The 144179-nt window shown below is 37.0% G+C and overlaps 5 protein-coding genes across 10 annotated transcripts in view; 2 read left to right on the top strand and 3 right to left on the bottom strand.

Annotated features, from left to right (window-relative positions):
• LOC121388320 (vacuolar protein sorting-associated protein 35-like) overlaps positions 1–5100 on the top strand; it is a 22289-nt gene extending 17189 nt beyond the window's left edge. For all 3 annotated transcript variants that reach the window (XM_041519612.1, XM_041519613.1, XM_041519614.1), the window contains 4 exons: positions 845–1024; positions 2014–2250; positions 3103–3246; positions 4663–5100. In XM_041519612.1, coding sequence (XP_041375546.1) covers positions 845–1024; positions 2014–2250; positions 3103–3246; positions 4663–4839 — 738 coding nt within the window. In that variant the 3' untranslated portion in view covers positions 4840–5100. The remainder of the gene's footprint in view (positions 1–844; positions 1025–2013; positions 2251–3102; positions 3247–4662) is intronic.
• Positions 5101–8559: 3459 nt separating this feature from the next.
• Positions 8560–17448, bottom strand: LOC121389022 (protein SYS1 homolog). Its single transcript, XM_041520615.1, has 3 exons — positions 16810–17448; positions 11027–11094; positions 8560–8913 (listed from the first exon to the last, which is right to left on the bottom strand). The coding sequence occupies exons 1-3, from the start codon at positions 17005–17007 to the stop codon at positions 8673–8675; spliced, it is 507 nt and encodes a 168-aa protein (XP_041376549.1). The 5' UTR covers positions 17008–17448; the 3' UTR covers positions 8560–8672.
• A 1618-nt stretch (positions 17449–19066) lies between these two features.
• Positions 19067–27899, top strand: LOC121388151. Its single transcript, XM_041519387.1, has 5 exons — positions 19067–19153; positions 21512–21651; positions 23533–23703; positions 25674–25805; positions 27013–27899. Exons 2-5 carry the CDS (start codon positions 21516–21518, stop codon positions 27144–27146), a joined length of 573 nt encoding a protein of 190 aa, XP_041375321.1. The 5' UTR covers positions 19067–19153; positions 21512–21515; the 3' UTR covers positions 27147–27899.
• Positions 27900–34016: 6117 nt separating this feature from the next.
• LOC121388792 (uncharacterized protein C20orf96-like) lies at positions 34017–54931 on the bottom strand. 4 transcript variants are annotated; one of them, XM_041520291.1, is made up of 13 exons: positions 54798–54930; positions 52360–52550; positions 51300–51430; positions 49017–49075; positions 47219–47318; positions 46638–46737; positions 46167–46246; positions 45510–45587; positions 44028–44129; positions 42442–42537; positions 37543–37608; positions 36646–36788; positions 34017–34819 (listed from the first exon to the last, which is right to left on the bottom strand). In XM_041520291.1, the coding sequence occupies exons 2-13, from the start codon at positions 52538–52540 to the stop codon at positions 34759–34761; spliced, it is 1197 nt and encodes a 398-aa protein (XP_041376225.1). In that variant the 5' UTR covers positions 52541–52550; positions 54798–54930; the 3' UTR covers positions 34017–34758. The 4 variants fall into 4 exon arrangements, with proteins under 4 accessions (XP_041376225.1, XP_041376228.1, XP_041376226.1 ...); XM_041520292.1 differs by lacking the exon at positions 34017–34819 and adding an exon at positions 35071–35131 and having other exon boundaries at positions 54798–54931; XM_041520293.1 differs by lacking the exon at positions 34017–34819 and adding an exon at positions 35279–35339 and having other exon boundaries at positions 54798–54931.
• Positions 54932–60811: 5880 nt separating this feature from the next.
• On the bottom strand, positions 60812–127042 carry LOC121389316 (E3 ubiquitin-protein ligase RNF31-like). Its single transcript, XM_041520912.1, has 25 exons — positions 126923–127042; positions 123601–123865; positions 121762–121914; positions 119373–119578; positions 118137–118224; positions 117399–117585; positions 113940–114162; positions 103215–103263; positions 98830–100549; positions 97270–97556; positions 96869–97021; positions 94834–95100; positions 91448–91717; positions 90172–90438; positions 88933–89157; positions 86721–86894; positions 83886–83984; positions 82726–82830; positions 79759–79892; positions 78049–78071; positions 77137–77255; positions 72928–73041; positions 67810–67958; positions 64659–64833; positions 60812–63094 (listed from the first exon to the last, which is right to left on the bottom strand). The coding sequence occupies exons 2-25, from the start codon at positions 123826–123828 to the stop codon at positions 63059–63061; spliced, it is 5451 nt and encodes a 1816-aa protein (XP_041376846.1). The 5' UTR covers positions 123829–123865; positions 126923–127042; the 3' UTR covers positions 60812–63058.
• Between the last annotated feature and the right edge of the window lie 17137 nt (positions 127043–144179).

Here is a 144179-nt window from a genome sequence, read left to right as displayed (position 1 = left end):
AAGAGGTAAGACGTGTCCTGTATTGTTAGTGTTTGCTGAACATTGTTTTGTGGCTTTCTGAAACATGTATTACTCAAAGCAACGCCAAACTACACGAGGGCCTCATACAAGAATAGCTGATTGTGACAAGACAACATTACAATTTCATTGGTTGCTATGCATTCAGCTACCTCTCGTATGAGGCACTCTTGTCACCTCCAGTGACCACGAGAAGTATTATTTATATTGCGATATTGTTTGATATGAGTTGTGTAAATTCTGCTCAAAGCAAATTCAGAAGTTAAAAATTTAGGATTTCTCAACATTTTGGATTTTAGTATTATCTAAAAAAAGCTTTTCCTGATTAACTCTTTCTCAAATAAACTTTGTGAAAGCGTCATAAACATTGACCTCATGGATCGTGATCTTAGGGTTTTAAAAACTATATTTTAAAAATGTTAATTAAGTTCTTCTGTTAATTATATTTTTGTACTTGGACTCACTAATATATCCTATAAATTATGACACACGTCAAAATAGTGTTACATTAGGGTGTTTTTTTTACTATTTGAGTTTGAAAAATGTAGGTTAAAAATTACATATTTCACGTTGAAAACTTGGGTCAGTGATGATGTTTTCTGGTTGTAAAGCTGGGCGGATAAAATTTAATGAGTACATTATACTGGACAGTATTTTTACATTGTTTTTATAAAAGAATAAGTGACTACATTATATTGTACAGTATATTTTTATGTTGTTGTAGAATGAAAATTAATTCTGTAGAATGAATATATTATACTGGACTATTTTTACATTGTTGTGGGATGACAAAGTTATACTGAACAGTGTTTTTATATTGATGCAGGATGAAAATTGGGAGAAGAAATGTCAGAAGATTTTCCAGTTCTGTCATCACACTATAGGAGCATTGATCAAGGCGGAACAGGCGGAGATGCCCCTCAGATTGTTCCTCCAGGGGGCGCTGGCAGCTGGGCAGATCGAGTTTGACAACTATGAAACGGTCGCTTATGAATTCATGTCACAGGTAAGTCGTCATGACATTAAAACTATGGGATGATTTGTTATTTTCCGTATACCACGAATACCTAAATGTTAATTCTTTCCAACGATTTTATGCACTTGGATAATCTGTCACTGTGTATTTATGTAGAGCACTCACAAGAGGGTCACCGGAACAATATGGCTACAGATGTTCGAATCTGTCTTAGTGCTACAATATCAAATAACCAATGTAAGCTATGACACACAGCATAGCCTATTACGGTTTTACGATATCATAGCGCTAAGATAGCTTTAAAAATATGGACTCATGTTTTTATTCTTGCCTAACTAATGCCATGGTGTGCATGTTCCTGTCTATGTGAAAGTACATATTATAAGCTATACTTGCTATTCAGGAGTTGCCCATCTGGCAGAAGGGAGTCCCCCTCACAATATTTAGAGTAAGTGAAAAGTCATTTCCAAAATAAGTTATATATTGAACTTATGTCATTTTGCAAAAAAAAGTTTTGATTCAACATAACAGTGTATATCACATGAAGCAAAGTTTTAACATCATATTCAAAGGACATAGATTGTATTTTAGTGGAAATTTTATGGTCATATTGAGTTCTACTAACATCAGAGTACCTTCACTGTCAACTCTAAAATCTGGAAATTGGTGTATATTGTGTTTTGGAAATTAACTCTTTTAAGTGTTGAAGTAATCACCAAATATTTGAAGTGTTTATTGAAGTACATTTGCATTTAAACATTTTATCATATTTTCTCAAAACATTTATATGATGTTTACTCACATTGTTCCTTATCTAATTTCCGTGAAGATCTCACAGAAGATATACATGTTTAAACTATTAATTACTTTTATTTACAGAAATAATTATCATACTATTCGTATCATCATGGTCGCTTATCCTAAAACAGGTTTCACAACAAGACATAACATTTACCCACATTTAATACATTAGAATTATTATTGATATGTAAACTAAATGTGTTGTTTGTGTATTCCAGGCTTTCTCGCTGTACGAAGATGAGATAAGTGACAGCAAGGCACAGCTGGCAGCGATAACTCTAATCATCGGAACCCTCGAACAGATGACGTGCTTCACCGAGGAGAACCACGAACCTCTCCGAACCAAGTGTGCGCTGGCTTCATCAAAACTGTTGAAGAAACCAGACCAGTGTCGCGGAGTGTCAACCTGCTGTCATCTGTTTTGGTCTGGGAAGTCGGCATCACAAGAAGGCGAGGTACAAAATGAGTTGGGTTTTTTTCTCTATACAGATACATGTGTATGTAGGAATGATATCTGGAGGGGGGGGGGGGGGGGGTCACAATCTCTAGTGGGTGGGGGCTCAAGTCAGGTTTTTATCTTTATTTATATAGGATAGGACAAAACAAACATTTTCATCATCAACCAACCCCTGTTCCCATGGGACTTCTTTATCTTAAAGAGAATATCATCTTAAAAGATAAATATTTATTTCTGTTTTCTTTAGAATTATAGAAAAATACAAATGTGTACCAAAGAAATAACCAGTGTCACATGACTGATATTTCAAAGGTTGTGGTGTGTCCTGTCCGGTCTATAGGAAACTGCATATAAAAGATTCACTGCTGCCATTTGTTAGGAGTAACCTATATGGCAGAAGCAGGTTTCTTCTCACTATTTAGACCAACTGTCAAATAACCAACCAAATAGCTTAAAACATGCTGGGGGTGTTGTGAACAATTATTTTTAATATTGCTTGTAAAGGAATATGTACCAAACGGCAAGAATGTAGCATAAAAAAATATCAATTACTAATTTTCTTTAAAAATATTGTTTTCATAATACTCTTTACAAATGTGGATTAGTCAGATGCATGATGGTAAATATGTTTTATATTTTACATGCATAATGGTAAATATGTTTTATATTTTACATGCAGGATGGTAAATATGTTTTATATTTTAGATGCAGGATGTTAAACATATTTTATGTTTCAGATGCAGGATTTTATATTTCAAATGCAGGATGGTAAACATGTTTTATATTTCAGATGCAGGATAGTAAACATCTTTTATATTATGCAGGATGGTAAACATGTTTTATTTTTCAGATGCATGATGGGAAGCGCGTGTCGGACTGCCTCAAGAAGGGTGTGAAGATCGCTAACCAGTGTATGGACAGCTCGGTGCAGGTCCAACTGTTTGTTGAACTTCTCAACCACTACATCTACTTCTTTGAAAAGGGTTGTGACCAGGTACTAGGGGCGTCACTACTTTCACTTCACCTGCATACTGTTTTCTTCTTTGTTAAGTGCTAGGATTAATCCCCGTTGGTGGACCCATTGGGCTATTTCACATTCCAGCCAGTGTTCCACAACTGGTTTAACAAAGGCCGTGGTATGTACTATTCTGTCTGTAGGATGGTGCATATAAAAGATCCCTTGCTGCTAAGCGAAAAGTGTAGCCCATGAAGTAGCGACAGTGCGTTTCCTCTCTGAATGTGTGGTCTGTAACCATATATCTGACACCATATAACCGTAAATAAAATGTGTTGAGTGTGTCATTAAATAACACATTTCCTTCCTTCTTTGTTAAGTGGTGAATAGCATTACATTGCTAAAATCATCCAATAATTCAAATATTTTAGTACTTTATTGCCCCAATGATTTTTTAAGGTTCTGAAGTAACTATAATCTGTCCGTCCATCGGTCTTACAATCTGTTGTAAAAGCTTGTTTGTATCTAGTTATTTATGATGCTACCAAAAGATGTTTTTTGTCTTGATCATACCCATTTATCTGTTGTATCAAAGGTAGTGGTATGTGCTGTGTTGACTGTGACAAAGTGCATATAAAAAAATCCTGTTGCTAATAGAATAGTGTAGTGAGTTATCAAATGTTCTGGGCTAGCTCTGGCTGTTGCCAAATTCACCAATTACAAATTTCAAAAACAAATGGCGAATTTTATTTTAATTTGGTGAAATCATTTTATGTAATAATTGATATTTTGATACAAAATAGCTGGGTTTTTGCCAATATTTGAAGTGTAATAGATCATTTGGCGACATTTTCTGCTGACCCACAGCTAACCCTGAATGTTTGACGGCCAATAGCTGATGATTAATAAATCAGTGTGCTTTAATTAGTAGTAGTGTCAAACAAAACCAAGTTTAAACCTTGTATTCATTTACCATTTAAATATTATAGTAGAAAATATGTATACCTCATCCATATATAGGGGGCTGGATGTAGCCCAGTGGTAAAGCGCTCAGTCGATGCGCGGTCGGTCTGGGATCGATCCCCATGGGCTATTTCTCGCTCCAGTCAGTGCATCATGACTGGCATATAAAAGGCTGTGATATGTACTACTCTGTCTGTGGGATGGTGCATATAAACGATCCCTTGCTGCTAATCGAAAAGAGTAGCTTATGAAGTGACGACAGTGGGTTTCCTCTCTCAATATCTGTGTGGTCCATAACCATATTTCCGATGCCATATAACCGTAAATAAAATGTGTTGAGTGCGTCGTTAAATAAAACATTTCCTTCCTTCCTTCATCCATATAGGGAGTGTTGCATACAACCTCACATTTCACCTAAGCAGTTTCAATGTCATAGAGTTGAATTTCTGGTTCTTATTCCAAATTGTTACTGGTTCTATTGTCTTTTTGCAGATATCTGTCCAGGTACTGAATCAGATTATATCTAAAATAAGAGAATACCTTCCGAACTTGGAGGCCAACGAGGAAACTGAACAAATAAATAAACACTTCAACAACACACTAGAACACCTGCAGCAGAGAATGGACCTGAGCGACTCGACAGTATCATACGAGGGACTGGTGATGTGAGAACTCTGTGGTGATACAAACCCCAGTCACTGACCAACTGCAGACATGCTAGCATTTACAAGACTGACGAAAAAACATTTGTGGATAGCAGGACATGTTAGTATATGTCTGCATTTCTCAACTTTTGAAATGTACATCATTTCAAACAACACACTAGACATTTCAAACTTATCACTTGTACAGTACCAAGACAGTTATAATATATTTCAAATATCATTGCATGTGTTAATGGTGACTACAATTAAATGCTGGTACAAGTTTATTTTTGTCTCAGATGCTTTCTTTGGAGGGAATCCCAGATATTCTGATATGGTTTTTGTCTGTGTTTGAAGACTGCCAAGACTTGTTACACTTTGTGATCAGGAATTAAGGACTTTATTTATTTATTTATTTGGCTTTTTTGTATTATTATTATTGTTATTTTTTGTTTTTAGAAAACCTACATTTTTGATCATCCAAAACAGATTATTGCTGTTAATAACAACAGTTAAATAGTTTCTTGTAGAGCTGCAAAGGTGAATGAATTCTTCAATCTCAGTAAACAGATTCTTGTGGTAATGTTGATGTTACAGTAATATTAATCAAGACTTTAATTCAAGTGAGGAGTAGTCTATGTACACACATTGGATCAAGAACATCTCCAGAATGTATTCTGTGAAATAAGATCTTGTTATCATCGTTTTGTGTTGTCTGTATGTGTAACATATTTCTGCTATCAGTAGTATTATTCATTATGTTGGTGAAGTCCATATCTGTTGTGGGTGTTGTTGTTTTTGTGACAGGCAATCCGCTATAAGCACCATTTCTTTTAAGACCGATTATTAAAACATCTACTCCTATTAGGGCCCGTTCCACGAAGCAATCTTGGCACTAAGATCACCTTAAGTGCATAACTACCATATGCTCTTAAAGTGATCTTAGCTCTAAGATCACTTTGTGAAAATGGGGTGCAGGACTATAACAATTTTGTTTTCATTCATAAAGAACTCCACCCAAATGGATTTTTGCATATGACATTTTAAGATATTTTGGTCTTGCATCAGCCATGTGTAGTGTATAATCTATTAAATCTGTAGATCTGAAAGCCATTGCAATGGCAGCCTCAGTCTGAATTTAATAAAGTTTGAAATAATGCATGCAGGTTGTATGAATCTTCTAAGCCAGAAACATGATGGTTTTGATAAAATTGATACTTTACATGTAAGCAAAAAGTTTGAAGTAATGTGTAAGGTGTCATCCATAAAGTATTTATGCGTAGAATCCAGGATTTTCTAAGTCCTTCCCCCTGTTCGTATGGGGGGGGGTCGTTCCCTCAGTGTGTAGATATATTTATGGATGACCCCTAAGTTAATGGCAAAAAAGATTTAATAATCAAAACTGTTTTACCCTGCCTAATAACTAGGGTCAGTGGCGATAGTTTTCAGACTTTATTAATGCCTCTCGTCTAAACTTTAAAATGTTTTATAAACACAGTATGCAAAAAAAAATTGTTTTATTTAACGACACCACTAGAGCACACCGATTTATTAATTATTGGCTATTGGATGTCATTTGGTAATTTTCACATACAGTGTTAGAGAGGAAACCTGCTATATTTTTCCATTAGTAGCCAGGTATCTTTTATATCCACCATCCCACAGACAGGCTAGCGCATACCACAGCCTTTGATATAACAGTTGTGGTGCATCGTCTTATAAACACAGAGCATGATCATTGTTTGAACTTCAAGCGAAAGTCTGTGGAACACATTTTACTTCTTTTTGATGTAGGTGGGATGTAGTCCAATAGTACAGCGGTCGGTCGGTGTGGGATCGATCTCCATCGGTGCGCACACTGGGCTATTTCTCGTTCCAGCCAGTGCACCACGACTAGTATATCAAAGGCCATGGTATGTACTACCCTGTCTATCGGATAGTGCATATAAAAGATCCCTTGCTGCTAATCAAAAAGAGTAGCCCATGAAATGGTGACAGCGGGTTTCCTCTCGAAATATATGTGTGGTCGTTAACCATATGTCCGATGCCATATAACCGTAAAAAAAAATGTGTTGAGTGCGTCGTTAAATAAAATATTTCTTTCTTTCTTTTTGGGGGGATGTACTTATTGTATTTTGTGAAAAACAGTCTTAGGTTATCCCTGCACTAAAAGTGGGAGTTAAATTACAAAATTATGGTGCAACTCATTTCAAGACAATATCAAATTGTTCAGCTTAAATGCTACATGTATTCATTTGTATATGAAATCCCCAGCTAAGAGTTGGTCATTTGAAATACAATGTACAGTGGCATTAATAAAAATGTATACTAAATTGACATGTGTTAGTGGATGTTATTACTGTTTTGTGTAAATTTTTAAAGAAAATCTTCTGGCTAACATCTACATGTGGATAGCATTTTGTGAAACTTTCCATCATTCAAAATATGTTATTACAAAATGTACAAATAAATATGCTAATTCTGACGGCTTTTGTTTTATCCACTTGCTGTTTATATTTGAAGTGAATGATGATCAGATTGCTTCAATTGTGCTCAACTGCTGTATAATCCAAATGCACAAAGTGATATTTGTCACATGTTTTTGAATTACTGTCAAGCATTCACACAGCAAATAAGATCGATGCATTTTTATTGCATCAATTTTATTTTTTTATTTATCGTGTGAACACTTTACTGTGATTAAAAAAACATTGGGCCGAATTTACAAAGACTGTTTTAGGATTACATGCGTGGAACTACATACATTTACAATGCTTAAACACCTGGTTTAGACTTACACGCGTGGATCTAGATACATTTACAGTGCTTAAACACCTGCGTTTAAGAAAAACAGGCTTCGCAAGGCATGACAGGCGTGCGCTACAGCTTGCTCTGAATGTGCACGTAAAACCCTCTGACATGACATGACCTTATGGAAAAAATGTAGCAGGTTTCCTCTCTATTTGTCAAAATGACCAAATGTTTAACATCCAATAGCCAATGATTAATAAATCAATGTGCTCTAGTGGTGTCATTAAAAAACTAAAACTTTAACTTTGTACATGGGGGAGGGGGTCTTGTGATGAAATGTAGGCCTACAACACTCAGACCCAGATTTTAGCCTCCATACTTGAAGATGACCCATATATAATATAAATGTACAAATCTACATGTATTATGTGGGTGTGTTCTGATGATGGCACAGTCTTAGTTTAAAATGCCATTTTCAAGATAAATAAATAAAAATGACTAAACTATGTCTAAATAAAGTGTGCTTCAACACTAGACAGCGACATTATCGAACAGCATGGAATTGATAAGACATTTAGCCATTTCTGAACTATCTACATTTCTGCCCTCCAACAGAACCATTGCTGTTCTCCTGCTTGTTGACAGATAGGGGCGGGATGTACGTGTAGCCCAGTGGTAAAGCGCTCACTTGATGCATGGCTTGGTTTGGGATCGATCCCTGTCAATGGGCCCATTCCTCATTCCAGCCAGTGCACCACGACTGGTATATCAAAGGCTGTGGGATGGTGCATATAAAAAACTCATCGAAAGGAGTTGCCCATGAAGTGGTGACAGGGGGTTTCCTCTCTCAATGTCTGTGTGATCCTTAACCATATATCGGACGTCATATAACCGTAAATAAAATGTGCTGAGTGCGTCGTTAAAACATTTCCTTCCTTCCTTGTTGACAGAAAATTAATTCTTCCGTCTCCAATAACACTCTTGAAAGCTGCTCAATGTGCCAACAAATATTTAATAATGCATGAACATATATATATACATCAGCGAAAACAAAAATAAACTCCCAGATACTGATACGGATCCTAAAATAAATTAATAGTCATTATTTTATAAATCGACCTTGGGTCCCATGCCAACTGGAATGGCCTTCAACTCTGTCCTCATACACAGGAATTCCCCGAGCACAGTCATCAGCGTCATGGACACTATGTTGGTAAGCCACCACCAGAACGTCTGTGGAACGTGACCCCCGTATATCCAACACGATACGAAATGTAACAAGTGAACCGTGGCCGCGAAATCCAGACACTGTTTTGTTTTCCGCACTACTAACCACAAGCCCAGTGCACTGAAATGAAAAGAAATGTACAAATCAATAACACGTTCGACTTTATAAATCTTTTCATTTTTGTAATATCAACTGTTAAATAAATGGGATTTTTCAAATAGATAATAATACATGAATGTTATCTTATGAGTTGTTTTAAAATGTATCTAATGAGTGAAAGTGAGTTTGACACGTTTTAAACAACGAGTTGTAAGATAAATGGTATCTAACGGACACAGTTATATTATTCTATTTCTTACATATTCTAAAAAAGACCAGGTTTTAAGCAAATTTTTACATCTTTTTCAACTAAAAGTTATTTACAGCCCTTGCATTGAAAAGCTAACTTGCATATCACGGACAAATGATTATCAGGTTAACTATACGTCACTGTGTAATCGATTTCGATCGTGCTGTTTTCATTGCAATTTGGATGTATGGCACTGGTGATCTGGTCATCACCTAGGAGTAGCTAGTCAAATGTTTTGACATTTTTAACACAAATACATGTGTAAACAAATATGTGTCACCAAAAATAACGAGTGATGCTCTCACCAATGGGTGTATAAGAATGAGAAATGAATCGGGCCTATAGAATTGATATTTGAAGGTGTTAAAAGCTGTGGGGTTATGCTCACTGGGCCTCACTTATATGCATTTATTTTCTTTGGATGGCCTGAAATTTAATTCTTAGCATCTGTGCTACAAAAATTCATTCATTTCTACTTATTGTCATGCTTATATCCAATTAAGGTTCAAGCACGCTGTCCTAGGCACACACCTCAGTTATCTGGGCTGTCTGTCCAGGACAGTGGGTTAGTTGTCAGTGGTTAGTAGCTAGTGAGAGAGAAGAGGGTGTAGTGATCTTATACCTACCCATCAAGTTGTTAAAACTCGCTCTGAGTGGGAGCCGGTACCGGGCTGTGAACCCAGTACCTACCAGCCTTAGGTCCGATGGCTTAATCACACCACCACCGAGACTAGGAGTATAAAATTAAATTTTCAGTTGTTTTACAGGTTAGGTGTTTATAAAAATAAATTGTAGGAGAGAAAAAAGTAAACTAAATTATATGGTCATCAAGTGGAGGGTACAACCCCCCTCCCCCACTGGTTTCCGCAGACCTGTTAAATGGAGGCTAGCATATACAAATTACAATGGTTTCTGTGGACTTGTTAAATGGAAGCTAGTGTGTATACAAATTATAATGTTTGCATTACATTTTAATACACTCAAAAGACAAGCATTGCAATACAATGAAAGAAAGAAAGAAATGTTTTATTTAACGACGCACTCAACACATTTTATTTACGGTTATATGGCATCAGACATATGGTTAAGGACCACACAGATTTTGAGAGGAAACCCGCTGTCGCCACTACATGGGCTACTCTTTCCGATTAGCAGCAAGAGATCTTTTATTTGCGCTTCCCACAGACAGGATAGCACAAACCATGGCCTTTGTTGAACCAGTTATGGATCACTGGTCGGTGCAAGTGGTTTACACCTACCCACTGAGCCTTGCGGAGCACTCACTCAGGGTTTGGAGTCTGTATCTGGATTAAAAATCGCATGCCTCGACTGGGATCCGAACCCTGTACCTACCAACCTGTAGACCGATGGCCTAACCACTACTCCACCGAGGCCGGTTGCAATACAAAGTCTTTGGGAATTCTGGTTAGTCTAGGAGGAAGGTACATGTAGTGATACCATTTAAAGTGTGTCACGTCCAGTGTCCATCACACTCACCTGATAAGATCTTATAGATAAACTATACATGGTCTTGAGCAACTGGATAGCCTTAGGTTATAGCTTGTAACCTCGAAATGAGATATAAGGCCTAAAAACTAAATTGTGTTTCCGGGAACATTCCGTAAAAGATTTTGGTACTTGTAAGTATATTAGGTAGGGTTTTTTTAAACTGGATTTACTCCTATGGGTCCAGATAAAATGTATGAACTCTTTTCACCTACATATTAATAAAAAAACCAAAAAAAAAAAAAACCAAACAGTGACAAAAAGAATTAGGTCTGCTCCATTTTTCAACGTAGGGTTAAATTCCTGGAAAAAAAAGAGAAGAAAAATTGGGTTCAAGTCTACATAATTTGTTTCCAGCTGTTCTGCAGAAACACTTACCATGTTAAACTGTTCAGGGTGTATGCAATTACATTTGTTCTTGCAGAGTCTTCATACAATCCCAAATCCTGAAATAAAAATTTAATTAGGTTTTAAAGGGTTTCAGTCAAAATGCATCCACGTAAATGTACTGTACATGTACCAGTATACTCCCCACAAAATAGATTTTTTTTTTTTAATCCACTCTACATGAAAGTTTTAAAACTTCTTCTAGCTAAATGAAAATATATAGCAGGTTTTAGAGCCTCCACGAGTTCAAAATATTGGACTCGAATACTCGAGGGTCAAACTCGACCTGGACCCGAGTACCCAACACTTACACTGCATCATGATGAGACTAAGGAATAAAGTAAAAATAGCATTATGCATCTTAATTCCAGCACTGAACATGGATGCCAAATGATGCCATCGTATTGCATTTCACTTTTGTCCTATAGCCCTATAATGTAACCGGGGACAAGCATATTATGGCAAAATGACATTAAAAATGTTTTTAATTAAATGAGTGTGCTCAACATTCCTTGCACTGGTACTCGAGTCCTGTAAATGCCTGAGTACTCGTGTAGACCCTAGCAGGTTTTCTTTAACATTACAAGTACATGTACGAGTAAACAAATATTAAATGTTTGACATCCAATAGCTGATGAATAATAAATCAATGTGCTCTAGTGATGTTGTTAAACAAAACAAACTTCAACTTTAACTTTTGTAAAGAAAGTATTCTACATATAAGCCTTTTTGCCACTCTCATATATAATTGTTGAAGTAATCACCAGTTGCAAACAGTCTGAAAATCTATTTACGACAAAATCAGCCTAATGTTTTAAAATTTGCAGGCAAGTGAAAAAGAACCCACCCTGATAAACCTTTTAATATGGAAGCTTGAAATTTGTCCCAAGAAACAAAGGTAGCCTATGCCTATGATGATGGCTATCATAAACATTTGTGTTACTGAATTAATATATATGTAAGTTCTTTTTGTCCTGATCAAAGAATGCCCCACAAACAGCTTAAGAAATAAACATAACTTTTGGTTCTTGGCCATTTTACTTTGCTTTTGTTTGAGAGAACCTTGCAAAATGTTGGTAGTGTTATTGCTGTTAATTTCTAGTTATTACTTTACTAGTGTTTTCCTTAGAAATTTGGCACGGCATGGTAGACCAAACACTTTTGGGGCATTTTTACCATTTTCAGGGCACTTGTTTTTCATTTAAAACACACAAAAATTAATTGAAATAAACATTAATGTAATTTATGTGCTTGCTTTAATAAATGAATGGCAAAAGATATAAAAGGCATATTTTATTAATTAGTAATACCTTTTTGGGTGTTTTATAAAGGCAATTTTAGAATTAATTAGTGAAAAAGGCTTGTTTAATCTCGGGGCAGCATGGTCCTGATTAAGGCAAGATGGTGCTAGACTATTGAGGCATGGTGCTGCACCATGCTAAAACAAGCTAGGGAAAACACTCAGGGCAGCATGGTCCTGATTGAGGCAAGATGGTGCTAGACTATTGAGGCATGGTGCTGCACCATGCTAAAACAAGCTAGGGAAAACACTCAGGGCAGCATGGCACTGATTAAGGCAAGATGGTGCTAGAGTACTGAGGCATGGTGCTGCACCATGCTAAAACAAGCTAGGGAAAACACTCGGGGCAGCATGGTCCTGATTAAGGCAAGATGGTGCTAGAGTACTGAGGCATGGTGCTGCACCATGCTAAAACAAGCTAGGGAAAACACTCAGGGCAGCATGGTCCTGATTAAGGCAAGATGGTGCTAGACTATTGAGGCATGGTGCTGCACCATGCTAAAACAAGCTAGGGAAAACACTCGGGGCAGCATGGTCCTGATTGAGGCAAGATGGTGCTAGACTATTGAGGCATGGTGCTGCACCATGCTAAAACAAGCTAGGGAAAACACTCAGGGCAGCATGGTCCTGATTGAGGCAAGATGGTGCTAGACTATTGAGGCATGGTGCTGCACCATGCTAAAACAAGCTAGGGAAAACACTCAGGGCAGCATGGTCCTGATTAAGGCAAGATGGTGCTAGAGTACTGAGGCATGGTGCTGCACCATGCTAAAACAAGCTAGGGAAAACACTCAGGGGCAGCATGGTCCTGATTAAGGCAAGATGGTGCTAGAGTACTGAGGCATGGTGCTGCACCATGCTAAAACAAGCTAGGGAAAACACTCGGGGCAGCATGGTCCTGATTGAGGCAAGATGGTGCTAGACTATTGAGGCATGGTGCTGCACCATGCTAAAACAAGCTAGGGAAAACACAAGATGGTGCTGAGGCACCATGCTAAAACAAGCTAGGGTCCTGATTGAAAGATTGTGCTAGACTCGAGGCATGGTGCTGCATGGTAAAACAAGCTGATCCTGAGGGCAAGATTGTGCTAGACTATTGAGGCATGGTGCTGCACCATGCTAAAACAAGCTAGGGAAAACACTCAGGGCAGCATGGTCCTGATTAAGGCAAGATGGTGCTAGAGTACTGAGGCATGGTGCTGCACCATGCTAAAACAAGCTAGGGAAAACACTCAGGGCAGCATGGTCCTGATTAAGGCAAGATGGTGCTAGACTATGAGGCATGGTGCTGCACCATGCTAAAACAAGCTAGGGAAAACACTCGGGGCAGCATGGTCCTGATTGAGGCAAGATGGTGCTAGACTACTGAGGCATGGTGCTGCACCATGCTAAAACAAGCTAGGGAAAACACTCGGGGCAGCATGGTCCTGATTGAGGCAAGATGGTGCTAGACTATTGAGGCATGGTGCTGCACCATGCTAAAACAAGCTAGGGAAAACAGCATGCTGATTGAGGGAAAACATGGTGCTCACCATGCTAAAACAAGCTAGGGAAAACAGGCAGCATGGTCCTGATTGAGGCAAGATGCCTAGACTATTGAGGCATGGTGCTGCACCATGCTAAAACAAGCTAGGGAAAACACTCGGGGCAGCATGGTCCTGATTGAGGCAAGATTGTGCTAGACTACTGAGGCATGGTGCTGCACCATGCTAAAACAAGCTAGGGAAAACACTCGGGGCAGCATGGTCCTGATTGAGGCAAGATGGTGCTAGACTACTGAGGCATGGTGCTGCACCATGCTAAAACAAGCTAGGGAAAACACTCAGGGCAGCATGGTCCTGATTGAGGCAAGATGGTGCTAGACTATTGAGGCATGGTGCTGCACCATGCTAAAACAAGCTAGGGAAAACACTCAGGGCAGCATGGTCCTGATTAAGGCAAGATGGTGCTAGAGTACTGAGGCATGGTGCTGCACCATGCTAAAACAAGCTAGGGAAAACACTCAGGGCAGCATGGTCCTGATGGTGCTAGACTATTGAGGCATGGTGCTGCACCATGCTAAAACAAGCTAGGGAAAACACTCGGGGCAGCATGGTCCTGATTGAGGCAAGATTGTGCTAGACTATTGAGGCATGGTGCTGCACCATGCTAAAACAAGCTAGGGAAAACACTCAGGGCAGCATGGTCCTGATTAAGGCAAGATGGTGCTAGAGTACTGAGGCATGGTGCTGCACCATGCTAAAACAAGCTAGGGAAAACACTCAGGGCAGCATGGTCCTGATTGAGGCAAGATGGTGCTAGACTATTGAGGCATGGTGCTGCACCATGCTAAAACAAGCTAGGGAAAACACTCGGGGCAGCATGGTCCTGATTGAGGCAAGATGGTGCTAGACTACTGAGGCATGGTGCTGCACCATGCTAAAACAAGCTAGGGAAAACACTCAGGGCAGCATGGTCCTGATTGAGGCAAGATGGTGCTAGACTATTGAGGCATGGTGCTGCTGCACAATAGGGAAAACACTCGGGGAAAATTAAGGCAAGATGGTGCAGAGTACTGAGGCATGGTGCTGCACCATGCTAAAACAAGCTAGGGAAAACACTCAGGGAGGTGCACCATGCTAACAAGCTGGTCATGGTGGTGCTAGACTGATAGGGAAAACACTCGCCAATTACTGGTGCTAGAGTACTGAGGCATGGTGCTGCACCATGCTAAAACAAGCTAGGGAAAACACTCGGGGCAGCATGGTCCTGATTGAGGCAAGATGGTGCTAGACTACTGAGGCATGGTGCTGCACCATGCTAAAACAAGCTAGGGAAAACACTCGGGGCAGCATGGTCCTGATTGAGGCAAGATGGTGCTAGACTATTGAGGCATGGTGCTCCACCATGCTAAAACAAGCTAGGGAAAACACTCAGGGCAGCATGGTCCCGATTAAGGCAAGATGGTGCTAGACTATTGAGGCATGGTGCTGCACCATGCTAAAACAAGCTAGGGAAAACACTATTTACTGTTTTAATACTCCTTAGCAAACCCTTGCTTTTTAAATTTTTATTTATGGCAGGAAATGTGGGAACCAATTTCCAGAAAATGGAATAGGTTTTCGATCTTTACATTCTGAGGTAAATAAATGGTTTAATAATTCCCCACTGCACAGTAAGATCATATTTGTTTAGGTATGCATTATGATTGGTTAGACAGGTGATTTATAGCACACCTAAAACATAGTTTAGGCCAGTGATGGCCGCCGCAAGTGATCACTTACCATAAAACACAAGGCCTGCAGAATGCTCACCATTAATAACTCTACTAAGCTACCATCACAATCCAAATTGAAAAGATTAACACTTAGATCATAATATGACCTCTGAATATTTCAAATAATGAATGAATGAATGAATGAATGAATGAATGAATGAATGAATGAATGTTTAACACCCCAGTGTAAAAAATATGTCGGCTATCAAACTATGGTAAATTTTATATAAATGAAATTATGACATCAATGTAAACATTCAAGAGTTCAGTTAAAACAGCGTAAATGAACTGTGCAAAAATATAAACAGCACAGGTAAGAATATATCAATCAGAGTGCAGAAATGGAAAATATTTCACTAGCCAGCCAGACCAGAACCAACTAAAATTAATTAGCCCACAAAAATTTCTATTAGTACTAGTCCACCAGACTTTTGAATTTTGAAATACAATGTTCTGATACACACATTTTTTAACGTTTCTTTCATATAATATATATAGATTTACAAAATTTAAGTGACATGGTATATTACAAAACAATCTATTCACACCAGCAACATAAATACAAATTTACAGTCAGAAAAAGACAAGATAACCCGTCGGACTGGTAGTTGCATTTTTTAACTCATCCATCAGACTTTTTATGTGCATTTGGCGAGCTGGCAAGTACTTTCTGCACCCCTATTAATTAATGCTAATAAAGTATTAAATGTACTTTAAAATTGCAATGGGTGAAACACTGAAAGGGCAAACTGATGGCAATCTCGAGTCTGCCGATGACAGTTTCTCAACAGTGGCTTTTGCAGCAAATAACCAATGTTACTAAAAGGTTATTTTTCTGTGTAGCCAGGAACCAGTCAAAATAGTTTGCAAACATTTAGTGGTAAATGTCTGGCTGAACACAGGCCTAGATTCAACTGATAGTTACCTTCTTCTTTTTTAAATTTGTCAGGTACAAATGAATTTATACGTCAATCACCAACCACAGAACAGTCATTATACATATAATGTTAAATACTGGCAGATAATGTACACCGGCTTGAGGAGTTTTACGAATGGCAGAAATTCTTATCTGTCAGCACAAAGGTGCCATTAGTGTTGTTCCCGACCGACAGCAATTTATATCTCAACAACGATAATTGCCACCAGTGTTGCCATTAAGTTTGAGCCATATAACTTAAAAACTGTTGACTTGCATGCACCGTGCCATTGTTTACTTACAACTTGTGAGAACAGTTGTTCTAATGACAAATCAAATCTTCCAATAAGATCCAAGACGTAAATCCAGAATCCAAGCATTATGTAGAAAATCGACTGCATGGAAACAATCTGTGATAAAATTAGAACAGGGTCCCACACATTGCTTCTAAAATGCCCCGCCATTTGTTTGTTTAGCTGTCGTCTTAGTAACCCAAGCATTACACTTCACACAAACTGAGTCTCAATCAATTATCATTTCAACTTGTGCTACTTCATTCTAAATGGAAGCTGCTAAATAAAATTGTATCCGCATAACAATTGACACTGAACTTTTCAAAGTCAAAACATAAACAGCATTTACGTTATGGTATTTTATAAAAATTCACAGAAATATAACAATTACAATACGCACTGTCAAACCATAAATTGAAATTTATGATAAAAGGAAAGCAATGTTCAACATATTGTCAACAAGCATAATGTCTTGATGCAAATAACCGACATCATTTTCGAATGTATAATCACTTGTGTACTATTAGTGTAGATAAAATAAAGTCTTGGCGTTGTTTATACAAAGTCTGGTGTGTCACATTTCAAACAATCTAATGAAAAAATTGTAATAATGATGATTCCATTCACAAGTCAGCCATGACAGGTGACGTCATCGAATTCCTAAAATATTATCTAGGCAACTTATATACAGATTCATCAACCAGCCTTTGTCGTGTAGTGGTTAGGTTAGTTAGGCAGTGTGATTTAGCTTAGTCAGCCAGTCAGTGGCCCATTGGGCTATTTCTAGTTCCATCCAGTACACAGCGAATGGTATATCAAAGGCCGTGGTATGTGTTATCTTGTCTGTGGGATTGTGCATATAAAAGAACTCTTGAAACAATGTAGTGGGTTTCTTCTCTAAGACTATTATGATAAAATTACAAACTGACATCCAATTGTCGTTGATTCATAAATCAATGTTCTTTAGTGTTAAACAAAACAAACTTTATCTAAAGAAGTTGAGCGCACGCTTAAGGTGCTTGTGTCGCAGGAAACTGATTCCGACTTCGATTCCGATTTCAATTCCGATTCTGGCATGAAACTTTTCACCATGTATTCACTCTGTCTGGTGAATTTTACTTGTGGAATACAAGAAATAACATTTCAGGACATACATCTACTTTTTAAAAATTTCCGAGGGATAATGTCCTCAGACCCCCCCCCCCCCCCCAAAAAAAAAACCTCGGGCGCTTTGCGCATTCGATCTATCGGTCCACTTTTTCAATGTTCACTTATTATGTGAGCAGGCCCGTAATTTGGAGTGGAGAGGGAGGGGGGCGGACACAATCTGTAATAGGTGGGGCAAGCAATCCCCATGGTGTTTGCCAGACTTTATTTTCGTATTTATACAGAGTACAAAAATTAACAGCCTAATTCATTTGCAACCCTATAATATATTTGTTCCGTAGTAATGCAAATGTGAATGAACGTTGTTATTATGAATTGGTCAATTATTTTAAAACCTCTAACTAGGGATTAAAATAGCCTGGCTTCTCAGAAAAAAAGTAGTAAAGAAGCTCACACACCATACATTTGTGGATGAACGTGACATTTACAAGTAAACATATCATGGATCGTTTAATTATGTTTGAAACTTAAGCCACGTCGTTGTTTGGGCATTTGAAATTTATAATTTGATCATAATGTCATTGTCCGTCTCAATATCATGTGTTATTGGTTGGGAATTGTTTTGTTTGTTGAGGGAGGGGGGTGTCTATTTTTGGGTACTGTTTGTGTTTGTGTTTGCGTTTTTGTTGTTGTCGTTTTCGTTACGGCGATCCTGGGGTATTGACTTAAAATAACATGGTATATATAATTTAACAATATAGGCCTACCGTATGTTTTATACAATTGGGCTTTCGGAATGCTATTTATTTCATTAGAACTGCTTCCTACAACGTTCAAATATTTCTTCTATAAACTAGTATTGTATAAACAAATTTATAACTGATGTATTGTTTTGTTATTATTATTATTAATAAGCATAATATACTCAATGGTGTTGTCATGCATAGGGAGCTTAATATCTTATAAAAAATAAACTGGATTCATAATCAACTATTAACGCAACCATTAAAGAAAAATGCAACTTAATGCATTTATGGTACTAATTTACTTAGTGATTGTGTGTGTACATGTATATGTGTTAAAATACAGTTATAGCCAGTGCTAGCTCAGTTTCAGCAACTAGTTTTGTACGTTTCCTTTTTCGCTAAGCGTTGTTTAGATAATATTAGCTTCATATTCTCGGTGTTTCTCGCGAGAAAGATCTTTTCACTTCCGTCGTCGTTCTTTGAGAACATCGGTGAAGCGGGTGAGTTTTTGTTAATTTTGTTAATTACATTTGGCATTAGTTGTTGTTTTTGATGAATTGGATATATACACGTTTATTCTGTGTGTTTTATTCCAATACACAGCAGCCCGATCCCTGCCAGCAGTAATTTATTGGCTACACATCTTGATGCCGGTCGAGCAAGGTCAAATATCCGCCGTGATGTGTTTTAGAGATCACGTATTTCTGTAAACAAAGTAACATTACAATGAACATTTAAAATACTTCATATGGGATTTATTTTTGTATTATTCAGTGTTTCTACGACAAAGTTGAAGAATAAATGATTGAAATAAAGCCTTTATTGTTTTTGACATTATTTATGGTTATTAACGAGGAGATCACGTTTTGACTTTAGTCTTGCATAATGCATTCAGTAACATTAAACATGGCAAGACATAACCCTCACATACACAAACAATACATCTTTAGGAACACGTTTTTGTAGTATCTTGTTATTTTTTGACATTATTGTTGAAGATCAGTTGAAATATTAGGATTATGAAATAAAATGACAGAATTAAGATTTATGCTGTTGAGGTAGACCAGCATTCGGAACTGTCATGTAACGGCATGTTACTTTGTTAACAGTTAATTTGGAAGATGTCAAGGTAAAATGTGACCTTCATTTGTCATGTTGCATTTCTTTGTTTAATTAACTAAACTTACTAAATGTTACAAAATGTTGGATCAATCACCATTCCTTTTTTCTTTTCTTTTTAAAAGTTTTTTCACCATTCCTAATTTTTTTTTTTTTTTTGAATTTCTACTCTGTATGATATATGCCGTCTCATTTTGAAAGTTCAGCTATTTAGTCTGATTAGAATTCAGGTATTGGCTTCTCTAACACTGGACAAGTTAGTCCAGGCATCAAAAGAGCGGGATGCGGTGAACTCGTATTGGAAACTAACTCGTATGAACGGAAAACTTGTATGGAAAACAAACTCGTATGGAAAAAATAACGGTGAACTGGTATGGGGATATACTTTGATATTTCTCTTAAATGTGTATTTTGACACTTGTTTTGTATACATGCTTCTTATTTATGTCCCCATCAGTCAACTATTTGCGTGTCAACCGCAGTTTGTGTGTCAACGGCAGTCACCTATAATTAAAACACGCATGTCATTAGACTTATTTCTTGCAACAGAAACCGTAAACAATGCATGCATGTTTTGTGTTTCTCACTGGCCACAGACGTTGGGGTAGCGGATTTGTCGAACTCTGCATAAAAACAAAACACAAGTTGCTATACAGTATTGGATATATCAGTTTGTAATTTCCATACGAGTTCACTGCATTTTCCCCCATACGAGTTTGTTTTCCATACGAGTTCACTTGTGGATTTCCATATGAGTTCACTGCCTTTTCCATCATATGAGTAAGTTTTTCATACGGGTTCACCGCAAGCCAAAAGAGCATGGCTGTAACATTTTTCTTCTCGGAAATCTTTAAAGCAGGGATAAAAATTTGTGCGAATCTCACAATCCGATTTGCGTCAGGATTCGCGCAAGCATAAAACAGCCGAATCTATTTAGAAACGCATGAAATATTTCCAAAAAATTTATTAAAATTAATAATCAGTGAGTGAAACGTTACTGAATTAAAATAAATAAATAAAATAGTCTGGTTATCAAGCTTCAGTTTAAACTGGCTTCAAAAGCGTAGCATATATTCGAATCCGTGCATGTTCTTCTCTAAAAAAAATTGGAATCGGAGGATTCTCGTTGACCGCTTCCATGGGAATCCACATGGATTCTTGTTTTAAAAAAAAAAAGCAAAATTTTTAGCCCTGTAAAGCTTAGCAGGCAGCTAAAGTAAATTGCCAAATTGTAATCAAATATCACTCAGATGAGATTATGTTTGTATTCATTTTCAGTAAAAGCCAAATCAATTTCATAGAATTGTTGAAAACCCAGGGTTGAAATTGTGTTTTGGCTGAAAGTGAAAGAAAACCGAATCATTAAGTTAATTCCATTGAATAGTGATGTAAGTCATGTCATTTTCCCTGACTACATCTGTGTAGTGTACCTATTGAAAATGATATAGAATTGTGTCATATATATGAATAATGATGACATTATTGTTCTTGAATTATTCTAGTTTGGAACATTTAGTATAGGTTTAGATTTTAGCTCTACAATCTAGCTCCTCCATTCTCACTATGCAGCCGCTTAACCCACATTAAAAAAACTGTGTGTAGATTGGTCCATGCTGTTAGCTGCTTCTTAAACAGGATGCTGGTTTTAAAAACAGTATGGTGGCGTGTCGATGTAAACATTATTTTCCTCTGCCTCATATGGTCGATGGTCACAGACATGTTTGTGTTTTTTTTCTCAGCAAAATGAGTGGTCAATTGATGCGAATTGCGGCCCGAACCGTGAGAATTTCTCACCGGGCTTTAGGCACAGCGGCAACCACCACTGGTAAAGAGGTGGCTATGGAGCAGCCTCAGAAGGACAAGATCTACCCCAAGATAGGTGGGTACACGTTCAGTCAACCCTGTATCAACAGATAGGTGGGTACACGTACAGTCAACCCTGTATCAACAGATAGGTGGGTACACGTACAGTCAATCCTGTAAATGAGGTGGTACAATTTCAGATGTATCGAAGATAGGTGGCACCAGTCAACCCTGTATCAACAGAGAGATTACATGTTCAGTCAACCCTGTATCAACAGATAGGTGGGTACACGTACAGTCAACCCTGTATCAACAGATAGGTGGGTACACGTATAGTCAATCCTGTATCAACAGACAGGTGGGTACACATACAGTCTACCCTGTATCAACAGACAGGTGGGTACACGTACAGTCAACCCTGTATCAACAGATAGGTGGGTACACGTACAGTCAACCCTGTATCAGCAGACAGGTGGGTACACGTACAGTCAACCCTGTAGCAACAGACAGGTGGGTACACGAACAGTCAACCCTGTAGCAACAGACCGGTGAGTACACGAACAGTCAACCCTGTATCAACAGACAGGTGGGTATATGTACAGTCAACCCTGTATCAACAGACAGGTGGGTACACATACAGTCAACCCTGTATCAACAGACAGGTGGGTATATGTACAGTCAACCCTGTATCAACAGACAGGTGGGTACACATACAGTCAACCCTGTATCAACAGACAGGTGGGTACACATATAGTCAACCCTGTATCAACATACAGGTGGGTACACATACAGTCAACCCCGTATTGACAGACAGGTGGGTACACGTACAGTCAACCCCGTATCGACAGACAGGTGGGTACACGTACAGTCAACCCCGTATTGACAGACAGGTGGGTACACGTACAGTCAGCCCCGTATCGACATACAGGTGGGTACACGTACAGTCAACCCCGTATCGACAGACAGGTGGGTACACGTACAGTCAATCCCGTATCAACATACAGGTGGGTACACGTACAGTCAACCCTGTATTGACAGACAGGTGGGTACACATACAGTCCACCCCGTATCGGCAGACAGGTGAGTACACGTACAGTCCACCCCGTATCGGCAGACAGGTGGGTACACGTACAGTCCACCCCGTATCGGCAGACAGGTGGGTACACGTACAGTCCACCCCGTATCAACATACAGGTGGCCAGGTGGTGGTGTTAAACTTTTAAACTATAGGTCAGGGGTTGAAATTTAATTTTTTTACCACTATCCCAAAGGAATAGTGAATTTCAAAAAACACTTCCTTCTAAAAATGTACTATCCCTTCAATTATTAATGTACCACTAGTTTTCCTGACTGTGCTACGTCACTCTGTACAACATTGCGTAACGAAGAATTGTTTATATACCAGTCTATGCATTACTGCATACTAGCTGGAATTACAAATGAACTAACTCCAGACCTTAGTCTCGATCAAAAAGTTGTTTATTTTGTACTGGTAAGCGCATGAGAAAGGTCTTAGTAGCACGAGGATTTGTTCTGCAGAAAAATGTAGCTGAAGAAAAAGCATAAGCAGAATAGTCGCAGGCGATTTTCGGTATTCTGTGCTTTATTTTCACTATTTTTACTATTAGTTTTACTATTCCGTTTCGAAATTTACTATTTGCGGAATAGTGTCAAAATTCGACCCCTGTAGGTTTGGTACAATCTAATCTGACGAGACCCAGATTGTTCATATGACATTGAGATTGTTAAAATTTGTCATTTGAATCAGAAAATGTTTCTTATAACATTTGTGAGCATCTCGTACACTTATTACTTTTATACATACTAGTATATATATATATATATATATATATATATATATATATATATATATATATATACACACTGGTTGATTTGGGGTTTTTTTAGAACTATTTTCTGTTTACTTAATGATCATTTGTAAACATGTATGTTTCAGGAAATCGAGATGTGGTTGGATATGGTTTCAACGGAACTGGTTCCTATGCCGATAGAGAAGAATTTCCGTGCCCTGCTATCCGCTTCAAGGAAAATACGCCTGACGTTTTGGCTCTGCGAATGAAGGAGAAAGGAGATTGGAAAAAACTTACGCTGGAAGAGAAGAAAGAATGTAAGCAAAATATATTTCAGACTGAAATTATTTGCAGGTCTTCTAGATTATGGTAGCCTTACTGCCATGGCTAGTGATATTCTTTTATATGCACTACTAGGCTAGTAAATAATTACTATTGCCATGCCCGACGGCTAGTGAAAAGAAAGAGATCAAATGTTGCAGTTAAGTCTTATTTTGTAAATATGAATATCCTGCTCCCACCCCTACCCCCAATGTTAGCGTTTTTAGGCTCTATTTCCCTCTTTAGGTGACATATGTGATTATTATTATTTAGTAAAATTGTATTAACTTAAAATAGGGTTAGTGAATTTTAAATCGTGGCTAGTAAATTTTGAAATCACTGATCCCATGGCTAGTGAATTTTATAAAAATTCTAGAAGCCCTGTTATTTGGAGCTTTTACCAAGTATAAAGTATCTTATATTTAAAGGTGGTAATTTTTATTCAATTTTTGGGGTCACGGGGTGGAATGTAACCCGGTGGTAAAGTGCTTGCTTGATGCTTGGTCTGGGATCGATGCACGTTCGCTGGACCCATTGGGCTGTTTCTCGTTCCAGCCAGTGCACCACAACTGGTATATCAAAGGCCTTGGGATGGTATATATAAAAGATTCCTTTGCTACTAATGGAAAAATGTAGTGGGTTTCCTCTCTTAAGACTATGTGTCAAAATTACCACATTTTTCACATCCAATAGCCGATGATTAATAAATCAATGTGCTCTAGTGGTGTCGTTAAATAAAAATAAACTTTAACATTACAGAGGAAAACTGAGTACGTCACCTGAGCCGCCGTCCTAAAAACACACAAGCTAACTTCTTCTTTTTTCTGTTGGGCAAATATAAATGTCTGTTGTCTGTTCCAGAGCTCACCCTGCCTATTGCCAAATTAGCAAATTCCTAATTTGTATACAAAGTAGCTACAACATGTAGTATTTGGCTAATAAAATTTTGTTTTAATTAGCCACTTTTTAATACTGTAATTTGAAGAAAATACTCTAGAATACATTAGATATCTTAAATTTGGCTAAAACTTCAATTGTTTTGCTTCCATTTTATTCAAGATACAAGTATCTGGTAACCAAATATTACAATTTGAACCAAGTGTACAATAGGGAATTTTCCAAATCAGTACGGAATATAAATGCAATACAATGCAACATTTACAGGTAAGTGTTCAGTTCAGCGGGGTTTTTTTCAAACTTCGCCTCTTTCTTGTGCAAAGAGAGAAGTTACTTCTCAAATTTCAATCTTCGATAAGTGTCTGGGATACTGACCAGTCTAAACTGATTTCAATGACTGCGGGACGTCAGTCTCATATTGCACACAATTTTGAAGGATATATGGCATTTGTAGACAGAAAAAAACCCCTGAACCACAGGGCTCACTTTGGAAAATGTTCATATTTTCATTTAAAATTCAATTATTATAGTACATAACATAGCCTGAACATAACAACTTGTCACCCACAGCATTACGGGGCGGGATGTAGCCCAGTGGTACAGCGCTCGCTCGATGTGCGGTCGGTGTGGGATCGATACCCGTCAGTGGGCCCATTGGGCTATTTCTCGTTCCAGCCAGTGCACCACGACTGGTATATCAAAGGCTGTGGTATGTACTACCCTGTCTGTGGGGTGGAGCATATAAAAGACCCCTTACTGCTAATCGAAAAGAGTAGCCCATGAAGTGGCAACAGCGGGTTTCCTCCCTCAATATCTGTGTGGTCCTTAACCATATAACCGTAAATGTGTTGAGTGCATCATTAAATAAAACATTTCTTTCTTCCCTCGGCATGCCATGGGTGAACTAGCCCACCTATGACAATTTTTAAAAGGTGACTTTTCCAAAAATGTTGTCTTTAGTTATATCACTACGTTTTTTCAAGATCTGTCGCAATCAGTGTTCCTTGCACACGTATGTGTTTAGTGTAGATCTACACATGTAAACATAGATGTGTGTTTGACATTTCAGTGTACCGAGCGAGTTTCTGCCAAACGTTTGCCGAGATGAAGGCTCCGACGGGCGAGTGGAAGTCCGTCACAGCGGCCGTTCTCCTGGCTCTTTCAGTCTCAGCCTGGTTCATCATGTGGATGAAAACCTACGGTAACTGCCTTCATTCTCAGCAAATACGCAAAATTATCATTCATTCATCTTCGTTAGTACCTACGGTAACTGCCTTCGTTCTCAGCAAATACACAAAATACTAATTCATTCATCTTTGTTAGTACCTACGGTAACTGCTTTCGTTCTCAGCAAATATGCTAAATTATCATTCATTCATCTTCGTTAGTACCTACGGTAACTGCCTTCGTTCTCAGCAAATGCGCAAAATTATCATTCATTCATCTTCGTTAGTACCTACGGTAACTGCCTTCGTTCTCAGCAAATGCGCAAAATATTCATTCATTCATCTTCGTTAGTACCTACGGTAACTGCCTTCGTTCTCAGCAAATACGCAAAATTATCATTCATTCATCTTCGTTAGTACCTACGGTAACTGCCTTCGTTCTCAGCAAATACGCAAAATACTCATTCATTCATCTTCGTTAGTACCTACGGTAACTGCCTTCGTTCTCAGCAAATGCGCAAAATTATCATTCACGTTAGTACCTACGGTAACTGCCTTCGTTCTCAGCAAATACGTAAAATACTCATTCATTCATCTTCGTTAGTACCTACGGTAACTGCCTTCATTCTCAGCAAATACGCAAAATTATCATTCATTCATCTTTCTTAGTTGTGGTTTTCAAAGATTTATGGTAAAGCAGTGTTCTCATTATGCAATTAGTCACACCGACTTATTGCATGCTATTTATCGGAACGTTTTAGACTAAAAGTCATTCTGATTTAGGTATTTTCACAGTACGATCGCAAGCAACAAGTTGGTGCAATTAGTTGCATAATGAGAACACCCTTTAACAATTTTTACACAAAGTCCTTGTTAATTTGTCTTTATTTCGCGTGTTCAGATTCCTATTTATTGCTTACAGGTGCTTTTACAACACTGTGTCTAACTCTAACCCATTGTATTGTATTACGGTCATTAATGGGAACATTCCCACACCATCATCTAAGTTAATCAGCAGATTTCTCTTACCGAGTAAATTAATGGATACATTTTTAGAAATATTTAAGTGAGAGAAGTGCTGTTTAAAATTTGTCGAAATATGTGAAATGCAGTTTCCCCGTTTCAAAACCTTTTACCTCCTAGTAGGGTTTTTGTTTATATTGATTGCTTGGTTCATTCATTCATTCAGTTTTACGATTATTTTTTATATATTCATTAACTTTGTCATGTGTGTACTTTCAGTTTATCTGCCGATGCCACGCACCCTCACCGCGGAATGGCAACACGAAATGGGCGACCGGATGCTCAACCAACGGCAAGGGCGTGTTACCGGCTTTACGTCAAATTACGACTTGGAAAAGGGTCAATGGAAATAAACTTAATATCACCTAGAACAGACAATATTACTGATGTAGAATTTGTTGCCAATATTGTTTATTTTAAAAGATACCGTACATCTTTGCTTGTTCGTTGACATTGGCTGTCTAGCAACACCCTAATTTCAAGCCATGATTTAATGTACTTATTTGTGGTACCACAGCTCTGCAAAAAAGGAAAATACCTTAGCACTTAAAAAAACATTGTCTTTAGTAGATGTTCTTGATTGTACTACATATGACAATGCACAGAAGAGCCACTATTCGTCAGAAGATGAAATCTTTTTCATGTGCAATTGTATTTATTTAAGAATTATAACTGATTTAAAATCTAAAACATGTCCATCAGTCGAACTTTAGAGAAGTGTCAAGATTTATATATATTATAATAAAGTATGCATGTTTTGAACAAAATATTGCTGGAACAAAAATCAATGCTGTTGTCCAGGATTTGGATTAAACAAATGGTTAGCATTGTCTGTCTGTACAGGTCAGGATGAATACGTAAAAAAATAATTGGAGTGAAACTTTCGAACACAATTCATTGTTAAAAGCTAAAAATGTGACGCCTTTAGTGACGGGCGAAGTTATACGGTAGACCGATCATTATTGGACGCAAATGCATCATTGAAAGTTGGGTTCTGTATTTTATACGTACCTATTGTGATAGCAGTAACTGCATTTGCTTGAGGTCAAATTTTAAATATTACTGTGTCTGTAATGAAAATTAATAAATAGTGTGGACGTAGTTCATTTTTTTGTTTTGTGTTTTATTTTCTGACTTGTTTAATTTTTAAAAGTATATTTTAATTATTAAAAAGTTATGGGAACTATCCTGCCTCATCGGCCATTGTAACACCTGTCAGGCAAATAAAGTCGTTTTAATCATTAAAATTTCTTATTAAATATATTTTCTTGTTTCGAATATCTTAATTATGTACAATAAGACACTTGTCTAGGATTGAAATAACTGACTTCTTTCTTCCCAGAAGAAAGTAGGAAAGTCTGATGAAAATGAGCTATGTGAACGTTTATCAGTATATTTCACTTGCATATGGTTAGGGTACAGATGGAGAGAATGGTACTTGTATCCAAAGGAACATTTTCATGGGTTTGGTGGACTTTATAGTTTAATGTAGTTTTCTTCAAATATTATTGCTGATGTACTGCAATGTTGCACAATTTTATGTCAGTTTAGATGTTGTTTTCTTTCTTGTTTGTGTGTTTATGCAGACGGCTCAAATGACCTTTTGCAATCTGATTTCCTCCGTCGTGTAAACGTTTCGCATTTTCAAATCCTCCTCCAAAACTACTTAACAAATTCCCGCAAAATTTAGTTTGAAGCTTCCTGGTAGAAAGTAATTTGTTAATTTGGTCACTGTTAGGGCGGGACCAAAAGGGGGAAAATTAAACCATTTTAAAAACAAGTTGTGAATTTCATCAATGTTGGGTGCCTGAGGAGGGTTCACGAAGTTTACTAGTTATATAGAGACTTCCTTACCCTGTGGAGAAACAAAATGAATTATGAATTTGATCATTCTGTCATGCACACCCACCTTGGAAAATCAATATCGGGTATTCTTTGAATTTGATAGGTGAGGTCAACAATTTACTCTAGTGACCATTTAGGTCTCTGGGCCTCTGTGTTTAGGTTTTTTTGTTGAGGGTAGGGGGGATGCAATAGGTTGAAAATGAAAACTTTTTACTTCACCTTTCATTTTAACTACATCTAGATGCAAACACTGACGGTATCACTGTGGACAGCCACTGTTGGTACGTGAAATATTTTCTGTAGGTTTTATTTCATGTGTGTGTATATTACAGCTTATTACGACCCATCTTAAATGTGGAAATAAATTATAATAAATTATTGTTAAACTGTAGTTTGTAAGCAGTATATTTCTTGTAGTCTGTAGGAAAGATAAAATATTAATTAAAAAATTGGAAGTAAATTTTAATTGCAATATAGTGTTTTTGCTCGCCGTTCAGACAGGATATTTCATGTTTTTTGTCAAATATAATTTATATCTTATTGAGTGAAGTTTGCAATCATCTCATGAGTAATATTTGACAAAAAACCATAAAATTTTCTATTTATTATATAACTTTTGGCAATTTATCTTTATTTTTAAAATGCCAGCAGCAAAATAGTTCCGGCTTTCTTTACAGTGACGATAACACATTTTAAGGTGAAATAGTGAAATTTTCACTCTAAAATGTGCCACCCAATAGCCGATATGTATTTTTGTGCTGGGGTGTCGTTAAACAAACATTCTAAAATGTGTTATCGTCACTGAGTGACTGATAACACTTTTATTTCACTAATATTTTAAGATATTTAACTAAATGTTATATAATAAGTATTATTATATGTGAGATTTTATCTTCTATTGATTGCACCTTTTTTTTTACAGTCAAAACTAAGTTTTTAAAAATAATTACAAAGAACTATATTAACTGATGATGGATGCAATGTCCGTTATGTCCCTTGTCTGAACTCTTGCACCATTACATAGTGATTCATTGCTTATAACCGTAAACATTTCTAAATATACTGATATCATCTTGTTAAAATGGTGTATTTAATGTTGCATGATTAAAATGCATAATTTAAATGAAATGCATATTTAAAAATTTATAATTAAATTAACAATTAATTTGCAGTTAAAACATTATTTGTGAGTTACTGTTGCAGTAGTAATCTGTGTGCGGGTGAATTATAGGTGAGATTTACACAGGATGCTATGAAGGATCTTGACATATGTTATAACAACGCATACCGATGGATGATCGGACAACAACGACCATACAGTGCCAGCAAGATGTTTGTTAGTCTGCAAGTAAAAAAACCTTTGGCTCTTTACTTCGCTCAACAGCTTATTCACCGAAAAGCAGAATCGAACTTTGCTCAGACAAGCTACTTGCCCACCTGCAGTGTACAAATGTGTACGTCAAATCTGTATGTGTACATCAAATCTGTATGTGTACATCAAATCTATAATTGCTGGCACAGGCTACTGTTTAATATGTAATCAGTTTTGTGTGATGTGTCCTATGGATCACTGATCTTAAATAAAATAATTTATTATTATTATTATAAATGTTTAAGAGTTGCATCCCCTTTCTTGCTTGGCATTAATTTAATCAGTATACGGCATACCAACCTTGGCGTGAGGTAAATACAAAGCAGACTTGGCAGCTGAATCTGTCTTTTCATTACCCCTGATGCAAACATGGCTGGGCACCCAACAAAATATAATGTCTTTATTGGCAATGGATAAAAAGACACACTTTCGTATCATCATCCCAGTTGAGGGATGGTCCAGCTTCACGTTTCGTAAAGCTTGGAGACATAAAAGTGAGTTGGTAAAAATAATAAATTTGGATGCACTAGAATCCTTTATTTCTTCCAAATCTTTAATGACTGCCCAAACTTCTGTATAAACAGGAATGTAATCACGGTATTTGTCTTGAATTTCCATGTAAAATTGTTTGTACACAACAGCATCTGTACGATCTTTCTTCAGATGTGCACGATCAAACACAATTTTAGGTGGAGTAATACACCAAGGTGGTAAAACGAGTTTCTAAAGTGTTAAATCAATGTTGGAAATCGACCATAAACACGATGTGAAGACCAAATGTACGAATAGCATTTGGCCTTGCATCAAACAACTTCATATACTCTGTCAAAAAAGAAACGCATAGGCGAAATATTCATGGAATTATCTCAATACAAAGTGGCATAATTTCGTTATTTATGATCATATCACAGTCAAATTTGACATGAGTATGTGACAATGTTCTTGCTACGGAATGACGGCAGTAGAGGTGTTTTCGTCACCAAACAGTGTCTCACGAGGGCACTGAAATCAGTACCGTGTGTGGCCACCAGCAGCAGCAATCACTGCGCGACATCTCCTTGGCATAGACTGAACAAGTCTCTGAATCCTAGCCCATTCTATCTGCACTACATGTGACAGTTGCGGACAGTTCGTCCCATAGATGTTCAATGGGGTTGAAGTCTGGCGATCATGATGGCCATGGCAGCACATTAATGTTCTCATTCTGTAGGAAATCCATTGTTACACGTGCCGTATACGGCCTGGCATTGTCCTGCTGAAAGAGAGCTCTCTGTCGATCCAAAATGGGAAGCATGTAACGGTGAAGAATTTCATCCTGGTAGCGTACAGCTGTCAGGTTGCCTTGTACGAACACAAGTTCACTTCTGCCGGTGTATGAGATGGCTCCCCACATCATGACACTCCCTCTACCGAATCTGTCAACTTGGGCTACGCAGTTGTTGGCAAAATGTTCATTGAGGTGTCTGTAAACATGTTGTCGTCCATCACGTCGCTGTAGAAGGAAACATGACTCGTCGCTGAACCACACTCGCCGTCAGTTTCCCCAAGTTCCACCACTGTACATTCGTGCACCTGTGAACATGTAAATGTCGATATTGACGTCGTAGGACGGAACCAACATACAGTCTCCTAGCCCGTAAACCATCTTCTTGAAGTCGGTTCCGAATGGTTTGTGCAGACACCCCATCTCAAACCAGGTATGCGTCCTGCAGTGTTCGTTGCTGTGGCAGTTCGGTGACGCAAGTGCAGAATCCGGAGGTAGCGACCTTGTGCTGCAGTTGTTATGTGAGGTCTTCCACTTCTGGGCCGGTCTTCAGCTAATTGAAACTGCTGGTACCTGTCCCAGAGACGTGAAATGGTGCTTTGATGGACGTTCATGTGGCGTGCAACTGCTGACTGCGATTTGCCTAACTGGAGGCGGCCTATTGCAATGTTTCGATTCGGCAGGCTTAGTCTTGGCATCTTTTAACTCGTCTACGTCGAAATGGAAATGAGGCATCATTGCGAGCATTGCAGCTTTAAATACCCATCACTACCCCAATTTTTTCCCCGAGTTTCATGTGCATTCGCCAAAATCTTACCATTTCACGCCGATTTCCTGCAATTGTCGAACAACGTGCGTTAAATTTGTTTGAGGGTGCATTTGGGCATGCTGTCCCATTCCAGGAACATTAACAAACATGGTCATTCAGCAACATTGTACAAAACAAAATGGTATTTTGTAAAATCAAACACTTTTCTTCTTTCCCTATCACCTATGCGTTTCTTTTTTGACAGAGTATATATTTGTTATCAAACACCGTTTTATGTGTTGGATGTTTCAGTAATGATTTAATCTTGCTGGCATATTGCAGAGAAAACAAGGTTTGTGTGCATCAACGTACAAGCTCACAAGAGATCTATACTTTCAGTCTGCTTCCCATTCTGTATTACCAATAACTTAAAATATTGAGAGCTTTTAAGCCCTTCTTTTTAACATATTTAAGATGGGGCACAAAAGATAGCTTCCTGTCAAATATAACCCCCAGAAATTTAGTCTCCACAACTGGAATTGGAATTTTCTGACATCAAGGTATCTTTTATATGCACTTGACCACAGACAGGAAAGCACATAAAAGGCCTCTGACCAGTTGTGGTGCACTGGTTGGAATGAGAAAAAACTCAATTCAGTGAATGGATCCACCAAGGTGATTAGATCCTGTGACACAAGCAATTCAGGCGAGCACTCAACCGACTGAGCTAAATCCCGCCCCTGTCTTGAATGACACAAACATTTCAAATCACAGGCTAACAGTACCCAATGAATTTGCAAGTAGATATAATTATATGAAATTAGAAGTGGCTATAAAATTAATCAGTTGTGAGGTGCAGAAAATTACTTTTTTCTTCTTTTTTTCCCCCTTTGGATTCATTTTATACATATTTAATTATTTGTACCTATGTTACCCATACTTCCAATTGAAATTAAAACAAAATATGGAAACATTTTAACAAACTTCATAACACCAATTTTAATATTTTACTTTATTATAATTATATTGAATACATCATTTTGTTGTATAATAGATTCATCATCACAGGTATATTCTCGTTACATGTAAAATACATTTAAATTCATATGGCTGTTTAGCAGTATATGAAATGCCTCAGTGTTTTATACACACATACATGTATGTAACACTTGTTTTTATCACATACACCACATGTTACACAGCACACCCATACACAGCTTTCAGCTTTTGCAAATAAACCATAATGAAATCATTTAAAACATACAAATAATCAGGCATTATCTTTCGTCTTCATAATTCCAGAAAACCCAATGGTATTGTTCCTGCACTCAACCAGTAACCAGAAAGTGGAATTATAATTAGAATCAAATAAATTCTACAGAATTGTATTATACTATAGAGATTGGCCCTTGGGTGTCAAACTAATGTAAGTATATTAATATGATTATTTCTATTAAAAATAAAAATTATATAATTCTGTAAAACACAGTGTATGTTAAGTCATGTACTTTACAATTCAGTGTAAGAACTGAAGAATGTGTGAAACTACAAAACAGCTAACTTCATGCATATTTACTAGTATATGAATATGACGTGGGATAAAAAACCTGAAAATTAATGTATTGCAAGAAAAATTCACCAAAGAATAATTTCCACATCCGACAAGTTAGATTTACAATAACAAGACATACTAACTTTACTAAATGGACTGCTTTCTACACAATTTGATAAACGTTGCATACAACAGATGATGTCAGATACAAACTCACAACATTCATTAAAATCATGCATAATTAACTAACAAAAAAAACAGGGCTCGAACTTAACGGCGGCACCAAACGGCAATTGGCGTCATTGAGATATAAATTGTCAGATAAAGAGCATCACCGATGGCACTTTGTGCCGTCAGTAAAGCTCCTCAACAATGGCGAAATGTATATACCTGGTGTACATTATCTGCCAATATTTAACATTTGCACATTTAAAAGATGTCTACATATAACAAGATAGCCTTTCAGTCAGGTTTATTTTCTGCAAATGTCTTTAAAAAAAAAATTGCCATAGGCAGGCTCAAAATTGCCATCATTAGACTGTTTCACCCTTTTAAAAATTGCCATGGGAAACAAATTCTAAAGTTCAAGCCCTGCAAAAAATATCACAGACTGCACAAATCACACGATCTCATTTACTCACTAAACAACAATAATAACATTCAAAACAGAGAATTCACAAATTACACTTCTGTTACCTTCATTGTAACTAATATTTTTTGAATAATTAACAAACAAAAAAACATCATAGACTGTCACAAAGTCTCACTTACTCTCTAAACAATACCAAAAACATTCAAAATGGAGAATTCACAAATAACACTTCTGTTATATTCATGGTAACTAATATTTTTAGAATAGTTATTTAATATTCCAGACAGATTGTGCACAAATCACAGATAGGGTAACCAGTATTCTTTGAATACTAATAACTGTCAACATACAATATACACATTTCATATTTCGGTGGAGTACATAGTAACCCATATTTCTCAAATACCGGTAGTAATAATATTCCAGAAAGACAGCAAAAATACTCTCTCTTTTTTTTTCTTCATGTATGTGATAAACACCATCATTGCCTTGAAACAAATTGCATGAACAAGTTGTCTGTTTTTCCACCTGAACATACTGTGAAATCTTCAGAAGGTTTCGCTTGACTCCAGTGAACTAAAGAGTCGAACGTTCAGATTGGCAGCCATTCCTTTGTTGGGATATCCAGTACTACGTCCATATCTGGAGTACATCTGAAACAAAAACAATTCACATCATTTATCAGTTTTCAGATTATTGAAATAGAGAAGACTACATGTGTGGGATATCCAGTACTACGTCCATATCTGGAGTACATCTGAAATAAAAACAATTCACATCATTTATCAGTTTTCAGATTATTGAAATAGAGAAGACTACATGTGTGGGATATCCAGTACTACGTCCATATCTGGAGTACATCTGAAACAAAAACAATTCACATCATTTATCAGTTTTCAGATTATTGAAATAGAGAAGACTACATGTGTGGGATATCCAGTACTACGTCCATATCTGGAGTACATCTGAAACAAAAACAATTCACATCATTTATCAGTTTTCAGATTATTGAAATAGAGAAGACTACATGTGTGGGATATCCAGTACTACGTCCATGTCTGGAGTACATCTGAAATAAAAACAATTCACATCATTTATCAGTTTTCAGATTATTGAAATAGAGAAGACTACATGTGTGGGATATCCAGTACTACGTCCATGTCTGGAGTACATCTGAAATAAAAACAATTCACATCATTTATCAGTTTTCAGATTATTGAAATAGAAAAGACTACATGTGTGGCCATTAGATACCATTTATGTTACAAGTTGTTTTAAATTGTATCTAGCGAGAGAAAGCCACTTGGATACATTTTTAAACGAGTTGTGATATAAATGATATCCGACGGTAATGAATGTAGTATTCTATTTCTTATATATCCTCGGTAATTAATTTATGCATCACAGATACAAAAATTAAAAATTACGGTTAACTTGTATGTCACAAAGATAAAACAAATTAAGGTTACTTTGTATGTCACAAAGATAAAACAAATTTAAGGCTAACTTGTATGTCACAAAGATAAAAAAATTAAGGTTAACTTGTATGTCACAAAGATAAAAAAATTAAGGTTAACTTGTATGTCACAAAGATAAAAAAATTAAGGTTAACTTGTATGTCACAAAGATAAAAAAATTAAGGTTAACTTGTATGTCACAAAGATAAAAAAATTAAGGTTAACTTGTATGTCACAAAGATAAAAAAAAATAAAGTTAACTTGTATGTCACATAGAATTTTTTTTTAAGGTTAACTTGTATGTTACAAAGATAAAAAAAATTACGGTTAACTTGTATGTCACAAAGATAAAAAAATTACGGTTAACTTGTATGTCACAAAGATAAAAAAATTAAGGTTAACTTGTATGTCACAAAGATAAAAAAATTAAGGTTAACTTGTATGTCACAAAGATAAAAAAAAATAAAGTTAACTTGTATGTCACATAGAATTTTTTTTTAAGGTTAACTTGTATGTTACAAAGATAAAAAAAATTACGGTTAACTTGTATGTCACAAAGATAAAAAAATTACGGTTAACTTGTATGTCACAAAGATAAAACAAATTAAGGTTGCTTTGTATGTCACATAGAAAAAACAAATTAAGGTTGACTTGTATGTCACAAAGATAAAAAAATTAAGGTTAACTTGTATGTCACATAGAAACAAAAATTAAGCTTAACTTGTATGTCACATAAAAAAAAATATTAAGCTTAACTTGTATGTCACATAAAAAATAAAATTAAGCTTAACTTGTATGTCACATAGAAAACAAATTAAGGTTAACTTGTATGTCACAAAGCAATCAATTTTGACTGTGCTTCTTTTTTTTTTTCATTGGATGGTATAGCAGTGGCATTACCTATGAGCAGCCACTTGTATGTCTTTAAATTTTTATCACACATGTCTTATTAGAATATTTAATTAAACTGTAAAAAGACTAGTAAAAATCACTTTCTTTATTTGCAGAATAAAATAACTTACTTTTCTCGAGTAGGAAAGAATTCGGGAAACATTTGAAGTCTGGTGTTAGTCTTTGGATCTCGTAGAAGTTCCTTGATACTATCTTCCAAAACCTTATTAGCACTTTCCACTTCTTCCTGCTCTTTCAAATGAAATTCTATTTCCTGCAATGAGCATGAAATCGTCAGCAATGACACTAAGTTCCACACTTGGCAATCGTTATGCTACAATTTGATATTTTAACTGGTCCACTTTGTTCACTGTTTAATAATCAGTTGTGAATATTGGGTGCGATACACTAATATTGTATGATCATTTGTGACATATAGGTGACATATAAAAATAAGACAATAAAACGTGTACCTGTAACCAAATTAACAACTGCAATTGAAGACTGTTTTATGTACTTCATTAGCATAGGTATTTTATAAGTATGACATTTTTGCCCCGTAAATGAGTTCAATGGAAGGAAACTGCCAATTTTGGTTTTCCGTTTCAATAATAATAATAATAATAATAATATATATATATATATTATTGTGTGAATATCCCTAATTAACTTCAACTGAGCTAGGCATCAACAGTACTAGGCAGACACCCCTGCGCGTGCTGTAACCTCACTGTGGTGCAGGGGTGTAACATTCTCTTTGAGAATGGCCAATACAGCACAAATTGAAATTTTGAGTTAAAGTCAGTATCTATCTGTGATATTTGTATTTTTGCACAGTTCTTTACACTGTTTTTATTTAAATCTTGAATTATTATATTGATGTTGATCATCACCTTATTTGTTTGCATGACCATAGTTTGACACCCAATAGCTGATGTATTTTTCGTGCTGGGGTGTCATTAAACATTCATTCATTTTACACCCTAAAGCTTGTTACAACAAAGACCTACACGTCTAATAACACTCACCTTTGTCATCACCATGTTTTGTAAGGCCATTTCCTTTAAACTCGGATGCATCATATCAACTGCAGTCTGTGAAAGAAAAAGAAAGACATATTATATAACATATTTTTGTATTTGCTTGTAGTATGTCATGTTTTGGAACATTTTCCTCCATATTGTCACAATTTGCAACATATGTTTTAGAGATTGCTCTGCAATTCTAAAATGTTATGCAATCTATTTTCAAATGAAAAAGCAACTGTCACTATATATATATATATACTCTTCAAAAAAAGAAACGCAAAAGGGTACAAATGGGTTATAACTCCGATTTTATGTTTCCTACCGGTTCATGCTTTGTGAATATAAGGTCATTGCATGTCCCAAACACATTCCCACGGTTACATTCGATAAAACGCAGCTACTGTACAATAAAGTTCCAAAATGTGAATATTCGCAAAAACGCAGCCACGTGCAAACCATGTCACCACTGCACGTGCGTTGTCTGCACGTGCAACATGAACACCGACAGTATAAAAGTGCAGGGTGTTCGCTTGCCTGGCCTCTGTATCTGGCCGACAGTTGACAATCCAGGACATGCCACGTCTCAGTGAACCGCAGAGAAACAATGCCATCGGCCGACTAGACGCAGGCGAATCCAGAACGGCCGTTGCCAGGGCATTCCATGTGTCCCCAAGCACCATCTCCAGACTGTGGGACCGTTACCAGCAACATGGATCAACACGTGACCTCCCTAGATCCGGTCGACCACGGGTCACTACCCCCGGGCAGGACCGCTACATCCGGGTACGCCACCTTCGGGAACGATTGACTACTGCCACCTCCACAGCCGCAGCAATACCAGGTTTGCGCAGGATATCCGACCAGACCGTACGGAACCGCCTACGTGAGGTAGGAATTCGTGCCAGACGTCCAGTTCGAGGTGTCATCTTAACACCACAACACCGTCGACTCCGACTGCAGTGGTGCCAGATTCATCGACAATGGCCTCAACTGCGATGGAGACAGGTGTGGTTCAGTGACGAGTCCCGATTTCTGCTCCGACGTCATGATGGAAGATGTCGCGTGTATAGGCGTCGTGGTGAACGTTATGCGGCAAACTGCGTGCAGGAAGTGGACAGATTCGGTGGGGGTAGTGTCATGGTGTGGGCAGCCATCTCACACACTGGCAGAACTGACCTGGTCCACGTGCAGGGCAACCTGAATGCACAGGGCTACATTGACCAGATCCTCCGGCCACACATCGTTCCAGTTATGGCCAACGCCAACGCAGTGTTCCAACATGACAACGCCAGGCCTCACACAGCACGTCTCACAACGGCTTTCCTACAGAACAACAACATTAATGTCCTTCCTTGGCCATCGATATCACCGGATTTGAACCCAATTGAGAATCTATGGGACGAGTTGGACCGACGCCTCCGACAGCGACAACCACAGCCCCAGACCCTGCCCGAGCTGGCAGCAGCCTTGCAGGCCGAGTGGGCCACCATCACCCGGGACGTCATCCGTACTCTGGTTGCTTCAATGGGCAGGCGGTGCCAGGCAGTTGTCAACACACGCGGAGGCCACACCCGGTATTGACTCCAGATGACCTTGACCTTGGTGGTGTGTCCTATCACTTACTCACAATGGACTAGAGTGAAATGTGAACAATCCTGCAACATTTGGTAATTATCGGACTCACCATTCAATAATTAAATCAATTCTCCAAATGTTACGACAATGTGATTTTGCGTTTCTTCTTTTGAAGAGTATATATATATATATATATATTAAATAATTCCAGACTTCAGTAGTTCTTCATCGTTTTATTGCTACAGCTCTGTTTCGTATGGTCAAATAATGACCACACTCTTCAGGCAATATTAACGAATACTGTTAAAAACGTTTACGACTGATGACGTCACAACATCAGTTGATGTATGACGAAATTCTCGAGAACTATATCGCGTCACCAAGAAAGTTTTGAGAATTCAGTTAGGTGACATCGGTGTTACTGATGTTTTTGAGAACGAATTTATTTCAGTGGTGGCATGGACTTGCTAATTCATTGCGTTTGTTCAGGCTGCACAGGTGTTTCTGACATATTATGATAAACTTTTCGTAAAGGCATAGGTCACATTTCTTATTTATGTTACTGTAGGGTTGGCATTTTTTGAGTACCTTCCACTTTATGTGGAAGGATTTGTTATTGTCCTTCAGGTTCCATACGTGTTTTGACAGCTCTGTTTCATTTCTTTTGTTTTCATGTTGGAAGGATGCCGTGTGGTTTCTGTATCGTTCTTTGAAATTAGTTGCTAGCCCTACGTATGATTCTGTGTTTGATTTTGTTGTCACTGTTGCTTGGTACACCACGTTGTATTGGAGGCATTTTCTGTTGAGTGGGCATTCAGGTGTCTTTCTACAGTTGCACTCTTTTTTTGGTTGCTGTGCTGGTGTCGTTGCATCAGAGAGTATTTTCTTGTTGTGAGATGAGATGGTGTTTTTTATGTTTGGCATGCATGAGTAGCTAAGTTTGAGTGTATGCTTGTTAAAGATCTTGTGTAATGGGTGGTTCTTGGTGAAGCATTTGTCGATTGTGTTTAAAAACTTTTTCCCGATGTTGCTTTTGACGTTAGAGTCCCATGGAGGATTGTACCATGTGATGTTTCTTTTTCGGTTCTTTCGTCTTGAAGGTTGATTTGGTTGCGGGTTGTATGTAAGTTTGTAATCGTATTCACTTTCTGTGATTGCTTTTTGGTAGGGGGCTATGGCTTCCTTAAATATTTTTTCACTAGATGAGATGCTTGTTAGTCTCTTGTTGATGTTTGCTGGGATGTTTCTTAGTATTGTCGGAGGATGGTTACTTTGATGGTGGATGTATAATAATTTGTTGTTGGGTTTCATGTATGGTTTAAAGTGCCCATTTGTGAGGTCGAAGGTTACGTCTAAGAAGTTTACGATTTTCTTGTTTGCTTCTATTGTGATTTTTAGGCCGTTTGATTGAAATACTTTGTTGACTTCTTGTTTTGTTTTTTCAATTTCTTTTGGGGTGGCTTTACATACTGCAATACCGTCGTCGCGATATAGTCCTATTTCATCTTTGAATTTTGATGCAATTAGCGACAGCATGTATGTACCTATTAGCTCACAGGTTTCTGCTCCGTCATATGAACCCATTGTCACATCAAACATGTTGTTTGTGTCTTTCTTTATCCATGGTGAGTCTTTGTGGTACAGGAGTGATCTTTTTGTGTGGATAATAATTTCTTGGTCCTGTTGTGTAATATTAGTGAATGTTGATGCATAGTCGAGTGCTTTTCTTAGGAGATCTTCTGATATCGATGGGTAGAAGTTACACACATCAAAGGTGATAAATGCGTGTTTATGTTTTTCTGGGATATTTTTGAACCATTCTATGGCGCTGCTTGTGTTTCTCCACAGGTTCACTTTGGTTGCCTTGATAATCTGTATGTTTATCCTGTCTAAAATATGCTTGCTGATAATGCCAATTTCTGATTTGCTTGGGTTGATTAGTCTGCATGTCGACTTGTTGTTGAACTCCGGTTTATGGTCTTTCAGTGTTATGAATGAATCTTTATTTGCTGATACTCAATTCTATTATCGAGTTCCAGTTTTTTTGCAATTTCCTTGTCTGTTGAGGTTGTCATGTTTGCGGTACTGTGGTTAGTTTTTTTGTAGGATTTTGTTACGTTTTTGTTTATGAGGTCAATGTAGTCTCTTGGTTCGGTTTTGTAGAAGTTGCTTGTTTGTCTGCTTTTACAAACACGTGCTTGTCTTCTCGTATATCTTTAAGGTCTTTGCTAAGTTTACTTTGAAGGTTGTTGGGGTAGTGGTTGGTTTTAAATTCAATGTGCTGTATTATATCTAGCATACAGTCCTCAAATTCCCGCAGTTCTTTCATATGCGGAAGTGATCGTTTAGATTTAAAGCCGTATGTTTCCTTGGTTGCCGTGTCAGTGTTTGGGTTGAGGTAGAAATAAGCCTTCCAACGCATTCGTTGTATAAGTGATTCAGTTTTTTCAATCAGTCTTTGGAGGAATGTAGTTTTGCTTGCCAGCGGGATATTCTTGGTGGAATACTCGAAGTCCTTCACTTGTAAATTCATTCTAAACAGCGCTCATGCATAGTCATGTTACTGCTCCTGACAAGATGAGCGCTCTTTGTAAAACCATTCATCAAAGTTAAATTTATATATATATATAGATGGATGGACAGATGGATGAAAAGATGGATGGATCAATAGATATATACTGGGGTATTTATACATGTATATAAATGGATGGGTGAATGGATCAATAGATAGATAGATATACAGATACATGTAGATGGATAGACATACAGACAGACAGACAGCCAGACATTAAAAAAAACCCAAAGGAATGTTCAACATGACCTCCGCATTAGTTGTATAGTCTTGGACGGGACTATTTTATGACACAGCTGTTGGTAAATGGAATGTTCAACATGACATCCGCATTAGTTGTATAGTCTTGGACGGGACTATTTTATGACACAGCTGTTGGTAAAAGGAATGTGTAGGAACATGCACAATAAAACATGATGCAAAATAACATATATAAAATAATACAAAATAATGTAAAATAGCAATACAGTGCAACAAAAGGTAAAATAATGAAAATAAACAAAGCAAATAAAACAATTTAACATAATATAACTATTTTATATAATATGATTTACATTAAAAAAAGCAAACAGATAAACAAAAGAAGTAAAATAATTCAACATAATGGAAAATAAAGCAACATCATATAATTCGTAATACAACAACGCAACATAATGCAAAAAGAACACGACGTCATGCAGAGTAAAACAATACCTGTAAAATAACAACAATACAACTTAATGCAAACACAACTGAACACAACTGAAGGTTACCTCTATGATATGACTTGCCCTTTCCAGTGAGACACAACACTCCCCCTCATCGTTAAAATCTGTGCAACTTACTCTTCGCGACTCATCCTCCTCAGCCTATGTAACATGACACGTCAAATAGTTTTATGATTCATAGTCCATCGACAATGAGGCACTCTCACCATCTCAGGCTTGCTAACCTCTGTGATCAGTGTTTCTGCCAGAAAGAAATTTTTGGGCATGGCGCTATGGAATTGAATGCAACTACATTCGAACAGGGAGCATGGGGGTCCTCTCCCACAAAAAAAATGGGTTACATTTAGGGTTAGGGTTAAGAAAATCATACAATAATGATAAAGTAATTAATTTTGTCAAAATGTTAACTTAAAAAAATAAAAATTTGGGTATGGCGCCATACCCGTTTTACCCTCTGGCAAAAACCTTGATGATAATTACTACTGTTTGAAATATGTACAGTGAAACCTCTATAAACCGGGCACTCACGAGACCAATAGAGGTTCTTTTCTGTACTGATGTTTAAAAAGGGACCGTGAAAAACGTCCGATCTTGAAGGAATTCCAGTTTACAGATGGTCCAATTTTGAGGACTTTCAGTGTACTAAGGTGATATTCCAACTTAATGCAGGTTAATAGGAATAGAGTAATATCTGTGGTGATAGTACGGAGTGACAAAGAAAAAGCCAGCTAACATTCGCTAACTATTTTATTGGTTCCCGACATGGCCATCTGGTTTACTGTGAAGCGACTAGCGGACGTCGTTCTGCTTGGTCTGGTTGAACGTGGCCCAAATATGACACTACACTGCCATTACATGTTGATGCCAGGATATAGATATCGGATATATCCAAACTAGACCCTGATAAGCAAGAAGAATAAAAGTTGAGAAATTCAAGTTATTTGATTAATAACCCATAAAATCACTGGCATGGTCTAAAATGGACAAATCAATTGTGGCACGTTCCAGATTTAACGTCCAGTGAAAATCTGGGAATCTTGCCCAATTCATTTGGAGAAATCATTGGTAATGTCTCACTTGTGTTTGCAGCATGGCAGGAATGTTGCATTCAATATTTATTCATTAATCAAAATCAAATATCCTTGATTTATTCTGAACATACAACATGCCACTCTTTTGTAATCCTAACATTAGTATCTGAATTATTAACCACTTGTTCTTGCTATTCACAATACAACACATTTAACACTGGTAGGTTTTGCACTGATGGCTACAGTAGACAAGCACCTGTCATGATTGGACAGACAAGGACTAGGATGTGGAGGTGGACAGCAAAAGAAGTTGAAAGCTAGGAGGAGCTGGCAGATTGGGAAGAAACGAGATGGAATTCAAAGGAGATAAAAGAAAGGGGGAAGTGGGATTAAACAAAACTGAAACCCAACCCTCTCCACCCAAAAAAACCCCCTCTAGTTACTATATTCTTTAATACAGCACCCCCCCCCCCCCCCCCCCCCCCCCCCACACACGCACATAATACCTGCCCAAATGATCTCCATTCCATTCTTATACTTTGAGTTTTCACGCTCAAGTTTTTATGCTTGTTAATCACAAAACAAAAAACACAAAGTTACCTCTGTTACGTTTCTTGTAATTTTATTTGTGAGCTGTATTCTTGATTTCTCATGCTTCGTAACTTCTGTATTAATTATATGTTCCAGTTCTTCCATCTCTTCCTACAGAGAACAAACATTAAAAACCATGTTCACTAAAAACAAACACTGCATTAGCATTAAATTAAAGATACAAGATACTGAATTTCATTAAAAGTTAATGTACTAAAAAGTTAAAGTTTGTTTTGTTTAATGAAACCCCTAGTGCACATTGATTAAGTAATCATCGGCTATTAGATGTCAAACATTTAGTAATTCTCATACATAGTCATCAGAGGAAACCAGCTACACTTTCGTGCACACAGGAAAGCACATATCATATGGCCTTTGACCAGTTGTGATACACTGGTTGGAATGAGAAAAACCCCAATCAGTTGAATGTATTCACCAAGGTGGTTCGATCCTGTGACGTAAGCACCTCAAGCGAGCACTCAACCGACTGAGCTAAATCCCACCCGGCTAATGTACTAAATTCAAACTGTATTAATACTGTGTTCGTTGGAAGTCGTCAATACTATATTTCACAAGTTGTGAAGAGCGTTTATTTGGCAAAATAACCTGTGAACACAACTTGTCAACTGGGGTAGGATTTTCTGTCTCAATCTTCACAACTAGTGGAAAGAATGGCGGAAATAGACAGCTAACATTCAAATGATGAGACAGCCAACCAGACCTAGACATCTTTCTATCTTGTCTATGAATTGCCTGAATGCTTTCCACTTGGTGAAGTACATGTACATGTAATGTTTACAATTTGAAACTTGTGAATTTACAATATTCACGAGCATCAAATGAACCCAGCATTATGCTCTTCTATGTGCTATCCTGTCTGTGGGAAAGTGCTTATAAAAGATCCCTTGCTGCTGTTTGTCAAGAAATGTACTCTTGTCAAGACATATACATTTTTAACTCTTCAACTAACCTCAAGATATAATAATTTTAGACTGCATGAAAATATCTCTTGTACATCTGTGATGTTCAATTGTGAAAAAACACATTTCTAGTCATTACCACTCAATGTAATTACCTTGTTTGATATGCAGAGGTTTTCGATCTGCTTCTGATGAAAATATCTCATGTATTTGTGACATTTGATTGTGAAAACCTATATTTCTATAGTAACCACTTCATGTAATATTAATTACCCTGTTTGATACGCAGAGTTTTTCGATCTCCTTCTAAAGAAAATATCTCGAGTAGATCTGTGACATTTGATTGTAAAAAAACTATATTTCTATAGTTACCATTCAATGTAATGACCCTATTTGATGTGCAAAGGTTTTCTATCTTCTGAAGAAAAACCTGTTTCTATAGTTACTACTCAATGTAATTACCCTGTTTGATACGTGGAGGTTTTCTATCTCTCGAAGAAAACATCTCATATATCTGTGACATTTGATTGTGAAAAACTACATTTCTATAGTAACCACTCAATGTAATTACCCTGTTTGATACGCGGAGGTTTTCGATCTCCTTCTGAAGATTTGATATCTTTATCGCTTTTACTGGATACTCCTTGTCCTGAAAACAAAATAAAAACAGAATTAGTTTTATCAAAATATATCAATAAGAAAAGTAGTACAATAACAATTTTTAACCAAAAGTGAAATGTTTAGCAAATTGCAAAAAGACTTGCAAAGAGGATGCTTTGTTGTCTAGTAAAGCCCATGAGAGCTTTGTGAATTAGGTCCCAGCTTTTTTAAATACAATAATTTCACATTCTATTACTGAAATTTTGTATGTTAATTAATAAATACTAATAACTTAAGTTCCAATTTTAATTAAAAAGAAATTCTTCAATTTTTAATTAATGTTTAATTTAAAAAAAATTGTCCTGAGCTTTGAGCTATTGTAAGATGCTTCCGTCTAACAGGGCCTTTTTGGTGACTACAATTACATTTTTAGTTAATTATCTTGTTTAGAATATCAGTGTCTGTATATTAAATGTGTTTGCAGTCATGTTCAAAGATTATTTTAGAGATTACAAAGTTGCGAGAGTTTAGTGAATTTGGTCCATGGGTACCAATGGAAAATGGATACCACCCTCAGCCCACAGTCATTTCAGGAAGAGCCTACATAATTCTGTGATGTGTGTCTTACTTTGTAACTCAACAAAACTTTCAATTCATCATGCTGGGCCTGAAGTTTGACGTCAACTTCTGAAATGCGCTTCTCTAAAACTGAAACCAAAAACCAAAAACAAAGAAAAAAGATAATAAACAAGTTACTATAACATTTTCAGTGAGAAATTATGATTTTTATTTATCTGGTTATGAGTGCTCACTGGAGTAATAAGATTAATTAATCTTCAATACAGTACTATTAAAAAAAACATTTTTTTAACTCCTGTGAAACATAGCATCTGACCTCTTTAATTACACTTTTCATTATCTGGTGTCATTAAACATATCTATCTGCCTGTCTGTCCATCCGTCCATCTGTTATTGCATGAATTTAGCACTCTACCAGCTAGGATGAATTAATGGATGAATAAATGAATGAATGAATGAATCCGTGAATCTATAAAATATGACATAAATAAACAAATACAAATTGAATAAAAATATTTACCTGTGATATCGGTTTTAAGTCTTTTCTTAGTTTCCGCAAAATCAGTTTTCACTTCAGCCAGTTCTTTTACGAAGTTTGTATTTAAAGTTATCATACCTCCCTGTAATAAAACAAGACATCGATGGACCATAGTCCAGAATTTGGTTATAAATAATGTGGCAATGTAAACCATTTCTACAAATATCTGAAAAATAATTAATATACATATAACATGCAGTAATATACAATATTAATATATGTCATCAACTAATTTGCCAAGAAACTAATTCGAAAAGCGTATTGTTTGTATGTCTATAGCTATTTAAAAAATAATTCTGTTTGGCTAAATATTACTTGAATTTTACTACAGATTTTTCTGATAAAATTTGCCAGATTGCTATTAATTTTTGGCGTCTAGCTGAAACCCTATACATGTATATAAGTTGTGTAAATCAATGACTGCCATTTACATCCAATATCAATAAAAAATAATAACATGCTTTGTAGATTATTTCTTGATTTGAAACATTAAAAAAAAAAACCCAAAAACCCAAGTTTGATCAATATTATTTATTATCAGTGATAATAAAAACATTACTTACCCGATATTTTTCATATCTTCTCAACATTTTTTTCACACCATCATGTGTGTTTTTTTCATCTCCATCTATAAATGCTTTCAGCTTAATGTTCTCATCCAAACTTAGACAGTCAAGGAACCGTTTTACATGAAACACTTAATTTACTACACAAGATTTGTTCTTTGTAATATAAAGAAAACACTCTGGAAATTAATTCCCAATGTGTAAACATTGCCATGAAAATAAACTATATTATGTGGAGACATTTAAGATACATTTTTCCCCCTAATAAACAAGTTAACAAGCAGCTTTTGGAATGGAATAGAAAATTGTTTAACGTACACATTCAGAGCAAGCTGTTGTAGCGCATGCCTGTCCTGGGCCTCAACCAGTTCCTCCGACCAGGACATCTTATTGTGGGAGTATTCTAGGTATATTCAGAATTCTTCATTTTTAAGAATGGTTAAAAGAATGTTTTATGATAAAATGTGATGATAAAATTCATAAGCTTTTATTTGCGTTTACCTCAAGCATTCTGTGATATTGTTATTACAAAAAGTTACATTATAAGTCTTGTAAAGGAGTCTTAATTTTGAGACTAATTTCAATTACTAATGACAGATTAAAATTTGAAAAGCAAAATTTAGCTTTCTACTCCAACAAAATGAATCTTGAGCCTTGGTTTAAATGGCTATTCAGCAAATAAAAATTAAAAAGTTGAATTTGGTTACGGTTTCATAATAAATTTGTTAGAAAAGTAATATTTAAGAATTATTTAATTTTTAATTTAATTTTTTTTATGATACTGAATTTGGCTTCTACACATTAAATAAAAAATGTCAAACAGCTAACAATATGTACATACCAGATTTAGTGGTGTAGTTGTTAAGCCATCAGCTCTAAGTCTAGTAGCAGGGCTTCTAGATTATCGTAGCCCCACTCCCATGGCTAGTGATATTCAATGTTGGGCTAGTAAATAACTACTATTGCCATGCCCGATGGCTAGTGAATTATTGTTGGTCAAATGTTGCATTTAAGTCTATTTTGTAAATATGAATATCCTGCCGCCATCCTACCCTCCAGTGTTAGTGTTTTTGAGCTCTATCTTCCTCTTTAAGTGTTATAAATATCTGATTATTACTATCATTTAGTAAAATTGTATTAACTTAAAGTAAAGTAGGGCTAGTGAATTTTTAATCATGGCTAGGAAAAAATTTATATCACTAATTCCATGGTTAGTGGATTTTATAAAAATTCTGGAAGCCCTGATTTTTCAAATTTGACTTGAATTGATGTCCATGGCTTTGTCTGGAAATTTTAGCATCATTTTACAAAAAAACATCTCATAAAGTACTATACATGACCTTATATAAATTCAAATTAAATGTTTTTCATTAAGAAATGATATAGCAATTATTGAGGAGGGAAGGGGTGTTTGTAGAGTGTTACCGTTTTGTTTATAGAATAATAAAAAATGGGAATAATATACATTCATATTGGGAATTTTTTTACTCCAAAACTGGGAACACAAAAGGACGGCCCTTGGGGAATGGTGCTGATTATCTTAACTTTCTTCTGATACCCTTCGGTCAAATTTACTATTGGCATCACAATTTTTTTTATTATGGTCCATTTTAACATTCCCCCCCCAAAAAAACCCAAAACATGTATATTGTATGAAGGCAAAAAATTTGTTTTTGTGTGTGCAATATTCACGTAACATGGTGGAATGCAATATCCCGGTAATAACTTGGATGAATGAATAAACCATGCAATGATCCAATATACAAAATATCAACCAGCAGCTCTCAAAGGATACAGCGTTTGAAATCTTTTCAAATATTCATCTAGTGTTTGTTTTCTTGTCTTCAGTCTTAACTACAAAATAGATAAAACAATAATAGTAATTAATTTTATAAATAGGGAAAGTTAAATTGTGTTTTGTTTAATCACACAACTTTAGCACATTAATTAATCACTGGCTATTGGTTGTCAAAAAGTTTATAATTCTGATTCATAGTCTTCAGAGGAAAATATTTTCTATTAGCAGCATGGGAACTTTTATATAATGCACTTTCACATAGACAGGACCGCAAACCCTGGACATGTTCTTAAAGGGACATTCCTGAGTTTGCTGCATTGTAAGATGTTTCCGACCAATAAAATATTTCTACGATTAAACATACATATTAAATATATTTTCTTGTTTAGAATATTAGTATCTAATTCAATGTGTTTCTGGTCGTCTTAATATTTGTAAGAAAGTAAAGTTTGTTTTATTTAACGACGCCACTAGAGCACATTGATTTTTTATCTTATCATCGGCTATTGGATGTCAAATATATGGTTATTCCGACACTTTTTTTTTTTTTTTTAGGAAACCCGCTGTCGCCACATAGGCTACTCTTTTATGGCATGCAGCAAGGGATCTTTTATTTGTGCTTCACACAGGCAGGATAGCACAAACCATGGCCTTTGTTGAACCATTTATGGATCACTGGTCGGTGCAAGTGGTTTACACCTACCCAATGAGCCTTGCGGAGCACTCACTCAGGGTTTGGAGTTGGTATCTGGATTAAAAATCCTATGCCTTGACTGAGATCCGAACCCAGTATCTACCAGCCTGTAGACTGATGGCCTAACCACGACGCCGGCAAATATTTGTAAGAAGCCCAAACTGGATTTTGTCTTCAAATAATTCTGTACGTACGAAAAAATATATTTTAGGAAATAAAATAACATTTAACCTAGTACATATATCAGAACGATCAGAAACACGTTTAATATACAGCCACTAATATTTTATGCAGAAAAATATATTTGATATGTAATTACAATCATTAAAAAGTCTCTGTTAGTCGATAACGTCTTAAAAATTGCAGCAAACTCAGGAATGTCTCTTTAATTGCAGGGGTTGGGACTGCAATATGATGGTCTTTGATATGCCAATCATCGGACACTGGTTGAGATAGGAATAATTCAGTGGGTCCACTAAAAGGGATTTGATCCTATATTATGACCAAACATGTCAGACAAGCACTCTACTGACTGAGCTAGATCCCGCCCTGTAAATAATGAAAACAATAAAGACAACAATGCTGAACATCATACTATTTTAACAAGAAAACTCTATTGGTGTTAATTCACCAACTGTTAAATTATCAGGTTTATGACCGATAGGTGCTAGCTTCATATCCCCATGCTGACTGTTCTCAGGCATCGAAATAAGTCGAAAACGGTCGTTCAGGTTACCGGGTGGTTACCACATGTAAGAAAAGTCAAGAACGGTGTTTCGTTCTTGAAAAAAATTTCAATGTAAGGGTAGTTTCGTTTCCGATCGTAAACCAGACAATGCATTCCGGACTTCCGCGTTTCATTTTCTCGTAAGGAATTGCATTGATGTTCGCATGCACTTATGCAATTGCAAGCAATTATAGTCATTCCGCGTTTAAGCAGCGTCCACTAGATGAATTTACTTCCGCACCGATGTCCGTGTGCACGTGTGCAATTGCAAGCAATTTTGGCAATCCGCGTTTAAGCAGTGCCCACTAGATAAATGTACTTCTGGATTTAGTTTCTCACCCCAATGTTCGCGTGCACCTATACAATTTCAGAACGTCCGCGTTTTAGCGTTAAAAGTAGTAGTAACGGGAATTCAATTGTAACTTTCATATAGTTGTGGTAACCTATAGGTTACCAGGCTATATTTTGTGGTAACCTGTAAATGGGTTACCAGACACAATGCTTATTCCGATGCCCGTGTTCAGGCACATGTGCAGGAAATTACGTAGGAGTATGGGTTCTAGACTGTGGTGAGCAGTCTCTAAGGAGTTGGATAATGCTTCCCTCCAGGAAAACAACAACAAACAACCCAACAAATTACACTGAGCTGAAGAAAGTCCAGCCCCCAAACCCCCCTCTGTACATGCAACTACTGTTGATAAAAGTAGCCCTACACAAAATCTACATTTTTGGTAATGCTTTTTCAGGAGTAGTGAAAAGCAGTACACTTTGTATCTTGGTAAAAAAAAAAATATTAATAATAATGACAGCCCTTAAGCTGATGTTTAGAAAATTGTGGAGAGTGTGGTGCATTTTAAACCTTCAATATCTTCATGCGTTCCTGTCGGCGCTTCTCATCCTCCTCCAACTTGGCAGCGATCTTCTTCTCTTTCTGAGTTGTCAGTTGTTTGGGTGAATCTGTCGTCTTGACATGTCCAACAGTAAAGGTACCTTCTCAAAATAAAACATAACATATTAAAGGGACAGACCCTAGTTTTTAAACACTAAGGCATATTTTTCACTATTAGAGCCGTTTATGATCACTGAAATCAAACATTACTTATATTTTATTGTTTAGATTATTGATTTCCATACAACCGAAGTGTTTCTGGTCATCCTGATTTTTATAATACCACAAAATGCATTTTTCATATTTTTTAAAAATGCATGTGCCTCCGAGATAATAACAGTTATGGAGTCGAGTTTTAGTCCAAGTTTAACGGTATTTCACAGTTTCAATGTCACAGACTTTTGTTTCTTCCTCTTCTAACATTATCCAAATGTGTTGCTGGTTTGTAACTTAATCAAACTTAGTATCCATTTTTATGGGTTGAAACTAGGGTCTGCGTGTTTAAATAAAAATTCTAACCATTCAGAGAATATTAATTTCAGTATCGCATTGTGATTTGCTATGCAAGTTTCAGAGATCTCTACACAATTTTAAAACATTAAACAGTAGCTGGTAATCAAGTTTTAATTGACAAGAAATATCGCTAATCAAGATTTTAAAAACGAAATGTTCCCAGGCTTTATACACAGTGATCTGATATCTATTTTAAAATAAATTTTGAAAATATCTTTTAAAAGCTGAAATAGATATCTATATAAAGGTAATATTTTAGCATTTCCGATCAAATAGTCTTATTTGTGAAAATTGTTATATGCTAAAAAAAAGCTGAAATCAGATAAAAAGCTAAAAAATCACATCCCTGTTTTCATGTCAAACTTAGTTTTTTTTTTTTTTTAAACTTTGTTGTGTTTTTCTGAAAGTGGATAGTCTTAACACTTTAAACACTTTGCTTTATAAAACTTACTTTTTGAAGGTAATACAATGTATTTGGGGGTTTTTAAACTGATAAAACAATGGCCATGCAGCTTACCTTCGCTAACTGATGTTTGTTTGACAAATGGTCTCACAACCTTGGTTTGTCTTTGCCACTGTTCATACACAGTAAAATCCACATTGAACTGTGTGCCCAACGATTTGAGCAACTCGTCATGTTCAAACTGAGTCCTGTCAATCCGGGTAGCTGCTCGCTTACCCCAGCCTCCTGTCGCCATCTCACTTTACCTTAAATCAAAAGAAAGAACAATGTCAATAAACTCATATTTATATAACCACAAATATTCAAAACATGTTTGTTCAAAAGAAAGAACAATGTCAAAACACTCGTATCTACATAGATTCAAGGAATATTTGTTCAACGACACCTCAGTACACTATTTAACCAACAGCTACTTAAGTAATCGGTTTAACTCTAAACCGTGGGGAAAGATTTTCTTATATTCCCCACAAATTGTTAGGTGTTCAGTGATAGCCATGAATGACGAGTGAGATGCAAACCAATTACTGTGTAATGAAATGTTTGATAAATTTTATTTGAAACTTTATGTGATTGCTCGCTTTGCACCATTTATGTAGAGTGATCTTCAGCTTGACTTGATTTACCTGAGGTATCCTCTAGCCCCCCTCCCCCTGACAACATATAAGTATTGGGGTGGGAAGGTGGTGGTGGCTAGAGGACACACAAGCTAGCCTTAATTCCCTACTGGTTGTTCAATAGGGCATTAATTAGTGCACGGGGCACATTAAGGCAATACTTTTTTTCAACTTGCACAGAGAGTTACTTCCCTCTATGTAGCAAATTTAAAATGGTGTGGACATTTTTTAAGTTGTTGTTGGAAGATTTTTTTGTTAATAATGATGCAAGTACTTCAATCGGGATTTAGGGAGTATGGTAGGTTATACATTTTTGGTTTGTGTGTCCATTTGTTGCACTATTTCGGTTGAGAAACGGTTGAAACATGTTTGAAAACCAGTACCAGCTATATATAGTGTATGTATTGTACAGTCATACAATTTCGATCGACATGTTTTCGATACTTTGTTTGTTACTGCATGTATCGCGAGATTATGCGAGATATTACGTCACTATCAGCCTGAACATAAAGAACAAAGTGTCTTTTTCTCTCAGTATTGAAAATGCTTCGTCAAGCTGCCAACTTTATGTTTTAATTATATTACCATAAATAGTGTGCATGTTATCAGTTTTTCGTAATGCAATATTTTGGTACTAATGAAATGCCTCACATAGCGAATCCAGGTATCACAAATCCCTGCAAAGTTATTGTCTGCAACACTGACATCCGACCTGTCAAAGTTAGACGATATACCACGTGATCATTACACTGAGCAATAAAATTTATGGAAGGCTGGTTGGGTTACCTCTTATGTCATTCACAGCAAAGTTCTTTTCGGTAATTCTAGTGGGGGGCATGTTTACATGTGCATTTACATTTACTACAGATAAAGGTGGTTTGGTGGAATTAGATTTTTTGAAAATATATAGTTCTGTATCGCCGTCAAAATACTTAAGGTGACAATCTGAATTTTGGTGTCGTTGATACGTATAACAAGACGATTAGACATTAACCTATGACGAAAATCTAATGTAAATATGTTTTTAGTGAACACTGTCTACTGGTCTGAAAATTATTCTATATATTTCACGAGTTACAAACATTTTATAATTTTATTTTCAAAAGAAGATTTTGATGTAAATTATTGCACTACCATAACAAGGACAAAAATAGATGGCCAATGAAACTATCGAAAACATACGTTTGTGAAAATATAGCAGAAACACCAGTACGACTTAGCAGCTAGTTTTCTGAGGAAAACTTGGCATTCATGCGAAATTATCACTGGTTTTTTTTACAATAAACTAATGTAACTTGAGAAAGGTAAAGTATTATTCTATGTACGAAGTATTGTTTTTATTATATTTTAATTTTTTGCTTATCGTATCAAAAACATATGATGCCAGGATAACAAGATCCGGACGTAGTAAGAACTACTAACTAAATCCCTCCGGACAAGGAATGAATGAATCTCTAAGTCAATGAAATAAAATGGTAGGGTTTGGGGTGGGGTTTTTTTTTTCTCTCTCTTTAAATGTAATATATGCCATGATATAATTACATCTGATTTTAAAAACTGTAGTAACAGTTCCATCATCCTACAAAAATTATTCTTCTAAATAATTTCAGTTTGGTTTGACGTACGAAGAAAAGTATTAAAAGTGTTTTGGAAATAACTATTTGTGTGCAATTTAGAAATCAATCGGCTCTGAAATAAATAACTTTTAGTAACTTCCATAGTGTGAAAAAAACGTGTTCTCTGGGCCTGTGAGGAAGACTATAAATAGTATAATAATTTATCGAGTCCAAACAATTCAACGTTCTAATGATGAATTGAATATTTCCAATTCGTCACGGTTTCACCACATAATTAATCTACAGTTACAACGTAACTTACAAATTTGATACAATTTCTTTTATTCCATAGTGATCTGTATTTTGAAGCATCGAAAAAAAACCCTTGTTTTATCAAAAAAACTATGCAATGACCACCTGCTCGACGCCATTTGTTGACATGGAAACAACAAAGATTCTTGCAAGGGAGACAACCTGGACTAATTTAACAGACTCAGTCGCGAGAGTAAAGGTTGAATAGCTAGATTTTTTAACGACACCGCTGGATATATTAATCATCGGCTGTTGGGTATCAAACATTTGGTAATTTTGACGTATAGTGTTAAAAAACAAAAAACATCTACATTTTCCATTAGTAGTAAAGGATCTTTTATATGCACCATCCCAGACAAGATAGCTCATACCACAGCCGTTGATATACCCGTCTTGGTGCAACAATGCCAGACATTAGGTTTCCCTTTCACCCCAAAATAAATATAATTTCAAGCTTGATGCTGCTAAAATGAAAGTTTGCAAACATTCTTTTTATTTGTTTATTTATTTTAATCAAGACTTTTGATTATTATTAAAAAAAAAAATTAAGTTATAACTTGTAATCTAACTAATAAAAACAGATACACAATTTTAATACAGTATATCATATTGTGGTACCAGCTTCAACTCATTGGGTCTCCCAAAAGTACGACCACTATGGCCTTTCACTAACCTCAGTTAATTCTGTGGGCAGGTGAATAAGTATGTGCAAATAAATAATAAATAAATATAATAATTGTCATTATCTACACCTACATACAGTTATAGTATTCTAAAATTTAGTGAACAACCATTTAGTGCACTGCATGATTTGTTTTACCTTTTGGTCGATTATCATACCTATATAATTAACAGATTGTTCAAAACAACTGTGTACATCTCATATGATGGTTTAGACAGGTTTCAGCATATTTTGATTCTTAGAATCATGTGACCACTTTTACAAAAAGTAGCGGGACATAGCCCAGTGGTAAAGCGCTCGCTCGATGCGCAGTTGGTCTGGGATCCATCCCTGTCGGTGGGCCCATTTGGATATTTTTCATTCTAGCCAGTTCACTACGACTGGCGTATCAAAGGCTGTGGTATGTACTACCCCGTCTCTGCTTGCTGCTAACTGAAAAAGAGTAGCCCATGAAGTGGTGACAGTGGGTTTCCTCTCTTAATATCTGTATGGTCCTTAACCATGTCTGACGCCATATAGCCATAAATAAAATGTGCTGAGTGCATCGTTAAATAAAACTTCTTTTTTTTTAAATTTAATTTTTTTTTTTTTTAATTTGACAAAATCCTCATATAACTGAAAATTTAACTTGCTGAGAAGGGCAAAACTACATGCCTGCTCTATCCACACCCCTTATGATGATGATGATTATATTTAATGCAAGGCTGTGGCATGTGCGATCTTGTCTGATGCAAATAAAAGATCCCTTGCTGTTAACTGAAAAGAGTATACCGTGGAGTGGTAGCTGTGAGTTTCCTCTCTAACTGTGTGATAGCTTCATTTAATAACGTGACAGTTATGCATTTCATTTTGTATTGAAAATCTCCTATTATGCACACTGACAAAGGTTGCATCATTTAAAAACAGTGTTTGATTTTACTTTGAAAGTCACAAGTTTTCTGTTATTGAAAGAAAAATAAAGAAATGTTTTATTTAACGATACTCAACACATTTTATTTACTGTTATATGGTGTCAGACATATGATTAAGGACCACACAGATATTGAGAGAGGAAACCCGCTGTCGCCACTACATGGGCTACTCTCATTAGCAGCAATGGATCTTTTATATGCACCATCCCACAGACAGGGTAGTACATACCACAGCCTTTGATATACCAGTCGTGGTGCACTAGCTGGAAAGAGAAATAGTCTGTTATTGAAGTACATTTATCAAGTTGCTAAACTTCTTTGTCTTTTTAAAAAAATATATTAATGATAATAAAACAAAACAATAATTACGATGCAAATATTTTTTTATTTTACAGAGGAGTTTGTCTTCAAATAATTAATGTACAGCATAATATTAATAACACAAAATTAGTAGACCAATCACTAATCTTCATAACAAATTGTAAAATAACGATTAACTTATTTAAGGAACAAAAGCAAAAGTACTTTCTAATGCATTTTATATTTACTATAACCAGTGTTCATTCAGTTTTGTGTAACGAATTACAGTTAATTAAGAAGGGTCTGGTTTAGAAAGAAAGAAATGTTTTATTTAATGACGCACTCAACACATTTTATTTACGGTTATATGGCGTCAGACATATGGTTAAGGACCACACATATTTTGAGAGGAAACCTGCTGTCGCCACTACATGGGCTACTCTTTCCGATTAGCAGCAAGGGATCTTTTATTTGCGCTTCCCACAGGCAGGATAGCACAAACCATGGCCTTTGTTGAACCAGTTACGGATCACTGATTGGTGCAAGTAGTTTTACACCTACCCATTGAGCTTTGCGGAGCACTCACTCAGGGTTTGGAGTCGGTATCTGGATGAAAAAATCCATGGGATCCAAACCCAGTACCTACCAGCCTGTAAACCGATGGCCTAACCACGACGCCACCGAGGCCAGTAAGTCTGGTTTAGAGGAGTTTCAATAGATGTAGAAGCATTCAAACTAAGCTTGTTTGATATCCACTGGTCAAATGTGGTATTGAAAAAAAAAACCCCAGATGAATGGTCATCTTTTCCATAATATGGCTCATATTTTAGAGAAGAAGAAAAAAACCTGCAGATTTTTACAGAATTTTTCATTTTAGTGCCTCCTGAAAACTTGTGTCTGTCCTTGTCTTATAATGAAAGACTCACAATAATCCCAACTTTTCAAACTATGCAAAACATTTTTTTTTTATCTCTGCTATATACTACCATTTAAAAATGTATGATTAGTTGATTATCAAAATGTCCTATTCAGATCAGTGGAAAACAATGTAAGGGTTGGGATGGGGGTGATTGTGATGGTGAATGAGTCAACATTTTAAATATTCCACACTTTGTCATACGATACATTAGTAGAGAGTGATGAATCTTTCTTACATGTACAATTATAGTAGCTGTATGACAAAGAAAGCATGATTTCTTGTCATAACAGATACCTCAGCAGTTTCACTCGTTAATATTTCCAAAAATGTCATCGATGTATTCAAAAGAATCTTGAAGATATCATTATAAAATCCTGACATGATTTTGTTTTTTAAACAATATTTATTCAATGAATGGAGTGGATTGGCAAACAGGCAGTAGACCTATACAAATGCCTGTCCGACATTAAATACTGTATAAAATTAAATGAATGATACAATCTAATGAAAATTAGCTCCACTATTACATGTGGATCTAATAGCAGCCAGTTGGAGGTCATGTCCACCAATCAAAACCTTACTTGCAGAATCATGCCAGTGATTTGAAAATAATTTGAAAATATTCCAAATTATTCTGAGTGTATACGATATGTTTTCATGTGAATTACGAATGCCTTATTTAGACCAGTAGAACTAATTTTAATCAGATTGCTAACAACACTGTGTAGTATCCAATGTCCAGGTAACATTTCGTCTGTAAATAATAATTTAAATATTGACCAATCACACTTCGCCTTTTATAACGTTATTTGGGAGCATACAAATTCTAAAAATACCGGGAGAGTCTATTTTAATGGCCACAGTACAGCGAACCATACCAATACATACGGGATGGGTTATCAGTCTTCAATTTTACATTAAAAATTATTTATTTATTTAGAAAAAAAAACAACTAAATCAGTCTTCAGTTTTATATTACAAATTATTTATTTTATAAAATAAAACATGTTTTAAGGCATTCATAATTCACACGAAACATGTCGTATACCCTCAGGATAATTCGGAATTTTTTCAAATTATTTTTAAATCACTGGCATGATTCTGCAAGCAAGGTTTTGATTGGTGGACATGAGCTCCAACTGGCTGCTGTTAGATCCACATGTAATAGTGAAGCTAATTTTAATTAGATTGTGAATGATAGATATAAAAGATCATTTCAGCCATTACCTACAAACTGCAACTATTGTGTTTGAAATAAAAATGTGATTATAATACAAACTCAAATATCTACATTTTGTAAAGACAACAAAACATACAACCACAATATTATTTTATCATTTCGGGACACTCTCCCATCAAACCCATCCTCTCGGAGACTCCAAAAACTGCCCACAAAATAAAATCTTGTACATTTTTTGTTAAAATAGATGTATGGTGTAACAGTAACTTTCACCAGTGACTGAATGGATTGTATCCAGTGTTTTAGGAATATTTATAACGATCTACACACACATCAATTCAAATATTTACACATTCCTTGAAACCTGATTGGTCAAAATATCACCATACCCATCAGTGTAACTATGGAATGATTTATTTACATCCATGGGATTAATCAACACATAAATAGTCATCAAATATGAACAAATAAATATACTTTTTTTAAGCACAAGATAGTGTTGTCCACATAATATCATATATAATAAAGCACTTATTCATAACAGCTGTATATATGAAGAGAAATTATGTACACACCACCAGCTAAAGACAACATTATTCATAATTTTTTTAGAAAACTTAAGACCATAAGAGTGATAGAGAAAGAAGAAATTTGCTATCACATGACCGGGACAGGTAGCATGGGATTCAATGGAAGATTTTAAGCCATCCTATTGGCTGTTGGGATGTTCGAACCAGTCTATAGTTCCAGGGGAGATTTACATTAGTTTGAGGTCAGGTTAAGTGCAAACGAAAGTACTTAAACAGTGTATTAGTTAAAACAATATGAACAAGAAAGAAACTTGACAAGATAAAATACATACTGTATATTGACACAACACTTGCGAATATAAGTTTGTTTTCGTTTTAAACATACAAACATATACGTACAGACTGTTTAACAAAATTGCTGTAAACCCACCTGTAAATATACCAAATAATCTACAAGATATATTAAAAATAATTTTGTGTAAATTACATTTTATTTTGTACACTTTACACATTTTAAAAACAAGTCTTAAAGGTCACTTTTGGGGCGGGATGTAGCTCAGTGGTAAAGCGCTCGGCTAATGCAAGATCGATCCCCATCGGTGGGCTCATTGGGCTATTTCTCGTTTCAGTCGGTGCACCACAACTGGTATATCAAAGGCTGTTGTATGTGCTGTTCTGTCTGTAGGATGGTGCATATAAAAGATCCCTTGCCAATAATAGAAAATGTAGAGTGTAACCTCTCTTAGACTTGGTCAAAATTACTAAATGTTTGATGTCTAATAGCCGATTATTGATAATTCAATGTGCTCTAGTGGTGGTGTTAAACAAAAAAACCTTTTTTTTTAAAGGTCACTTCTTCATAGTTCCATACACTGTCATGTTTTGATTATATTTTAGAGACACAAAAATGTCTGGTAAGAAGAGAATACATTTCTATGCAAATCTCCTCTACTCACAACTTAAACACTTGTCAAAACAATAAACAAACTTGTAAATATGCACTGCTGTACGAAATATGTACAGGTATATTAAAAAAAAAAAAAAAGCAATATTTTATAAGTACTGGTAATGTATAATCATGTTCCTGTTTCCATTTTTATTTTAAAGTTGCAAACCCTAGTTTGAACGTATGCATATAAACACTAAGTTAGGTTAATCTATATCTCAATAAAGTTAAAAATAGAGTGAAACGGAGTCTGTGACATTAAAACGGAGAAATACCCTCTAAAATAGACATGCTTTTCTCAATACCAGTAACCATTACTTCTCAAAGGTACGTGCATGTTTAGAATTATGAAAAATGAATTTCTTGGCATTACATACACCAGGATGACCACCAATACTTTGGGTGCACGGAAATGGATATTCTAAATAATAAAATGTAAGTAATGTCCAATTTCAACCATCAAAAATGGCTTTAATGGTGAAGAATGTGTCCATAGTGATTAAAAACTAGGGTCCGTCACTTTAAGGAAAACTCACATAATAAACAAAGTCGCATAATAAACAAAAATATTTATTAATTTTTCTTGTAAAATGTAAACATATCATGAATTACATACTGACAGAATATAATAATTTCATTGACCACTACTATCTAGAGCGGTATACCGTATATACCGTTAGATATCGGTATCATGTCAATACCGATTTACCGTTACCAAGCAAATTTCAAAATACCAAAATTTCGGTATTGAAAATGTTTTACCGCCATTTAGTAAATCACTAACAATACATCTGACAAACACAAAATGGATGAAAAGAAGAGTGGGTGGACATCATTCTTCCTCTAAATCGACAGAAAACCAGGTAGATGTACTTTGTGTCAGTGGAAAGTATGAAATTAGCAGGTGAGCCTTAACTCGGTCATGCATTTAAAGCAGAGTACACTGAAAATACGGCTTGATATCGGTATAGGTATCGGTAATGTGTCGTTACTAAATACCTTACCGATACCGAGGTAAATCACCATAAAAATACCAATACCGATACTGAAATTTCAATACTGCCCAGCTATAGTACTATAATAAATTTGTATTATTGCAAAATCCAATAAGAGTGACCAACAGGTTAACAAATGACATCAGTTTGAATTTGAATTGCATTTTCATACTGTCAAAGAACTGGCTGCAATTTTAATAGATATACGATGAAGATTTTATATGTACTTTTACAATTTTTATCAAACATTCTTTAGGACTATTTAAGATGATTGTTACTACTTTAATATTCCTGAATCAATTATGCAATGATAATATGTGGGATTAATTAACTTGCCAAGTATTGGAGGTCAAGGTATCAATGGTTATATCATTTAGAACATACGGAATACAGAAGCTTTTGTTCGAGCCACTGGGGTTCCTGTCTGAGCGTACGACGAAGAAGAAGAATATCATTTTGGGATTTCTCATTGTACAGAACATTACAATTGTAATAGACAATGAGAGAATCTGCACAACACATAAATTTCAGAACAACACATTCTTAGGATCAAAACACACTAAGTATGAGTTCAACAAGCATTGTATTTTGATGTCAGGGTCTGTAACTTATGTTATCAATGTATGTTAATGTGTTAATATCTTTAGATAAATTTACTTTTAAAAAACCCCAATAATTATGAGAATTTCACACTGATTAATATATACCTTTCCTGTTGCTTATTAAAAAAATTAAAAGAGTAACATTTGAACATTGTGCAGCTGCCAGTTTGGCACTGAATATATAGCCCATGTTCTATGTCTTCTGTTGCCAGATCTGAAGTTCATGCCAGCACAGATGCAGTATGTTGTGTCACATTCAATTCAGTTTGTTTCATTTTTGCCTGGTACCATACTCACCAGACCCAGACCCATCTCCGGTGTGTTTTGGTCCTTACACACCCCACCAAGTGGAAATTTGATAATAAATTAACAGAACATGATCACTAGGTGTGAACACTGGTTATGTAACTTCTACATACAGCAAACTGAGTAGTGCAGAGTATAATTAAGTATATTTGAACATCCAGGTGTAGATTCTGAGGGGTGGGGGGGTGGGGGGTGGGGGGTTATGGTTGGTAGTTTCCAGCTTTGATATTACGTCCATATGACATTATTTCCACTGAACATGAACCACAGTCTTGTTATGGTTTGTCTTGCTTATAAATACCGCAATTTGACTTATCCATGATATCCTAGGTGAACTTTGACTTAACAATGATATCCTAGGTGAACTTTGACTTATTAATGATATCAAAGGTGAACATTGACTTATCAATAATATCCTAGGTGAACTTTGACTTAACAATATCCTAGGTGAACTCTGACTTAACAATATCCTAGGTGAACTCTGACTTAACAATATCCTAGGTGAACTTCGACTTGTCAATGATATCCTAGGTGAACTTCGACTTGTCAGTGATATCCTAAGTGAACTTTGACTTGTCAATGATATCCCAGGTGAATGTTGACTTGTCAATGATATCCTAGGTGAACTTTGACTTATCAATGATATCCTAGGTGAACTTTGACTTGTCAATGATATCCTAGGTGAACTTCGACTTATCAATGATATCCACATTGAAGTTTCACTTATTGATGCCATTCTATATGAATGTTGATTTATCACTGATATCCTAGTTGGAACTTCAACTTAATAATGATATCCTAGCTGAACTTCCATTTATCAATGTTGTAGTTGAACTATGATTATCAGTGTCCTAATTGAACTTTCACTCATCAATAATGTCTCAGTTGAATGTTCTCTTGTCAATGACGTTCCAAAGGAACTTTCACTTGAACAAACTGAAATCAGAAAAAAAAAAAAACAAAATTATAAATCATATTATCTACAAATCTTTAACATTAAAGAATAAAAGTTTTAAAATGGAACATGAAAAGTGCATTTGATTTCATACAGCACATAAATACCCTGTAAATAAATGTAACTACAGTGGCCATGGCGATGAGGTAACGAATGTTTTCCACCTATTTCGTATACATGTGTATTAAGGAAGAATTAAATTAATATTTAATGACAACCATTCATTTAGTCAGTCAGTCACTGTTTTATATTGATAATAAAGAAAGTGAGTCGCTGTTAACGGAAGTAAATAAAAAGTGACATGAAACCATCAGTGAAGGCTGTAACGATACGCCTGTAGTATATTCAGGACGGAGAACAATAGCGATTGTTCAAGAGCAGTTCTCAACATCAAGGGGAAGGAGTTAGCTCAGTCGGTTGAGTGCTCGCTTGAGGATTTTGCCACGCAGGATCGAAACACCTCAGTAAATCCATTCAACTGACTGGGTTTTTTCTCATTCCAACCAGTGCACCACACCTGGACAAAGGCCATGGTATGTGCTTTCCTGTCTGTGGGAAAGTGCATATAAAAGATCCCTTTCTGCGTTAGGAAAAAAGTAGCGGGTTTCCTCTGATGAATAAGTGTCAGAATGACCAAATGTTTGACATCCAATAGCCGATGATTAATTGATCAATGTGCTCCAGTTGTGTCGTTAAACAAAATCAAACTTTAACATCTCAACAATGGTTTGGTATCCAAAACAGGGAACATTGTGTTTTCAAAATTTTGATTCTAAGCAAAATTTCTAGTCAATTTAAAATTGTGTAGCAACCACTGTTTAATGTTTTAAAATTGTGTAGAAATCTCTGAAACTTATGTAGTGAATCTTGACACGATACTGAACAAAATGATCCCTGTAAAGTTAAAATTTGTTTTGTTTAATGACACCACTAGAGCACAATGATTTATTAATCATTGGGTATTGGATGCTAAACATATGGTAATATTTTTCATTAGCAGTAAGGTATCTTCTGTATGCACTTTCTCACAGACAGGATGGCACATACCACGACCTTTGATAGTATACCAGTTGTGGTGCACTGGAATGCGAATTCGATCAATAGGTCCACTGACAGGGATCAAGGAAGGAATGTTTTATTTCACGACACACTCAACATATTTTATTTATGGTTATAAAGTGTCAGACATATGGTTAAGTACCACACAGATAAAGAGAGAGGAAACCTGCTGTCGCCACTTCATGGGCTACTCTTTTCGATTAGCAGCAAGTTATCTTTTATATGCATCATTCCACAGACAGGATAGTACATACCACAGCCTTTGTTACACCAGTTGTGGAGCACTGGCTGGAACGAGAAATACCCCAATGTGGCCACCAATGGGGATCGATCCTAAACCGACCACGCATCAGGCGAGTGCTGTACCACTGAGCTACGTCCCATCCCCCGATAGGGATTGATCCCAGGTGAGTGCTTTATTACTGGGCTACGTCCTGCCCTACACATTGTTAAAGATGGAACACTAAAATCACAAAATGTACGTACCTCTCTGAATTTATTGAGAAATGCGTCATCGCTTTCATTGGCTGCTTTCTTTGGTCTGTTGTGCTTCAATTCCAGCCTATCGAGCAGTCTGCCGATCTCTTCAACATTCATGATCAGCACTGGGTCCAGTTTCTTCTTGTTGATCAGGCCAACCAAGTACTCTTTGTAATGGGTTCTGAAAACAAAACGTTCAATCAGATACTCTTTGTAATGGGTTCTGAAAACAAAACATTCAATCAGATACTCTTAGTAATGGTTTCTGAAAACAAAACGTTCAATCAGATACTCTTAGTAATGGGTTCTGAAAACAAAACGTTCAACCAGATACTCTTAGTAATGGTTTCTAAAAACAAAACGTTCGATCAGATACTTTTTGTAAAGGTTTCTGAAAACAAAACGTTCAACCAGATACTCTTTGTAATAATTTTTAAAAACAAAACGTTCAATCAAATACTCTTTATAATGGTTTCTGAAAACAAAACATTCAACCAGATACTCTGTAATGGTTTCTGAAAACAAAACATTCAACCAGATACTCTTAGTAATGGTTTCTGAAAACAAAACGTTTAACCAGATACTCTTTGTAATGGGTTCTGAAAACAAAACGTTCAACCAGATACTCTTTGTAATGGGTTCTGAAAACAAAACGTTCAACCAGATACTCTTTGTAATGGGTTCTGAAAACAAAACGTTCAACCAGATACTCTTTGTAATGGGTTCTGAAAACAAAACGTTCAACCAGATACTCTTAGTAATGGTTTCTGAAAACAAAACGTTCAACCAGATACTCTTAGTAATGGGTTCTGAAAACAAAACGTTCAACCAGATACTCTTAGTAATGGGTTCTGAAAACAAAACGTTCAACCAGATACTCTTAGTAATGGTTTCTGAAAACATTTTACGTTCAACCAGATACTCTTAGTAATGGTTTCTGAAAACAAAACGTTCAACCAGATACTCTTAGTAATGGTTTCTGAAAACAAAACGTTCAACCAGATACTCTTAGTAATGGGTTCTGAAAACAAAAACGTTCAACCAGATACTCTTAGTAATGGGTTCTGAAAACAAAACGTTCAACCAGATACTCTTAGTAATGGGTTCTGAAAACAAAACGTTCAACCAGATACTCTTAGTAATGGGTTCTGAAAACAAAACGTTCAACCAGATACTCTTAGTAATGGGTTCTGAAAACAAAACGTTCAACCAGATACTCTTAGTAATGGGTTCTGAAAACAAAACGTTCAACCAGATACTCTTAGTAATGGGTTCTGAAAACAAAACGTTCAACCAGATACTCTTAGTAATGGTTTCTGAAAACAAAACGTTCAACCAGATACTCTTAGTAATGGTTTCTGAAAACAAAACGTTCAACCAGATACTCTTAGTAATGGTTTCTGAAAACAAAACGTTCAACCAGATACTCTTAGTAATGGTTTCTGAAAACAAAACGTTCAACCAGATACTCTTAGTAATGGTTTCTGAAAACAAAACGTTCAACCAGATACTCTTAGTAATGGTTTCTGAAAACAAAACGTTCAACCAGATACTCTTTGTAATGGGTTCTGAAAACAAAACGTTCCACCAGATACTCTTTGTAATGGTTTCTGAAAACAAAACGTTCAACCAGATACTCTTTGTAAAGGTTTCTGAAAACAAAACATTCAACCAGATACTCTTTGTAATGGTTTCTGAAAACAAAACATTCAACCAGATACTCTTAGTAATGGTTTCTGAAAACAAAACATTCAACCAGATACTCTGTAATGGTTTCTGAAAACAAAACGTTCAACCAAGTACAGTCAAACCTGTTCTAGCGGTCACCTGTAATCAGCGATCACCTGCCTTAAGCGGCCACTTTTTTCCCTCCCAAACAATTTATAATGTAAATGCACCTGTAATAAGTAGTCACCTGTCTAACGTGGGCAGTGGCCACCTAAATTGGATCCCAAATCACTAAAATACCTGTATTAAGCGGCCACAGTAAATGTTTACAATTATATAAAAGAGATATTTTATCAACAGCGATAAGGTGCAGCAAATAACTGATCTTAACACCTTCAGGAATACTAGTACCCATTCAGTCCCGACATCTCTGCTGTGTATTAATTAAAAAAGTATGACTCTCGAATGCATCTAATTGCCTCTGGGCAGACTACGCTTAACATTTTTAGATTCACTATGTTCTAGCATTCACAGAATCAACACAAATAACTCCTGTGAGAGCCGACAGCTGTATTTACGAAGATCAGTCGCACCTCAACTGCAGCTGAGAATGGGTTTTTTGTGTTAGTTTTGTGCATCTTGACCACAGTCGACAATGGGAGGGAAAGAGTTAAGATTTAAAAATATATATATATATATATATAAAAAAGTTATTATCCTCAGATCAATGACAATGTCAGGGTTGGGAGCCCTGAATCACTGCCGTATTGCATTCAATATATTAAATTACTCGAATAGAAGATAATGTTAGTACTGATAAGGGTGGGAGAGTGGGTTGATTTTTGGAACACGAAATGAGAAAAAAGGAAAACAGTGAGAGACAAGAGGTAGAGACAATAATAGAATACAGAGATTTTAATAGAAAGCGTTAAAATTAACTCTGTTTTGTTTCTACTCACACACACAGACCGGCGTGGTCAGGAACAACGTCTACCGCACCCCTGTTTCGTAAAATCAGTATGACACACAAGCTCGTATAATAATCTCTATTTCTCCCATCCCTAGCCATGCAAGACAGGCGTATTCCATGACGTCAGCCCATGCGGAATAAATCGGTCGTGCATGACCATGTGACTTCTATAGTTTGAGCTGATATTAACATTGGGTGACGTCACGTAAACGGCAAAATAACGCAAGAAATGCTTTTTATATTTCATAAAATACCATTTTTGGGTAGGATCTTTTCAATGGTTATAATTATTTTATTGTAAAATAAAAAGTAAAAAATGTAGGTTTTTCACGTTTTCCCAAAATGCTTGTTTTTCATCTACTGGATGGGAGAAAAATAATCCTCCATTATGTATCCACGTGGGACACGGCTATTCCACACTCAGCAAGCCTCATCCCTGACAACAAATTATGTACCCTCGGGTGGAATAGTCCTGTCCGACATGGACACATATGAAGGATTCTTTTAGTCTATACTCACACACACAGACCGGCGTGGTCTGGAGGAACGCCTCTCCCGCACGCCTCGTCCTTGTGGCCACACGCCCCCTCCTTCTGCTCCATCACCGGGCAGTGCTCACGGTCCTGCTGACCCTCCGGAGTTGACGTGTTGAAATCCACCTTACCCAGCTAGAAAACATGAAACATACAGTCATGTTGAAATCCGCCTTACCCAGCTAGAAAACATGAAACATACAGTCATGTTGAAATCCACATTACCCAGCTAGAAAACATGAAACATTCAGTCATGCTGAAATCCATCTTACCCAGCTAGAAAACATGAAACATACAGTCATGTTGAAACTCACATTACCCAGCTAGAAAACGTGAAACACACAGTCATGTTGAAATCCATCTTACCCAGCTAGAAAACATGAAACATACAGTCATGTTGAAATCCATCTTACCCAGCTAGAAAACATGAAACACACAGTCATATTGAAATCCATCGTACCCAGCTAGAAAACATGAAACATATAATCATGTTGAAATCCACATTACCCAGCTAGAAAACATGAAACATACAGTCAAGTTGAAATCCACCGTACCCAGCTAGAAAACATGAAACATACAGTCATGTTGAAATCCACATTACCCAGCTAGAAAACATGAAACATACAGTCATGTTGAAATCCACCGTACCCAGCTAGAAAACATGAAACATACAGTCATGTTGAAATCCACCTTACCCAGCTAGAAAACATGAAACATACAGTGTTGAAATCTACCTTACCCAGCTAGAAAACATAAAACATGTGTAGAAATCCCATCTTACCCAGCTAGAAAACATAAAACATAGAGTCATGTTGAAATCCATCTTACCCAGCTAGAAAACATGAAACATACAGTCATGTTGAAATCCACCGTACCCAGCTAGAAAACATGAAACATACAGTCATGTTGAAATCCACCTTACCCAGCTAGAAAACATGAAACATACAGTCATGTTGAAATCTACCTTACCCAGCTAGAAAACATGAAACATACAGTCATGTTGAAATCCACCATACCCAGCTAGAAAACATGAAATATATAATCATGTTGAAATCCATCTTACCCAGCTAGAAAACATGAAACATACAGTCATGTTGAAATCCGCCTTACCCAGCTAGAAAACATGAAACATACAGTCATGTTGAAATCCACATTACCCAGCTAGAAAACATGAAACATTCAGTCATGCTGAAATCCATCTTACCCAGCTAGAAAACATGAAACATACAGTCATGTTGAAACTCACATTACCCAGCTAGAAAACGTGAAACACACAGTCATGTTGAAATCCATCTTACCCAGCTAGAAAACATGAAACATACAGTCATATTGAAATCCATCGTACCCAGCTAGAAAACATGAAACATATAATCATGTTGAAATCCACATTACCCAGCTAGAAAACATGAAACATACAGTCAAGTTGAAATCCACCGTACCCAGCTAGAAAACATGAAACATACAGTCATGTTGAAATCCACATTACCCAGCTAGAAAACATGAAACATACAGTCATGTTGAAATCCACCGTACCCAGCTAGAAAACATGAAACATACAGTCATGTTGAAATCCACCTTACCCAGCTAGAAAACATGAAACATACAGTGTTGAAATCTACCTTACCCAGCTAGAAAACATAAAACATGTGTAGAAATCCCATCTTACCCAGCTAGAAAACATAAAACATAGAGTCATGTTGAAATCCATCTTACCCAGCTAGAAAACATGAAACATACAGTCATGTTGAAATCCACCGTACCCAGCTAGAAAACATGAAACATACAGTCATGTTGAAATCCACCTTACCCAGCTAGAAAACATGAAACATACAGTCATGTTGAAATCTACCTTACCCAGCTAGAAAACATGAAACATACAGTCATGTTGAAATCCACCATACCCAGCTAGAAAACATGAAATATATAATCATGTTGAAATCCATCTTACCCAGCTAGAAAACATGAAACATACAGTCATGTTGAAATCCGCCTTACCCAGCTAGAAAACATGAAACATACAGTCATGTTGAAATCCACATTACCCAGCTAGAAAACATGAAACATTCAGTCATGCTGAAATCCATCTTACCCAGCTAGAAAACATGAAACATACAGTCATGTTGAAACTCACATTACCCAGCTAGAAAACGTGAAACACACAGTCATGTTGAAATCCATCTTACCCAGCTAGAAAACATGAAACATACAGTCATGTTGAAATCCATCTTACCCAGCTAGAAAACATGAAACACACAGTCATGTTGAAATCCATCGTACCCAGCTAGAAAACATGAAACATATAATCATGTTGAAATCCACATTACCCAGCTAGAAAACATGAAACATACAGTCAAGTTGAAATCCACCGTACCCAGCTAGAAAACATGAAACATACAGTCATGTTGAAATCCACATTACCCAGCTAGAAAACATGAAACATACAGTGTTGAAATCTACCTTACCCAGCTAGAAAACATAAAACATGTGTAGAAATCCCATCTTACCCAGCTAGAAAACATAAAACATAGAGTCATGTTGAAATCCACCTTACCCAGCTAGAAGACATAAAACATACAGTGTTGAAATCTACCTTACCCAGCTAGAAAACATAAAACATGTGTAGAAATCCCATCTTACCCAGCTAGAAAACATAAAACATAGAGTCATGTTGAAATCCATCTTACCCAGCTAGAAAACATGAAACATAGTCATGTTGAAATCTACCTTACCCAGCTAGAAAACATGAAACATACAGTCATGTTGAAATCTACCTTACCCAGCTAGAAAACATGAAACATACAGTCATGTTGAAATCCACCGTACCCAGCTAGAAAACATGAAACATACAGTTATGTTGAAATCCACCGTACCCAGCTAGAAAACATGAAACATATAGTGTTGAAATCTACCTTACCTAGCTAGAAAACACAAAACATACAGTGTTGAAATCTACCGTACCCAGCTAGAAAACACAAAACATACAGTGTTGAAATCTACCTTACCCAGCCAGAAAACATAAAACATACAGTGCTGAAATCTACCTTACCCAGCTAGAAAACATGAAACATACAGTGTTGAAATCTACCTTACCCAGCTAGAAAACACAAAACATGTGTAGAAATCCATCTTACCCAGCTAGAAAACACAAAACGTGTAGAAATCCATCTTACCCAGCTAGAAAACACAAAACATAGTGTAGAAATCCATCTTACCCAGCTAGAAAACACAAAACATGTGTTGAAATCTACCGTACCTAGCTAGAAAACATAAAACATACAGTGTTGAAATCCATCTTACCCAGCTAGAAAACACAAAACATGTGTAGAAATCCCATCTTACCCAGCTAGAAAACATGAAACATAGAGTCATGTTGAAATCCATCTTACCCAGCTAGAAAACATGAAACATACAGATATGTTGAAATCCACTGTACCCAGCTAGAAAACATGAAACATACAGTGTTGAAATCTACCTTACCTAGCTAGAAAACACCAAACATACAGTGTTGAAATCTACCTTACCCAGCTAGAAAACACAAAACATACAGTGTTGAAATATACCTTACCCAGCCAGAAAACATAAAACATACAGTGTTGAAATCTACCTTACCCAGCTAGAAAACATGAAACATACAGTGTTGAAATCTACCTTACCCAGCTAGAAAACATAAAACATGTGTAGAAATCCCATCTTATCCAGCTAGAAAACATGAAACATACAGTTATGTTGAAATCCACCGTACCCAGCTAGAAAACATGAAACATACAGTCATGTTGAAATCCACCTTACCCAGCTAGAAAACATGAAACATATAATCATGTTGAAATCCACCGTACCCAGCTAGAAAACATGAAACATACAGTCATGTTGAAATCCACCATACCCAGCTAGAAAACATGAAACATACAGTCATGTTGAAATCCACCTTACCCAGCTAGAAAACATGAAACATACAATCATGTTGAAATCCACCGTACCCAGCTAGAAAACATGAAACATACAATCATGTTGAAATCCACCGTACCCAGCTAGAAAACATGAAACATACAATCATGTTGAAATCCACCGTACCCAGCTAGAAAACATGAAACATACAGTCATGTTGAAATCTACCTTACCCAGCTAGAAAACATGAAACATACAGTGTTGAAATCTACCTTACCTAGCAAGAAAACATAAAACATACAGTCATGTTGAAATCCATCTTACCCAGCTAGAAAACACAAAACATACAGTGTTGAAATCTACCTTACCCAGCTAGAAAACATAAAACATGTGTAGAAATCCCATCTTACCCAGCTAGAAAACATAAAACATAGAGTCATGTTGAAATCCATCTTACCCAGCTAGAAAACATGAAACATACAGTTATGTTGAAATCCACCGTACCCAGCTAGAAAACATGAAACATACAGTGTTGATATCTACCTTACCTAGTTAGAAAACACAAAACATAGTGTTGAAATCTACCTTACCCAGCTAGAAAACACAAAACATACAGTGTTGAAATCTACCTTACCCAGCCAGAAAACATAAAACATACAGTGTTGAAATCTACCTTACCCAGCTAGAAAACATGAAACATACAGTGTTGAAATCTACCTTACCCAGCTAGAAAACACAAAACATGTGTAGAAATCCATCTTACCCAGCTAGAAAACACAAAACATAGTGTAGAAATCCATCTTACCCAGCTAGAAAACACAAAACATGTGTTGAAATCTACCTTACCTAGCTAGAAAACATAAAACATACAGTAATGTTGAAATCTATCTTACCCAGCTAGAAAACACAAAACAGTGTTGAAATCTACCTTACCTAGCTAGAAAACATAAAACATACAGTGTTGAAATCCATCTTACCCAGCTAGAAAACACAAAACATGTGTAGAAATCCAGCTTACCCAGCTAGAAAACACAAAATGTGTAGAAATCCATCTTACCCAGCTAGAAAACACAAAACATAGTGTTGAAATCCATCTTACCCAGCTAGAAAACACAAAACATAGTGTTGAAATTCATCTTACCCAGCTAGAAAACACAAAACAAACAGTTTCCTGAAAAGTTAGTTAAGCTGTATATAATCTACGAATTAAGCCACCAACCTTCAAGAGACCTTGTAACTCGTGTACATCGTTGTCACGGAGATAGAAAAAGCAGTCTCGTGGATGATGACAGTGAAACCCTTGCTTCTTACAAGACTTAAACTTTTTACACACCTGAAATAAAACATTTTTTCTCATTAGTAATTATTTTAGGTAAAAAAACCTGTCAAGTTCCCAAAATAATCAATCCCGGGATAGTGTTTAACAATTAAAAAGACCAAAATTATTTCACAATTTAACTAAAGTATCCAAAAAAAGAAAAAAGAAGAAGTTTGTTTTGTTCAACGACACCACTAGAGCACACTGATTTATTAATCATCAGCTGTTGGATGTCAAACATTTGGTAATATTGACATATAGTCTTAGAAAGGAAACCTGCTACATTTTTCCATTAGTAGAAAGGGATCTTTTATTTGCATTATTCCACACACAGAATAGCAAATACCACGGCCTTTGATATACCATTTGTGGTGCACTGGCTGGAACAAGCAATAGCCCAATGGGCCCATCGATGAATCAAATGAATCAAATAAACTGGAGGTTGAGATCCGAATGGCACAGCCATGATGGGTCACGTTATTTCTAACACACCTGTGTAAGGGATGACCCGTTGTATATCAATTCCTTACACTTACACACCTGTGTAAGGGACGACCTGTTGTATATCAATATCTTACATTAACACACCTGTGCAAGGGATGACCCATTGTAGATCAATATCTTACACTGACACACCTGTGTAAGGGACGACCCATTGTAGATCAATATCTTACACTAACACACCTGTGTAAGGGATGATCCATTCTAGATCAATATGTTACACTAACACACCTGTGTAAGGGACGACCTGTTGTAGATCAATATGTTACACTAACACACCTGTGTAAGGGATGACCTGTTGTAGATCAATATCTTACACTTACACACCTGTGTAAGGGACGACCTGTTGTAGATCAATATCTTACACTTACACACCTGTGTAAGGGACGACTGTTCTAGATCAATATCTTACACTTACACACCTGTGTAAGGGACGACTGTTCTAGATCAATATCTTACACTTACACACCTGTGTAAGGGACGACCTGTTGTAGATCAATATCTTACACTTACACACCTGTGTAAGGGACGACCTGTTGTAGATCAATATCTTACACTTACACACCTGTGTAAGGTACGACCTGTTGTAGATCAATATCTTACACTTACACACCTGTGTAAGGGACGACCCGTTGTATATCAATATATTACACACCTGTGGAAGTGATGACCCATTGTAGATCAATATCTTACTCTTACACACTCGGGTAAGAGACGACCCATTGTATATCAATATCTTACACTAACACACCTGTGTAAGGGACGACCCATTGTATATCAATATCTTACACTAACACACCTGTGTAAGGGACGACCCATATTGCATATCAATATCTTACACTAATACACCTGTGTAAGGGACGACCCATTGTAGATCAATAACTTACACTAACACACCTGTGTAAGGGACGACCTGTTGTAGATCAATATCTTACACTTACACACCTGTGTAAGGTACGACCTGTTGTAGATCAATATCTTACACTTACACACCTGTGTAAGGGACGACTGTTCTAGATCAATATGTTACACTTACACACCTGTGTAAGGGACGACTGTTCTAGATCAATATCTTACACTTACACACCTGTGTAAGGGACGACTGTTCTATATCAATATCTTACACTTACACACCTGTGTAAGGGATGACCTGTTGTAGATCAATATCTAACACTTACACACCTGTGTAAGGGACGACCTGTTCTAGATCAATATCTTACACTTACACACACACCTGTGTAAGGGACGACTGTTCTAGATCAATATCTTACACTTACACACCTGTGTAAGGGACGACCTGTTGTAGATCAATATCTTACACTTACACACCTGTGTAAGGGATGACCTGTTGTAGATCAATATCTTACACTTACACACCTGTGTAAGGGACGACCTGTTGTAGATCAATATCTTACACTTACACACCTGTGTAAGGGACGACTGTTCTAGATCAATATCTTACACTTACACACCTGTGTAAGGGACGACCTGTTGTAGATCAATATCTTACACTTACACACCTGTGTAAGGGACGACTGTTCTAGATCAATATCTTACACTTACACACCTGTGTAAGGGACGACCTGTTGTAGATCAATATCTTACACTTACACACCTGTGTAAGGGACGACTGTTAAGTAGATCAATATCTTACACTTACACACCTGTGTAAGGGACGACGACCCATTGTAGATCAATATCTTACACTTACACACCTGTGTAAGGGACGACCTGACCTGTTGTAGATCAATATCTTACACTTACACACCTGTGTAAGGGACGACCCGTTACACACCTGTGGAAGTGATGACCCATTGTATATCAATATCTTACACTAACACACCTGTGTAAGGGACGACCCATATTGCATATCAATATCTTACACTAATACACCTGTGTAAGGGACGACCCATTGTAGATCAATAACTTACACTAACACACCTGTGTAAGGGACGACCTGTTGTAGATCAATATCTTACACTTACACACCTGTGTAAGGTACGACTGTTGTAGATCAATATCTTACACTTACACACTCGTGTAAGGGATGACTGTTCTAGATCAATATTTTACACTTACACACCTGTGTAAGGTACGACCTGTTGTAGATCAATATCTTACACTTACACACCTGTGTAAGGGACGACTGTTCTAGATCAATATCTTACACACCTGTGTAAGGGACGACTGTTCTAGATCAATATCTTACACTTACACACCTGTGTAAGGTACGACCTGTTGTAGATCAATATCTTACACTTACACACCTGTGTAAGGTACGACCTGTTGTAGATCAATATCTTACACTTACACACCTGTGTAAGGGACGACTGTTCTTGATCAATATATTACACTTACACACGTGTGTAAGGGACAACTGTTCTAGATCAATATCTTACACTTACACACCTGTGTAAGGGATGACCTGTTCTAGATCAATATCTTACACTTACACACTCGTGTAAGGGATGACCTGTTGTAGATCAATATCTTACACTTACACACCTGTGTAAGGGATGACCTGTTGTAGATCAATATCTTACACTTACACACTCGTGTAAGGGACGACTGTTCTAGATCAATATCTTACACTTACACACTCGTGTAAGGGATGACTGTTCTAGATCAATATCTTACACTTACACACCTGTGTAAGGGATAACTCGTAGATCAATATCTTACACTTACACACCTGTGTAAGGGATGACCTGTTGTAGATCAATATCTTACACTTACACACCTGTGTAAGGGACGACTGTTCTAGATCAATATCTTACACTTACACACCTGTGTAAGGGACGACTGTTCTAGATCAATATCTTACACTTACACACCTGTGTAAGGGATGACCTGTTGTAGATCAATATCTTACACTTACACACGTGTGTAAGGGACGACTGTTCTAGATCAATATCTTACACTTACACACCTGTGTAAGGTACGACCTGTTGTAGATCAATATCTTACACTTACACACCTGTGTAAGGGACGACTGTTCTAGATCAATATCTTACACTTACACACCTGTGTAAGGGACGACTGTTCTAGATCAATATCTTACACTTACACACGTGTGTAAGGGACGACCCGTTGTATATCAATATATTACACACCTGTGTAAGGGATGACTGTTCTAGATCAATATCTTACACTTACACACTCGTGTAAGAGACGACCCATTGAATATCAATATCTTACACTAACACACCTGTGTAAGGGACGACCCATTGTATATCAATATCTTACACTAACACACCTGTGTAAGGGACGACCCATTGCATATCAATATCTTACACTAATACACCTGTGTAAGGGACGACCCATTGTAGATCAATAACTTACACTAACACACCTGTGTAAGGGACGACCTGTTGTAGATCAGTATGTTACACTTACACACCTGTAATTACTCCTAGTTCTAGAGTTTAAAAAATGTATATGAAATAATCGAAAAGCATGTTTATAAGGTTATTCAAATAAGTGATATAATTTGTACAGGTTTTAATGCTTAATGGTTCTGTGCCGCAATATAATATGCAAATAACTGTTCATTATATAAACGGATATGCAATTAAGTGGATTCGACCGTATCAGTCATTAACTACTTACTCCCACTTTACTGAAAGGCTGGTTGCACCCACTGCAGAACTCGTATGCACACTGCGGACACTTGAAATGCATACAGCCACCTTTTGCCAGTGAGTAACGCATTTTGCAGCTCGGACAATCTACAAAATAAAAACAACAGTTCCATGACTCGTATGTTTATTAAAACCAGCTGACTCTAGTTTCTGAGATACATGGTATGTTCTCGACATTAAATATTCGGGCTGAAATTTCACTGCAGCCGAAATACTATGTCCCGATTATTTGTTCCATATTCAAACTTTAGGGTTACGGTTGAGGTTAGTTTTAGATTTAGAATCAACATTCTGATGAGCCTAATATTCTAGGATATAATGTGTAGTGGTATATATATCCAGGGCGAACTCACTATACTATGACAATGCCACTAAGACTGTAATTACTAAAACAAGAGAAAACAGGTTTCAACAATTGGTTGAAAAAATCACTAGCCCTCACAGAAACTCTGGCAAGTGTCCTATGTATTATAGTAATACAGTTGATAATTTCCACCAGCCCAGACTAAAAATTCACCAGCTGGAAATGAGGGCTAGTGGATTTGTCAAACTCTGGAGAACATATACTGGGCACCAGTCTACTTACTATAACTGTTGTAAGACTCACCAATGCCACTCTCCTCCAGGTGTCTGGCAAGTTTAATTTTCACTTGTTATAAATCTATTCTTAATGCCATCACTGCTACAACTACTGAAACCAGAGAACCTATTCTGGCTACTGTAATAATAAGTTGTAAGTCTCACCAATGCCACTCTCCTCCAGGTGTCTGGCAAGTTTAATTTTCACTTGTTATAATCTATTCTTAATGCCATCACTGCTACAACTACTGAAACCAGAGAACCTATTCTGGCTACTGTAATAATAAGTTGTAAGTCTCACCAATGCCACTCTCCTCCAGGTGTCTGGCAAAATAGAGAAGTACAAAAACGTTTTTTAATTTAACGTCATAACAACACTTTGTTAAATCTATGATCAAAACTCCTTTCATGGATTCATTTAAAGTTAAGAATCATACTCTGCGACAGCCTTGTGTAATGTTTCAAATACAATATGACGTCATTTGTAAATCATATATGACGTAAGTAAATAAAAGGCACTAACTGCTGTAAAAAGAAAAAGGGAATTCTCCATTTAAAAGTTCTGGTCCAGATTGCACATGTGCGCGATACAGAATAAATGTATTACTGTTTCAAAAGGCTTTTATCAATATAGAAAGACTGAATAGGTATGTAATAAACAGGGCTCACCCTGGATAAAAAATACCTGTAGCCAAAATATTAGCCAAATGGAATTTTTATTAGCCATATTGAAAATGCTTCAGCCAAAATTTGTTTTACGCAGTACTGTATAGAGTATTTATATATGAATATGAAAATGTATCTTTTTCAGCTAATTGTGTACAAACTGGAATAAATAGGAATAACAAAACCACAATAGGGGTAGGGGCAGTTAATATATTACTTCGATTTTTCAGCGGGAGTGGGGTGGGGTGGGGTGGGGTGGGGATGGGGTTATGCATTATCTTCAGAGTTTGAAGCCAGTACCCCATACACCCACCCCCACTTCTAAGGCCTATGACATTAAATTAACAAACATACAGAAATATGGGAGTGGGTGGATGTTTATGGAGGTGTTTTTTCTTTCTTCCTTTTTTCCCAAATCAAAAATTGAGAGCTTTTTTTTTTATATAGAGCTCATTATTTCTTTAAATAGCAATCTTTATGTTAATTTGAATTAGTTTTTTTTTTTTTTTTTTTCAAGTGACCCATCAATTCTCCACCCAAAACAATTTCATAATTTGTGCGCTTTCCAGACAGTTCGTCCTCTGGACGTTTCGTCCACAGACAATTCATCCACTGTACAATTCGTCCACGTACAATTCGTCCACCCACCTCGGACAATTCGTCCACTCGATTACAACATTTAGACCTATAAATCTAAAATGTTATTTCTTAGCAATTGAAATGGTTAATTATTTTCGTTTTGTGGTAAACTACTAGTATATGAAACAAACTAAATTTTAGTGGCACTATCAACTTGTTATTGTCTGTACGTGTCCATTAGAGATATGTTGTTATTCTGGAATGATCAGCTATACTCTCCATGAAGTATATATATACCGGTATATATAATTAAATTTTCTTTGCGTCTATACACTTTACGGCAATCTGATTGGTCCAGAGGTGCTTACTTTTTTTCGTTCATATCTCGATGAACCGAAAAAATATAAGCCACGCCTACTTATACGCGGGCTCATACAAGGTGCACATCATTTTTTTCGGTTCATACTTGCATGAACCAAAAAATAATTGCGGTCAATTCTTAAATATATATATATATACATGTATATATATTTTTATTATTATTATTAATTTTGAGAGCTCGTTCTAAAATAGTGTCATAATAAATGTTTACAATATAATCGTAAATTTACTTTAATTCATTTTATTTGTTCCATTCCCTATTATAATTACAATAGTATAACTGTAATAGACTATGTCAATCAAACTGTCCCAATCATACTTGGTACCCCCCCATGGACGTAATATACAGTAAATAACAAATAATTTTTTTTTACAGTGGACAAACTGTCCAAGAACAATTTTTGGTTGTGGACGAATCGTCTCGAGTTCAACAGTGGACAAATATTTAGTGGACGAATCGTCTGTGGACGAAATGTCCAGAGGACGAATCATCTGCATCCCATTTGTGCCATGTTGTTGCTGTTGATTTCAGCGTCGTGTTAAATGCTTGTTGTGACTTCTGCTTGCAAAATACCTCGGCTAAGAATGCCGACTTCACAGTATACTCCATTTATTAAAAAAACACCAAAAAACCCAAAAACAAACGTTAATAAAATTAAAATTTACGGTCTTTTTAAAATCCAGCTAACTTATTAAATGTCACCTCAGTCTTACAAATTTATAGCTAAAATTATCTAACAAATATGATTATTGTAAACTACTTTAATTCAGTGTACATTTAACTGCAATTTGTATAAATACTGCATGTTCATTTTCCGCGATCGCGATCTGCATGCGTGCTCTCGACCATCGGTACGAAATGAACAAAGACAAAGGAATAAACAAAAACTGCTGTTAGGTATTCATTGATGCGAACAACTATTGTTTTTCTACAAATTTACATCAAGATTTACTTTTGTGTAATCGTATTGTTTAATGTCCACAATGATGTCTCTTGACACGCGGGTGTCAGCTGACTCTGAAGTGTGACGTATATTCGTGCCGAGAGCTGTCCTCAGTTCAGCCAACGAACGTTCTTCCTAATGTTCGCGAACTATTTGATTGGTGTTCGTCATGTCCATTTGGTTTAACGTGAAGCGCACAAACCAGTCTAGCGAATGTTTTGTTTTCGCTCGGTCTGGCTGAACTCGGCCCTTGAGACAGCCTACATGTCTTTCGGCCCTGAACTGGCATGTGTATTAAAATTGACATGCATTGTCGGGCTGTTTTTATTACTTTGGTTCAAAGATTTTACAAAGTAAAAATAATAAGTTACAGATCTTCCAGACATTGCTGTCATACATGTTGAATGCATGCCGTTAAAATTAATAACCATGATTATTAAAATAACCAAACATTATAAGCCCTACGCTGAATTCTGCATGACACCATTTTTTTTTTACCGGTCGCAAGATCGCTATTATGCCAATTGAATATTTGGTATTATTATTATGTTTGAGGTGTCGGATAGATTATGTAACCGTTTGTTCAGATCAGAAGACAGAAAATGGCTTAGCCAAAATTTTAGCCACTTGCAAATTTTATTAGCCATGTTTTGTAAAAATTAGCCAATGGCTAATTTGGCTACCAACAGTGCGAGCCCTGAATAAATGATTATTAAATCACAGTTGTGGGGTCTTTTTTCCTAATTTACCTAACAGCAAATAAGTTTACTGCTGAAATTTATAATTCAATTTTTACAACAACAAAAAAAGACACATAAATAATGCAGTACTTAATGTACATATAGCAAGAGTTACTAAGAAATAAAAAATCAGGAATCAGGAAGTGCTATATGTATTTAAACAGTTGGTTTACATTTAATGTATTATATACAGTTTTCATGCAAAGGTAAAGTTTGCAATGTTTGTTTTAATGTTTGTTTTGTTTAACGACACCACTGGAGCACACTGATTAATTAATCATCGGCTATTGGACGTCAAACATTTGGTGATTCTGACTCGTACTCATCAGAGAAAACCCGATACATTGTTCCTAATGCAGTAAGGGATCTTTTATATGCACTTCCCCACAGACAGGAAAGCACATACCACGGCCTTTGATCAGTTGTGGTGCACTGGTTGAAGAGAGAAAAGAACAATCAGTTGAATGGATCCACCAGGGTGGTTCGATACTACGATGCAAGCACCTCAAGCGAGCACTCAACTACCTGAGCTAAATCCCACCCCAGGTGAGGCTTATAGTCTAGACTGACGCTGACTGAAGGGACATCCTGGAAGTATCCTTTTCAGACAAGTGGCTGTTAGCTGTTATACATTTTAATGCTTCCACACCTGTCTCTCCTGTCTGTGGGATGGTGCATATAAAAAATCCCTTGCAACAAATGGAAAAATGTAGCGGGTTTCCTCTCTTAGACTATATGTCAAAATTACCACAATGTTTAACATCCAATAGCTGATAATTAATAATCAATGTGCTCTAGTGGTGTTGTTAAACAAAACAAACTTCTTCCACCCCTGTCTCAATAATCAAACTGTTTTGCAGGGGGGTGCTCTATGCATTTTGTGTCACACTAACAAAAAGACAAAGGTGAAGGTTGACCTACTTACAGGTCAACCGGTGTAAAGGGAATATGTCCCTCGTATATTTGTGTAACTAGAGTCCTTTATAGCAGAATCAATATTTGTGTAACTAGAGTCCTTTATAGCAGAATCAATATTTGTGTAACTAGAGTCCTTTATAGCAGAATCAATATTTGTGTAACTAGAGTCCTTTATAGCAGAATCAATATTTGTGTAACTAGAGTCCTTTATAGCAGAATCAATATTTGTGTAACTAGAGTCCTTTATAGCAGAATCAATATTTGTGTAACTAGAGTCCTTTATAGCAGAATCAATATTTGTGTAACTAGAGTCCTTTATAGCAGAATCAATACTACAGTTCTTGAAAAGTTAGAACTTGGGTTTTTTTTTTTAACCTCTAAACAGTAGTAGAAAGAAGACAAAATATGCCACTAAATCCTAGTGTTAATAGTTTTAAAAAAAAGTTCTGATCTGAACTGGTATAATATACCTCATGGCACAAAACAAAATTTTTACAAAACTGTGCTTGAAAGATGTATATTTCATATTAGTAACTTTGTGCTTGAAAGACAGTTCCCGTAATTTTAGTACGTTAATTAGATACAGTATTTTAGTGCATTAATTTAGATATTATGGACAGTTCCCGTAATTTTAGTACCATAATTAGTTAAAGATACAGTATTTTAGTGCATTATATGCCATGTCATGGACTACAATTCACAAATATAAATTCAACAAGAGACTGTTGAGTTAATAAAAAGAAGACAAACCTGTTTCTTGCATTCAAAACATGTCTTTTTATTACAGTGTGGACAAACCATATCCAACCTGCCACGTCCATTCTGCCAACCCTGGTACAGAAAACCATTGCCACACTGAAACAAGAGAGAAGTTTGTAAGGAATAAAAATACAATACGAATGCATTCAATAAAAATACAAGGCCTCTAACCCACTTGTACTACGGGTGTTTTTTGTTTTTAAATCATAAAGTGGAACTTTTGTACTAACATTTTAGGCATATTATGCCTAAAGCCACTATGGTGGATTTTTGTTTAGTTTTTATTCAAACTTTTTAATGTGTTTTATGTAGAAAACTTGTTTAAAATTAACATATCCTATTAAATTATTTAATCATATTTGTGGTGCAATTTTGTAAATACAGATATGGAAGCAATTTTTATTATTATATTATTTTTTGAAAACCATTTAGTCTCAGGCCTTCGGATTTTAGGGTAACGGTCTTTTCCAGTACCGTGTCGGTAAAATCACAGAACCGAAATGTCCATGATTATTATATCGAGTACGACTATTCAATGAAAACAATATAAACAGTTTCCGATTGGTTCCCATGATCACAAGGCACGGAACCAAAAACGTGTTTCACATCAAGTTTGAAATCCTATGGCCTGCAGTCTGCAGAGGTGATGGTACACCAACCGTTTCGACAGCCCACTGGGTACGGCCCTGACATATGTTTATTCACTATAGACCGGTATACATGTATTCACTATATATACATGTTCACGTGTATTCAAAATATACTTGGTAGGACGGCAAAATTCATAAGAAACATTTTATAAAGTACATGAACATTAAGTAAGTGGAAGAATTAGAGATATTTAATTCCAGTTGAGAAATTAAGTCTGGCACCTAATGGCATAACAAAAACAGACATTTAAATCCAACACCTAATGATGTAAGAGAAGTAGAGATATTATATTCAACACCTAATGATGTAAGAGAAGTAGAGATATTATATTCAACACCTAACGATGTAAGAGAAGTAGAGATATTATATTCAACACCTAATGTTGTAACAGTAATAGAGCAATTACATTCGACACCTAGTCATATAAAAACTATAAAGAAATTACGTCCCAAATATAATGGCCTATGCATACACACAGACATACAGTAAGTGTAACTTACGTGCACACACCAGCGGAAATTTGGGTCCTTCTGAAGATGCCAGTCTCGAATTTTAGTCTCAAACAGGTTGAGTACATCTTCATCTTCCACTTTTTGAAGCTAATAAAAAAACCCACAAACATGCTTATAGGAATCATTGGTTTTCACTTTTAGATGAACACATACATTCGTTAGGTATTCAGTGACATATGCCATTAAAAATGGATGACAAAAATTTTTAGAAGACAAGAGTGACTAAATTATTGAAGGTCTATGTATTATGACTGTAAGCCAAAAGCACCCAATGTGTATTTGTTTTAAAGTCACCGATTCTTGTTCCAGCTGTACATAACTTTTCTGTTTCAAATGAAACTCCTAAACCAGGACTCGCGAAATAAATATGATTTGTCAAAATTAAACATTTAAGCAAGTAATATGTCATTTAACAGTAAAAAATCTGTTATTAGAGTAATAGATAAAAATTAGTTGAAACTGCCAAAAAAATAGGGTCAATGCCTTTAAATAGACTACCGGATATCTTCGCCTATAAGTCGAATTTTTTTCACCAAAAAATTATTTTATAACTTGACTTATAAGAGGGTAAAAAAATCTCACCCAAAAACATTACCGTTTTGGGGATTATTTCACAAGTTTTATCGTTGAATTATGCCTTGTATTTATACTCAAATATGTTAATTTGACAAATTTGTTTTTTATAACCTCTTTTTTGTGTGTGCATTAGACCGGTTTTGGCTATGCGAAAAGGCGTGCGATCTCACTCACATGCCAAGACAGCAGTCCACTAAGTTAAAATAACAGTCATCACTAATAGGAAAAATTTAAACAATACTAACTACCTGTTGCCAGAGTTTATTTTGAAATCTGGTCACTGGCATTAATCGTTGTTCAAACAATCTTTTGTCGATGATTAGCTTCATGAATATTAATGAGCTTTCCCTTAAATTAGCTTAGACTGGTCTCTGCAGTTCACTAGACCAATAGGGACACACATCATTTGGTACAAAAACCAGTGTACTTTCCAGAATTATCTTCCTTACATATATTAATATGGCGGCAAAACGTGATTAACTGATGATACTTTCAGTTTTATCGTAGTGATCTGTTGTCAGTGTTGTAAATAAAATTGTTGTCTGTGCACAAAACCATGCTGTACAGTGCCATACGGTAACAGTCAAACAGCTTTCACTATCAACCAAAGGAATATTTCGTTTTGATGCTATGTAGTTTGATTGGAATATTGCGATGTACAAAACATGAAAACTGAAGTTTGTAAAATAATTTTCTTTTGTATAATATTGTACATTATTGTTCTCATGTGCTGAACATAAGAAATACTTCAATATTTATAAGTTGTTTTTAATGGGTCGACTTATAAACGGGTCAATAAAAAAATACGTTTTCAGGGCTTGAAATTAGGGACTTGACTTATAGTCGAGATTGACTTACAAGCGAAGATATACGGTAAATCGATTCCAAAAAAAAGTCAGTGCCTTTAAATTTACAGATGGAAAACAATACGGGAACATGTGGTATTTGAGACCACATTTAATTCACTACTGGAGTAGTTCTGCCTGTAATAAAACACAGAGATGTAATGTGGGACTGAATGTCAGTAATGTGGGACTGAATGTCAGTACTGTGGGACTGAATGTCAGTACTGTGGGACTGAATGTCAGTAATGTGGGACTGAATGTCAGTACTGTGGGACCGAATGTCAGTAATGTGGGACTGAATGTCAGTACTGTGGGACCGAATGTCAGTAATGTGGGACTGAATGTCAGTACTGTGGGACCGAATGTCAGTAATGTGGGACTGAATGTCAGTACTGTGGGACCGAATGTCTGTACTGTGGGACTGAATGTCAGTACTGTGAGACCGAATGTCAATACTGTGGGACCAAATGTCAATACTGTGGTACCAAATGTCAGTAATGTGGGACTGAATGTCAGTACTGTGGGACCGAATGTCAGTACTGTGGGACCGAAAGTCAGTACTGTGGGACCGAATGTCAGTACTGTGAGACTGAATGTCAGTACTGTGGGACTGAATGTCAGTACTGTGGGACTGACTGCCAGTAACACGGTTCACTTACAGATACTGTGGATGAGGGTTTTGGTTGCAGACAATATTTGCTATTATTGTTTATGTGTTCTCTTATATCTTTCCATCAGTAGACACTAAATTGATTCTACAATTTGTTTTCCTACAATTGGCCAACAGGTGTAAAGCACTGATACACCCACAACGGTGGGACGTAACCCAGTAGTAAAGCGCCGATACACCCGCAACGGTGGGACGCAACCCAGTAGTAAAGCGCCGATACACCCGCAACGGTGGGACGCAACCCAGTAGTAAAGCGCCGATACACCCGCAACGGTGGGACGCAACCCAGTAGTAAAGCGCCGATACACCCGCAACGGTGGGACGCAACCCAGTAGTAAAGCGCCGATACACCCGCAACGGTGGGACGCAACCCAGTAGTAAAGCGCCGATACACCCACAACGGTGGGACGCAACCCAGTAGTAAAGCGCTCGCCTGATGTGCAGTCGGTCTGGGATCGATCCCCACAGGTGGGCCCAATGGGCTATTTCTCATTCCAGACAGTGCACCACGACTGATATATCAAAGGCCATGGTATGTGCTTTCCTGTCTATGGGATGGTGCCTATAAAAGATCCCTTGCTACTACTTATGCAAAAATTTAGGGGGTTTCCTTTCTAAGACCATGTCGAAATTACCAAATGTCTGATATCCAATAGCCGATGATTAATAAATAAATGTGCTCTAGTGGTGTCGTTAAACTCAACAAACTTGAACTTTGACATGCCCACATACCAAAAGACCGAGGAAGGCAATGTAATCTGTGGCCACGTCCGCGTCTTCCATGTCGGGCGATTCACAGATGGGACAATTCCAGCTGCGGACGTTTTTCTCTCGAATCGTGATGGCAAAGCTCTCTTTGAAACAGGACACACACATCTGGCACTGACAAAAATTCAGGTTTGTCATCTGAAATAAAGCAAAACAGGTTTACCGCCAACACATTTCCTAGTACAAAAAATAATTCCTAACATCCCAGCACGTTTTAACTGGCAGTTATTAGCTTTCCTACCGAGTGATTCATAATCATAATGAATTATCATGCGTATGTTTTAACAGAAGATTATATCATCCACTTATTTAAACCAATTTCTTATCTAACTATTTGTAAGGACAAAGTAAGAAATCTATGAGTCCAAACGGTGATATTCAATATATTGTTATGTTCAAGATCAATTTGAACACACCCAATTGGCTGCTCTATGGTGCCGACTTACAAGTAAAATCTAAACTGTCCACAGAAATTAACATTACAGATATCGAGTTTTAAAATGTGTTTAAACTTGGCTTTTAACGATATGTAAGAAAAAGAATACTACTCATTTCCATCAAATGCTATTTATCTCACATCTTTCAACCTAACATACCCAACTCAAGTTTGCTCCAAAGATATGTGTTCAGGGGCCTAATTCACTAAACTCTTGCAACTTTGCGATCTCGCAGTGCAATGTTAAAAGACTTGCAAAGAGCATACTTTGTTGTCTAGCAGAGCCTAAGAGACCTTTGTGAGTTAGGCCCCAGGTGTGTAACAGCCACTCATGTAATATTCTCTATATTTTAAGTGTCAGCTGCAAGAACAAAGACAGGCAAAGTAATTCACTAAAAATATTAATTTGGAGTATTAGCTTACAGTCCTGTATTCATTAGAATATTGGGTGAATAATTTGGGAAAACAAACAATAATTTAGCAGATTGTAAGAACAGTGACATACTTTGGACCTAGGATACTTTGAGAAGCAGAGGTTATATTCCCTCTACTGAGTGAACAGTGACGTACTTTGGACCTAGGATACTTTGAGAAGCAGAGGTTATATTCCCTCTACTGAGTGAACAGTGACGTACTTTAGACATAGAATACTTTGAGAAGCAGAGGTTATATTCCCTCTACTGAGTGAACAGTGACGTACTTTAGACATAGAATACTTTGAGAAGCAGAGGTTATATTCCCTCTACTGAGTACTGAGTGAACAGTGACGTACTTTGGACATAGGATACTTTGCGAAGGAGAGGTTATATTCCCTCTACTGTGTGAACAGTGACGTACCTTGGACATGGGATACTTTGCGAAGCAGAGGTTATATTCCCTCTACTGTGTGAACAGTGACGTACCTTTAACAGAGGTTATATTCCCTCTACTGTGTGAACAGTGACGTACCTTTAACAGAGGTTATATTCCCTCTACTGTGTGAACAGTGACGTACCTTTAACAGAGGTTATATTCCCTCTACTGTGTGAACAGTGACGTACCTTTAAGAAAGACGTTATATTCCCTCTACTGTGTGAACAGTGACGTACCTTTAACAGAGGTTATATTCCCTCTACTGTGTGAACAGTGACGTACCTTTAACAGAGGTTATATTCCCTCTACTGTGTGAACAGTGACGTACCTTTAAGAAAGACGTTATATTCCCTCTACTGTGTGAACAGTGACGTACCTTTAACAGAGGTTATATTCCCTCTACTGTGTGAACAGTGACGTACCTTTAACAGAGGTTATATTCCCTCTACTGTGTGAACAGTGACGTACCTTTAACAGAGGTTATATTCCCTCTACTGTGTGAACAGTGACGTACCTTTAACAGAGGTTATATTCCCTCTACTGTGTGAACAGTGACGTACCTTTAAGAAAGACGTTATATTCCCTCTACTGTGTGAACAGTGACGTACCTTTAACAGAGGTTATATTCCCTCTACTGTGTGAACAGTGACGTACCTTTAAGAAAGACGTTATATTCCCTCTACTGTGTGAACAGTGACGTACCTTTAACAGAGGTTATATTCCCTCTACTGTGTGAACAGTGACGTACCTTTAACAGAGGTTATATTCCCTCTACTGTGTGAACAGTGACGTACCTTTAAGAAAGACGTTATATTCCTTCTACTGAGTGAACAGTGATGTACCTTTGACAGAGGTTATATTCCCTCTACTGAGTGAACAGAGATGTACCTTGGACATGGGATACTTTGAGTAGCAGAGACTACACTCCTTCTGCAGGTAGACGATAGAGCTCTTACGGTCTCCACAGTTGCGCACAGCTTCAATGATATCCTCCAGCGTACACTCGTAGCTTGAGTCCATGTTCTTCAGATCTTTGTCAAGAATCGTCAGCACGGTGCTGGCTCGACCCCAGCTCTGAAGTCTGGCCTCTATGAGAACCATGCGGGTACGTCTCTAAATAAATTGACAAAAACAACATGTCAGAACCACAATCACTGACTAACTAATAGCTCAACCCCAAACTCTGAGATCTGGCCTCTATGAGAACCATGCAGATTTTTCTAAAAAATAATTAAAAAACAGTAAAAAACATCAGTACCACACACTAACTAATAATATAAAAAGACATCAGTACAATACACATCACTAACTAATATTAATAGACTGCTTGTAATTTTGGTGGTTCGAGATAAACATAAAAATAGTTGCTGGTGAATATTATACTGGTCATTGAACAATTTCTCAACCTTGATATACATTAATTGGGCTTGCAAGATTATAGAAGTTGAGACAATGAATGATTATCATAGTGCATATACAAATAGGATGAAATCCCTCTGAACCGGACACTCACAGAACCAAATAAAAAATCCATTTTTTTTAGAGGTTTCTGGTTTAGTGAAGTTCTGTCTTGTACCGATATTTAAAATGGGACCGTGAATTTTGGTTTACAGAAAGTCGAGTTTTGAGAGGTTTTACTGTACATCTTTCTTCCTTTCTCTCTCTCTCTGTGTGTGTCTCTCTCTCTCTGTCTCTCTCTGTCTGTCTGTCTCTCTCTCTCTCACTGTCTCTCTGTGTCTCTCTCTCTCTGTGTCTCTCTCTCTCTCTCTCACTGTCTCTCTCTGTATATCTGTCTGTCTCTCTCTGTCACTCTCTCTCTCTCTCTCCTCTTTGTCTCTCTCTCTCTCACTGTCTCTCTCTTTCCGTCTCTCTCTCACTCTCTCTCTCTGTGTGTCCCCCTCTCTCCTCTCTCTCACTGTCCCTCTCTCTGTCCCTCTGTCTCTCTCTCACTTTCCCTCTCTCTCTCTCACTGCCCCTCTCTCTCTGTCTCTCTCTCACTGTCCCTCTCTCTCTCTCTGTCCCCCTCTCTCTCTCTCTCACTGTCCCTCTCTCTCATTCTGTGTGTGAGTGTATGTGTGCACTTGTTGTATGTGGTATGTACATGTATGTAGGTAAGTAGGAACCAACCTCAATGTCAATCAGCTGGTTTCTTATCTGATCCTGAAAGTCCTTGTGGTTGATGACACTCGTCGACACACTCTCACAGTTGACGTTTAACATCATGTTGCTGATGTCTGTGTGCTGCAGCGCTCCGTTCCAAACGCGGTCAATAAACGGCTGCAGTTTCAACTGGTCGAGGATTTGTCGCACACGCTCTTTCTCACCCTTTGCCCTGAACATAGCGTCGAGTACCTCTTCTCGTGGATACGATTTATCACTGTTGATTTCAGCATACTACAATCAAAGAAAGGAATGTTTTATTTAATGACACACTCAACACATTTTACTTACAGTTATATGGCATCAGACATATGGTTAAGGACCACACAGATATTGAGAGAGGAAACCCGCTGTCGTCACTTCATAACTACTCTTTTCGATCAGCAGCAAGGGTTCTTTTATATAATGCGCCATCCCACACAGGGTAGTGCATACTACAGCCTTTGTTACACCAGTTGTGGAGCACAGGCTGGAATGAGAAATAGCCCAATGGGCCCATGACGGGAATCGATTCCAGACCGACCATGGATCGAGCGAGCGATTTACCACGGGGCTACGTCCCGCCCCGCAATCAAAGTAGCCTTTGTTTAATGACTGCAGGAAAAGGACAGGAATGCCTGCTAAATCTGTCAACATTAGACGTCTAATAAAAAGGGGAGAGGTCTCACACTGTCATTTCTAATTATAATTTGTAATGTGGGATTGAATGTCATTAACGGGACAGTCCTGAGTTTGCTGCAATTTTTAAGATGTTATCGACTAACAGAAACTTTTTAACGACTGTAATTATATATTAAATGTATTTTTCTACATAAAATATTAGTGGCTGTATATTAAACATTTTTTCTGATCATTGTAGTATTTGTACTAGGTTAAATTTCATTTTATTTTCTAGAACATTTTTTTTTCATACGTACAAAATTATTTGAAAACAAAATCCACTTTGGGTTTCTTACAAATATTAAGCCGACCTGAAACACACTGAATTTACAGACACTGATATTCTAAACAAGAAAATATATTTACTGCATATTTTTAGACGTTAAAAGATTTTATTAGTCGGAAACATCTTACAATGCAGGAAACTCATGACAGCCTCTTTAACAGAGTTAACTTCCTGATACTGTGGATGAGTTTTGGATGCAGTCAATATTTGCTGTTACTGGTTATGTGTTCCCTTATATCTTTCACTCATTATATTATGTATAAATTTAAAAGTGAAGGCTACAATTTATCCACCTACCAAAACTTTTCTAGCTTGTATGCAGATGTTCACGGCCTCTTCTATATTCCCTCTCGCTTCTTTCAACGCCGACACGGATTCCTCCTCCGATACTTCCCCGACATCGTTCTGATCCAGTTTCTGACCTTCCAGTTTGACCTCCTCCACGACACTTTGAATCATCGACCTCCAGTTGTTGGTCAACCAGTCGAGAACAAGCAAATGCTTCATCCCACAGATTTCATACGCTATCCATGCCACATCGAACTCATATCCAGCTTTCTCAGCAGACTGAAACACACAAAATGTTCATACAAGGAAAGAAAAGAAATAGTTAACAACATCACGGCACATGTTAAAGGTGCAGACCCTAGTTTCAACCTGTACAAAAAATGGACACTAAGTTTTGTTAATCTACAAACCTGTAACACATTTGGATAAAGTTACAACACACTGAAACTAGAGTCTGTGACATTAAAACAGAGAAATACCCTTAAAAATAGACTAACACTGGACTCTATAAAAGACATGCATTTTTGTGATATTAAAAAACACCAGGATGACCAGAAACACTTCAGATGTTCGTAAATGTATAATGTAAACAATAAAATCTAAGTAAAGTTTGATTTCAGGTATCAAAAAGGCTCTAGTAGTGAAAAATATGCCTTAGTGTTTAAAAACTAAAGCCTGTCACTTTAAACTATGGAGTGGGATGGTGCATATAAAAGATCCCTTGCTGCTAATCGAAAAAAGTAGCCCATGAAGTTGCGACAACGCGTTTCCTCTCTCAATATCTGTGTGGTCCTTATAACCATGTCTGATGTCATATAACCGTAAATAAAATATGTTGAGTGTGTCGTTAAATAATACATGTCTTTCTTTCTTTTTTAAACTATGGCTATTTAGTACATTTGTACCTAATACTATAAATCAAGAAATGTTTTGTTCCTTTTTAAAAAAAAAATAAACAATTTTTTTATTAACCCCAGAAACAAATATGGTAGTGTCAGGTTTGGAGGCCCTGATATCACTACCTTACAGTCGTGTTATAAGCTAATATAAAACACAATATGAATACATATTAGCTCTTTCAGCAGACTGAAAGATAAAAGTTGTTCATAATAGGAAAGGAAAGGAATATTTCTATAATGACATCTCGGCACATTTTAAACTATGGCTACTTAGTGCCTAATACTATAAATCACAAAATGTTAGCGAGCATAAAATTTTAGCAAATTTAGCGAGGCCATACAAGACACTAATATTTCATGAAGCTAAATTTAAAGAGACAGGGGCCAATTTCACTAAACATCATAAGTTTACGTCTGTGACTAGCAGTTATACTGGGCATACGTTTACACGTGTTTGACATCTTATTTCACACAGAAAATTACATCATTATGGAAGATGGAGCATTTTTATGACAAAAGAAAATGAAATATGTGTACTTAAAACTATATTTGTTGTACTATGATAGTAATAAGAATTGTGTTTTAGTCAAAGATTTACGTTTACATGCAAAACCAGGCTTACAATGTTTTATGAAATTGGGCCTAGACTTCCGAAAAATGTCTGTGTGATTGTTTCGTCTGTGATTAACTGAACACACAATGATGGATACATGCTATTGATTAAACCAAACAGATAGCAAACAACAATAGTTAGTTAACATGCACATCACTGCAATTTTCTACTACGTTTCAGTTGTTTGCTAGTTGTATAGCGTCAAAATTTGGTGGAAAATATTATTTAAGCTGGCCCCTACAACTTAAACATATACTTTTTTTAATTTCTGATATGACAACCTCACTAAAGTTTTATGTCGCTAATATGTCACTTATTTGCATTTCGCTAAATTTTAAGATCACTAATATTTTATTATTTACAGCCTATAATTATGTCGACATTTGGTTGAAAGAGAGAAAGAGAGGAAACCTGCTGTCTCCCTTTTAGACTACTTCCAACCATATTATAGCAGTAATGGATCTTTTATATGCACTGTTCCATAGACAGGAAAATACAGTACATATTATGACCTTTGAGTCATGGAGCACTTGTTGAGAAGAGAAAGAAAGTAATATGCACTCAACACATTTTATTTACGGTTATATGGGTCAGACATATGGTTAAGGACCACACAGATATTGAGAGAGGAAACCCACTGTTACCACTTTATGGGCTACTCTTTTCGATTAGCAGCAAGGGATCTTTTATATGTGCCATCCTACATACAGGGTAGTACATCCCACAACCTTTGATATACCAATCGTGGTGCACTTGCTTGAACGAGAAATAGCCCAATAGGCCCCACTGACAGGGATCGATCCCACACCGACCGTGCACTGTACCACTGGGCTACATCCCACCCTTGTTGTTGAGAAGAGAAAAAAAATAAAGTCCACTGAGTAGGATTGATCCTGTGACCCATCAATCCTGAACTGATCACTCTACCACTGGGCTACATTCATGCTTAGATTGATCCACATAATATCATGTGACTTAAAACATCGTAACTGCAGGAATCTCAATTTTGCACAATTTCGGCAAATTGCCCATGCTTAGAAAATAAAAACAGATCATTTCAGCTGGGTTTTTTATTTCAAATATAATTTGTTTTTTTTACTCTTTACGTTAGCCATTAATGCTGAATCAGTAAACATTATTTATTGTTTAAAACTGTTTGTATTAATGTACGAAAGCATGTGACAATTCCCTCACTCAGCTACTGATGGAAAAAGACGAAGCACAAAATGGGGCACACCCCCATATTCCATGTATTAATTTTCTTAAGAAAGTGTGCCCTTGTAATTTCGTAGTATTTTATATTAATGAAATAATTACACTTTGAATCATAAAAATTTAACATGATAATTATTTATGTGCATGCAAGTATGAACCACAGAACCGCTTTACACACTTTTGTATGAACGGCTTCTGATAAAATGTGTAATGCTGTTCACTGTTCAAACATACACTAAGGTGCATTTTCGTGGGGGGAGGATAATAAAACATGTCAAAACATTAATCCAGTTTACAATAATTGATCATAAGTGGGGAGCAGATAAAAAGTGTAATGCTGTTCACACAGTGTGTACAGTTGTTCAGTGTTTCATATTTGCATGAACGTGAAAAATTATCATGTTCAATCTATAAGTAAAAGCAGCTTTATGCTTGGCACACCCCTACCGATCAACGCTGACGTGACAGTCATGTCGGCAATAATCAGTAAATGTGTGCAGGCCAAAGATGCGACAATCATTTCTAATCTCCAGTTTTGCCCCGACTAGACAGTCACATCGGCTGATGTGTGCAGGTGCACATTTTCACACTACATGCAGCCCACCAGTCGAGTTAGTGTTAGTTGGTAAGTGTGTGCCAAGCTTTAGGCTATAGATGTAAATAAGTACTTTGAAGAGCTGCACGAGGTCGGCTCCGTCCAGCTGCATCTGTTTGGTGAGCCGCTGTTCGTTGATGTGCTGCATCTTCTCCTCGAAACTCGCTTGTCTCCCCTGGAGAGAGTCGCTCACTTGTCTCCCCTGGAGAGAGTCGCTCGCTTGTCTCCCCTGGAGAGAGTCGCTACCACTGGAGCCGGGACTAGCATTGGCAGCCTGCCACTCCGACCCTTCCGTCTCCATCTTTGAACACGGGTCAGATTTCTGGTACAGCTCAGTTTTCTAGGGAAAATGTAAACATAACACCGTATTAAACACATACTCCCTTTAATGTTGCTCTTTTTTTTTGTTCTTTACAATAAGAATAAAGAAAATAAATATGAAAATATATATATCTGGGGTGGGAGCTCCTTTTCCCCAGTCTGTGACTGATTCTCAACCTTTGAGACCTAAATTATTTTTGAAAAAACGCGTGTTTCCTGGTCCTACTTCCTGTTATTTTTCTCGGTCCGAAACATCTGTCCATTTCTATTACTGGAAAAAATTATACCATTAGTTGTTTGCAAAATTTACCAAGTCACAAACATACACCAAGGTGCATTTTTGTGGGGGATAATAAAACATGTAAAAACATTAATCCAGTTTACAATAACTGATCATATGGGGGAACAGAAAACAAATTGTTTTAGAATGTTAACCAACCTCAAAATAAAATTATATTTAAACCATTTAAGCAAAGAGAATAAAATCCTACAGAATCACCTGGAATAAAATAATTGAATAATAATTATGATAGTTGTGATGTGTACTGAGCACAGCTTGAACCATATGTATCCCAGTGGTAAAGCGCTCACTTAATACATGGTCGGTCTAGGATCCATCCCCATCAGTGGTTCCATTGGCCTATTTCTCATTGGAGCCAGTGCACCATGAATGGTATATCAAAGGCTGTGGTATGAGCTGTCCTGTCTGTGGGATGGTGCATGTAAAAGATCCCTTGCTACTAATGGAAAAATTAAGCAGCTTTCCTCTCTAAGACTATATGTCAAAATTACCAAATGTTTGACATCCAATAGGTGATGATTAATAGATCAATGTGCTCTAGTGGTGTCGTTAAACAAACCAAACTTTAACTCGAGCCTTAACTGGCTACAAGGATGAAAGTAAACTGAAATAACGATTTACCTGTAGAGTAGGAAACAGTTTCTTGTTGGGAAGTAAACTGAAATAACGATTTACCTGTAGAGTAGGTGACAGTTTCTTGTTGGTAAGTAAACTGAAATAACGATTTACCTGTAGAGTAGGCAACAGTTTCTTGTTGGGAAGTAAACTGAAATAACGATTTACCTGTAGAGTAGGTGACAGTTTCTTGTTGGGAAGTAAACTGAAATAACGATTTACCTGTAGAGTAGGCAACAGTTTCTTGTTGGGAAGTAAACTGAAATAACGATTTACCTGTAGAGTAGGAGACAGTTTCTTGTTGGGAAGTAAACCTGAAATAACGATTTACCTGTAGAGTAGGTGACAGTTTCTTGTTGGGAAGTAAACTGAAATAACGATTTACCTGTAGAGTAGGAGACAGTTTCTTGTTGGGAAGTAAACTGAAATAACGATTTACCTGTAGAGTAGGAGACAGTTTCTTGTTGGTAAGTAAACTGAAATAACGATTTACCTGTAGAGTAGGAGACAGTTTCTTGTTGGTAAGTAAACTGAAATAACGATTTACCTGTAGAGTAGGTGACAGTTTCTTGTTGGTAAATAAACTGAAATAACGATTTACCTGTAGAGTAGGTGACAGTTTCTTGTTGGTAAGTAAACTGAAATAACGATTTACCTGTAGAGTAGGTGACAGTTTCTTGTTGGGAAGTAAACTGAAATAACGATTTACCTGTAGAGTAGGAGACAGTTTCTTGTTGGGAAGTAAACTGAAATAACGATTTACCTGTAGAGTAGGCAACAGTTTCTTGTTGGGAAGTAAACTGAAATAACGATTTACCTGTAGAGTAGGCAACAGTTTCTTGTTGGGAAGTAAACTGAAATAATGATTTACCTGTAGAGTAGGCAATAGTTTCTTGTTGGGTAATTCTCGTTCATTGTCATCTGATTTGCTTCGAACATTCTTTTCCTGCTTTTTCTTCTCAGCAGCCTCTTGCTGCAGGGTCTTCTGAAACTTCTCATGAGCCGCCTGTTTTTCGTAGTAAATCTGAACAGGAAGCAATTCCAAGTGACACATGCTCAACATGTTAACCATGAGATTTTTTTACAGACAAATTTTGGTACTTTACCATGGCTATATCTGGCTGGGCAGAAAAATTGTGCCAAATTATCTATTAAAGTTAAAATCTACAATTATTTTCTATCAAATGATTTCAGCAAAATAAAATAAAATTTGCCTGTTAGTTTTAAAATTTAGAAGTTTTGCAAAGAGAACATTGCCACGACAACACACACCTGATCGTGGATTTCTGCAATCTTCCTGCCAATCTGAACGACAGCTGTCTCTTCGTTGTCTTCTGGATCACCTGCACCTGCACCTGCGCCTGCGCCTGCACCGGCACCTTCTGTTTGGTCGTTAACGAACTCGGGCGTGTCGCTCGTCTTGTGACACATCTGACAGACCCTTGTGCCAGGTTCGTTGATCAATGTGCAGTGCTCACAGTGCCAACTCCTCTGAAAACCAGTCAAACTCTCCGGCACTGTCGGTTGCTGTGGAAATGACCGGGCAGCTTGTGATGTATCTGGTGATGAAAAAAAAAAAAAAAAAAAAATTCCTTGGTGTTATTGTTACAATCGGATTTGAGGGTAATATATTGTCAACCAGCTGTAGTTCCTTTTCTTAATTTGTTTTTGCAAATATTGTTAAACTGATCAGTAGGAACAAATATTTGATGCGTTAGAAAAGTTTCAAAGGTGATATTTTTAAAGTAAGTACCTGTATGTCCAACTGAACAAAAGCAGTGTATGAATATGTAAATAGGCTCTTGAGCAATCCCCCAAAATTCCGTCATGTTAATGCAGGGCTTCTAGATTATGGTAGCCCCACTCCCATGGCTAGTGATATTCAGTGTTGGGCTAGTAAATAGCTACTATTATCATGCCTGACGGCTGGTGAAAAAAAGTTGTCAAATGCTGCATTTAAGTCTATTTTGTTAATATGAATATCCTGGCTCCACTCCTGTCTCCCCAATCTTAAAGTGTTTTTAAGCTCTATCTCCTTCAGGTGACATATCTGATTATTACTGTTAGTAAAATTGTATATACTTTAAAGTAAAGTTGGGCTAGTGGATTTTTAACTGTGGCTAGTAAATTTTTAAAATTACTGATCCCATGGCTAGTGGATTTTTAACTGTGGCTAGTAAATTTTTAAAATTACTGATCCCATGGCTAGTGGATTTTTAACTGTGGCTAGTAAATTTTTAAAATTACTGATCCCATGGCTAGTGGATTTTTAACTGTGGCTAGTAAATTTTTAAAATTACTGATCCCATGGCTAGTGGATTTTTAACTGTGGCTAGTAAATGTTTAAAATTACTGATCCCATGGCTAGTGGATTTGATAAACATTCTAAAAGCCCTGGTTACTGCTGGTTTTAGTGTCACAGATGGATTAAAAACTCAGTATTCCAGTCTGTAAAATGAAATGAGCTGTCTTTTCCAGTTCTCCTCTGTCACCATAGAGTTTGGTTTGTATGATTGCTTCAAATGGATTTGATTCTAAGCTAATAAAATTTCGCTTTATATGCAGATTGAATTAGAACATCGTTTTAAAAATGATCACAGATATTAAAGAACTACCATCTTCATTAGCGTTTTACACCATGGACCCGTTTTCCCTACTCAAAAGAAAAATTTAATAATAAATATTATACAATGTTTTGGGGAAGAATTTTCCAAGAGGTTAAGTTATGCCTAGGACACACATGTTTCAATGTTTGATGAATGTTAGTATGTGTGAAGAGGGTAGCAGATTAATTTGTGTAATTACAAGAGAAAAAGACCACCACCAACTAACCTCCACCACCTCGTATGTCTGCCTGCATACACAGACCTGCAGATCCCTGTTGCTTGTCACCCACCATCGCCTGTGTTGCTGACACAGACTGACCTGCAGTAGCCTCGGATGCAGGAATAACGTGTTGTGCAACATTCGACACTGGATCCTGCTGACCTGTGCCGCCAGAACTGTATCCGGACACAGTGGGAGAAACTATGGGAGTCCACACTTCCGAAACCGGAGAGCTGGCAGCTTGAGAAGAACTTAGGTTAGCTTGAGAGTATTCCGAAGCACTGGCTGGGATCCGGTTGTCCATTTGTGACCCACTGGGAAGCATCTGCTGCTGGTAATGCCGATGCTGACTGTAGGCCTGCGTCAGATGCCTCGGCACACTGGGATACTGAGCTGTCAGGTTTGTAGCTGTCTGGGCAGGCATCTGGTGTGGTACACGCATCTGGTGGGGAACAGGCATCTGATTGGGAGCAGGCATCTGATAGGGAACAGTCATCTGTTGGGAAAGATGCATCTGATTGGGGGCAGGCATCTGATGGGGACCAGGTGTCTGATGAGAGCCAGGCATCATCTGCTGTTGGAGATTGTATCCGCCTGCTGGCTGAAGAGTAGCCGAGTGGTATCCCACGGATGAGTGATACATACTCTCAGGGTCAGAAATTTCAGAGGATCTTCTCGCAGCTACCTCCGATGTCATAACCATGCCTGGAGAATGTGCTCTGGGAAACGACTGCATAGGACTGGTCGCCATGGCACTGGTGGAACTGCTCGTGGACATCACAGACGGTGGATAGAAGACACCTTGTGATTCGCTGATCTCAGATCTGCCAGGCATCATCCGATCCATCTCCTCCTTGTACTTCTGGAGACTCAGTTTCTCTCTCATCAACATTCCTTTCTTCCTGTTCAGGGTGCTGAATTCAGGACTTTCGAGGAAGTTTTCGTCTTCCTCAACAACTCTCGTCAGGTCACCTTCAATCTCCTCCATTTCTTCATCCAGCGTCATGATATTTATCTCACACTTGGCTCGTCTCTTTTCCAGGTCCGGGATGGCCATCACCTTGGCCAGAAGCTTCGATGTCAAGCCTCCTGAAGCCGCGGCAGACTTGGTTCTTCGCAAACCGTACGCCGATTCTCCCTGGAAGGACTGCGCGGCCGCAGAGCTGGATCGCTGAAGGGCACTCTGTAGATGCTGCTGCTGTTGCTGTGCTGCTGCCCCAGCCGCCGACAAAACTGGTTCAGAGCTACTCTTAGCATGACTCACATTCACAGCCACATGTGGGTGGTGATCCTGGTACTGATCCAATGTCTGAAATTCTCTGTCGTATGGCTGCGTGTATGCAGCAGATGATGGAACTGCAGAGGAAACCTCGGCGTTTGCCATTGGTGAAACACCCGACACAGATGGCGGCGTAGGATGGTTGTTAGAATTGGTGTTGGCATTGGAAACGGGTATCTCCGGAGGAAGGAACACCGACTGGTAGTGAGTCGGAAGAGTGGGAGCTGCGCACATCTGAGGTTTGAGTCGCCGGTCAGGAATTTCCGGTTTCGGACCGGGCCGGACTGGCGGCCTGTTCTGATAGCCTGCAGATCCCACTGTAGAAAAGTTTGGGTCTAGCAACGATCTGGGATCGAGAGATCCGTCAGTGCTTTTCAGAACCAAACAATCCAAGTTGGGCAAGTTGGCTGGAGCTACTGTAGAGGCTGTCGTACTCTGTGTTGAGGACTAAATAAAAAAGAAAAGAATGAACAGTCACTTCAAACATTTAATGTTTACAAGGAAGGAAATGGTTTATTTAACGACGCACTCAACACATTTTATTTACGATTATATGTCGTCGGACGACACTGATATTGAGAGAGGAAACCCACTGTCGCCACTTCATGGGCTATTCTTTTCGATTAGCAGCGAGGGATCTTTTATATGCATCATCCCATAGACAGGATAGCACATACCACAGCCTTTGATGTACCAGTCGTGGTGCACTGGCTTAAGCGAGAAATAGCCCAATGGGCCCACTGACGGGGATTGATCCCAAACCGACTGCGCATCAAGCGAGCGCTTTACCACTGGGCTACGTTAATGTTTATAAAGTTTAGTTTGGTTTATAGGCTAAATGAAGAGAAACACATACACAGAATTGCAGTTATTTCAAACATTTAACATTCACAAAGTTTAAACATTGGTCGGTTGGCTAGTTGAAGAGAAAGGAACAAAATTATGGATGTTACAAATATTTGATGTTCACCAAGTTTGAAGTTTGGTTTGAAGGCTAGAAGATAACGAATTACATCAATTTCAAGTATTTAGTGTCCACAAAGTTATGTACTATGAAACTCCTCTAAACTGGACCCCTTTGGGTCCAAGTAAAAAGTCTGGTTTTAAGAGGTATCCAGTTTAGAGAGGTTCTCTATTGCACAAAGTCACATATATTTAAAAAGGGACCAAGAAGTTTGTTTTGTCTAACGACACCACTAGAGCACACTGATTTATTAATCATTGGCTATTGGATGTCAAACATTTGGTAATTCTGACATATAGTCTTAGAGAGGAAACCCGCTACATTTTTCCATTTAGTAGCAAGGGATCTTTAATATGCACAATACCACAGACAGGATAGTACATACCACAACCTTAGATATACCAGCTGGAGCAAGAAATAGCCCAATGGGCCAACGAATGGGGATCGATCCTAGACTGACCCCGCACCAAGTGGGCACTTTACCACTGGGCTATGTATTTCCCGCCCCTTGTAGGCTATATGAAGAGAATTTTTTTTAGAAACAATTATGATAATTACAAAATTAAAAGTATTTAATCTTAACATTTGAGCCCACATCAACAAAAAAAGAAGAAGATTGATTGTTAATATTGCAAACTGGAGTATTAAAGAAATGGACTTGAAAAAAATCACCCAGTTAGTCATGTATGTCGCTATGGCAACATAAACAAACTACTGAAACTGTAATTTCAATGGATATGTTCAACAGAAGCAATTAAAACACAACTCTCAGACTGAGTATATACCAGCATAAAATTAATAACATTTTCCACATTGTGATGATGAATTTCAATGGGAAAAGTGATTTATTATTATTTTTTTTTTTTAAACAATAGTCTGATTAAGGGGAAATTCACTGTTATCAACTTTTTCAAAAGTGTACAAACCATACAGGGGTGGAAATTGGCTGAAATGTCTGCCGGATATTACGTCTAGCAACAGGCCTTTGAGATCTGAATATTTACGTAAACCATTTATCGGTTACACAAAAAAATAAATTCAGGTAACCCATTTTCTTTTTGCATAACCTGTTATGTCCATGTAAATAATGTCCCAAATTTAATGTGCGGACGGAAAATAGGTTATGCTAAATTAGATTTGTGTGAACAATGCGTAATTTTTTTTTTGCCAGCCTGAATCAAAACCTGCCATGAATAACTCAAACTGATGTGTGAATATAAATGTAAAATAATTGCTGGTTAAAAACCCACACCTCTACCAAAGAAAGAAATGTTTTATTTAACGACGTACTCAACACATTTTATTTACGGTTATATGGCATCAGACATATGGTTAAGGACCACACAGGTATTGAGAAAGGAAACCTGCTGTCACTACTTCACGGGCTACTCTTTTCGATTAGCGGCAAGGGATCTTTTATATGCACCATCCCATGGCCTTTGATATACCTTCTTTTTTTTCTTTTTTTTTTTTATATACCAGTCGTGGTGCACTGGCTGGGACGAGAAATAGCCCAATGGGCCCACCGATAGGAAAGTCTCTACCAGACCATTGTGATGATGATGGCCAACAACCACTTTTCAAAAACCAGTTGGGATGGCAGTATTTCAACCACTGCCATACAGCAGGGAGTGGATTAAGATCAGGCCGGGTACTTATAAAACTTATAAAAAGTCCAGATTCAATCTTTAATGACATCACATGCATACAATTTGTATGGCGTTGTCATGACATTACTGTCTCAGACTCTGTTAGAGTCTCGAGTCTAGACTCTAAAAAGTTTTATAAGCACCAGGCCTGCATATAGTAATAAAAGAAAACCAAAACGTTTTACAACACAGTCCTTTAGAAAATAGAAATGTCTGACGATAGATTTTACTAGGGTAGCATATGGTTTGTTTGGTCATGAAAATGTTGATAGCAATGTATTAGCAGAGGCATCAGAAGATGACAATGGGGCTGTGGGCTGGAGCAGCTAAATATGAACTTGATTTTCAACCGGGGGTGGGGGTGAGGGGGTGGAAGAGAGAAGAGGGGGTCAATGCATTATCTTCAGAGTTGGGGCAGGGGGCAATGACTCTCTCCCCCACCTATGGATATTTATGAATGGCCAAAAACCAAAACAAATATCATGGTTTATATACATACTGCACATGCTGTAGTAGTTGACAATTTTGGACCGTCCGTCGTATTAGATCTGAAAAGATACAAACAAACTTTACGAAATTTCATGTTAAATACATTTAATAATCATCCCGTGAGACCCATCTGTGGAACAAACATTACTTTCTCATCGAAACAGTAGAAAACCTGTGCTTATAAAACTTAAAGTATTCAGACAAAAGGCAAGACTTTAACAAAGCCTGAAGTCTAGGCTTAAATTGTTTGATAAATATGGGGTTTGGTATATCAATGTTTAAAGTAGATACTGTACTCCAGGGCCATACCCTGATCAAAATCTGGGGGGGGGGGGGGGGGGGGGGGGGGGGGGTGGGGCTTAGCGGCGGCACTACTTTTTATAAACAAATGAAACACTATAAAAATTAAACCCTGAGATATGTATGCTATTTTCTGGAGTAAAAAAATAAAAAGTTAGATTCTCATGGGGAAACTGTCCCCCCCCCCCCCCCCTACCCCCCAGAGGGTAAGGTCCTGTACTCTCCTTTATTACCGACATGGTTTGTAATAAATGGTTCCATAAATATTGTATTTTCTCATGGTAACTTTATGGCATGGGTCATAACAATACATTGAATACTATCAATGAACATTTTGTCGTCACTAGACAGTACAGCAGCTGCAAGCTTGCGACAGTTGCTGTTTGAAAAATTGACACCATTCAGCATCTTTGTAAGTGACCATGTTGAATTATATTAATATACTGATTGTGTAGCAATTACAATCATACAGTAATGTTTGTAATAAATCATAGTTTGTGAAGTTGCTGATTTATGATGGGGTTGGTTTTTTCCCATATATATATATATTAAACAAAAGTTGCTTAATGAATTTAAACTTTTAACTTTATGATGAACGTTTTACTTTTCGTTTCTTTTTTAACAGTTGGGGACTATTTTTAATGCATGTATGATTAAATGAGTTTGTTTATAGAGGTCAAGAATGAAAGATTGCTTTAAGTTTACAAATATTTTGCTTTTGTAATCAAGTGGGCAAGAAATAGAATCAATAACTATTGTGAGGTGTAGACAAGGCAATTCCAACTTGCAGGACAAAATGTTAAGCTTGGTAAAACTCAGCCCTCACAAAAAATATTTTGTCTCATGAGTTGGAACTACCTCTTCTCCCATCCCTAGCCATGCAAGACAGACCCATTCCACGATGTCAGCCCATGTGGAATAAGCCTGTCTTGCATGGGCTATGACATCATTACCTTTAACATTGGGAGTATTATGGCATTGGTAATATATTATGACGTCATATTAATTTTATAAAAAATATTTTAATATTAAAACCCTCATTATAAAAGCTATCTTGTTAATTTGTAGTGTTAAATTTTACTTAACACATGAAACTGACATGGAAAATATGATAGTGTGGTTTATTTATGATAAAATGGTCAAACAAAGAAGTTACTTTTCCAGCCATCTTTGTTTGTTCGTGTAAAATAATGGTTTATTTATCGAATGGATGGGAGAAAAAGACTCCATCATATGCGCTTATGTGGGATAGAAAAGGCCTCGTCCCGGGTTGAATTTTCCACCGCCTCAGGTGTACTTTTTCTATCCCATATGACCACACATGATGAAGTCTATTAATCTAAAATATATATTATATTCTTTTAACCTTGCACATAGTTTTAGGCTGTCGTTTGTAAACTTACCAAATGCGAATTTAAGATTAATGTAGTTAATTATATATTTCATTAGTACCACTAATATGCGCTGTTGACTGACTACTTTTGACACAGCTGCCTCTAATTGTATTTCATATTTATGTTATAAAGGCTTAAGGAAATACAAAATTACAGCTTTATTTGTTTCCCAAACATGGTGTATGAGATGGATCCTTATTGAGGTATCTGAAGGAATTTGATGAAGTTCTGATTTCTGCATAAGCACTGTATATGTATCAGCATAAAATAAAGTTTGAGAAACCAATCTTCTATCAATTTTCACAATAAAATGTTGCAAATTTATTACAGTTGATAACATTGTTTCAGCAAATTTTGAAATTAATTTTTTGGCGTGGGAAGCAATCTTTTCTTCTCAAACTTAAATTTGGAAGCAGAGGTTAAAAACTGACGAGCAGTTCTAGAAATTAATATCAAAATTTTACTTTTTAACATCACTGTAGAAGACTCTTTGAGACAAACATGGACAAAAAGTTACTGTATATCACTGTGTGTTAGCCGAGTCTGAATAATAAGCCGACCCCATAGTTTGCCCCTCAATATCTGGTACCGTACAAAAATGATGGTATGATATATAAGACAACTCAATTTTTATGTAGTTGAAACAGGCAAAAATATAGATATATCTGATTGAGATGTCGGTCTCGTGCAACAGTGAATCACGAGAATTTGTTTTGGTGAACTGACCAAAGTACAATATACAAAAACTATTTTAATAAAGATTTCAAGATAGCTAAAAAAGAATAAAGGTCTATAAAAATCCTGTAATGTGGGATAACATTGTTCTATTCTTTTATTTCTCAGTTGAATCGATCACATGGACATCGCTAGCTGATAAATGTAGTTTCACTTTTATACGGCAGTGTAAATATTATTTAACACCCATGATAGATAATTGCAATGATGAACACCACCTCTTCCGTTCTTTTATAAGTGGTGATATATCTCTAATAAAACATAGTTTTTATTAATATATTAGGAATTGCAGAATCAACAATGACAGTAAGTAAAAATCATCAGTTCTTTGATTGTGTGTATCAAACAATCAAATGGACACTGGTATGGGACTTCAAAGAGGCTGTTAAAAAATACTGGTTATATAATGCAACAGTACGATGTTGAAGCCTAGACTGACTGACGAGATTTCGTTAGTATCGTATTTCCGTACACACCAATATTTTGTTATATTTTCTTAGATATTTTTTACTGACTACGTGTATCTCCAGACAGTATTTAGAGGCTTGAGAAGTCGGCTAATATACAGCGATATACGGTATGATTTATATTATTGCTCCTAAACATGAGGAACTATGGATATATGTGGATTACTGTAAAAAAAATTAAATAAAAAGCAGAAGTTGTTTGTGAATCCGATTACCAGAAAGCATATTGTGCATTCTGAGCAGTATTTGCAGCTTGCCCCCTATCAAATTCAAGACCTGTTTTAGAATGTGCTAAATATAACTCTGTCTATTCTGGATAAGCAGAATCCCACTTTGAAAAAATATACTGAATATTTCATTTGCAAACTCCCATACATCATTGTGAAAATGTCTTCGGTGCAAGTGAAAGCTAGGAAGAAGTGATTAAGCATGAGAAAAGTAGCTAAAGGTTTGAAGACAAAATTCACCTTTTAGGTTCTGTTATTCCCTGGGATAAAGTCTGCATTCCGGACGACCCAGGTACAGCACTGGGATTTAATCTGTCTAAAACTTTCCTTCTATAAGTAGTAGCAAAAGAAACAAAGACCTAATAAATTTAGATGATATAGAAATCCCAGTAAACATTTTATTAACTCAGAAAGAATTTGAACCAGTTACCAGATTGGCTTTCATTATTATTCTCATTTCTTTTTCTTTTAGGGTTCATAGCCTTAAAGACCAAACAAATTCAAAGACTTTCAAAGACTTTTACCTACCATTTTCAAAGACTTCAAAGACTTTTACACAGTGGTCAAAGACAAAAGAATGCGATAAAAATACCAAATCAGTTTCTTTACATTGCTATCTATAGCAAGAAATTGGGCTTTTTTTCTTTCTTTTTCTTTCAGGGTTCATAACCTTAAATACCAAACAAATTCAATGACTTTGACAGACTTTTACCTACCATTTTCAAAGACTTCAAAGACTTTTACACAGTGGTCAAAGACAATAGAATGTGCGAAAAAACCCAAATCAGTTTGATTATGTTGCTATCTATAGCAAGAAATTGGGCTTTTTCACATGCATCATGACAGGTTAAACCTTGTAACTGGAAAATATCAAGTGCATGCAGCTGTAAAAGAATTGTGTTATGATGTAACTACATTAGCAGAAAGAAGGTCAGAGTATTGATGCTGATTGAGAAAAATTAACAATAAAATAAAAGAATGAACACAATACGAGAATATTTTTTTTCAAATTCAATGACTTTCAAGGAAATTAAAGACCACTATGAACCCTGTCTTTTATTCCACTATCCCCTTTCCTGTCTCTCCTATCTATTTTACTTCTTTCACTTTCCACCTCAACATGCTAGTCCTTGTCTATTCAATCACGACATGCATGCATCTTGTAGCTGTCTGTGCCACATGCCTGCTATTTTTCTTCAGCTTTTGCTCTGGGCTTAGTCTGACCACTTCGGAAAACATTACAACTAACTGATTATTTTCACTGCAGTGAGTGTTAGATCAGCCGACCAACTTTCCAGAATTTTCCGAAAAATCCGGAATTTTCATCACGTACTCAGAATTTCAGAACTGATGTAAAATATCCGGACTTTTTTTCAAATTCACTCGAAAAATTTTTTTAAGCAACTAATTCTTATTGCATTCTACATTGATAGAATTAAATATCTTTATCACTCATTTCAACTTGAGCTCTGTTTTGTCTAGTTCTGTGCCATTACCAAGGTCGCGGGTGTGTGGCTATTGTCAACAGCCAACCAATGAAAATGTTGAATAAACTGAAGCCATATATGAAAATTGTCTGTCTTCTTTTTTATACTCGAATAGTTTATGTATTCATTGTAAAGTTATTTTAAATATCATAGACTTACGTTCCTACGGGGCAGGCATAGGTTTTATGGCGAGGTATGCAATTTTGTCACCGTGGATGAAAGCATGAATATATAACAGAATCAGATGTGCCTGTATCATATACAAATTTTGAAAAAGCAGAAACGTTAAACAATTATTTTCTATCAATTTCATCAGTTGATGATGCAAATATTGCACTTCCAAGTTTTGGACAACATTGCAGGGAATTTTTGGAAACCTTGACAATAACCACTGAAGAAATAATAGACATTATTAAAATAGTAGCTCCTAATAAAGCAAGTGGCCCAGATGAAATAAGCCATAAACTACTAAAACGTATTGCCAATTCCATTTCGATTCTTCTTCAATTGCTCTTTAATAAATCACTGATCTCAGCAGAATTCCCTACCAATTGGAAAATTGCCCACATAAAACCACTTTTCAAAAAAGGAGATAGAAGTTCACCAACAAATTACAGACCTATATCATTAATAAGTTGTGTTGGAAAACTATTTGAGAGAATAGTGTTTAAACACCTGTATAATTATTTCACATTCAATAATCTACTTTATAAGTATCAGTGTGCCTACCGACCCAACCACAACACCGTGTACCAATTAATTGAATTGTATAATATAAGTTGTAGAAGCATCACGAGGGGTATATGGCTTTTTATGTACCCTCTATGTGTTCTTTTACCCCGAGCCGAAGGCGAGGGGGTAAAAGAGCACACAGAAGGTACATCAAAAGCCATATACCCCGGCTGTAAAAGTGTAACCAGGCTATTTGCCGATGATACAAGTATTGGAATATCGTCAAATGACATTTCAATTATAGAACGCGATCTAAACATTAATTTGTTGAAACTTTATGAATGGTCAAACAAATGGTTAGTTACCTTTAACCCGAATAAAACGAATGTATTATTGTTTTCTCTATCCAAATTAATTAATAAACCATGTCTTGTATTTGGTGACACAACTTTAAACAAATCAAAAATGCATAAACATTTAGGTTTAACTTTAGCAGATGATGCAAAATGGTCTAATCATATTCTAAATGTATGCACATCAGCATCGGTAATGATCTCAGTATTAAGGAAATACAGACTGTTATTAAATCGTCAAACTCTAATGCGAATATACAGTACTTTTATTCGTCCCATCCTAGAATATGCTTCAGAGGTCTGGGATGGCTGTTCCCAATTAAACGCAGATAATTTAGAAAAGGTACAACTAGAAGCTGCAAGGGTAATCACTGGCATGCCTAAATTTGCTTCACGTAATTCGCTATATATTGAAACCGGTCTTACAACACTTAGTGAAAGGAGAAAAAAAAAAAAAATGTGTACGATGTTTAAAATAATAAAAGGAATGACTCCCGATTTCTTAACTAATTGTATTCCACAAAGATTAGAAGAAAGGGTTCCTTATATGTTAAGAAATCGGGAGGACAGAACCTGCTTATTAAAATCATCATTTATTTATTCAGCAATTGATTTATGGAATAATTTAAGCCCAGCAATTAAAAAGTGTGAAACAATATCGTCTTTCAAAAAAGCAGTAACACCAGTGGTAAATAAAGTTCCATATTATTTTGGAAATTCTGAATCGCTTTTTTTCCAAAAAGACCGACGGTTATCAGTGTGTGGAATGCCTTTGTTTTTTAAAAATAATTTAAAATGTTTGATTCATGTGCACACTAGACCCAGGATGGAACTCCCAGAATTCCCATTGTGAAATGGAATCTACATTTGGAAACGGAATTGCGATTTACCGCGAAGTTAAAAAGAAAAAAAAGAAGCTATTTTACTATTGCCACACGCTGTAAACCTGATGATTCACCCGTGTGCAGTACTATTGGCAAACACTAGACTGAATTATGTGCTTCACGGAAAACCAAATGGTCACATTGAGAACCAATCAAATACTTTGCGAACATTAGCGAAATGTTTGCTGGCTGAACTTGGGGCCGGTGTACTGCTTAGTCTGTTGCGCCTGCGCAGATAGGACAGGGTTTTTTTTTTCCAGGAGTAAGTTTAGCCAGCGGTTTGTTGCTAAAGCTTGTCTTGGAAGACAGATTTTTATGTTACACATTAAACCAAATGACCATTTCGGGAACCAGTCAAAATATGTTTGCAAACGTTTAGCAAAAAACGGCTGTTTGAACGTTGCAATGTTACTTTATTTCCACTGTGTCATGCACATACTTCAATTTGCAGACGACGTTAGACTGTCAAAGTGATGATAAAATAAATGTTTACGTTTTGTGAACCCTAAGCCCCGTTGAATAAAGCAGTGCACTTAATTGTTGGACAATCATGCTTTATGCAGTTATTATAATTGTAGCCTTTGCTCCTGATATGATTTTTCGCTACTGATATGATCACTTTAAGTAACCTAAAGTCCGAACCGAATTGTTAATCCATTACAGTGACAAATATTCCACATACGAGACTGTAACGATGTCGCAAGTATCGACTTCGCCGAGATAGCATAGGGCAGTTTTCTGCCGTCTGCCATTTAGTTTTTTTATCGAATACTCTTCAAGAGGCGTGAAAGCCTCCAAAGTATGTGACATAATTAATATAAAATCAATGATCTCTAGTGGTATCTTTAAACAAACAAAAAATACTAATAAAAACATGAATATGACGTCATCACATTTGCTTTTATATTATAACATGTTAAGAAGTTGTTACATTAAATGATATCCTTTCACCCCTCTTGGAGATTATTCCATAAAAAGTCAAAATGGCAGCCGGCACAAAATTACATGCTTTTTGCCCTATGCTATATCAGCGAAGTTGATATAGGTGATATGGTTATCCGTGTTATTGTAATGGTTTTTTCAAGATTTCTGTCTGGACAAAATTGTTAACAATTTGGTTCGGACTTTAGTAAGATGAGACAACTTGTAAACTTAGTCACCCAGTCAGATTTCTTGGTTTTTCATATTGTCTGAACCTGAAGCAACTAGAGTGGTCAGAGTGAGACAGTTTCTTTCAGACACACCTTTGACACAACTTGTCACTGTTTTGTCTGTAGCTCTCGATAAACCCCCAACTCCTACTCTGTCAGTTCCAACGCCTACTAGTACTTCGTTTTGCAACCGCTGGTTATATGGTAGAAGCACATTAAGCGATGCCAATAATAAAGAAATATTTACTTATGTTCAAACATATATTAAAAAACCCTCATTGTTTTGATTAATAAAGTATTATTTAAATTACCATAAGGATTATTTATAAATGTGATAGCGAATTTAACTGCACGTGATGTACTATTTGTGTAATCTGTTGTATCATATTTGTTTTTCTTTCCTTCACATTCTTTTGTATATAATACATTTCCTTACACTGGTTATCATTGAATGTATACATGTAGTTTATATTTACAGCTATGTAATATAGGTCGCCAAGTATATTGTATGAATATAGAAGAGGGCCTCGTAAGTTGTCAAACTTGTGCCCAATTCTTTTGTTCTTTGTACAATAAAATATGTTTGCAATCAACAGAAGAACGCTATGATCATACAAAAAAACCCAAACCCAAACCCCTAACCGGCAATTGTCTTCTTTTCATTGGCTTTCACATGCAACATTTGATTAAATAACATTTGGCCACAACTAATCAATTATATGACACATCAATGACATTAATATACATACCGATATTATTTTATTCAAGTTAAATAATAACGAGATTTGTTTTTCTGTACACTGGCTTCCCAAAGTGTTACTGTAAAAACGGCAGCCAGTCTTAATGTGGGTAGCAGACGTTTCATCCACAAATCAGTTCGCCACAAATCAGTTCGACCCACTACATGCATATGATGAAATAGTGCATATGTGCAGGGGATAATATTTCAAAATCTGAGGTAACCGGAAGTCAGTTATGTGAATTATATTTGCGTAACCTGTGTATTATTTTTTTTCGGTTACCTCAAAGTTACATTGAAATTATATTTTAAATACATAATTTTTTGCTCAAACATAAGTTAAAACAAAATACAACAGAAAACGTTTTTATAAAACAGTTTCTTTAATGTTTGCAAATCGAAAGAAGTGACTTGTAGATGTTTCTTTTGTTTTCATACGATCGTAGCGTTGTAGATTATTTATTATTATTATTATTTTATTATTATTATTCACCACTTGCCATCAGGATCACAAAAAGTAATTTTTAGTTGCCCGAATCTAAAAACCACTGTCCTCGGGCATCGGGCCACCGTATTCTAGAACCTCTGTGCAGCTTGCGGAAGTTAACACTATTGTAAAAGGACTAAATATCAGCCCAGTACTGAAACAAAATAGATACATTTGGAGGAAAAATGCCCATTCCCTGGTGCATGATTAGACTAATAATTTTCTTTTATAAATAACAAATAAAGGCTACCATTTTTCACTGATATGTAAAATTTAGTATACAGCAGATTGAAAAAAAACCCCACCAAAAACCCAAACAATAAATGTTCAGTTCCTCTGAATTATAAAACAGGCTACTCATTGGTGCATGATTAGGTTAATAAAAATAAATCTTATAATAACATAAAAAGACCACAATTTAACAGATATTTTGTGGTGGCGATGCTACTTTCACTTTATCGCTGGTACTTCTATACTACAGTGACGTTCCAAATGTTTGTTATTTAAAGCTCATTGTGCAATGTTAGTATTTTTCAGCTTTTGTGACATTTTTCCATTTTTGTTTACATTAAAACCGTTTTCAACCTTTGTAAAATTATAGGGAATCCATTTCTACATATATTCCTTTAGAGATAGAATAGCAGCAGATAATTTAGGCGCTTCAGCGGTCCGTGCACATTTCTTTAAAACATTTGGCTCGACTCTATACTGAGCCTTCAGTCTCAAGTTACAACCATTGCAATATACCCTTGTCTACTGGTTTGCCGCGCATCAAGTATCTAAAAATCAGTCTAAAACATTTGTCAGAATATTAGTAGTATGTCTGCGTGAACAAACTTCCTGTAATCGTGAAGTCTGCAAGTTTTAATTTCTGAATGTCTACAGGTCACGACGTAACCAATTTGTGGTTCGCGTAAATTTAATTTTGCATAACCGACATGCGAACAGAACGGCGGTTCACGTGAAATACTGTGTCCTGTATGTGGCAATGTATCTAATAATAACATTGATCCCAAGTTTGTTTGTCACTTTATTGCTAATCTGTAGGTGGGAGTCTTAAACTGTAATAGAATATTTGCTAATAAAGTTGGGGGTTTTGTGTATGAACTTGTTGATGATTTTTGGTGTGTGTAGGTGTGTGTGTGTGTGTGTGTGTCTTTTTATGAGTAAGTTCCAGTTCACATATAAATAATGATATACTCATTTGTATTGTCATTTTGCAAATATATGTCAAACATAACATTTTTCGCACTGTTTAAAATTACTTTTATAAAAATGACGTTTTCGTGTGCTGTAAATTATTGTTTTGAAAAGGGTGTTCGCGCGCAATAAAAAATAAAATATCCGAAAATTCCGGAAAAATATTTCCATTAAGTTGGTCTACTAATAAGATACTGTTACTCATCCCAGCCAGAATATTTTAGCTATTCGCTAAAGCTACATGCTACTGCTTCAAAAGACGTACCAAGAATAATGTAGACAAGTGTTAGAAAAGTTTGTTTTGTTTAACAACACCACTAAAGCAGATTGATTTCTTAATCATCGGCTCTTGGATGTCAAACATTTGGTAATTGCGACATACAGTCTTAGAGAGGAAACCCGCTACATTTTTCCATTAGTAGCAAGGGATCTTTTATATGCACCATCCCACAGACAGGATAGCACATACCATGGCCTTTTATATACGTCGTGGCTGGAACGTGCAATAGCCCAATGGGTCCACCAATGGGGATCGATCACAAACCGACCGCGCATCAAGTGAGCACTTTACCACTGGGCTACGTCCCGCCCCACAAACGTAAGACGACACACAATGCTGCGTGTCAGAGAAACGCTCACCTCTTAACGGCTGTGTTGGACGGTAAGGCTTTGATCCCGTACGGGCCCTGGATGTTGATGTTCGACGGAACCTCGGGCGACCGTTCCAGTAGGACGGGTGTGCGACTGTGCGACTGCCTCTTCGGGTGCCGGTGCCACATCTCGTCGCAGTTCGCACACAGGTGTTTGTCATCACAGACCCCACACCGAATCGTGGACTCCTTCTCCGCACAGATGTCACACGCTGTCACAAAACAAGCACAAAGATTAACTACAATGTATCATTCACGCATTGTACGAAACAGATATAATAATAATAATTAGCACCCATATAGTTAAACATATTGTAGTTCACATGAAAGTGTTACATCCCACTAGAACCTAAAGTGGGACATAACATCTCCACGTCATATGAATGGTGTTGTACAACCGGAACGGAAACCAGTCAACTGAGTTTATTGATATAAATTAAAATCAATTACGGGTAATAAAACATATTTACGATGTAATTTTAGTCATAGCTGCAAATTCAGGCCAGTTGTTTTGTAAATAAGATATTTTTTAAGTTTTAATTGTGGCAACAAAAATACTTCTCACTTGCCAAGCACTATTACAATTATTATCATACTTGTTAAGCACGGCTTGTGATATATCACAATTATTATGATAATATATTGTTTTGCACAGTATGTGATATGTTACAATTATAGAATATTACACAAGCTTTCATTTCTTATCATGTTTATGTCCTGAGTGAAATAATGTTTAATTGTCACTAGCTTTAGCAAGTGTCAGTGGAAATTATTTCATAAGGGACATAAACATGATATGAAATGTAGTGCTGCAACGATAAACCGGTATACCGGTATACCGCGATAATTGATCAGCTCGATACGAACCGCGGTACAGTTTTGCGTATCGCGATTTTTATACGCTATTTTTTTTCCTTGTATTTTATTTGACTTGAAATAGGCAAATAAACAAACAAAAACCACATCATTTTATTAATTGGTGGTGACAGGAAGTGTAACTATCACGTTAAGCGTAGTCGGCTTACTTGTTGGCATATGAAGTGATAGGTCGGTTATACTTGGTTCTGACTTCTAAACAAAACGTATTTAATGTCCATTGAAAATAACCAGTTAACGATAATTACAAATAAATGTTTTGTTACTTACACATTATCATTCATTGTTCATTTACGTTGGAATACGGCTACGGCTATCATCTTCAAAGAAATAAACCAACAAGTGAGAATCACACTTCGCTGTTTTTCACTGAACTCGGAATACTTCAGCCGATCGTTCAAAATACCTCGGCTAATAACCTCGGCTCTGGTTTGGTCGATCTGCCGAAACATAGCGACTCAATACGTACATTTCTGTGTTAAGCGAGCAGCAACGGAAAAGCCCGATAGTAAGGATTTCCGAATGTGACAATTTATAAATAGTTTGACACCGTCACACCGGTGTTCTAGTAGACAAGTATTGTGTTAAAAAATTAAAATATGGCCTAAAACATTTAGCCTGACAGCTGAAACTAATAAAAATCATTAAAAAGTTATGCCTTATGTTTTCATTAAAAAAAAGACCCAACCCATAAATATTAAATTTAAATAATATCAACTATATTGCAATACATATTGCAATACGGTTTCTTATATCGCAATATATCGCAATACGGTTTTGACCGTATCGTTGCACCCCTAATGAAATGGTAGCGAGTTTAATATCCTATTTTTGTTTAAAATCTCAGAGTGTGTATATAATGCAGTGTTTCTGGTCTTCCTCATGTTTGTAGTAGCCAAAACTGGAATTTACTTTCATTTATTTATTGATTTATTTTGACGTATTTTCGTGTTTATATCCAATTAAGGTTCAAACACGCTGTTCTGGGCACACACCTCAGCTATCTGGGCTGTCTGTCCAGGACAGTGGATTAGTTGTTTAGTGGTTAGTGAGAGAGAAGAGGGTGTAGTGGCCTTACATCTACCCATTAAGTCGTTAAAACTTGCTCTGGGTGGGAGCCAGTATGAGGAAGAAGAAGAACCAGCCTTATGTCTGATGGCTTAACAATGATACCACCGAGGCCAGTATTTACTTTCTTTTCTAGCTACTACAAACAACAGGATGACCAGAAACACACTGGAAATACAGACACTGATGTTCTAAAGAAGAACATGTAATTGTAGTTGGTAAAAGGGCTCTGTTGGTAAAAAAAACATCTTGTAAAGGCATCAAAACCCAGGACAATCTCGTTAGTATTTTATATCCACATTCAACTTTCATTTCATAATTTAATCATTTTCATCACGGATGTGGAAATGAGGCAGGGCTCGAACTTAATGGCGGCACTGGTGGCAATTGCCGTCGTTGAGATATAAATTGTCGTAGGTAGAGGGATATCCACATTCAACTTTCATTTCATAATTTAATCATTTTCATCACGGATGTGGAAATGAGGCAGGGCTCGAACTTAATGGCGGCACCGGTGGCAATTGCCGTCGTTGAGATATAAATTGTCGTAGGTAGAGGGCATCACCGATGGCACTTTTGTGCCATTGATAAAGTTCCTCAACAATGGCGAAATGTATACACCTGGTGTACATTATCTGCCAATATTTAACATTTGTACATTTAAAAAATGTCTACATATAACAAGATAGCCTTTCAGTCAGGTTTATTTGCTGCAAATGTCACTTTTAAAAAAATTGCCATAGGCAGGCTCAAAATTGCCGTCGGTAGACTGTTTCACCCATGACAATTCTTTTAAAAATTGCCGTTGGTAGACTGTTTCACCCACGACAATTCTTTTAAAAATTGCCGTTGGTAGACTGTTTCACCCACGACAATTCTTTTAAAAATTGCCGTTGGTAGACTGTTTCACCCACGACAATTCTTTTAAAAATTGCCGTTGGTAGACAAATTCTTAAGTTCGAGCCCTGTATGGTGCACACATTATTCAATCTTTAACTAAACAGTCTAAAGTTACTTTAATAGATCCAGTAGTGCCTCGTACAAGAATGGTCACGAGAATAACCAAATGCATAGCAAAAACTGAAATTGCCATGTTTGTCTTGTCATATCGTGTACAGGACTTCTACAATTTTGACAAAATCCACTAGCCATGGGATCAGTGATTAAAAAAAGTTACTAGCCACAAATAAAATTCACTAGCCCTACTTTAATTAATACAAGTTTATTAATAGTAATAATCGGATATGTTACCTAAAGTTGGTTATAGTGATTAAAAACACTATGATTTGGGGGGTGGGGGTGCATTCAGGATATTCATATTTACAAAATAGACTTAAATGCAGCATTTGACAACTTGTTTTTTCACTAGCCATCGGGCATGGCAATAGTAGTTATTTACTAGCCCAACATTGAATATCACTCGCCATGGGAGAGGGGCTACCATAATCTAGAAGCCCTGTCATGTGGCATCGCCTTAAGACCTGATGTGTGAAGAGCAACTCACACCGTGACCCTTCCACTCCAGATGATAATGAAGGCGGTGTCATGCTGACGGTCAGTTGATTCCCAGCACTGGTTTGAGAGGGCGGGGTTCCAGTGACTGTCGTGTTAGTAAGCTGATTACCAGGACTGGGTTGTGAAGACTGGGCTGCAGTGACACCCGTCGCCTGTGAAGAAGGCTTCTCCGTAACCTGTACAGAAGAGGAAAGGAAAGTTTGTTTAAGAACTGGTCAGTTCATTTTCTTTCTATGGTAATATGGAGTTTTTGATATACATATATACTAATACTGGGGCATCGACTGGAATTAGAATGAATGAATGAAATGAAATGGAATAAAATGAATGAATGTTTAACGACACTTTCCATCACATTTTTAAAAATATATATTTTCAATTATTTTTCTGCATTCATCAAATATGATCTAATATTACAATGTTTTGACACATGCTATCAACCTCTTCTTGTCTTTTTTTTTTATACTTGTATTTTAAAAAATATATATATATATAAACCATTTTTTATTTTCCATTATTCATAATAAGTTTCCATGACTTAACTTAAATTTTCATTGACATTCCAAGCCAGGAAAATGTCACCTGTAAATTCCATTAATTTCCTGGATTTCAATTTCTATAAAACCCCCGAGAAAAACATGCTTGCACCCTAATTTGATCCTCGTACCAAAATGATTTATAATGAATCTCATTGGTACTGATTTTTATAAAAAAAATTAGTACGCACCTTTTGAGGAATAGGAAGACCGGCGATTAGATATTTTCGGTCAGTCTCAGACAGACAGGAATTCGTTTGAATGCGTCGAACATCTTCTCTGAAATTATTTTATTAAAAGAAAACAGAAGAAGAAATAAAACGTTTGCAAACAAATAATTATTTACATGCAAAAGTATAACAACAACCAACTACCCCTGTATTAGATGAACAACTATAAGATTGCATTTTTTCTTTGCAGAACTCACTTAAGAGGTATATGGTCACAGTTTCACCCATTTTATAGGAGGGGGGGGGGGGGGAGACGTAGCCCATTGGTAAAGCACTTGCTTGATGTGCAGTTGGTTTGGGATCGATCCCCGTCAGTGGACCCATTGGGCTATTTCTCGCTCCAGCCATTGCACCACGACTGGTACATCAAAGGCCGTGGTATGTGCTATCCTGTCAATGGGATGGTGCATATAAAAGATCCCTTACTGCTAATCGAAAAAGAGTAACCCATGAAGTGGTGACAGCGGGTTTCCTCCCTTAATATCTGTGTGGTCCGTAATCATATGTCAGACGCCACATAACCATAAATAGAATGTGTTGCATGCGTCATTAAATAAAACATTTCCTTCCATTTTATGGTTGTGTCTTCTGATGATTACCCAGAAAGCACCACAGATTCTGTGTATTCCAGGTCTGGGTGACTGTGAGATAGCTTAACTAATAGACGGTTGTCAAGTCGTCCCATACCAAAAGGAAAATGCTGCGACTTATGTTTGTGATGTTTTAACAACAATAAAAAACCATATTTTTTTCTGTGTTACATGTCTGTGATGTTCAACATCTAAATGTGATTTTTAAGAAAACAATTCAGTTAAATTATCAGTGTTAGTGCATGAATGTCCTAGAATGTTCATTTTAATTTATCTGGGTTTTTTGGGGGGAGGGAGGAGGTATGTTGTTATTGTCTGATGATATGACATTCTTGCACTAACCAAGAGAATGTAGGTCTTATTTTTTAAAATGCAAAACATGGTTAAGATACAAACTTTTTAAAGTAGTGTAAAATGTAATCTAGAAGACAATAACAGGTCTAGGTTTTTAATTTTAATGTTAATTATTGCTACCAAAGGTGCAATTCCTTCCACCTTTTTTCTATTTGGAAATCATACAAGCATTAATGGGAGAAAATAAGAAAGAATACCAATTATTACATGAGTGTTCTTACGTGTCTTCAAGAAAGAAAAATGTTGTTCTTACATGGCTTTTGGAGACAAAAAATTCATAATTTCCTCTGGTTTTGGGTGTGTTCCATTTAGGTATGCCTCCATCTCCCGTTTCGCTAAAATAATATCAGCGATGATATTCAAAGTTTTTAGCAAGTCGGGTTCGTTTTCACTTGGAAAGTACAGGCCATCGTCAACACAGTCTGTGTAACCCATTTGTCTCATTATTTCCAAGCTACCCTGTAGAGTATATAAACAAACAGATTGTTCAGTAATTTCATAAAAGCAGTGTTTGACAATGTTTGAGAAAAGTCACTAGCCCTCACAGAAGCTATGGCTAGTGCCCTATATATGATATTTGATTAAACCTACGTCAATGGGGAATAACAAACAATAAATGAAATGAAATTTATTGAACATTATGCCCCATGTTCTATACTTTAACTACACACTGCAGATATAATAAAGTATTGTATAATACAGTTGAAAATCTCCACTATCCCAGACCAAATATTCACTTGCTGGAACTGAAGGTTAGTGGATTTTTCAAACCCTGAAAAGAATTCCGCAGAATTAATAGTTTCACCTACCATAAATGTTTTTAGTGTACTGTGATGAACATCCATACGTGCAACTATAAACCAAGTTTCACTGATCTACATATGGGAGTAAACTCAAACGTTGATGCCATTGCCATCAGAAAAATAATACCTATATCTTGCTCTTTTACTTCATAAAGACACAACATGACTTGTATATCAAAGGCAGTGGTATGTGCTATCCTGTCTAAGGGATGGTGCAGATAAAAGATCCTTTGCTGCTAATCGAAAAGAGTAGCCCATGAAGTGGCGACAGTGGGTTTCCTCTCAATATCTGTGTGGTACTTAACCATATGTCTGACACCATATAACCAAAAATAAAATGTGTTGAGTGCGTCGTTAAATAAATAATAAAACAAATTATTTATAAAAACAAGATAAAAAGGGGAAATTTTTTGTATCGTATGAGACAATATTCCAACATTTTAGGAACCAGAAATTGGTTCACATGATTTTGTACCCTAGGTAAGAGATTAATTGGTTACGTGAATTATATCTGCATGATCTGATTCTCTTAACTGCCTAATCAGTTATCTCAAATGTGCATTAATTAAGTATTCAACGCATAATCGACTGGTGGTTTGCATGATTTTAAAATTGGCCCATATGCAGAGGGAGGTTTAGGGGTCGAATCCCACCTGCTCAAAATGAATTTTCTTTTTTTTAAATTATATTTTCTGGTAGATCATGACTGGACCCCCTCCTCCCCGTATAAAATTTGCTTCCAACATCAAAGGTCATGGTATGTGCTGTCCTGTCTGTGAGAAAGTACACACAAAAAATCCCTTGCTGCTAATGAGAAAATGCAGTGGGTTTCTTCTGAAGGTGAAATATCAACATGCACTAGTGCTCTATGCTCCAGTAAAATCATACAGACATTAGATGACAAGAAACACATTGAACATACAGACGCCAAAACTTTAAGAAAATGTAATAGATAATTTTAATCATTAAAAGGACTCCAATCGCCAGAAATATATCACAACTGCTACATCTCACCTGGTACAACGAATACCACTATGTTTATTTGAATTGCCCATCATTTTACAGTGTGTTCCACACATAAATACTTTACAATGTATATACATAAATATACATCTAGTTAATTAACATTAATGATAGACATGAATATAAAATAGAAATTACAAATGTCAAATTAAGTATGTATACTATTTTGTCTGACTATTTGAGCCTTGCCGGTAAGTATAAACTTACTTAAGTTAATACAGCTGTGTATATCTAAAGGATTTAGCATTAAAGGGACATTCCTGAGTTTGCTGTACTTTTTAAGATGTTATGGACTAACACAGATTTTTAACAATTGTAATTACATATCAAATATATTTTTCTGAATAAAATATTAGTGGCTGTATATTAAACATGTTTTGACCATTCTAATATCTGTACTAGGTTAAATTTTATCTTATTTCCTAAAAAAAATAAAAAATTCATACATACGAAATTATTTGAAGACAAAATCCAGTTTGGGCTTCTTACAAATATTAAGACAACCAGAAACACACTGAATATACAGACACTGATATTCTAAATAAGAAATACTTAATATGTAAGTTTAATCGTAGAAATATTTTATTAGTCGGAAACATCTTACAAATGCAGCAAACTCAGGAATGTCCCTTTTATAAACATAATTTAAGTTCAGCTGAGTTCGACCCATACCCCTCTTTCAATGGTTGGGGTAGTTTTAGGGATAGGGTTAGTCTTTAGAGCCTTTGATATAGAGGGGTACGGGTCGAACTCTTTGGTGTATGGTTATATGGTATAACAGCCAAGTTTAATTAAAGAAGACCACAAATACCATACCTTCAATGGCTCCACTCTTTCTTTGTAAACTGGATTTGAAAATTTCACATATCTCCAAAGCTCGTTTCTAGAAATCTTTGGTTTTATGAGATGTCTGCTATACTTCTCCAAAATGTTTAGTCCAACCGGTATAGCTTTCAGCTGTTCTATATTCTGAAAATAAAAACTCTTCATTAGTATAATGCATGTAAAACCTCTACAGAGAAATAACAGTCATTTAAAAATAAAACCTGAAATGATCCAGATTTAGAAAGCTGAAAACTATACATCACACTCAAATAAAGGCCATTATTCTATATTCCAGATGAAATTACTGCTGTGTGAACATTTTTAAATTCAATTGTAGTCCCATCCCAACTAATACCACACGGGCTGTGATTTAAATTGTCAGATAAAAGATTGTGTGTTAAAAATATTTTTACAATAACATCAGCCTGAGTACAGACAGTGAGTAAGTTTCTGATGCTCTGTCTCTATCCTCCCCCTCCCCCTCCAGTGGTTCCAGTGGTCGATAAAACCCAGCTCAAGCACATTTTCTTCTTTTTTCCAAAATATTTTTCAGGTGAGTTTGACTCAACCCCACCCCCCCCCCCAAACTTTACTGACCTGCTAAAATCCCTACATACACACCTGCCTCCTCTATCTCACACTCTTCATCTCTCTCTCTCTCAAACTGTCGAAAGTACCACATGTTAGGATCGTAGGGCTGTCACAATACACCTATTCGATACGATACATATCACGATACATAACCCACAATACAATATGTATCATGATACCTGATTAATGATGTTTTCCCAGTAAAATAAGAAGTTGAAACTTTGGTGAAATTATTTAAAAATAGGAAATAAATATGAACTAAGTGAAACACTGATTTAAGCATAATTTAACACACACATATTGATATAAGCAGGTACATATTTTCTGTATACTTCAAAATTTTCCCTTGAAGGAAATAATTTGGCAATAAGTACATCTCAGTAGGAATTGGTGTTTGATAAATTGATACGAAATAAAAATAAAAATTGATACATGCTCAAAATATGAATCGATACAAAAGCCAGGCTATTGTGTATCATATCATCAGCGGTAGAATCGTGATACCTTGATGTATTGTGACAGCCCTATTAGATAGACACTAAATAATATAACCATCATTTAATATGCACTGAGGAATTATTAAACAAACACTCTGTAGGATCGTGATACCTTGATGTATTGTGACACCCCTATTAGATAGACACTAAATAATATAACCATCATTTAATATGCACTGAGGAATTATTAAACAAACACTCTGTAGAATCATGATACCTGATGTATTGTGACACCCCTATTAGATAGACACTAAATAACCATCATTTAATATGCACTGAGGAATTATTAAACAAACACTCCATTCCTGTCCCTTGTGCTAGGTCTGATAACAATCTTTATTATCCACATGGTTCAACATAACCGAGTTAATAAAAATCATACGAAGCACACATGTAATAACAAGTGTGATGACGTAATTTTGGGAAGCGACATCATAACATGACGTTGCTTCTCCAGTCCTAGCTCAGACTTTGCATATGGAATATGACGTGATTTTCTTCTAGTTGTGGTTGAAACATTTTGAGATGGTCCTTGTTATTCTTAAAAAAAAACCAATAATAAGATGGATAATAAAGAAATTATTACACTCGCGTGTGAGTCGTACTGATTTTACAAAGCTCGTGTCAGGATTCATCTATTATCCTCGCTATTGCTTGGGCAATACAAAATTCCTGACACTTGTTTCGTAAAATCAGTACGACACACAAACTCATATAATAATCTCTATCTCTATGTCCGTACCTGGTTGTTCTGCAGGAGGAGATCCTGCATGTTGACCATGGCGTACTTCATGATGTTCGGACAGTCCAGCGATATGAGTTCGTTCAGGACGGACGTGCAGTCCTCATTCCCTCGGATCGCCAACAGAAGTCTCTGTCGGGTCTGCAGCAGTGTCGAGTCAATGTTCGGATCACCATCGTAATCCAGCTTGTCTATTTCCTCCATCATCGGGAACAGTGTCTGGCCCATTGGACCTCTTCACAGAAGTTCACAGGCAGATGATGTTCTACCATACAAAAAAAGGTGCTTGAACTTTCATTGAACATAAGCATAAAAATAAAATTAAAACAAAATGAAATGTTTAGAAAGGATTTATAAACGGGCAAATAAGAAATTATTATGCATTTGTGTTACTTTCATTTATGCATTTACCATAGTTTGACATCTAATAGCTGATGTATTTTTTGCGCTGGGGTGTCATTAAACATCTATTCATTCATTCTTTGGTGTAACGTAATAAAATTAAACAATTTAGTACTTACAAACCAATGACTTTGTTGTTAAATTTGCAATAAAATATTTTAGTACAATTCATTACAGATTTTTTTTTTAAATAGAATAAAAAGAACTTTTTGTTTTTAATTATCTCTGAACGTTATTTTTCTATATACATGATCATGCATGGATATCGAAAATAAAAAGCTTTTTTAGAAACAAATAGCTACGGTAATAAATAGAATAACAAACTCATTACCAATTACTATAAAATTTATAACCGTTATTAAACAATTTTCATTTCTCACTCGCTAAAGCTTGTGACATGTAAAAAATATTTCACTTGTGACATATACAATAGACTCGTGTCTAACCTGGATTCATTTGGGACCAATAAAATATGCCAGCGTAGAAAGAGTTCATCCAGAGTTACGGTTGTTATGATATATCGATAAAAAAAAATAACAACATAAATAAAGCATCATATTGACTAAACGTTTAGACTATATGTAAGACGTCTGTAAAAGCAAGGCTAAGCAATGCTTGTTTTAAATTAGTGATTGGTATAAATAATGTTTTCCATAGCTTGTTTCAGCATGGTGCAGCACCATGCCTCAACAGTCTAGCACCATCTTGCCTTAATCAGCACCATACTGCCCTGAGATTAAACAAGCCTTTTTCACTAATTAATTCTAAAATTGCCTTTATAAAACACTCAAAAAGGTATTATTAATTAATAAAATATGCCTTTTATACCTTTTGCCATTCATTTATTAAAGCAAGCACATAAATTACATTAATGTTTATTTCAATTAATTTTTGTGTATTTTTAATGAAAAACAAATGCCCCGAAAATGGTGAAAATGCCCCAAAAGTGTTTGGTCTACCATGCCATGCCAAATTTCTAGGGAAATCACTAATAAACATGCAAGATATTTGCATTTGTAAGAAACCAATCACTCATGATAAACAAAATACGATGGGTTTGTCAGTGAGAAGCTGGCTGTAATTTGATAATAACTGATAACCATGGGCATATGGGGACTCTTTGATTTAGTGGGGCTGGAGGGGTTGATTTGCCCGAAAATTTTACCCAGATAATAATGGTGGATAAAAACTGCCCGAAATTTTCCCAGTTTTGCCCGAATTTGGGGGGGCAATTGCCCCTCCCTGCCCCCCCCCGGGTCGTACACCCATGCTGATAACTTGTTTATTATCCTCTATTTACTGAGCCTTGAATCTTTGGGTTTTTTCTCTTTTTTTAAAAGGTCACATACTGTAGCTATTTGTAGTTAAGCACAGCCAGAATTCCTATTTATCATTACTTGATGTCAGGTTACATATGGGTATCCTTGTCATTTTGAATACTGTAAATCAGGAAAATAATGCAACTTTTTTTTTTAACTTTAAAAAAAAAAGTTTGGTGGTGACATTTGTTTAAAATTAAATGCATACTGTCAGGTCCTTCCTCATATTATATCTTTGAACACAGTTGAAAAAAACAATCGGATCTAAAAGAATAGTGTTTCTGACTGATAACGTACATGAAATATAAAAAGTACTGACTGTATCTATAATGCCAGCGGGTATCATAAATAGAGATTATTATACAAGCTTGAGTGTCATACTGATTTTAGAAAACGAGTGTCAGTATTTTTGTATTGGTCGAACAAGAGAGCGTAATACATGCATCCTGACAAATTTCGTAAAATTAGTACAACTCACACGCGTGTAATAATTTCTTTATTATTCATATTATTATTGTTGTTTTCTTTATGAATAACAAGACCCAACTGAAAATGTTTCAGCCACAACTAGGAGACGATGAAATGATGTCATATTTCAAATGCACAGTCTGAGCTAGGTTATGTTATGACATTTCTTTCCAAAATTACGTCATTACACTTGTTATTACAAGTGTGCTTCCGTGGCTTCTAGATTATGGTACCTGCACTCCCATGGCTAGTAATATTCAATGTTGGGCTAGTAAATAACTACTATTGCTATGCCCGATAGCTGGTGAAAAAAAAAAAGTTGTCTAATGCTGCATTTAAGTCCATTTTGTAAATATGAATATCATGAACCCACCCCCACCCCCCAAATCTTATTTTTTTTAATCTCCATCTCCCTCTTTAGGTAACATACCCTATTATTACTATTAGTAAACTTGTATTAATTAAAGTAGGGCTAGTGAATTTTTATTCGTGGCTAGTAATTTTTTTAATCACTGATCCATGGCTAGTGGATTTTGTAAAAATTCTAGAAGTCCTGGCTTCGTATGATTATTATTAACTCAGATATGTTGAACCATATGGATAATAATATGTATATTTACCCTTTGAATGATAATATATAGGTATACTAATAATACTGCATATCCCTAATTATCAACATAATTTTACTGATATATTAATAGGCCTACATTATGAGTCATGACCCATCTTGATTTACTTACGTTATTTAGTTGGAAATTACTACATTTAAATAATAAGTAAACAAGTGCCTTGTGACAACTTCAAATACATTGGTAAGTTTAATTATCCAAATGTCTGTCCAGTACCCTTTCTGTCAACTGAAAAGTCAGAAAACCCCAAACTCAAAACACTTCCTTGTCCCTACATGTTTTTGTTTTAAATATAACTTTTAAAGAATGTTATTAGTGTAAGACTAGTGTAGAAGGCTCTTAAAATAGGAAGAACATAATTCTAAGCACCTTTTGTAGTTTAGTTTCGACTGTGAATTATGACATGAAAATTAAAATGAAATTCGGTTTCAAAACATGAAACTGAACCTGACTTCTGTAACTACTGACAGCTTCAAAAACAATAAGATGTCTAATAAAACTTACTATAAATAAAATAGCAGATGTGTTCTGTACAGTTAATCGCTGATCAAGAATGTAGATAAAAATAAATTCTAAGTTTCACAGTTGATTTCTCCGCAGACGTCATACAACAAACCAGGAACCCAAGGAGAGTCCAAAGAATAGCTTGTTCTAATACCAACCGATAAAATAGAAACAAAACATAAATTGAAAAATGTCTGTCCATTAAAATTAACAACCAAATGTATCCAACGATACTACTTTGATACAAAATAATGAAATAGAAACTCAAATCATTTTAGTAACATTTTATTTTGTTCGTGGCATTGTTTAAATAAAATCATTATCCTTTGGTAAAAACTAAGTGTTTCACGTCATTGGAATTCCCCAATGACTTAGGTCTCACTACACAGATCACTTCCGGGTAAGAGTTCATTCATCCACTATAATTCCTAATTGTGACACGTTATGGTTCACATATTCACTTCTAGGAAATGGTGAAGAATTAAAATAATATGTATGTTTAATGGTAAGCCTTCTGGCTGTATTTTGCCCATGTTATTTTGTAATATTGTGCATCGACCTTTTGGGACATGGGTATATAGCGTAAGTGACAGCCGGGGTGAATCGGTTAATGAACCACCTGTTCGGACCGGTACTACAGCCAGATGCGGTCATATAGCAAAACACTGAGACGGAAATGTTCTCAATTTTGGAGTGAAAATAAATGCTTATATAATGTATGTTCGTAATGGTGTATGTTGTTAGTGCCAACTAGAACCCGTTCTATTGGCAATCTTCGTTTGAAGTTGGGCAGATGACATCTGTGTAGTGAGACCTTACCCAGGGTTTATGAACATATTATTAGAGTTACGCCCCTTACACCAGTAGACCAAAAACTTTAGTGTAGCACTAAACTAATATGTATGTTTAATCGTAAGCCTTCTGGCTGTATTTTGCGCAAGTATTTTGCCACAACATGGGAAAAAAAACCCCACACACACACACACACACGCACACGCACACACACAATACATGTAACAACAGTTAATATCATCAGTCCCACCATTGGTGGTAAATGTGACAGTGTTTCTTGTCAAAAAAAAAAAAAAAAAACGAAGAAGGAAGGAAATGTTTTATTTAACAACGCACTCAACACATTTTATTTACGGTCATATGGCGTCGGACATATAGTTAAGGACCACACAGATGTTGAGAGAAGAAACCCGCTGTCGCCACTTCAAGGGCTACTCTTTTTCGATTAGCAGCAAGGGCTGGGGCGGATCCAACTTTTCTGATGGGGGGGGGGGGGGGCCAAGACAAAAAGGGCACCATAACATGAAAAGGCACTATTGAAAAATTACACACGGTTCACATGGACCATAATATAATAGTGCTACAACAGGGACGCTGGCAGACGTATTCTACAGTGTTCTATACATTGACAGAATAAATAAATTTGTAAAAAACCTAAAAATCCTAAATAAAAGGGGCACTTCTCAAATTTGAGATGGGGGGGGGGTTTCGGACACCTTGGACCCCCCTTAGATCCGCCCCAGAAGGGGTCGTTTATATGAACAATCCCACAGACAGGATCATACATACCACGGCCTTTTTTACACCAGTTGTGGAGCACTGGCTGGAACAAGAAATAGCCTAATGGGCACACGGACGGGAATCGATCAGGCGAACAGTTAAAAAAACGAAGAAAAAACCCAACTTTGTTTTTCTAGGCAATAAATGTATGCAATTTTAACTGTTGTACATGTGTGTGTGTGGTGGTGGTTTGGTGTGGAGGGTGTGTGTGTGTGTTTTTCTCTTTTGTGTTGTTTTGTTTTTTACTTGTTTTGTGTGGGGTTTTTTTTTGCTTTAGTGTGTGTGTGTGTGTGTGCGTTTTGCAGGTAGATTGGATGTATGTATGACACACACACACTAACTTCACTGCTTTTTTCACATTTGTACTGTCAGAATGCGTTTAAACAGGACGTAATTATATTATTAATTTTATTAAACATGTTGACATTGTCGGCAGCGGGAATTGATTTGGTTTAATGGATCCTATAATGGACTAACTTCAAACATCGTCATCACCAGGCACAAAATGTTGCTCGTGGTCGTGGGATGAATCACCATCATCTCAAGTGGGTCCAAAAATGACACCGAATGGATTCGACCTTTCGACCCAAACATCTCAGACGAGAGCTCCAGAAGATGCAGTGGGTTAGTTGTTAGTGTTTAGAGAGAGAGAGAGAGAGAGAGAGAGAGAGAGAGAGAGAGAGAGAGAGAGAGAGAGAGAGAGAGAGAGAGAGAGAGAGAGAGAGGCAGGCAGGCAGAGAGAGAGAGAGAGAGAGAGAGAGAGAGAGCAGGCAGGCAGAGAGAGAGAGAGAGAGAGAGAGAGAGAGAGAGAGAGAGAGAGAGAGAGAGAGAGAGAGAGTGAGAGTGAGAGTGAGTGAGTGAGTTTGTTTTGAGTCGTTAAAACTCGCTCTGGGTGGGAGCTGGAGTACCTATTTTACACAAAAAGCATTTTGCATGGGCAGGAATTACCACAACAAAGTCTTGAAGTTACACATGTTTGCAAACTACATGCTCTCTCCTGTCAACTTCAGTCTGAGTTGCAACTACAAAGCTTTCTTTCATGAAATAATCACTATAAGCACACGAGACCTGGGGGGCGTGGGGTGGAACTGCCCATTTAGTGCTGGAGCAAAACCTCAAATTCGGGCAAGTTACACTGGCGTAGGAAATGAAAATGTTTTATTTAACGACCCACTCAACACATTTTATTTACGGTTATATGGCGTCAGATATATGGTTAAGGACCACACAGATATTGACAGAGGAAACCTTCTGTCGCCACTTCATGGGCTACTCTTTTTCTTCTTTTTCTTTTTCTTCTTCTTTTTCGTCTTCTTCTTCTGCGTTCAAACACTGTTGGTTACGGCTCTTAATTTAGATCAGGATTTGTATGTTCCTGATGAACTGTGTGGTTCAGTTCACATTTGGTTCCCCATAGCTTGTCTCTAAAGTGCATCGGTATTGGGCTACTCTTTTCGATTAGCAGTCATGGATCTTTTATATGCACCATTCCACAGACAGGATAACACATACCACGGTCTTTGATATACCATTCGTGGTGCATTGGCTGGAGCGAGAAATAGCCCAATGGGCCCACCGACGGGGATTGATCCCAGACCGACCGCGCATCAAGCGAACGCTTTACCACTGGGCTACGTCCCGCGCCACGCATATATAACAGTTCCATCTTCTATTCGTCAAGATTGTTTTATGTGTCGTCAGCGAGTTTCTTCTCATATTTCCCATTATCATGTTAGATATAATCTTTTCAATGAAATGCTGCTCATTTAGCCATACTTTCCAATATCACTGCATCGGTACTCGGTTACAGCAAGAGTGGACTGTTGACGATTTTTGTTACGGCAAGATGCTTAATTTTTATACGGACTTTTTACATTTTACTGATTTTAGTACAATGACGTATATTTACAGGAAATGTGCATAAATCATATTAATATTATGTAATAAAGTTTCCTGATTATTAATTTTTTTAAAGTTATAACTAAAATAGAATACATATATCATAACTCTCAGCAAAAGCCGCAATTATGACAGAAATATAGTATTTATGACTAAATTAGATAAATAAAATTATTGAAAATGTTACGGAACGTTTACTGTCTGGATACGAACTGTTGTTGATTTTTAAAGTCGAATTACGGAGTGTTTACGATTTTTGACTTTTGATTTTTGTCTTATTTGTTTCAGAATTCTACATCAAGATGCAAATATTGTCGAAAAAAAAGTGAAAATGTTACGTCAGCTGTCAGGCACATATTGGAGATTCACCCAAAAGAGAAAATGTCAATTTTGATTCCATCCAGTGACATTTTACATCGGTCTCTCGCCGTCCGTCTGCCTCTCTCTCTCTCTCTCTCTCTCTCTCTCTCTCTCCGTCTGTCTCTGTCTGTCTGTCTCTCTCTCTCTCTCTGTCTCTCTCTCTCTCTCTCTCTCTCTCTCTCTCTCTCTCTCTCTCTCTCTGTATCATCTTAATTTTGCTAAGGGATTAAAATACACCACAATAAACTGTGTATATGTGTGTACGAGTTTATGTGTATATACGTGTTTGTGTATATATATATATGCTGCAGAAATCAGTTTTAATTTGAGTGAACGACAGCGTGTCAAATCAAAGTGAAAGAAAGCAGCTGTGCCTAGTGTCGACCAACTTGCAACGGGAACAAGACCAGTTCGCCAATTTCACCATATTCCATATATATATATATATATATATATATATATATATATATATATATATATATATATTCATTGTTTATCAACTATGTTTTTTCTGATCAAAACGAAAACATTTTAAGATGGTCAAATAATCATGTACTTTTTCAATAATTAATATCCGAGGAGGAACAGCCAATACAGTATCATAATGAGAAAGAGGAGTCAAATGAACAATTAAATCAACAATTCAACTGAATTGAAAACAAAATCTTCATACTAAATATCCAATATTTCTGAATGTAATGTTGAGTACGTACCAGTACTACACAGTCGAAAACAATTTAATTAAAATTAGCTCCACTATTACATGTGGATCTAACACCAGCCAGTTGGAGCTCATGTCCACCAATCAAAACCTTACTTGCAGAATCCTGCCAGTGATTCAAAACTAACAACACTGCGTAGTCCCCAATGTCCAGGTAACATTTCGTCTGTAAATAATAATTTAAATATTGACCAATCACACTTCGCCTTTTATAACGTTATTTGGGAGCATACAAATTCTAAAAATATCGGGCGACTCTATTTTAGTAGCCGCAGTACAGCGAACCATACCAATACGTACGGGGGGTGGGTTATCAGTCTTCAATTTTACATTAAAAATTATTTATTTATTTATAAAAAAAAAGAAGAAAAAAAACCTCAATCAGTCTTCAGTTTTACATTACAAATTATTTATTTTATAAAATAAAACATGTTTTAAGGCATTCGTAATTCACACGAAACATGTCGTATACTCTCAGGATAATTCGGAATGTTTTCAAATTATTTTTAAATCACTGGCATGATTCTGCAAGTAAGGTTTTGATTGGTGGACATGAGCTCCAACTGGCTGGTGTTAGATCCACTTGTAATAGTGGAGCTAATTTTAATTAGATTGAGTCGAAAATTAACAGTGTTCGTAAATAAAAATTAAAAAGTCAAATGATTAAGTTACAGCTACAACATAAGTTTCGGGTATACTCGCGCATAGTTTCTTTTGCCACATAGGTTTTAAACAAGTTGCATTTGGCCAATTTTACACATCTTCCTGTGTTGTGTAAAAGATGGACACCATCTGAATATTTTAAAACATCCACACATTTTGTCCCTGTCGAGTTTTATAGACCTTGGAACACCTTTGATTTTGGGGTTGATGATATAACAGGTTTACAGTTGTTAATGTCAACATTAATATCAGGACTGTTGTCAGAATTGGTGATATTGTTTTCTTTGACATCTGGCAAAGAAATGTTCATTGATATATCAGTTTCATTAATGATAACAGACGATTCATCAATGAATGACAATTCCATAATCATACGAATTCGGTGAACACCGTTGGAAAAACGCCGTAACCTATAAATAGAAATCATCAAAATTCCGTATCATTTCTGTTTTGATTTAGAAAAGATAAACATGCATTTTCTGATATTTTAAAGCAATGTTTTGACAATAAATTCTATCATATTTATTCTGTTTTTGTTTTTGTTTTTAAAGGTTTAACGTACATATATGCCACGAAAGCTTCATGCACGAATGTCATGGGCTTAATCTCTGACTTCGCCAGTGACTAAGTCTAGGACAAGGGGGGGGGGGGGGAGTTTGAGGTGGGCGGAATTTGGAATACAAGTATTTAGTAGGGTCCAGCGACTGCGCGGACCGACTAGTAGACACCGAAAATGGGCCGTGTTCTGACTGGCTGAATTTCGATTCCTTCGGATCTAACTAGAAAAACCTATGTCTACGGAGAATAACTGCACCTAACATCATGTCCGGACTAAGAGTTTAAACCCAAAAATAAGTTTGACTGCTCGGTCGAAAAGGTTTTAAGGTGATTTGAGCAATTGAACGGGCGCCAAAGTAAAATGCGTTGGACTATTTATAAAAAAAAATAAACATAAGAATTTGGAAGCTCGATCGAAAAATGTTTAAAGTCCAACTAAGCCCAAAAAGGAGGTTACCTGTCCTAGTTAAGGTTGGCGTCTACGGGGAGGAGATGATGTAACTCCGGTCGAAGTGGGGCACCAACTTCCTGAAGTCGTGCGCCCATATCAGGCCTCAGACCACAATTAATTTCACTATGTATTCTCATGTAGCCCCAGTGGCTGTAGCACTTTTATTAATTTCACCAGGCCATTAGCATTTCACGGGAAACATTACCTGCCTGGGCCCATTGAACACTCGAAAGGACGACATCTGTTGTCCAGCTCTTTTCCGCGTTATATCAATGTAAACAAACACACGTGGGCTAAGGGACCGAATCACACCCATTTCTCTGCATTTTACACAAATTTTGCATGACTTCAATATGCTCTGGGGGACATTATGCAGTATCCAGTGTAAACCAAGTGCACATATTCACTAACTGCATCCTCTTACCTGTCAAACCCAGTGTAACAATCCAGTATACTAAGCAGCTCCCCAGCCATTAATCACATCACAAGAAAACTATATTTTCTCGCATTAAGGACAACCAAATGGGTGGATAACTCTAGTCTGAGGCCATAGGCATTGGGCCAGTGGCAGGTACTGGGCGCCGGCGATGATCTTGATGATCATGTGGACGGTGTGGTTGTCCATCTCTTTGTAGAGGATCCCCTGTCTGTACAAGCCATCCCGGCGCGAGGTGATGACCAGGACCTGTCCGATTCCCCGTAGATCCCCAGGATGGATGGCGATCTGGTTGCCATCTGGGAAGGTCTTAAATTCTTTCTCTTGGATCCCGCCTGGCAGTTTGTAGGGATCCGAGACGTCACCGATCACGTACTTGGCGTACTGACTCTTGATTTTCTGTTTCGCGAGCTGCCATTCATCCCTGGAAGAAGCAGGAGGCCGCGTCTTGGCTGGTTGGTCCCCCGGGGGGGGGGGGGGGGGGGGGTGTCACGGCCTTCCGCTTAGCAACTCCAACATCCAATGTCGCCATCGCGGAGTCCCCCGTGGGTGGGGGTCTCGACGCTGATGGGCGACGGGCGAGAACAGGTGATGCAGGCCGTGGTGCATTGGATAGTTGCTCCTCTTTCCGCTTCACTGTCGGTGCGGTTGGTTGCCGAATCGCCTCCTTCCGCTCCGTCTGGATTGGTCGTGGTGGGGGCAGCGACGCAGACGGGACCGCCGCTGGTGGTTGAGCCACCAGCTTTGTCCCCGCCTGAGCTGTCCCTGGCGCACGTTTCTTCTTCCTTGTCCTCTTCCTCTTGGTTGTAACCGCGTCCCCGTACACCAAGGTCACGGTTGCCCGTGACCCGGTGTACGCGACGCGGTATTCCAACAGCAAGCCATAGCTAGCCATCAATCCCCCCAGGTGGGGGGGGGGGGGTAGGTCGAGAGAGCATGAATCCACGTCTAATCTCAATGCTAGTTTACTTGAGAGTCTATTTATTCTGTACACAAAATGTATTGCTTGTATGAAAGTTACAGTGAACATAGGCAATCCTGACCTATTTTTCAACCGATCGTTTTTTTTTTAGCATGCTCTATTGCATGACACTTTATTAAAATAGTATTTTAAACTACGCTATACATCGCTATGCACTAAATTAAAAACACGTGCATATAGGTACGTGAAAATTAATATCTGAGTGGTTTGAATAATTAAATATGAAAGTTACCTAATAAGAATGAACAATATTGTCTAAAAATCTACCGGAGCTCGTGCAAGAAACCAGCAACACGCCGTAACAAAATCGTCAACAGTCCACTCTCGCTGTAACAAAGTACCGATACAGTGACATATATATATGTGTGTGTTTTGGGATATTTCCTCGACTCTATAATGTATAATTTGACAAAATACATTTCACTTGATTAGTAACTGAAGAATCTCAAGAAAACAAAGTTAATGCAAATAACTCTCCAAACGGTTGACTTGAGAAATCATAGACTATCTTGCATATACATCTACAATATTTATCGGGGAGATATATCAATACGTACTCACAGCTGATATACAATAACATAATTCCACGTTTTTGTCAGCAATACGAAAAACACGTGTCAGATTAAAAAAGATTTTTTTTTTACATAATATGATATGCTAAATTAAGATAAACGACGACCGTAGTAGTAAAAAAACCACAAAAAAACCAAGTGTTCAGGCACACTTCCGCCCATAATACTTAACACGGACAAAACGTCGGCTTCGCCATAGTGCCATCAGTGGTACTAAGAAACTAGACTGGTACCCCAAGCTAAAAATATAACACAGCATTCCTCTCTTCCGGATAAGCGTTGATTTCGAGTTATTTAAGATGGGACAAGGCCCCACTCATTTAAAATATAGGATACCTCAGTCTTGAATCAATATTCGCTGCCACCTGACAACTCGTTAATTTACAATTTGTAACAAAAATAAAACACAGTGCCACAATTTGGGTTGTTTTTCATTTATTTTTAAAGTATACAATCACTGGTCGGCTTGGAGATATATAAAGTGAGTCGAGCCTCTCTCTCACCTCTGATGTCAGAGGACCACATCCCGGACTTTAATTCCTTGCAGCCATTTACGCAGGTTTTCTGTTTGTTTGTCCCACATCCTCTCATATTTATGATCTTTCCAACTTTCCACAGGTCATCTTCTCATCGACGTCTCTCTGTTTTCTCGCATTGTCAAACATTAAATAGCTTTATTTTAATTGAAAGATATGCTTACTCTCGATCTTTTTCTTCTTTTTTAAATTAATTAATTAATTTATTTTGTGTGTGTGTGTGTGTGGGGGGGGGGGGGTAAATCTAGGGGCTTTTTATCTTTTTCTTCGTCTTTTTCTGTAAGAACAAACAGATATATTTACATTTGCATTTACAAGTTGAAAATTACCGTCATATATACATTATAACATTGTGAAGATTTTAATAAAGAAATAATGTTTATTACTTAGTCCACTTATTTTGTATATTCTCTAAGGTATTCTATGTAAGTAGTAGCAAGGCCTGTATAGTGCCATGACCTACTTTCCCGTGACCTTGACCTTGCTGTGTGTTAGGCAATGACCTTGGTGTGCAAGTGTGCGACCTTGATGTGAGTCTGACCTTGATGTGCAGATGCGTGACCGACTTCCGCCTTGAGCAAGAGCACATCTGTATTTCATCATCTAACAACATGTGCAGACAAATGGCGTTTTCTTTTTGTATAACGACTATTATGTTGTAACGTTGTTGGTTTTGTATGTTCATAGTGGACACACGCTGGTGTTTTTCACAGTACCTTTTTTATTATTCTAGTTGACTTGGACACCAAAAATAACCAATAGCCATAAAAACTATTTCTTGTGCACAAATAAGTAGCAGAAAACGCTACAGCTGTTTGCAGACGGTACGGCCACTTGTGTGTGTTTGTGTGTGTGTGTGTGTGTGTGGTATTTGCTGTATCTGTGAAAAAAAAATTCACTGGCGAATTTGAAAGGATAGTCTGGCAAACTCGAGCTGGATCACTTTTTTATACTGTACCGCGCCTGGTGATCATATGCAAATTATGAAATGAATATACTCTGGTATGGATTGGTTTAAAGTTTGAGACTTTAATGAAGCCAGACAAAATGCTTGTGTCGATTTTCATTCGTTTGTATTTCTTTGATATTTTCTTTGTGCTCTTAAAACGTCGTTGAGCCATACATTCGTTCATTCAATCATGCATTCGTTTTATAATAGAGGAGCACAATGGACGAGCGACGAACATCTTTTTAATGAATATGTAAAGCATTATGACCTTTTATTGGTGTTCAAAACTGTAGAACCTCATCCAAAAGTGTTTTTATTAAACCCCCACAGAGTGTTTTATGAAAGCACTTCGCCACTTGATACCAGGTGAAAAGAGGTATGAGAGAACTCACAATAAATCATAAAAGAAATACCGACGCGTGCCATCTCATCAAGTCTTTTAAAAAAACCAAAAAAACAAATGACGTCTTGCGCAGCAGAAGAAATGAGTCGCGGTGTACTAGAGTGTATCTCTGCTGGTTCAGTCGCATGTTATTAAAAATGTATGTATGTAAGTAGTATAAGGGCCTGTATAGCATCATGACCTACTTTCCGTGACCTTGACCTACTTTCCGGTGACCTAGCCACTGAGGGGCCGATGACCTACTGGCCCGGCCCTGTCCTATTGACCAGGCCCCCGTCCTACCGGCCCCGGCCCCGTCCTACTGACCCGATCCCGTCCTACTGACCCGGCTCCGACCTACTAACCCGGCCCCGTCCTACTGACCCAGCCCCAAGAGTATAAAAAGGGGGCACCTATGACCTGACCTGACCTGACCTGACCCGACTGTTACTGAACCACTGCGACAGAGATTTAACCACTTGGCCGTCGTTAGAAAACTGTGTCAGAGGTACCCACTTCGCTGCTGTTAGAAAAAAGGACTGTTGCTGGGACACTGCGACAGAGATTTAACCACTTGGCCGTCGTTAGAAAACTGTGTCAGAGGTACCCACTTCGCTGCTGTTAGAAAAAAGGACTGTTGCTGGGACACTGCGACAGAGATAACCACTTGGCCGTCGTTAGAAAACTGTGTCAGAGGTACCCACTTCGCTGCTGTTAGAAAAAAGGACTGTTGCTGGGACATTGCGACAGAGATTTAACCACTTGGCCGTCGTTAGAAAACCGTGTCAGAGGTACCCACTTCGCTGCTGTTAGAAAAAAAGCACTATTGCTGGGACATTGCGACAGAGATTTAACCACTTGGCCGTCGTTAGAAAACCGTGTCAGAGGTACCCACTTCGCTGCTGTTAGAAAAAAAGGACTGTTGCTGGGACATTGCGACAGAGATTTAACCACTTGGCCGTCGTTAGAAAACTGTGTCAGAGGTACCCACTTCGCTGCTGTTAGAAAAAAGGACTCTTGCTGGGACATTGCGACAGAGATAACCACTTGGCCGTCGTTAGAAAACTGTGTCAGAGGTACCCACTTCGCTGCTGTTAGAAAAAAAGGACTCTTGCTGGGACATTGCGACAGAGATTTAACCACTTGGCCGTCGTTAGAAAACTGTGTCAGAGGTACCCACTTCGCTGCTGTTAGAAAAAAGGACTGTTGCTGGGACATTGCGACAGAGATTTAACCACTTGGCCGTCGTTAGAAAACTGTGTCAGAGGTACCCACTTCGCTGCTGTTAGAAAAAAGGACTGTTGCTGGGACATTGCGACAGAGATTTAACCACTTGGCCGTCGTTAGAAAACTGTGTCAGAGGTACCCACTTCGCTGCTGTTAGAAAAAAGGACTGTTGCTGGGACACTGCGACAGAGATAACCACTTGGCCGTCGTTAGAAAACTGTGTCAGAGGTACCCACTTCGCTGCTGTTAGAAAAAAGGACTGTTGCTGGGACATTGCGACAGAGATTTAACCACTTGGCCGTCGTTAGAAAACCGTGTCAGAGGTACCCACTTCGCTGCTGTTAGAAAAAAAGGACTGTTGCTGGGACATTGCGACAGAGATTTAACCACTTGGCCGTCGTTAGAAAACCGTGTCAGAGGTACCCACTTCGCTGCTGTTAGAAAAAAAGGACTGTTGCTGGGACATTGCGACAGAGATTTAACCACTTGGCCGTCGTTAGAAAACTGTGTCAGAGGTACCCACTTCGCTGCTGTTAGAAAAAAGGACTCTTGCTGGGACATTGCGACAGAGATAACCACTTGGCCGTCGTTAGAAAACTGTGTCAGAGGTACCCACTTCGCTGCTGTTAGAAAAAAAGGACTCTTGCTGGGACATTGCGACAGAGATTTAACCACTTGGCCGTCGTTAGAAAACTGTGTCAGAGGTACCCACTTCGCTGCTGTTAGAAAAAAGGACTGTTGCTGGGACATTGCGACAGAGATTTAACCACTTGGCCGTCGTTAGAAAACTGTGTCAGAGGTACCCACTTCGCTGCTGTTAGAAAAAAGGACTGTTGCTGGGACATTGCGACAGAGATTTAACCACTTGGCCGTCGTTACAAAACAGTGTCGGAGGTACCCACTTCGCTGCTGTTAGAAAAAAAGGACTGTTGCTGGGACATTGCGACAGAGATTTAACCACTTGGCCGTCGTTAGAAAACTGTGTCAGAGGTACCCACTTCGCTGCTGTTAGAAAAAAGGACTGTTGCTGGGACACTGCGACAGAGATAACCACTTGGCCGTCGTTAGAAAACTGTGTCAGAGGTACCCACTTCGCTGCTGTTAGAAAAAAGGACTGTTGCTGGGACATTGCGACAGAGATTTAACCACTTGGCCGTCGTTAGAAAACCGTGTCAGAGGTACCCACTTCGCTGCTGTTAGAAAAAAAGGACTGTTGCTGGGACATTGCGACAGAGATTTAACCACTTGGCCGTCGTTAGAAAACCGTGTCAGAGGTACCCACTTCGCTGCTGTTAGAAAAAAAGGACTGTTGCTGGGACATTGCGACAGAGATTTAACCACTTGGCCGTCGTTAGAAAACTGTGTCAGAGGTACCCACTTCGCTGCTGTTAGAAAAAAGGACTCTTGCTGGGACATTGCGACAGAGATAACCACTTGGCCGTCGTTAGAAAACTGTGTCAGAGGTACCCACTTCGCTGCTGTTAGAAAAAAAGGACTCTTGCTGGGACATTGCGACAGAGATTTAACCACTTGGCCGTCGTTAGAAAACTGTGTCAGAGGTACCCACTTCGCTGCTGTTAGAAAAAAGGACTGTTGCTGGGACATTGCGACAGAGATTTAACCACTTGGCCGTCGTTAGAAAACTGTGTCAGAGGTACCCACTTCGCTGCTGTTAGAAAAAAGGACTGTTGCTGGGACATTGCGACAGAGATTTAACCACTTGGCCGTCGTTACAAAACAGTGTCGGAGGTACCCACTTCGCTGCTGTTAGAAAAAAAGGACTGTTGCTGGGACATTGCGACAGAGATTTAACCACTTGGCCGTCGTTAGAAAACTGTGTCGGAGGTACCCACTTCGCTGCTGTTAGAAAAAAGGACTGTTGCTGGGACATTGCGACAGAGATTTAACCACTTGGCCGTCGTTAGAAAACTGGGTCGGAGGTACCCACTTCGCTGCTGTTAGAAAAAAGGACTGTTGCTGGGACAGAGATAACCACTTGGCCGTCGTTAGAAAACTGGGTCAGAGGTACCCACTTCGCTGCTGTTAGAAAAAAGGACTGTTGCTGGGACATTGCGACAGAGATAACCACTTGGCCGTCGTTAGAAAACTGTGTCAGAGGTACCCACTTCGCTGCTGTTAGAAAAAAGGACTGTTGCTGGGACATTGCGACAGAGATTTAACCACTTGGCCGTCGTTAGAAAACTGTGTCGGAGGTACCCACTTCGCTGCTGTTAGAAAAAAGGACTGTTGCTGGGACATTGCGACAGAGATTTAACCACTTGGCCGTCGTTAGAAAACTGGGACGGAGGTACCCACTTCGCTGCTGTTAGAAAAAAGGACTGTTGCTGGGACAGAGATAACCACTTGGCCGTCGTTAGAAAACTGTGTCAGAGGTACCCACTTCGCTGCTGTTAGAAAAAAGGACTGTTGCTGGGACATTGCGACAGAGATAACCACTTCGTCGCATATCAATTATTTATAAACAGACCGTTATTCAGATACCTACATATTTATTAGTATTTCTACGCTTAAAATGAACACTAATCTGGCCGCCATGTAGACTGCAAAGATCACAGCACATGCGTCAACAACTGTAGCATGCATCAACTGTAAATATTGTTAACTACGTCACCTGTTTCGGTAGGTGATATGTTTAGTGGTATAGCTTACAGCAAAAACTTTGCAACACAACTTTGTTTTACTGTTTTATCAAAACATGTATGTTATTCAACAAAACATGCAATTATAATAATTTATAATAAATATTTTAAGGCAAATTACAAAATGGAGCCCTCGAGAACCAATGTTAACAGACAACATTTTAGGAAAACGAATAACAGTTGTGATGTCTTGCAATCGTGTTATGAGTTGAGCAAATAAATGGTTATAATGGTAAAATTGTTTGGTTAAAAAATATAAGCTGCATTCTGAGTTTTAATAAATATATAAACAGATATACAGAAAGATATTTATGTTAAAACATATAAGGACCATATATTTTTGGCAAGTATCTGTAAAGAGAGTTTTACCTGCAGACGCCGGGGATAGTCGTGCGACTTCAATAACCAGATACATGTACAGCTGAGAACAGATAGAATAGGTTTTAAAATTAAATTCTCTTTCAAATTACAGTCTTTGAACATCATAGAAAAAAAAGGTATTAAGAAATGTGTCGTTTTATGAGTTCAATCTTGCTTTCTTTGTTCGTTTTAACTTTATTTTTACGAACATTTCTGTGAATATGACAGACATTTGTTTTCACCGAAACAGGGCAGCGTACGATGCCTACCATTCTTGGTGGAAAACAACAAATGGTGTACATGTATATATTTACCCCGAATTTTTCGGAAAATCCGACTTGAACAACAGCAAATTTTATACTTATTTAATTATTTATTTTTAATATATACCATTATAAATACAAACAAATATTTTAAAAAGTTACCAACTACAGGCCCGTAGCCAGGATTTTTTTTTGGGGGGGGGGGGGGGGGAGGGTGGAGTGGGGTATAGTTTAGGCCCGAGTTGCTCAGGGGGATCCGGGTGCATACTGAAAAAAAAGACCCCACTGGCTACGGGCCTGAACTAGCGAATCCCACACACATCAAATTCCACACATGGAAGCATTTGTATCGGCAACAGATTCTTGACGGCTATGGTACACTTGAAATATTATACGTTTATTTAGTGCGTTAGCCTTTGTAGACACATAGCACTGTGAACATCTGGTCGTTCCTGTGAAACCCCAACAAATAATCGCTCAGCACAGTGTACCGGAGTACAGATACAAAAGTTCCATTTTTACATTAATAATTCTTGCTACAAGAAGTTCAAAAAGAATATATACTTACTTACAATAATTGTTTCTTTCTCCTTTTTCCTTGTTTCATCTATTTTTGAGTATTTGTATGTAATCAGTCGAATTCTGTAGGTATAATTGAAGTATGCAAATGTAACCAGGTTATAGTTATTACTGGAAAGCATGCTGCATACACCAATTACCCTACTTTTTTTTTACTTTTTTTTTTTTAATAGGTTTTTTTTTCTTTCTTTTTTTCGTAAATTTTATTTTAAAAGTCTTTTTTAAATTTTCTAACTCATTTTTAATTTTTATTAATTCCTCTTTTGGCGAAACCACTTGTAATGTACCAGTCCTTCTGTCCCTGGAAAAAAATTTGACAAATAATTTAAAAATAATATCTTAAAGGAAACATGTCACGTAAACCATATTTGGCACCAACCATGTACAATTAATTATAAATTGAATCACCTAAAAAAAAAAATTATAAAAAAAAAATTACTTAAAATATCTCCATAAAAGAACCCCAGATACGAGCTCTTAGCGGAAATTGCCGATCTTTAATGAGCAGGGCAATCACGAGGTCCGTGACGTCAGAGACGCGTCGCTTGATCTGAAGCCTTACACTTAAAAGCATTAGTCCGTACCACTCATAAAGAATCTAAGACTTGCACAGCTTACCAAAACAATGAGTGTTCGTTCGCAAAACGTTTTGCCGTATCAATATGAGCTGTTAGTAAATGAAGAAAGACACACATTTACTTACAACAGTGATACTGAAGACAAAACGGATAGCGAGTCGGAGGGTGGAGAAACTGATGGTGCCAGACCAGACCGGTCGACCAATTTACAGCCCGGAGCCCGAAAGTAACCCGGAGACAAAACCAAACTCTGATGCTAATGCCGAGGTGTATACTGTTCATATTTAGTATAAAGATACACCTCGATATGATGTATTTAAATATGTAAAAAATATAAATGTAGGACAAAAAAAAATAGGGTTTTTTTTTTTAGAAAATATCGCATTTTTTATGTTCGGGCTGTACATAATAAAATCTGTATGCACAGTGTAAACAAACGCTCTAATTTACGACAAGGCGCTTCACTTTTATTAACCTGGCTTGTAAAACAACATAAATGACTTGAGAGTATAATCAACTTTTAAACTAAATATATTTCTATGCATCAATAGAACGAAATGGGGTTATAGTATTTTTCTCTCATAAAAAAAAAGTAGCATATTATTAGGCCTATTGGTAGGGTGCGTTAGAGTAAAAACGACCACTCACGATACCCAAGTGATAATTTTCTTTTCTTTGGTACTACGTAATTGGTCAGTTTTGTAATTTTAGATGGGGAAAGTCTACTTAATCAAGGGTTTTAAAGCATTATTTACAGTAATGAAGCAGGGCGGCTGATAATGTCCATTAACATTGTACTATAGTCGCGACAGGTTACGCCACAATACCCTGTGATCTTAAAAAAACTGGCACGTATTTTGTACGTATGTCTAGACCGTGGTAATCACTTACCTGGTCGATACCCTGCAATATACACCTGCCAATCAGGAATCACATGTGCAGGCCACGGAAAGAAAGGACCAATTAACTAAAACAACACTCCGATTCTCAAGTCAGCCCGTGGATGAAACATAATAGTTATTTCGACACCGACAGTAGTGGTTTATTTTGTATTGAACTTCGTGTTGCTTTGGGGCTTCGGGCGATGAGGAACGTTTTTGTGACGTATTCCGCCCGAAGATTAAAAACATTATTTAAAATTATTATTGTTTTCTACACGTTTTTTAAAAACATATTTAAATACATCGTACTGAGATGTATCCTCATGCCAAATCCCATGTTTGTATATGCCATATTTAATTACTTATTGACGTTTCCTTCTTCGGACGGTGAATACAGATTTTGTTATGTAGGCCTACAGCCCTAACATGAAAAATCTTTTTTTTTCCAAAAAAATAAATAAATAAAAAATTCTACATTTTTGTTTTAACATATATAAATACATCATGCTGAGGTGTATCTTTGTGCCAAATATGTACAATGTACACCTCGGCATTCGCAACCGAGTACTGTTTTTTGTCTCCGGGTAACGTTCAGGCTCCGGGCTGTAAATCGGCCGACACCAAAGTA

This window comes from Gigantopelta aegis, chromosome 14 (assembly GCF_016097555.1).
Source record: "Gigantopelta aegis isolate Gae_Host chromosome 14, Gae_host_genome, whole genome shotgun sequence".
Lineage (NCBI taxonomy): Eukaryota > Metazoa > Mollusca > Gastropoda > Neomphalida > Peltospiridae > Gigantopelta > Gigantopelta aegis.
This window is presented reverse-complemented; position numbering and strand designations above follow the sequence as displayed.

Bases quoted from the DNA above. Each gene is read 5' to 3' on its own strand.
- LOC121389022 (XM_041520615.1), bottom strand. From the start codon at position 17,007: ATGCTTGGGTTACTAAGACGACAGCTAAACAAACAAATGGCGGGGCAT. The intron at 11,095-16,809 runs GTAAGTAAACAA...TTTTTATTTCAG, and splicing joins AACAACTGTTCTCACAAGTT to GATTTGGGATTGTATGAAGA. The intron at 8,914-11,026 runs GTAAGTGTTTCT...TTTTCATTTCAG, and splicing joins ACCCTGAACAGTTTAACATG to TGCACTGGGCTTGTGGTTAG.
- LOC121388151 (XM_041519387.1), top strand. From the start codon at position 21,516: ATGAGTGGTCAATTGATGCGAATTGCGGCCCGAACCGTGAGAATTTCT. The intron at 23,704-25,673 runs GTAAGCAAAATA...TTGACATTTCAG, and splicing joins GCTGGAAGAGAAGAAAGAAT to TGTACCGAGCGAGTTTCTGC. The intron at 25,806-27,012 runs GTAACTGCCTTC...GTGTACTTTCAG, and splicing joins CATGTGGATGAAAACCTACG to TTTATCTGCCGATGCCACGC.
- LOC121388792 (XM_041520291.1), bottom strand. From the start codon at position 52,540: ATGGCGACAGGAGGCTGGGGTAAGCGAGCAGCTACCCGGATTGACAGG. The intron at 47,319-49,016 runs GTATCCTTTGAG...TGACTGTCTAAG, and splicing joins TTGAAAAGATTTCAAACGCT to TTTGGATGAGAACATTAAGC. The intron at 46,738-47,218 runs GTAAGTAATGTT...GTTTTATTACAG, and splicing joins GAAGATATGAAAAATATCGG to GGAGGTATGATAACTTTAAA.
- LOC121389316 (XM_041520912.1), bottom strand. From the start codon at position 123,828: ATGGGCCAGACACTGTTCCCGATGATGGAGGAAATAGACAAGCTGGAT. The intron at 95,101-96,868 runs GTAAATCATTAT...CATTTTCCCTAG, and splicing joins AACTATTGCCTACTCTACAG to AAAACTGAGCTGTACCAGAA. The intron at 82,831-83,885 runs GTAAGTTACACT...CTCTTGTTTCAG, and splicing joins ATTTCCGCTGGTGTGTGCAC to TGTGGCAATGGTTTTCTGTA.